The sequence below is a fragment of the Cornus florida genome, unplaced genomic scaffold (genome assembly GCF_030987335.1).
Source record: "Cornus florida cultivar Cherokee Brave unplaced genomic scaffold, ASM3098733v1 CherokeeBrave_3.0.0_Hap2_Chr07, whole genome shotgun sequence".
In the NCBI taxonomy this organism is placed as follows: domain Eukaryota; kingdom Viridiplantae; phylum Streptophyta; class Magnoliopsida; order Cornales; family Cornaceae; genus Cornus; species Cornus florida.
Genome location: NW_026775577.1, coordinates 67,415,244 through 67,559,422, shown reverse-complemented (window position 1 = coordinate 67,559,422; position 144,179 = coordinate 67,415,244).

Here is a 144,179-nt window from a genome sequence, read left to right as displayed (position 1 = left end):
TTAATAACTAAAAGGTGAATCTTTGAATGAAATTACCTCAGTCAAGGTACGTATATGTCACTAGACCATTTTAATGTTTAAAGATTTAAATACTGAATCTTTGAAAGAGAGTTAGAGTTTTGAGTTTAACATATTCGAGGTCCATTTGAAGTCGCGAAGAGTGGTTTTACCGCTAAAGATAGAATCTTTGTAAGAAAGTGAGAGTTTTGAGTTTAAAATATTCAGGTTCCCTGCGAAGTCGCAAAGAGTGTTTCAATGACTATAGATTGAATCTTCGAATTAAAATGTCTCAATCAAGGAACCTATTATGTCACTTGACCTTTTTAATGAGAGTTTTGAATTAAGCTTATTAGAGTTCTTTTGACGTCCCGAAGAGTCTTGTAATAATGAAAGATTATATCTTTGAATGAAAATACCTCAATTGAGATACCTATTATGTCAGTAGACCATTTTAATGTATAAAGATTAAGTCTTTGAAAGAAAATGTGAGTTTTGAGTTAAACTTATTCGAGTTCCCTTTGACATCACGAAGAGTGTCTTAATGAGTAAATACTGAATCTTTGAATGAAATTACATCATTCAATGGACCTATTATGTCAGTAGACATTTTTAATGCCTAAAGATTGAATCTTCGAAAGAAAATGAGAGCTTTGAGTTTAACTTATTCAAGTTCCCGATAAGGTCGAGAAGAGTGCTTTTTAGTGAGTAAAGATTGTATCTTTGAATGAAACTACCTCAATAAGGGCACCTATTTTGTTACTAGACCATTTTAATGTCCAAAGATTTCTTTGAAAGAAAATAAGAGTTTTTGAGTTAAACGTATTCGAGTTCCCTTTAACGTCACAGAAGAGTGTTTTAATGAGTAAAGATGGAATCTTCGAATGAAATTACCTTAATCAAGGTTCCTATTATGTCATTAGAACTTTTTAACGTGTAAAAATTGAATCTTTGAAAGAAAATAATAGTTTTGAGATCAACTTATTCGAGTTCCCTATGAAGTCACGGGTCAAGGCACCTATTATGTCACTAGATCTATTTATTGTATATTGATTGAATCTTTGAAAGAAAATGAGAGTTTTGAGTTCAACTTATTCGAGTTCCCTTTGACATCACGAAAAGTGTTTTAATGAGTAAAGATTGAATCTTTGAATGAAATGACCTCAATCAAGGCACCTATTGTGTCACTAGACCTTTCTAATGTACAAAGATTCAATCTCTGAAAAAAACTGAGAGTTTTAAGTTTAACTTATTCGAGATCCCTATGAAGTCGCGGAGAGTGTTTTCATGAGTAAATAATGAATCTTTGAATGAAAATACCTCAATCAAGGTACCTATTATGTCACTAGCCCATTTCAATGTATAAAGAATAAATCTTTGAAAGAAAATGAGAGTTTTCAGTTAAAATTATTTGAGTTCCCTTTGACGACACGAAGAGTGTTTTAATGAGTAAAGATAGAATCTTTGAATGAAATTACCCTGATCATGGTACCTATTATGTCACTAGACCGTTTTAATGTATTAAGATTGAATCTTTGAAAGAAAATGAGAGTTTAGAAATTAGCTTATTCGAGTTTCCTTTGAAGTCGCGAAGAGTGTTTTTATGACTAAAGATTGAATCTCTGAATGAAAATACCTCAATCAAGGTACCTATTATGTCACTGGACCATTTTTAATTTGCAAAGTTTAAATCTTCGATTGAAAATGCGAGTTTTGAGTTAAACTTATTCGAGTTCCCTTTGTCGTCACGAAGAGTGTTTTAATGAGTAAGGATTGATTCCTTGAATGAAATTACCTCAATCACGGTACCTATTATGTCACTAGACCTTTTTAATGTATCAAGATTGGATCTTCGAAAGAAAAGGGGAGTTGTGAGTTAAACTTATTCGAGTTCCCTTTGACGTCCTAAAGAGTGTTTTAATGAGTAAAGATTGAATCTTTGAATGAAAATACCTCAATCAAGGTACCTATTATGTCACCAGACCATTTTGATGTTTAAAGATTAAATCTTTGAAAAAAATGCGAGTCATGAGTTAAACTTATTCGAGTTCCCTTTGTCGTCACGAAGAGTGTTTTAATGAGCAACGATTGAATCTTTGAATGAAATTTCCTCAATCAAAGTATCTATATGTCAGTAGACCATTTTATTGTATAAAGGTGGAAATATTGAATTACCTCAATCAAGGTACCTATTATGTCACTAGATCTTTTTCATGTATAAAGATTGAATCTTTGAAAGAATGAGAGTTGTGAGTTAAACTTATTCGAGTTGCCCTTAACGACCTGAAGAGTGTTTTAGTGAGTAAAGATTGAATCTTTGAATGAGAATACCTCAATCAAGGTACCTACTATGTCACTAACATTCTTAAGGTATAAAGATAAAAACTTTGAAGGAAAATGAGAGTTTTGAGTTAAATCTATTCAAGTTCCTTTTGACGTTCCGATTAGTGTTTTAATGAGTAAGGCTGAATCTTTGAATGAAAATACCTCAATCAAGGTTCCTATTATGTCACCAGACGATTTTAATGTACAAAGATTAAATCGTTGAAAGAAAATGAGAGTTTTCAGTTAAACTTATTCGAGTTCCCTTTGTCGTCACAATGAGTGTTTTAATAACTAATAGGTGAATCTTTGAATGAAATTACCTCAGTCAAGGTACGTATATGTCACTAGACCATTTTAATGTTAAAGATTGAAATACTGAATCTTTGAAAGAGAGTTAGAGTTTTGAGTTTAACATATTCGAGGTCCCTTTGAAGTCACGAAGAGTGGTTTTACCGCTAAAGATAGAATCTTTGTAAGAAAGTGAGAGTTTTGAGTTTAATAAATTCAGGTTGCCTGCGAAGTCGCAAAGAGTGTTTCAATGACTATAGATTGAATCTTCGAATTAAAATGTCTCAATCAAGGAACCTATTATGTCACTTGACCTTTTTAATGAGAGTTTTGAATTAAGCTTATTAGAGTTCCTTTGACGTCCCGAAGAGTCTTGTAATGATGAAAGATTATATCTTTGAATGAAAATACCTCAATTAAGGTACCTATTATGTCAGTAGACCATTTTAATGTATAAAGATTAAGTCTTTGAAAGAAAATGTGAGTTTTGAGTTAAACTTATTCGAGTTCCCTTTGACATCACGAAGAGTGTTTTAATGAGTAAATACTGAATCTTTGAATGAAATTACATCATTCAATGGACCTATTATGTCAGTAGACCTTTTTAATGTATAAAGATTGAATCTTCGAAAGAAAATGAGAGCTTTTAGTTTAACTTATTCGAGTTCCCGATAAGGTCGAGAATAGTGCTTTTTAGTGAGTAAAGATTGTATCTTTGAATGAAATTACCTCAATAAGGGCACCTATTTTGTTACTAGACCATTTTAATGTCCAAAGATTTCTTTGAAAGAAAATAAGAGTTTTTTAGTTAAACGTATTCAAGTTCCCTTTAACGTCACAGAAGAGTGTTTTAATGAGTAAAGATGGAATCTTCGAATGAAATTACCTTAATCAAGGTTCCTATTATGTCATTAGAACTTTTTAACGTGTAAAAATTGAATATTTGAAAAAAATAAGAGTTTTGAGATCAACTTATTCGAGTTCCCTATGAAGTCACAGTTCAAGGCACCTATTATGTCACTAGATCTATTTATTGTATAATGATTGAATCTTTGAAAGAAAAAGAGAGTTTTGAGTTCAACTTATTCGAGTTCCCTTTGACATCACGAAAAGTGTTTTAATGAGTAAAGATTGAATCTTTGAATGAAATAACCTCAATCAAGGCACCTATTGTGTCACTAGACCTTTCTAATGTACAAAGATTCAATCTCTGAAAAAAACTGAGAGTTTTAAGTTTAAGTTATTCGAGATCCCTATGAAGTCGCGGAGAGTGTTTTAATGAGTAAATAATGAATCTTTGAATGAAAATACCTCAATCAAGGTACCTATTATGTCACTAGCCCATTTCAATGTATAAAGAATAAATCTTTGAAAGAAAATGAGAGTTTTCAGTTAAAATTATTTGAGTTCCCTTTGACGACACGAAGAGTGTTTTAATGAGTAAAGATAGAATCTTTGAATGAAATTACCCTGATCATGGTACCTATTATGTCACTAGACCGTTTTAATGTATTAAGATTGAATCTTTGAAAGAAAATGAGAGTTTAGAATTTAGCTTATTCGAGTTCCCTTTGAAGTCGCGAAGAGTGTTTTTATGACTAAAGATTGAATCTCTGAATGAAAATACCTCAATCAAGGTACCTATTACGTCACTGGACCATTTTAATTTGCAAAGTTTAAATCTTCGATTGAAAATGCGAGTTTTGAGTTAAACTTATTCGAGTTCCCTTTGTCGTCACGAAGAGTGTTTCAATGAGTAAGGATTGATTCCTTGAATGAAATTACCTCAATCACGGTACCTATTATGTCACTAGACCTTTTTAATGTATCAAGATTGGATCTTCGAAAGAAAAGGAGAGTTGTGAGTTAAACTTATTCGAGTTCCCTTTGACGTCCTGAAGAGTGTTTTAATGAGTAAAGATTGAATCTTTGAATGAAAATACCTCAATCAAGGTACCTATTATGTCACCAGACCATTTTGATGTTTAAAGATTAAATCTTTGAAAAAAATGCAAGTCATGAGTTAAACTTATTCGAGTTCCCTTTGTCGTCACGAAGAGTGTTTTAATGAGCAATGATTGAATCTTTGAGTGAAATTTCCTCAATCAAAGTATCTATATGTCAGTAGACCATTTTATTGTATAAAGGTGGAAATATTGAATTACCTCAATCAAGGTACCTATTATGTCACTAGATCTTTTTCATGTATAAAGATAAACTTATTCGAGTTCCCCTTAACGACCTGAATAGTGTTTTAGTGAGTAAAGATTGAATCTTTGAATGAGAATACCTCAATCAAGGTACCTACTATGTCACTAACATTCTTAAGGTATAAAGATAAAAACTTTGAAGGAAAATGAGAGTTTTGAGTTAAATCTATTCAAGTTCCCTTTGACGTTCCGATTAGTGTTTTAATGAGTAAGGCTGAATCTTTGAATGAAAATACCTCAATCAAGGTTCCTATTATGTCACCAGACGATTTTAATGTATAAAGATTAAATCTTTGAAAGAAAATGAGAGTTTTCAGTTAAACTTATTCGAGTTCCCTTTGTCGTCACAATGAGTGTTTTAATAACTAAAAGGTGAATCTTTGAATGAAATTACCTCAGTCAAGGTACGTATATGTCACTAGACCATTTTAATGTTTAAAGATTGAAATACTGAATCTTTGAAAGAGAGTTAGAGTTTTGAGTTTAACATATTCGAGGTCCCTTTAAAGTCGCGAAGAGTGGTTTTACCGCTAAAGATAGAATCTTTGTAAGAAAGTGAGAGTTTTGAGTTTAAAATATTCAGGTTTCCTGCGAAGTCGCAAAGAGTGTTTCAATGACTATAAATTGAATCTTCGAATTAAAATGTCTCAATCAAGGAACCTATTATGTCACTTGACCTTTTTAATGAGAGTTTTGAATTAAGCTTATTAGAGTTCCTTTGACGTCCCGAAGAGTCTTGTAATGATGAAAGATTATATCTTTGAATGAAAATACCTCAATTAAGGTACCTATTATGTCAGTAGACCATTTTAATGTATAAAGATTAAGTCTTTGAAAGAAAATGTGAGTTTTGAGTTAAACTTTTCGAGTTCCCTTTGACATCACGAAGAGTGTTTTAATGAGTAAATACTGAATCTTTGAATGAAATTACATCATTCAATGGACCTATTATGTCAGTAGACCTTTTTAATGTATAAAGATTGAATCTTCGAAAGAAAATGAGAGCTTTGAGTTTAACTTATTCGAGTTCCCGATAACGTCGAGAAGAGTGCTTTTTAGTGAGTAAAGATTGTATCTTTGAATAAAACTACCTCAATAAGGGCACCTATTTTGTTACTAGACCATTTTAATGTCCAAAGATTTCTTTGAAAGAAAATAAGGGTTTTTGAGTTAAACGTATTCGAGTTCCCTTTGACGTCATAGAAGAGTGTTTTAATGAGTAAAGATGGAATCTTCGAATGAAATTACCTTAATCAAGGTTCCTATTATGTCATTAGAACTTTTTAACGTGTAAAAATTGAATCTTTGAAAGAAAATAAGAGTTTTGAGATCAACTTATTCGAGTTCCCTATGAAGTCACGGGTTAAGGCACCTATTATGTCACTAGATCTATTTATTGTATAATGATTGAATCTTTGAAAGAAAATGAGAGTTTTGAGTTCAACTTATTCGAGTTCCCTTTGACATCACGAAAAGTGTTTTAATGAGTAAAGATTGAATCTTTGAATGAAATGACCTCAATCAAGGCACCTATTGTGTCACTAGACCTTTCTAATGTACAAAGATTCAATCTCTGAAAAAAACTGAGAGTTTTAAGTTTAACTTATTCGAGATCCCTATGAAGTCGCGGAGAGTGTTTTAATGAGTAAAGAGTGAATCTTTGAATGAAAATACCTCAATCAAGGTACCTATTATGTCACTAGCCAATTTCAAGGTATAAAGAATAAATCTTTGAAAGAAAATGAGAGTTTTCAGTTAAAATTATTTGAGTTCCCTTTGACGACACGAAGAGTGTTTTAATGAGTAAAGATAGAATCTTTGAATGAAATTACCCTGATCATGGTACCTATTATGTCACTAGACCGTTTTAATGTATTATGATTGAATCTTTGAAACAAAATGAGAGTTTAGAATTTAGCTTATTCGAGTTCCCTTTGAAGTCGCGAAGAGTGTTTTTATGACTAAAGATTGAATCTCTGAATGAAAATACCTCAATCAAGGTACCTATTACGTCACTGGACCATTTTAATTTGCAAAGTTTAAATCTTCGATTGAAAATGCGAGTTTTGAGTTAAACTTATTCGAGTTCCCTTTGTCGTCACGAAGAGTATTTCAATGAGTAAGGATTGATTCCTTGAATGAAATTACCTCAATCACGGTACCTATTATGTCACTAGACCTTTTTAATGTATCAAGATTGGATCTTCGAAAGAAAAGGAGAGTTGTGAGTTAAACTTATTCGAGTTCCCTTTGACGTCCTGAAGAGTGTTTTAATGAGTAAAGATTGAATCTTTGAATGAAAATACCTCAATCAAGGTACCTATTATGTCACCAGACCATTTTGATGTTTAAAGATTAAATCTTTGAAAAAAATGCAAGTCATGAGTTAAACTTATTCGAGTTCCCTTTGTCGTCACGAAGAGTGTTTTAATGAGCAATGATTGAATCTTTGAGTGAAATTTCCTCAATCAAAGTATCTATATGTCAGTAGACCATTTTATTGTATAAAGGTGGAAATATTGAATTACCTCAATCAAGGTACCTATTACGTCACTAGATCTTTTTCATGTATAAAGATAAACTTATTCGAGTTCCCCTTAACGACCTGAATAGTGTTTTAGTGAGTAAAGATTGAATCTTTGAATGAGAATACCTCAATCAAGGTACCTACTATGTCACTAACATTCTTAAGGTATAAAGATAAAAACTTTGAAGGAAAATGAGAGTTTTGAGTTAAATCTATTCAAGTTCCCTTTGACGTTCCGATTAGTGTTTTAATGAGTAAGGCTGAATCTTTGAATGAAAATACCTCAATCAAGGTTCCTATTATGTCACCAGACGATTTTAATGTATAAAGATTAAATCTTTGAAAGAAAATGAGAGTTTTCAGTTAAACTTATTCGAGTTCCCTTTGTCGTCACAATGAGTGTTTTAATAACTAAAAGGTGAGTCTTTGAATGAAATTACCTCAGTCAAGGTACGTATATGTCACTAGACCATTTTAATGTTTAAAGATTGAAATACTGAATCTTTGAAAGAGAGTTAGAGTTTTGAGTTTAACATATTCGAGGTCCCTTTAAAGTCGCGAAGAGTGGTTTTACCGCTAAAGATAGAATCTTTGTAAGAAAGTGAGAGTTTTGAGTTTAAAATATTCAGGTTTCCTGCGAAGTCGCAAAGAGTGTTTCAATGACTATAAATTGAATCTTCGAATTAAAATGTCTCAATCAAGGAACCTATTATGTCACTTGACCTTTTTAATGAGAGTTTTGAATTAAGCTTATTAGAGTTCCTTTGACGTCCCGAAGAGTCTTGTAATGATGAAAGATTATATCTTTGAATGAAAATACCTCAATTAAGGTACCTATTATGTCAGTAGACCATTTTAATGTATAAAGATTAAGTCTTTGAAAGAAAATGTGAGTTTTGAGTTAAACTTATTCGAGTTCCCTTTGACATCACGAAGAGTGTTTTAATGAGTAAATACTGAATCTTTGAATGAAATTACATCATTCAACGGACCAATTATGTCAGTAGACCTTTTTAATGTATAAAGATTGAATCTTCGAAAGAAAATGAGAGCTTTGAGTTTAACTTATTCGAGTTCCCGATAAGGTCGAGAAGAGTGCTTTTTAGTGAGTAAAGATTGTATCTTTGAATAAAACTACCTCAATAAGGGCACCTATTTTGTTACTAGACCATTTTAATGTCCAAAGATTTCTTTGAAAGAAAATAAGAGTTTTTGAGTTAAACGTATTCGAGTTCCCTTTGACGTCATAGAAGAGTGTTTTAATGAGTAAAGATGGAATCTTCGAATGAAATTACCTTAATCAAGGTTCCTATTATGTCATTAGAACTTTTTAACATGTAAAAATTGAATCTTTGAAAGAAAATAAGAGTTTTGAGATCAACTTATTCGAGTTCCCTATGAAGTCACGGGTTAAGGCACCTATTATGTCACTAGATCTATTTATTGTATAATGATTGAATCTTTGAAAGAAAATGAGAGTTTTGAGTTCAACTTATTCGAGTTCCCTTTGACATCATGAAAAGTGTTTTAATGAGTAAAGATTGAATCTTTGAATGAAATGACCTCAATCAAGGCACCTATTGTGTCACTAGACCTTTCTAATGTACAAAGATTCAATCTCTGAAAAAAACTGAGAGTTTTAAGTTTAACTTATTCGAGATCCCTATGAAGTCGCGGAGAGTGTTTTAATGAGTAAAGAGTGAATCTGTGAATGAAAATACCTCAATCAAGGTACCTATTATGTCACTAGCCAATTTCAATGTATAAAGAATAAATCTTTGAAAGAAAATGAGAGTTTTCAGTTAAAATTATTTGAGTTCCCTTTGACGACACGAAGAGTGTTTTAATGAGTAAAGATAGAATCTTTGAATGAAATTACCCTGATCATGGTACCTATTATGTCACTAGACCGTTTTAATGTATTATGATTGAATCTTTGAAACAAAATGAGAGTTTAGAATTTAGCTTATTCGAGTTCCCTTTGAAGTCGCGAAGAGTGTTGTTATGACTAAAGATTGAATCTCTAAATGAAAATACCTCAATCAAGGTACCTATTACGTCACTGGACCATTTTAATTTGCAAAGTTTAAATCTTCGATTGAAAATGCGAGTTTTGAGTTAAACTTATTCGAGTTCCCTTTGTCGTCACGAAGAGTGGAGTAAGGATTGATTCCTTGAATGAAATTACCTCAATCACGGTACCTATTATGTCACTAGACCTTTTTAATGTATCAAGATTGGATCTTCGAAAGAAAAGGAGAGTTGTGAGTTAAACTTATTCGAGTTCCCTTTGACGTCCTGAAGAGTGTTTTAATGAGTAAAGATTGAATCTTTGAATGAAAATACCTCAATCAAGGTACATATTAAGTCACCAGACCATTTTGATGTTTAAAGATTAAATCTTTGAAAAAAATGCGAGTCATGAGTTAAACTTATTCGAGTTCCCTTTGTCGTCATGAAGAGTGTTTTAATGAGCAATGATTGAATCTTTGAATGAAATTTCCTCAATCAAAGTATCTATATGTCAGTAGACAATTTTATTGTATAAAGGTGGAAATATTGAATTACCTCAATCAAGGTATCTATTATGGCACTTGATCTTTTTCATGTACAAAGATAAACTTATTCGAGTTCTCCTTAACGACCTGAAGAGTATTTTAGTGAGTAAAGATTGAATCTTTGAATGAGAATACCTCAATCAAGGTACCTACTATGTCACTAACATTCTTAAGGTATAAAGATAAAAACTTTGAAGGAAAATGAGAGTTTTGAGTTAAATCTATTCAAGTTCCCTTTGACGTTCCGATTAGTGTTTTAATGAGTAAGGCTGAATCTTTGAATGAAAATACCTCAATCAAGGTTCCTATTATGTCACCAGACTATTTTAACGTATAAAGATTAAATCTTTGAAAGAAAATGAGAGTTTTCAATTAAACTTATTGGAGTTCCCTTTGTCGTCACAATGAGTGTTTTAATAACTAAAAGGTGAATCTTTGAATGAAATTACCTCAGTCAAGGTACGTATATGTCACTAGACCAATTTAATGTTTAAAGAATTAAATACTGAATCTTTGAAAGAGAGTTAGAGTTTTGAGTTTAACATATTCGAGGTCCCTTTCAAGTCGCGAAGAGTGGTTTTACCGCTAAAGATAGAATCTTTGTATGAAAGTGAGAGTTTTGAGTTTAAAGTATTCAGGTTCCCTGCGAAGTCGCAAAGAGTGTTTCAATGACTATAGATTGAATCTTTGAATTAAAATGTCTCAATCAAGGAACCTATTATGTCACTTGACCATTTTAATGAGAGTTTTGAATTAAGCTTATTAGAGTTCCTTTGACGTCCCGAAGAGTCTTGTAATGATGAAAGATTATATCTTTGAATGAAAATACCTCAATTAAGGTACCTACTATGTCACTAACATTCTTAAGGTATAAAGATAAAAACTTTGAAGGAAAATGAGAGTTTTGAGTTAAATCTATTCAAGTTCCCTTTGACGTTCCGATTAGTGTTTTAATGAGTAAGGCTGAATCTTTGAATGAAAATACATCAATCAAGGTTCCTATTATGTCACCAGATGATTTTAATGTATAAAGATTAAATCTTTGAAAGAAAATGAGAGTTTTCAGTTAAACTTATTCGAGTTCCCTTTGTCGTCACAATGAGTGTTTTAATAACTAAAAGGTGAATCTTTGAATGAAATTACCTCAGTCAAGGTACGTATATGTCACTAGACCATTTTAATGTTTAAAGATTGAAACACTGAATCTTTGAAAGAGAGTTAGAGTTTTGAGTTTAACATATTGGAGGTTCCTTTGAAGTCGCGAAGAGTGGTTTTACCGCTAAAGATAGAATCTTTGTAAGAAAGTGAGAGTTTTGAGTTTAAAATATTCAGGTTCCCTGCGAAGTCGCAAAGAGTGTTTCAATGACTATAGATTGAATCTTCGAATTAAAATGTCTCAATCAAGGAACCTATTATGTCACTTGACCTTTTTAATGAGAGTTTTGAATTAAGCTTATTAGAGTTCCTTTGACGTCCCGAAGAGTCTTGTAATGATGAAAGATTATATCTTTGAATGAAAATACCTCAATTAAGGTACCTATTATGTCAGTAGACCATTTTAATGTATAAAGATTAAGTCTTTGAAAGAAAATGTGAGTTTTGAGTTAAACTTATTCGAGTTCCCTTTGACATCACGAAGAGTGTTTTAATGAGTAAATACTGAATCTTTGAATGAAATTACATCATTCAATGGACCTATTATGTCAGTAGACCTTTTTAATGTATAAAGATTGAATCTTCGAAAGAAAATGAGAGCTTTGAGTTTAACTTATTCGAGTTCCCGATAAGGTCGAGAAGAGTGCTTTTTAGTGAGTAAAGATTGTATCTTTGAATGAAACTACCTCAATAAGGGCACCTATTTTGTTACTAGACCATTTTAATGTCCAAAGATTTCTTTGAAAGAAAATAAGAGTTTTTGAGTTAAACGTATTCGAGTTCCCTTTGACGTCACAGAAGAGTGTTTTAATGAGTGAAGATGGAATCTTCGAATGAAATTACCTTAATCAAGGTTCCTATTATGTCATTAGAACTTTTTAACGTGTAAAAATTGAATCTTTGAAAGAAAATAAGAGTTTTGAGATCAACTTATTCGAGTTCCCTATGAAGTCACGGGTCAAGGCACCTATTATGTCACTAGATCTATTTATTGTATAATGATTGAATCTTTGAAAGAAAATGAGAGTTTTGAGTTCAACTTATTCGAGTTCCCTTTGACATCACGAAAAGTGTTTTAATGAGTAAAGATTGAATCTTTGAATGAAATGACCTCAATCAAGGCACCTATTGTGTCACTAGACCTTTCTAATGTACAAAGATTCAATCTCTGAAAAAAACTGAGAGTTTTAAGTTTAACTTATTCGAGATCCCTATGAAGTCGCGGAGAGTGTTTTCATGAGTGAAGAATGAATCTTTGAATGAAAATACCTCAATCGAGGTACCTATTATGTCACTAGCCCATTTCAATGTATAAAGAATAAATCTTTGAAAGAAAATGAGAGTTTTCTGTTAAAATTATTTGAGTTCCCTTTGACGACACGAAGAGTGTTTTAATGAGTAAAGATAGAATCTTTGAATGAAATTACCCTGATCATGGTACCTATTATGTCACTAGACCGTTTTAATGTATTAAGATTGAATCTTTGAAAGAAAATGAGAGTTTAGAATTTAGCTTATTCGAGTTCCCTTTGAAGTCGCGAAGAGTGTTTTTATGACTAAAGATTGAATCTCTAAATGAAAATACCTCAATCAAGGTACCTATTATGTCACTGGACCATTTTAATTTGCAAAGTTTAAATCTTCGATTGAAAATGCGAGTTTTGAGTTAAACTTATTCGAGTTCCCTTTGTCGTCACGGAGAGTGTTTTAATGAGTAAGGATTGATTCCTTGAATGAAATTACCTCAATCACGGTACCTATTATGTCACTAGACCTTTTTAATGTATCAAGATTGGATCTTCGAAAGAAAAGGAGAGTTGTGAGTTAAACTTATTCGAGTTCCCTTTGACGTCCTGAAGAGTGTTTTAATGAGTAAAGATTGAATCTTTGAATGAAAATACCTCAATCAAGGTACCTATTATGTCACCAGACCATTTTGATGTTTAAAGATTAAATCTTTGAAAAAAATGCGAGTCATGAGTTAAACTTATTCGAGTTCCCTTTGTCGTCACGAAGATTGTTTTAATGAGCAATGATTGAATCTTTGAATGAAATTTCCTCAATCAAAGTATCTATATGTCAGTAGACCATTTTATTGTATAAAGTTGGAAATATTGAATTACCTCAATCAAGGTACCTATTATGTCACTAGATCTTTTTCATGTATAAAGATTGAATCTTTGAAAGAATGAGAGTTGTGAGTTAAACTTATTCGAGTTACCCTTAACGACCTGAGGAGTGTTTTAGTGAGTAAAGATTGAATCTTTGAATGAGAATACCTCAATCAAGGTACCTACTATGTCATTAACATTCTTAAGGTATAAAGATAAAAACTTTGAAGGAAAATGAGAGTTTTGAGTTAAATCTATTCAAGTTCCCTTTGACGTTCGGATTAGTGTTTTAATGAGTAAGGCTGAATCTTTGAATGAAAATACCTCAATCAAGGTTTCTATTATGTCACCAGACGATTTTAATGTATAAAGATTAAATCTTTGAAAGAAAATGAGAGTTTTCAGTTAAACTTATTCGAGTTCCCTTTGTCGTCACAATGAGTGTTTTAATAACTAAAAGGTGAATCTTTGAATGAAATTACCTTAGTCAAGGTACGTATATGTCACTAGACCATTTTAATGTTTAAAGAATTAAATACTGAATCTTTGAAAGAGAGTTAGAGTTTTGAGTTTAACATATTCGAGGTCCCTTTGAAGTCACGAAGAGTGGTTTTACCGCTAAGGATAGAATCTTTGTAAGAAAGTGAGAGTTTTGAGTTTAAAGTATTCAGGTTCCCTGCGAAGTCGCAAAGAGTGTTTCAATGACTTTAGATTGAATCTTTGAATTAAAATATCTCAATCAAGGAACCTATTATGTCACTTGACCTTTTTAATGAGAGTTTTGAATTAAGCTTATTAGAGTTCGTTTGACGTCCCGAAGAGTCTTGTAATGATGAAAGATTATATCTTTGAATGAAAATACCTCAATTAAGGTACCTATTATGTCAGTAGACCATTTTAATGTATAAAGATTAAGTCTTTGAAAGAAAATGTGAGTTTTGAGTTAAACTTATTCGAGTTCCCTTTGACCTCACGAAGAGTGTTTTAATGAGTAAATACTGAATCTTTGAATGAAATTACATCATTCAATGGACCTATTATGTCAGTAGACCTTTTTAATGTATAAAGATTGAATCTTCGAAAGAAAATGAGAGCTTTGAGTTTAACTTATTAGAGTTCCCGATAAGGTCGAGAAGAGTGCTTTTTAGTGAGTAAAGATTGTATCTTTGAATGAAACTACCTCAATAAGGGCACCTATTTTGTTACTAGACCATTTTAATGTCCAAAGATTTCTATGAAAGAAAATAAGAGTTTTTGAGTTAAACGTATTCGAGTTCCCTTTGACGTCACAGAAGAGTGTTTTAATGAGTAAAGATGGAATCTTCGAATGAAATTACCTTAATCAAGGTTCCTATTATGTCATTAGAACTTTTTAACGTGTAAAAATTGAATCTTTGAAAGAAAATAAGAGTTTTGAGATCAACTTATTTGAGTTCCCTATGAAGTCACGAGTCAAGGCACCTATTATGTCACTAGATCTATTTATTGTATAGTGATTGAATCTTTGAAAGAAAATGAGAGTTTTGAGTTCAACTTATTCGAGTTCCCTTTGACATCACGAAAAGTGTTTTAATGAGTAAAGATTGAATCTTTGAATGAAATCACCTCAATCAAGGCACCTATTGTGCCACTAGACCTTTCTAATGTACAAAGATTCAATCTCTGAAAAACACTGAGAGTTTTAAGTTTAACTTATTCGAGATCCCTATGAAGTCGCGGAGAGTGTTTTAATGAGTAAAGAATGAATCTTTGAATGAAAATACCTCGATCAAGGTACCTATTATTTCACTAGCCCATTTCAATGTATAAAGAATAAATCTTTGAAAGAAAATGAGAGTTTTCAGTTAAAATTATTTGAGTTCCCTTTGACGACACGAAGAGTGTTTTAATGAGTAAAGATAGAATCTTTGAATGAAATTACCCTGATCATGGTACCTATTATGTCACTAGACCGTTTTAATGTATTAAGATTGAATCTTTGAAAGAAAATGAGAGTTTAGAATTTAGCTTATTCGAGTTCCCTTTGAAGTCGCGAAGAGTGTTTTTATGACTAAAGATTGAATCTCTGAATGAAAATACCTTAATCAAGGTACCTATTATGTCACTGGACCATTTTAATTTGCAAAGTTTAAATCTTCGATTGAAAATGCGAGTTTTGAGTTAAACTTATTCGAGTTCCCTTTGTCGTCACGAAGAGTGTTTTAATGAGTAAGGATTGATTCCTTGAATGAAATTACCTCAATCACGGTACCTATTATGTCACTAGACCTTTTTAATGTATCAAGATTGGATCTTCGAAAGAAAAGGAGAGTTGTGAGTTAAACTTATTCGAGTTCCCTTTGACGTCCTGAAGAGTGTTTTATTGAGTAAAGATTGAATCTTTGAATGAAAATACCTCAATCAAGGTACCTATTATGTCACCAGACCATTTTGATGTTTAAAGATTAAATCTTTGAAAAAAATGCGAGTCATGAGTTAAACTTATTCGAGTTCCCTTTGTCGTCACGAAGAGTGTTTTAATGAGCAATGATTGAGTCTTCGAATGAAATTTCCTTAATCAAAGTATCTATATGTCAGTAGACCATTTTATTGTATAAAGGTGGAAATATTGAATTACCTCAATCAAGGTACCTATTATGTCACTAGATCTTTTTCATGTATAAAGATAAACTTATTCGAGTTCCCCTTAACGACCTGAAGAGTGTTTTAGTGAGTAAAGATTGAATCTTTGAATGAGAATACCTCAATCAAGGTACCTACTATGTCACTAACATTCTTAAGGTATAAAGATAAAAACTTTGAAGGAAAATGAGAGTTTTGAGTTAAATCTATTCAAGTTCTCTTTGACGTTCCGATTAGTGTTTTAATGAGTAAGGCTGAATATTTGAATGAAAATACCTCAATCAAGGTTCCTATTATGTCACCAGACGATTTTAATGTATAAAGATTAAATCTTTGAAAGAAAATGAGAGTTTTCAGTTAAACTTATTCGAGTTCCCTTTGTCGTCACAATGAGTGTTTTAATAACTAAAAGGTGAATCTTTGAATGAAATTACCTCAGTCAAGGTACGTATATGTCACTAGACCATTTTAATGTTTAAAGATTGAAATACTGAATCTTTGAAAGAGAGTTAGAGTTTTGAGTTTAACATATTCGAGGTCCCTTTGAAGTCGCGAAGAGTGGTTTTACCGCTAAAGATAGAATCTTTGTAAGAAAGTGAGAGTTTTGAGTTTAAAATATTCTGGTTCCCTGCGAAGTCGCAAAGAGTGTTTCAAAGACTATAGATTGAATCTTCGAATTAAAATGTCTCAATCAAGGAACCTATTATGTCACTTGACCTTTTTAATGAGAGTTTTGAATTAAGCTTATTAGAGTTCCTTTGACGTCCCGAAGAGTCTTGTAATGATGAAAGATTATATCTTTGAATGAAAATACCTCAATTAAGGTACCTATTATGTCAGTAGACCATTTTAATGTATAAAGATTAAGTCTTTGAACGAAAATGTGAGTTTTGAGTTAAACTTATTCGAGTTCCCTTTGACATCACGAAGAGTGTTTTAATGAGTAAATACTGAATCTTTGAATGAAATTACATCATTCAATGGACCTATTATGTCAGTAGACCTTTTTAATGTATAAAGATTGAATCTTCGAAAGAAAATGAGAGCTTTGAGTTTAACTTATTCGAGTTCCCGATAAGGTCGAGAAGAGTGCTTTTTAGTGAGTAAAGATTGTATCTTTGAATGAAACTACCTCAATAAGGGCACCTATTTTGTTACTAGACCATTTTAATGTCCAAAGATTTCTTTGAAAGAAAATAAGAGTTTTTGAGTTAAACGTATTCGAGTTCCCTTTGACGTCACAGAAGAGTGTTTTAATGAGTAAAGATGGAATCTTCGAATGAAATTACCTTAATCAAGGTTCCTATTATGTCATTAGAACTTTTTAACGTGTAAAAATTGAATCTTTGAAAGAAAATAAGAGTTTTGAGATCAACTTATTCGAGTTCCCTATGAAGTCACGGGTCAAGGCACCTATTATGTAACTAGATCTATTTATTGTATAATGATTGAATCTTTGAAAGAAAATGAGAGTTTTGAGTTCAACTTATTCGAGTTCTCTTTGACATCACGAAAAGTGTTTTAATGAGTAAAGATTGAATCTTTGAATGAAATCACCTCAATCAAGGCACCTATTGTGCCACTAGACCTTTGTAATGTACAAAGATTCAATCTCTGAAAAAAACTGAGAGTTTTAAGTTTAACTTATTCGAGATCCCTATGAAGTCGCGGAGAGTGTTTTAATGAGTAAAGAATGAATCTTTGAATGAAAATACCTCGATCAAGGTACCTATTATGTCACTAGCCCATTTCAATGTATAAAGAATAAATCTTTGAAAGAAAATGAGAGTTTTCAGTTAAAATTATTTGAGTTCCCTTTGACGACACGAAGAGTGTTTTAATGAGTAAAGATAGAATCTTTGAATGAAATTACCCTGATCATGGTACCTATTATGTCACTAGACCGTTTTAATGTATTAAGATTGAATCTTTGAAAGAAAATGAGAGTTTAGAATTTAGCTTATTTGAGTTCCCTTTGAAGTCGCAAAGAGTGTTTTTATGACTAAAGATTGAATCTCTGAATTAAAATACCTCAATCAAGGTACCTATTACGTCACTGGACCATTTTAATTTGCAAAGTTTAAATCTTCGATTGAAAATGCGAGTTTTGAGTTAAACTTATTCGAGTTCCCTTTGTAGTCACGAAGAGTGTTTTAATGAGTAAGGATTGATTCCTTGAATGAAATTACCTCAATCACGGTAGCTATTATGTCACTAGATCTTTTTAATGTATCAAGATTGGATCTTCGAAAGAAAAGGAGAGTTGTGAGTTAAACTTATTCGAGTTCCCTTTGACGTCATGAAGAGTGTTTTAATGAGTAAAGATTGAATCTTTGAATGAAAATACCTCAATCAAGGTACCTATTATGTCACCAGACCATTTTGATGTTTAAAGATTAAATCTTTGAAAAAAATGCGAGTCATGAGTTAAACTTATTCGAGTTCCCTTTGTCGTCACGAAGAGTGTTTTAATGAGCAATGATTGAATCTTCGAATGAAATTTCCTTAATCAAAGTATCTATATGTCAGTAGACCATTTTATTGTATAAAGGTGGAAATATTGAATTACCCCAATCAAGGTACCTATTATGTCACTAAATCTTTTTCATGTATAAAGATAAACTTATTCGAGTTCCCCTTAACGACCTGAAGAGTGTTTTAGTGAGTAAAGATTGAATCTTTGAATGAGAATACCTCAATCAAGGTACCTACTATGTCACTAACATTCTTAAGGTATAAAGATAAAAACTTTGAAGGAAAATGAGAGTTTTGAGTTAAATCTATTCAAGTTCCCTTAGACGTTCCGATTAGTGTTTTAATGAGTAAGGCTGAATCTTTGAATGAAAATACCTCAATCAAGGTTCCTATTATGTCACCAGACGATTTTAATGTATAAAGATTAAATCTTTGAAAGAAAATGAGAGTTTTCAGTTAAACTTATTCGAGTTCCCTTTGTCGTCACAATGAGTGTTTTAATAACTAAAAGGTGAATCTTTGAATGAAATTACCTCAGTCAAGGTACGTATATGTCACTAGACCATTTTAATGTGTAAAGATTGAAATATTAAATCTTTGAAAGAGAGTTAGAGTTTTGAGATTAACATACTTTCAATGAAATTACCTCAGTCAAGGTACGTATATGTCACTAGACCATTTTAATGTTTAAAGATTGAAATACTGAATCTTTGAAAAAGAGTTAGAGTTTTGAGTTTAACATACTTTGAATGAAATTACCTCAGTCAAGGTACGTATATGTCACTAGACCATTTTAATGTTTAAAGATTGAAATACTGAATCTTTGAAAGAGAGTTAGAGTTTTGAGTTTAACATACTTTGAATGAAATTACCTCAGTTTCACCGAGCAATTCACTTCATTTCATTCACTGATGAGAATTCATTCTATCTACGTAAATCCGCCCAGAAAGACTACTTCTGCTTCTTCCATTCAAAAAGACCTTCCCCTCTTAAGTCTTGGAAGAGACAAGCTCGTGATAAACCAAACTCTCCCAAAATAGAAGCTCATACCCATGAAGCCAAAAGGAAATAAGACTTGTCTCTCCTTCTTTCTGTACTTCAAATGTTCAAATACTCAGTCAGAATATAAAGCTCTCATCATCGGCCTGGAAATTCTCCTAGACACGATAGCCCCTACTGTTCTGGTCAAAGGAGATTCCTTATTGTTGTTAAACTAACTTTCTGGGGAATACAGGTGTGAGAAAATCTTGATTTCCTCTTTCTTTGCGTAGCTCCTCTAGAGTGTTGTCTTATCCTATCCTCCTTGGTATTCACATGGGTCGGGGCCGACCTCTAACCAGATCTCGTGTTTTCTATGGCGAAACCAGCCTTATCCTAAGAAGGTGAAGCAATCCATTCACACGCCCTACCGAGGTACCTCCAGAACAGAGCGCATCTTTTCCACTCGTTCTCTCCGAACCTCCTTCCCGGCAGACTGCCTCAACGATCGGGCAAGTCAAGCTCCGCTTCCCACTAACATTTAGTCGTACTTTCTCTTCTTTCCGATCTTATTAGAGCTTTAGGCAGGGTTTCCGACAAGATAGTAGCAGGCGAGCCGGATACTAAGAAAATACGCCGAGATCGACTGAGGCAGATGAAAAGATCAATTCACTGAAAAGGGGAATGATGCTTCCTGAGACATATCCGGTGTTGCGAAATAAAGAACAGTGGAAAAAGAGGCTGGCTATTTTGTTAAAGAGGCGAGTTCCTTCATTTTCGTTAGGTACTGACCCGGGAGTTAAAGCGAAGGATCTAGCTGAACATTTGGCGAAGTACCCAAGCTATTTGGCGAGAGAACTAGAACGGAACAACAGAAGAAAGTGAAGGTCGGCTGTGATGCGCTTAAAGGACGACTTCTATATATGATATTATGGTAGACCTAGTTCCTCGCTCGCATGAAGTGCCGTTAAAGGGGCAATTAGACCACAAACAAGGCCACGCCACGGACTGTTACCGACACAGCTCCTACAAGGCGCCGTCAGGTCGCCACCACAGACGAGGTTTTCATTCCCTTTCGTTTAGTGGTACCGCTTGATCTGATGAACTGACTAAAGGGCGAGAAATCTGCTGTTTTGGTTCTCTCTTTTCAAGTCTTTCTTGAACATTCTGATTCCTCAGAGATTAGAACCATCTGTTAAAGCTACAGCAAGTAAGATCTTAGAGCGGTGGATCTTTGAGTCGGTAAGGAAATGGATACAGAAAGAGCGATTTTCATTGAATTCATATTTCCTTTTATAAGATCATTGAAATTCAGCCTTTTCACAATGGATTAGCGCCCGCATCTCCCACTCATGCAGTGGTAGGTTTTGTTGGCAGATTGATTCGCGCTCCGCTCCGAGAAGTTCTGAGTCAACTCCGATAGAGACACATTGATAAGCGCCGAATAATGTATATTCAAGCGCCCTAAATTACATTAACAAAGTCCAGTTATTGATTATTTTATGTAGATTAACTCCAATTCTATGTTTTTATGCATTTTCAGGTTCATTGGCCAAAATGGAACAAGAATAAGGCCTTGTGGAATCTTGAGCAACAAAAGGTGCCAATGCTGAATTCTGGCAGCAGTAGAGCCTGGACTTTGCTTGCCATTTTGACCTTCCAAACTCGAGAACTGGACTTCCCTCATAACATGAAAGATTTAGAGCTCTGAATCAGCTTTCCAAATCTTCAAGTGGTTCATCATTCGGAGTTCGGAGCAGAGAGTTATGATCTTCACAACAGAGGTGCGCATAACTGCCTAGCAGCACTGATGTACTACCTTTCTCCCCATTTTCGACCAACCAGACTTGAGAATTGGGTCTTCATCAAAACATGAAGTTTTTAAAGCACTGAATCAGCTCTCCAAAGCTTCAAACAGATCATCATTCGGAGTTCGGGGCACAAAGTTATAGCAGTTTTCCCAAAATAGGTCAGCACTGAGCAAGAGGAGCATGTTGCACATTGCACTAAGTTAGAGTGCTCGAAGTCACCAAGCGTGTGCTCGAAAATCAGGCAGAATGCCCTTCGGAAATGGCTCATTTCAGCCCACTTGCACATTGGTTTCCTCAATGCCATCTTCCTTCTTTATGAAGTGGTTGGAGGTGTTCCTTGGAGGAGAGAGAGGGTATTGTTGGAGCATAAAAGGCTACCCAAAGGCCACATATATCAAAAAGCTTTATCTTGAGCAAGAGAAAGGAGAGAGAAGAGAGCAAGGAGAAGGGTGTTCTTGAGTGCTACAGTAGGAGCTCGAAAATGGAGATGAGGATGATGCTTCTTCCTTCTTCTAGTTCACCAATGGGTAACTAAACCTCATCTAGGGAGGTGATGAAACCCCTCCCTTGTAAGCATGTGTTAGTATAGTTTATTTTTGGGGATTACAATGTATTTTTGATAGTCTTTCCATGGTCAAGAGCCTCATTTTTGTTGTAATGAATGTTGAATGTTTTAAATGATTATTGTGAGTTATTCATCTTGTCTTGGATGGTTGCTTTTCTTAATCATATTGCTTGCACTTCCATGGTGACAATGGAAGTTAGATCATGGAATGGTTTTAATGGCATGGAGTTGGAGAACCTAGATAGTTCATGGCTTAGGGTTTCCCTTTGATGGGCTATACTTGATTCTTAGCTTTATGTGCATTCACCATTTAAATTAGGGCTTGATAATCCTTGGCTTAGTAAGCATGTTCTAAGCTACATTTTAGTTTAGGTAGTTGATCATGTGAACCTTTGATGGTTTATTCTTGCCTTTCTAATTAAATGAACTTCTTAAGGATATTATAGCAACCTAGTATTGTTATGTATCATGACTATCATATATGTTGTTTTCCCCTTAAATTAATCTTAACCTAGCATGTGTATAGGGATGGAGGTGGATTCATTTCCCTAGCCTTCTTTACTTGTACTCACTCCCTTGAATTCTTGCAATTTATTGTTTTATGCACTTTTAATTTCCTAGCTTAAGTGACATCCAACAAAACCTCTATACACCCTTCATCATTCTAAGAATGATTCTAGACATTTAGGTTGTATTAGACTAGCGTAGTCCCTGTGGTTCGACTTACCCGACCAATAGCCCTATTTTACAATGATTCGTGCTATTGCGAAGGTTGATGTTAATTGACCAACCGATCAATTTTTGGCGCCGTTGCCGGGGACTGCAAACGGTTTAGCAACCGAAGTTTCTAGGGTTAAATTTAGTTTGATTGTGAATATTGTGTCTTGTGAATATTCCTTGTGTGTTTTGACCACCTTTGTGTTTTAAGTGTTGTAAGATTCTAGGGACTCGAAGCTCGCCGTGGGAATGCTAGCAAATTGTAAGTCTAGAGGACCCCAGGTAAGTCTCGTGACTTCTAGTTTCGAGTTGTGAATATTGTGCATGTGTTAAATTTAGTTTTAATTTAGTTGTGAAGCCCTTGTTGAGGCTCTTATCCTGTTTAAATTTTGTGTTAAAGCATCGGTCCTTGTCGTGGCCATTTACATTTTCCGTCTTGATAATTGAGGAGAAAGGGAACATCGTATGTGGAGTTGTGGTTGATGAATTGCTTTGTTGAGTATATGCTTTATTGTTGATGTTCGGTCGTAGGTCACTTTCCTTACCCACAATCGATTCTCCCATTGATATCAATTCTCTTGAAAGAACTCTTAGACGGAACCTTAGGGAACCCACTCTTACAAGGGACCTTGAAACTGAATTCAATATAATGGGGGATAACGTAGGAAATCCGGGGAATGAAAGGGCTGAAATTCCTAATATCGAGCCAATGACTCTTAGAGATCATTTCATCCCTACCACCTATGCTTCTCCATCTTGCATAGTGATGCCAAACATCGATGCAGCTCAATATGAGATCAAGTCTAGTACCATTCAAATGCTTCCATCATTTCATGGCTTTGATAATGAAGATCCATACAAGCATCTTGATGAGTTCCTTGAAATCTGTTCAACCATCCGGTTGAGAGGTTTTCCGGACAATGCACTTCATCCCCATCTCTTCCCATTCTCCCTAAAGAATAGGGCAAAATATTGGTTGAACTCCCTCGCTCCCAACTCTATTACTTCTTGGGCTCAATTGCAACAAGAATTTCTTAAGAAGTATTATCCGATGAGTAAAACCAACCAAATGAGGCGTTCCATTCTAAGCTTTTCTCAAGTTGATGGAGAACAACTCCACGAGACTTGGGAAAGGTTACAAGATCTTCTTCGGAAGTGTCCTCATCATTTGATCCCAAAATGGCAATTAGTGCAAGCTTTCTATGCCGGCTTGACCGAAACCCATAGATTCATGGTTGATTCTTCTTGTAGTGGGATGTTCATGTCCAAGAATGCGGATGAGGCTTGGACCTTACTTGAGAATTTGAGTGAAAATTCACTTCAACACAATTCTCGTAGGGCTCCGACCACAACCACTCCAAACAACACCAACCCCTGTCAACCAAAGTCAATAAGGGAGGAATCATCTCAAGTGGATGCCATCGCTCATAAATTCTATCAATTGATGGCACCACATCTTCCTCCTTCATTGTCTCAAAATTCGGCAAGTTCAGTTTGTGCTTCATGTACTAGTCCATTCCATCTCTCGGAAGATTGCCCCACAACGGAGCAATTTCCTAGTCCCAACCAAGAGCAAGCTAATGCCATGTTCTCGCAGCCCGGGAACAATCCATATTCCAACACCTACAACCCGGGTTGGCGAGATTATCCGAATTTCTCGTGGCGGCAACAAGCCCCACAGAATTCCCAATTCCAAAACCAAGGGCGGCAAAATCAGCCCTCTTCTCAATATCAAGGTAGACCTTTCCAAGCCTCTTCAAGCTACCGTCCTCCTTACAATCCAAATGTCTCCAATCAACCTCCTGTGTGTCCAACTGACGAGATAGTAGCTGCAAACAAGCAAATGATGGAATCATTAAATAAGCAAATAATGGATGCCAACAAGCAACTCTTGACATCCTTGCAGCCTACCCTCCAAATGGTTCACTCTCATACTCAATCCATAGCTAATCTCGAAAACCAAGTGGGCCAAATAGCTAACTCGGTGAATCAATTGCTTCAAAAGGACAAGGGCAAGCTTCCCTCTCAACCTTTTGAAAATCCTAGAGGAATACATGTGATTGACGAAACCCCTCCTCCGAGTGGGCCGACTCATGAACAAGTTCAAGCTATCACCACCCTTCGGAGTGGTAGAGTGGTGGACAACAAGGTCGATGGAGACAAAAGTGAAGAAGTTTCGCCGTTGAAAAATCCAAATTCAAGCTCTTCTAATCCAAATTCTTGTCCCAATACCATTCATGGATATCCCACATATGTCTCCCCAAATGTGGAAACTACTTATGAGCCAAAAGCTCCGTTTCCTCAACGTCTTCAAGAGTCGACACACTTTGGGAACAAGAATTGTAAAATTCAAGACATGTGGGAAGTCTTCAAGCAAGTGAAGATTAACTTGCCCCTGTTGGATGCTATCAAGCAAATCCCTCCCTATGCAAAATTTCTCAAAGATTTGTGCACTCAAAAGCGCACTTCTAAAAATCATTTGCCAAAAAAAGTGAGGTTGACTGAAAATGTTAGTGCTATTATTCAGCACAGCACTCCCCCGAAGTATAAGGATCCGGGTGCCCCCACAATCTCGTGCGTCATTGGTGACAGCAAAATCGAGAGGGCCCTCCTTGACTTAGGAGCTAGTGTGAATTTAATTCCATACTCGGTCTACCTACAACTTGGTTTGGGCGATCTTAAGCCGACTTCCGTGGTTTTGCAACTTGCCGATAGATCGGTCAAGCATCCACGAGGTATTCTTGAGGACGTCATCATCAAAGTGGACAAATTCTACTTCCCGGTAGATTTTGTGGTTCTTGATACAGAACCAGTCCATGACCCAAAAAAGCACATTCCCGTGATCCTTGGTAGACCAGTTTTAGCTACGGCTAATGCATCAATTAATTGCCGAACCGGGGTGATGGACATTGCTTTTGGAAACATGCAAGTCAAACTCCACATCTTTCATGCAACTCAACATCCCTCCAATGAGGATGATTGTTTTCTTGTGGATGTCATTGATGAAGTGGTCGAAGAATCTCTCCCCTTCATCCTAAGCAAAGATCCCCTTGAAACTTGCATGTCTCATTTTGACTTCTCAAACTTTGATGTTGATCAAGCCATTCAAGAAGTCAATTCCTTGCTTGATATTAATGCTATCATGGATGTACCTCCTTGGAAAATTCCAAAAGAACCACTTCCCCAACTTTCCACCACTCCTCCGGTCCCATCATTGTTATCTCCGCCACAACTTGAGCTTAAGCCGCTCCCGGCCCATCTCAAGTATGTGTTCCTTGGTCCAAAGCAAACCCTTCCGGTCATTATTGCCTCGGACCTTCAAAAAGACCAAGAGACCAACCTTTTAGCAGTGCTCCAAGAGCATAAAGAAGCTATTGGTTGGACAGTGGCAGATTTGAAAGGAATTGACCCCTCCATTTGTATGCACCGCATTCATATGGAGGATGACGCAAAGCCTACTAGAGAGGTCCAGCGCCGGTTAAATCCAAACATGAAGGAAGTGGTCATGAAAGAGGTGATCAAATTGCTAGATGCGGGAATCATCTATCCTATCTCTGATAGCAAGTGGGTGAGCCCCACACAAGTTGTCCCCAAGAAATCCGGGTTCACCGTTGTTGAAAATTCAGCGGGCGAGCTCGTGCCACAACGAACCACCACCGGGTGGCGTGTGTGCATTGACTATCGTAAACTCAACTCATCAACTAGGAAGGATCATTTCCCACTCCCATTTATTGATCAAATCCTAGAAAGGTTAGCCGGACAAAGCTTCTACTGTTTTCTTGATGGTTATTCTGGCTATAACCAAGTGGCCATCGCCCCCCAAGATCAAGAGAAAACAACATTCACATGTCCCTTTGGTACTTTTGCCTATCGACGCATGCCTTTTGGTCTATGCAATGCACCGGCAACGTTCCAAAGGTGCATGATGTCCATATTCTCCGATATGGTTGAAAGGTTCTTGGAAGTTTTCATGGATGACTTTTCCGTATTTGGCTCCTCCTTTGACTCGTGTCTCAAAAATTTATCTCTTGTGCTCCAAAGATGCAAAGAGACGAATCTCATTCTAAGTTGGGAGAAAAGCCACTTTATGGTCCAAGAAGGCATTGTTTTAGGACATGTCATTTCTAAGCGGGGAATCGAGGTAGACAAGGCAAAAGTTGAGTTAATCTCTAATCTTCCTCCTCCGAATTCCGTCCGTCAAATCCGTTCTTTTCTTGGCCATGCCGGATTCTATCGTCGCTTCATCAAAGATTTTAGCAAAATCTCACGGCCCTTGTGTAATCTCTTAGCCAAGGATGTTCCGTTCAATTTTGATGACGCTTGCATGGAAGCTTTCATCAAACTTCGCATTCTCCTCTCCTCTGCCCCAATCATGAAACCCCCTAATTGGTCTCTTCCCTTTGAGATCATGTGTGATGCATCCGATTATGCATTAGGGGCGGTTTTGGGCCAACGTGTGGATAAACTTCCGCATGTCATTTATTATGCTAGCAAAACTCTCTGCGATGCCCAATTGAACTACACCACCACTGAAAAAGAATTGCTAGCTGTGGTGTACGCCTTGGATAAATTTCGCTCCTATCTTCTTGGCTCCAAGGTCATCGTCTTTTCAGATCATGCCGCTCTTAGGCATTTGTTAGCGAAAAAAGAGACAAAACCCCGCTTAATTCGATGGATCCTCTTACTTCAAGAGTTTGACATTGACATCCGGGACAAAAAAGGGACCGACAATGTTGTCGCCGATCATCTCTCTCGCTTACTTATTGAGAAATCTTCAGAATTTGCAGCCATCCGTGATTCCTTTCCGGATGAGCAACTTCTTCAAGTTTCACATTCTACTCTTCCGTGGTTTGCGGATATTGTCAATTATCTTGCGGTTGGCAAAATTCCAGCTCATTGGTCCAAACAAGAGAGGGACCGGTTTTTCTCCCAAGTCAAGCATTTCTTTTGGGAAGATCCGGAATTATTCAAGTATTGCCCGGACCAAATCATCCGGCGATGTATTCCTGAAACCGAGGCCACAAGCATTTTAAATTTTTGCCATACTCTTGCTTGTGGAGGCCATTTCAGTGCCAAAAAGACCGCTAACAAAATCCTTCAAAGCGGATTCTTTTGGCCTACCTTGTTCCGGGATGCATACAATTTTTGCAAATCGTGTGAACGATGTCAAAAACATGGATCCATGTCCCGAAGAGACATGATGCCCCTCACCAACATTTTAATTGTTGAAATTTTTGATGTGTGGGGGATTGACTTCATGGGACCATTTCCATCTTCTTATGGCTATGAGTACATCCTTGTAGCGGTGGATTATGTGTCTAAATGGGTTGAAGCCGTGGCTACCAAAACCGATGATCATAAAGTCGTGATCCATTTCATTCAATCTCACATCTTTAGTCGTTTTGGTACACCCCGAGCAATCATTAGTGATGGCGGATCTCATTTCCGAAATCGTTATCTCAAATCCGTCCTTGCTACGTATTCAGTCATTCATAAGGTTGCTACACCTTACCACCCTCAAACGAGTGGTCAAGTAGAGATTTCTAACCGGGAGATTAAGCACATTTTAGAAAAAACGGTTAGATCGGACCGCAAAGATTGGTCATTACGGCTAAACGATGCACTTTGGGCTTACCGGACAGCTTATAAGACACCCATTGGCATGTCACCATATCGACTTGTCTTTGGCAAAGCATGTCATCTCCCGGTAGAATTAGAGCACCGTGCTTATTGGGCCGTAAAAAGGTTCAATTTTGATCTCAAACAAGCCGGCTCTAATCGTGCGTTGCAATTGAATGAACTTGAGGAATTGCGTAATGACGCGTATGAAAATGCAAAAATTTACAAGGCAAAGACTAAAGCTTTCCATGACAAACACATCGTCAAAAAGTCTTTTGCCCCGGGACAAAAGGTCTGGCTTTTCAATTCCCGCTTGAAACTCTTTCCCGGTAAACTCCGGTCAAGATGGGATGGTCCATACATTGTCACTACCGTCTTTCCTCATGGAGCAATCGAACTTCATGATCCTGCAAGTGGATCACTCTTCAAGGTAAATGGCCAAAGGCTTAAGCCTTGCATTGACAGCACAATTCTAACCCGAAAAGTTGAGGAAGTCCCCTTGACGGACCCCATTTATGAGGAGTAGTGCCTGCTCTAGCTTGGTCTAGCTATCGACATTAAATTTAGCAAAGCAAGGGAAGCAATTCTTTCAATTTCCAAGCTTCCTTCTTTTTGAAATTGCTCGTGCCTTGCAAAAATTTTCTGGGAAATGGTTTAGAAAAGCCAAAAATTTGATTTTTCTTAGACCTTCTCAACTCTAATTTTCATTCCCGGAAATTTCCATCGCTTCCTAGCAATTTCATCGGATCTTGGGAATGCTACTCATGTGCATAATGTCTCATTTGTAATACATTCTTGAAAATTTTCGCAAAATCATCCATGCATTGAAATTCTTGCACTGTTTAAAATTTTTTCCATGCATTTGCAATGTTTGAAAATTTTTCAAAATTCCCCATGCATTGTCCCATGCAAAATTTCAATTTCTTTCCATGCATGCAAAGCTTCAAAAATCCATCCATGCATTAGATTGGAATAATGTGCAACGTTTTAAAATTTTCCATGCATGGCTTGAATTGAAGCTGCTGCTTGCAATGATTTTTCGATACATGGGAATGACATGAAAAATTTTCGATGCATGGAATGCCATGCAAAGTTTTCAAATATTTTTCCAACTGCCATGCAAAGCTTCAAAAATCTTTCCATGCATGGGAATGGCATGCCAAATGTAAAAATTTTTACATCCATGCATTGGAATGGAATGAATTTGCAAAGTTCAAAATTCATCCATACATTGGAAATGTGTTACATTTTAAAAAAAAAAAAAAAAAAAAAAAATTTTCCAATTATATTCATGCATTAGCAAGATGTTGCAAAGTTTGACACATTTGTTTCAGCACTTGCATCCATTCAAAATGCTCACTGGGCCAAGATTCTAGTGCTCGAATGATCTAATCAAAATTCCATGAGCTACTACCCATTTTGGAGCACTCTAAATTCCATTTGGATTGCTCCAGATGTCTTCACCATCAATCCCATGCTCACTGCCCATTTTTGGAGCACTCTAGCTTCCAATTTGAGTGCTCCAAATTCTTCCATCCATACTGCCGAACCTACTGCCCTCATTTCGAGCACTCTCAATTCTGGTATGAGTGCTCGAATTCCATGCCCCAGCCAACCCTCACTCTCTGCCACAATATCGAGCACTCGAAAAGGCCATTTCGAGTGCTCCAACTCCCATCCTCGCAGCCAACTCCCCATCCACACACCAAACCCACCTCCCTCACCACCCAGCTCACCACACTGCATGCATGCATGCACGCCCATGCATGCATGCCAAACCCACCACTCAGCAATCACCTTCTATCTGCAACCCTCCCCAAATGCATGAGCCACCATGCAAGAATCAACTCACCCTTCTTACCAACCTACACCAGCTTCTCTCACACCATCTCTCGGCCACTATGCCATCAACATCTCAATACACACCATGCACCATACCAACCCCCACATCCAAACCCACCATCTCTCTCTCTCTCTAAACGACCATCACCACCCTGCATGCATGCATGCACGTCCATGCATGCATGCCACCCCTCACACCCTCACTACTCTCGGCTTCCTCACAAAACACCATTTCCTCCCCAACAACAACCCCATTTCCTGCAACCTACCCAAACCATCCCTCTCAAACCCACATTCTCTCTCTCTCGGCAACACAACAACAACCCACCATCCCACACCAACATCAACACCCCACATCATCCTCACCACCCAGCTAACCACCTTCCATGCAACCCTCTCAAACCACCCCTCTCACCTCCTCACCCCTCCAACACCATCAACCTTCCTGCATCCACCCTCTCGGCCATGCATGCATGCAGGCCCATGCATGCATGCCACCCCTCACACCCCTCACCACCCAGCTCACCTCTCGGCACCCCTCACCCTTCCCTGCAACCCACTGCTCCAATTTCGAGCACTCGAAGACCAAGCTTCGAGTGCTCGAACTCCTCCTTCCCACACCCTATGCCAAACCCAACTCTCTGCCCCCATTTCGAGCACTCGAAGTAGGCCTTCGAGTGCTCGAACCAAGCTCTCTTTTCTCTCTTTTAAAACCCATTCTCTCCCTCGCAACTCCATCTCCCTCTCAACCCACAAAACCACCACCAACCCCTCTTCCACCTCACAACCAACCTTCCTATCTCTCGGCTCCTCCCTTTCCCCACACCAACCAACCAACCTCCCCACTCCACCTCCCTCTCAACCCATCAAACTCCCACACCCTCACCCCCTCACACCACCTTTCTCTCGGCACACCACCCACCAACCCCTCCATGCACCAAATGCATGCCACCACCTCCTCTCTCTACCCACAACACCCAATCCATCTCTCATCCACCACCAGCCCACCCACATTGCCACCACCCCTACATCTCTGCAGTTCCCCTTTCATATTCTGTCCCAAGGTATGTGAGCTTCCTTTTTTTTTCTCCTTTCCTTGTCTTTATTTCATCATAAGGAGGATGGGATTGCATGTCGGTGATTTTGTTGATGCTTGGGTTGCTTGTTGTTGATGTTGCTCTATGCTAGAGCTTGTTATCTTGCAAAAATTTTTTGGGTTTGCTCCTCCATCCCACTCACTTCCATCTTCTCCTTTTTGTGGTGCACGCCAGGTGTTCGCTGAAATTCCTCAACCAAGTCCACCTCTCTAAATGTCTCGTGCCGGTCCTTCTCGCCCTCCTCGACCCTCTTCAGGTGCCCGTGCTGTCACTCATGAGCGACCACGTGATCCTTGGGATCGCAAACAACTCAACTACGAACTCTCATTTCCGCTCACGGATGCCTTTGACATTCTACCCACAACTTCGTGGGCTGTCACCGAATTGACTAACCGGCGTCTGCAACACATTTGCGCACCCCTTGCCAGGGTTGCCTACCCCCGTGTAGTGCGCCTCTTCTACCAGAATCTCCAGTGCCCTGAAGAGCCACCCATTTCTCTCACTACATCCATTGATGGCACCGCCTATACTTTCACTATGACCGACATCATTCAGGTTTCTGGTTGCCCCATTGAGTGCCCCGATGACATTGTCAATCGTGAGAATCTCCCTTTATATGAGGAGCCGGATACATTAACTGTGGCGCAGATTGCCGCTGCCATTTGCCCTATTGACGATCCTACTCGGCCCCGGTCTTTTATCCGCAAGACCAATCTTCCGGAACGCCTATGGTTCATTGACACTGTCTTCAAGCACAATGTTTGCCCTTTGGTGCACAGCACCGAGCGTCGGGGCCTCTTTCTGCAAGCCTTATATGCCATGGACCAAGGCCAATGGTTCTCCATCCCAGAGCTCATTTGGTCCACCTTTATGAAGTTCTGGCATGATGCTCATAATGCACGGGCTCCGCGAGTTGAAAATCGGAAATTGCCTTTGCCGTTTTTCATCACTCGACTCCTTCAGCACAAGGGTTTCGTTGTTCCTCCCCACGAACCAAAAGGCGACAAAATTAAAATTTTTACCCAGCGCCGGTGGATCAATGTTCTGAGCCATTCTAGTACCCCTCCGCCTCCGGCCCCCCTGTTCATCCACGCTCCACCTCCTCCTCCTTCTGAGGCAGTTTCCACCGCCGCAGCCACTGCGCGGGTAGAGCCTTCGGTCGACTCTCACCAGGACCAGGCTTTCATCCGGGCTTCCATTGCCGGTATTCATGTGCGACTCGATCGTTTTGAGCATTCTTTGTCCGCGTGCACTCAGGCTCTGTGTGAGTCTTCTTCCCGTGCTGAAGAAGATCGTCGTCTTGCTGCTGAAGATCGCCGTGTTGCTGCTGAGGACCGTCGTTTGGCTTCCGCTGAACGGCGTAAGACTCAATCTCTCCTCCATTCCATCCTCGCCCGTTTACCTTCTGGCCAGTAGCTTGTTGCGCGTGTGGACCTTCTCTTTTGTTTCCTCTGTAACTATTTCTCTTGTATATTTTGTTTTCCTTTTATACTGTAAGAATTTGCTATGTATAGGTTGCTCTGGTCGACATGATCCCTGCACAGCTCTTTTTGTCATCATGTAAACTCTTTTTGCAATGCAAATTCTTTATGTTCTGTTAACTTTCGATACATTCGTTTTCTGTCTTTATGCTTGTGCTATTAATGCTGTTTGTGGTTGTTTCTTTTGGTTCTTCATGTTGCTTTCCAGGTTGCGCAGTCCAGTTCAAGTTTGGGGGTTTTTGTCTCAAAATGCCGTTCCCTCCCCCTGGGTATTGTTGTTCCTTTTATACTCGTTGTCATTTTTGTCTCTCACTTGCATCCATGTCCACATTGAGGACACTGTGTCATTTAAGTTTGGGGGTGCATCAAGCATTCTTGGCATATTTTTGGTTCCATAATTTTTGCTAAGCAATGATAGTATAACTTGACACTTGTCGGAGGTGAAACATATGTTTAATACCTTGTGTATAGAAGCAATTGAAAAATTTTGAAAATAAAGAAAAATTTGAGTTGAAATGATCATGTAAATACAATGTAGTCTGTATAAATGCCTCAATTAGATTCTTGCTGGATTTACACTCTTTTAAGCTTCACAATGCACAGATGCACATTGGAAACTTAACTGTGAGGCATGCAACTTGATTGACCTTGACCTTGACCTAGTTAATCTGATTTGATGAACCTGATAGATGGATACCTTTGGCATGTATCTTTTATTCAAAAAAAAATAAATAAATAAATAAAAAATAAAAATAAATAAATAAAAATAAAAATAAAAATGACCAGTTGACGTTCGTAGCCTTTCCAACTCGAGCTATTAAGCCCTAGGAGTGTCTCTACACTTAGCACCCTAAAGCCATCTGGTTTGGGAGTTGTTGGCCTAACGCTTGCTACAAGGGTTGGTTAGAAAGCTTAAGGGACTTAAACATTGCACGGTCATTCAAAAAAAAAAATAAACTAGTAATAAACATGGTTCGTTGGAGTTCGTAGCCTTTCCAACTTGAGCTATTAAGCCCTATGGAGTGTCTCTACACTTAGCACCCTAAAGCCATCTGGTTTGGGAGTTGTTGGCCTAACGCTTGCTACAAGGGTTGGTTAGAAAGCTTAAGGGACTTCAGCATTGCACAACCATTCTATGTTTCGCTTATGTGTTGAAATAAATTGTTAACAAGCAACAAAAGTTGTCTTGAAAATAAAATCATGCCTTAGGAACTTCATGTAAAAGGGAATTCATTGACTTGAAAACTTGTGCCTTGGAATTGGAAAAGAAAGTAAAAGCCGCATGTTGAGAATCCAATTCACTTTCACTGAAGCTAGAGTTGATTTCCATTCAAGAGATGATAATTGAGTTATTTATATAGACTTTGATGTTGATGCATGTATGTAGAAAAGTATTTAGCCAATTTTTGTATCAATACTTCATATATGCAAGGTAGTTTTCCCAATGACCCCATCTCCAGTTTTTGTCTGTTTCAAGTTGTATTTGAGCTATGTTTCTATCTCATTTTACCATGGAGGATATTTTTGTAGTAGCATGCCCATGGTTGTCTTTTCTTTATGTTTTTCATTGTAGTTTTGCTAAGGGACTAGCAAAATGTAAGTTTGGGGGTGTGATAAGCGCCGAATAATGTATATTCAAGCGCCCTAAATTACATTAACAAAGTCCAGTTATTGATTATTTTATGTAGATTAACTCCAATTCTATGTTTTTATGCATTTTCAGGTTCATTGGCCAAAATGGAACAAGAATAAGGCCTTGTGGAATCTTGAGCAACAAAAGGTGCCAATGCTGAATTCTGGCAGCAGTAGAGCCTGGACTTTGCTTGCCATTTTGACCTTCCAAACTCGAGAACTGGACTTCCCTCATAACATGAAAGATTTAGAGCTCTGAATCAGCTTTCCAAATCTTCAAGTGGTTCATCATTCGGAGTTCGGAGCAGAGAGTTATGATCTTCACAACAGAGGTGCGCATAACTGCCTAGCAGCACTGATGTACTGCCTTTCTCCCCATTTTCGACCAACTAGACTTGAGAATTGGGTCTTCATCAAAACATGAAGTTTTTAAAGCACTGAATCAGCTCTCCAAAGCTTCAAACAGATCGTCATTCGGAGTTCGGGACACAAAGTTATAGCAGTTTTCCCAAAATAGGTCAGCACTGAGCAAGAGGAGCATGTTGCACATTGCACTAAGTTAGAGTGCTCGAAGTCACCAAGCGTGTGCTCGAAAATCAGGCAGAATGCCCTTCGGAAATGGCTCATTTCAGCCCACTTGCACATTGGTTTCCTCAATGCCATCTTCCTTCTTTATGAAGTGGTTGGAGGTGTTCCTTGGAGGAGAGAGAGGGTATTGTTGGAGCATAAAAGGCTACCCAAAGGCCACATATATCAAAAAGCTTTATCTTGAGCAAGAGAAAGGAGAGAGAAGAGAGCAAGGAGAAGGGTGTTCTTGAGTGCTACAGTAGGAGCTCGAAAATGGAGATGAGGATGATGCTTCTTCCTTCTTCTAGTTCACCAATGGGTAACTAAACCTCATCTAGGGAGGTGATGAAACCCCTCCCTTGTAAGCATGTGTTAGTATAGTTTATTTTTGGGGATTACAATGTATTTTTGATAGTCTTTCCATGGTCAAGAGCCTCATTTTTGTTGTAATGAATGTTGAATGTTTTAAATGATTATTGTGAGTTATTCATCTTGTCTTGGATGGTTGCTTTTCTTAATCATATTGCTTGCACTTCCATGGTGACAATGGAAGTTAGATCATGGAATGGTTTTAATGGCATGGAGTTGGAGAACCTAGATAGTTCATGGCTTAGGGTTTCCCTTTGATGGGCTATACTTGATTCTTAGCTTTATGTGCATTCACCATTTAAATTAGGGCTTGATAATCCTTGGCTTAGTAAGCATGTTCTAAGCTACATTTTAGTTTAGGTAGTTGATCATGTGAACCTTTGATGGTTTATTCTTGCCTTTCTAATTAAATGAACTTCTTAAGGATATTATAGCAACCTAGTATTGTTATGTATCATGACTATCATATATGTTGTTTTCCCCTTAAATTAATCTTAACCTAGCATGTGTATAGGGATGGAGGTGGATTCATTTCCCTAGCCTTCTTTACTTGTACTCACTCCCTTGAATTCTTGCAATTTATTGTTTTATGCACTTTTAATTTCCTAGCTTAAGTGACATCCAACAAAACCTCTATACACCCTTCATCATTCTAAGAATGATTCTAGACATTTAGGTTGTATTAGACTAGCGTAGTCCCTGTGGTTCGACTTACCCGACCAATAGCCCTATTTTACAATGATTCGTGCTATTGCGAAGGTTGATGTTAATTGACCAACCGATCACACATGTACAGCCACGCAAGCAAGTATTCGCACTACTGGAATAGAGTACTAGCTTAGGCTATAAGCTTTGCCTATTGATCTATATTTCCACCCTTCTTTTACCCCGCCCCTTATGTCCTTGGTCTTAAATCAATGTTAGCGGAGCAAACGATCCAAGGGTCAAAACCAAACCCCCGAACACACGCCCTAGCATTGTTTTGCAAGGCAGAGGCAAGACTAAAGGATCAACACCAATTCCAGTAGATCGGATAAGGCAAGGAGTCTATTCCGCTATCAAGTTTCCATCTTCTTAGAGAATCGGGCTAGAACAATCAATATCGATGTCATGCCCATTCTCGTGCGCAGTAACGCACGTTCTATTGCTCTTTAGGCCCTCCCCATATCGGCTTTACTAGGAGGGGTTTCAGGCTTTCTCTGTCCATACAACGCAAGTTCCCAGTTTTCTAAGGGCTACGCTCCAGGTCAAGAACTTGAATCTACATCGTAGGACTCATTGAGGAATCGGCTACCTGTCCCAAGCGTCGTGCAACTCTTTCTCTAAACGCTTATATAAGGATGATCTCATCCGCAAATAGATAGTAGAGGAAATGCCCATATGCTCCTTGATTGCAATGTCAGGTTTTGATTCTTCTCTCATGAATACTCCATTCTTAAGAATTGTAGCAACTTTCCCAGGGTTTTTCTTCTTCTCAGACGCTTCTTTTGAATAAGAAGCCTTAAACCGTGCAGAACTGTCACAAAGGAACCTGGAGCTAACTCACATCGGGCCAACCTTTTCAATTGGGAGTCTCTACCCTATCTTGAATACAAGTTAGTCATTTTCCGTATATATGAGATCAAACTTTCTCAATTCGCCTACTGATCCTCTAGGGCAGAGGTCAAAGTAACTTTCACCTAAGTTTTCCTTTTCAAGGAGCTGATCCCAACTTGGTAAACCCGGTTGACCTCTCCGAGGATGGTGATGAAGTTCTTCAAGAACTCTTTACCAAACATAGATCCAATCACGTCAGAAACTAAGCCCGCGGGCACCACACCAGAAGTCAGGGAATGGCGCCCTGTAATACTTGAAAAAGCAGGTCAAAAGCGTACAAAAGTGATCCGCAAGTGGCGGACTGGTCGACCTTGTGTTGGCAGATGCAAGCGATTTGAATTTGAATTTCCCAACCTTCTAACAAGCCTTCGTAATTCATATGAAAATCAGATTGCTCAACCAGCTTTCTAGCTAAGGGTTCCAAGTAGAGCAGCTAATTCTAATCACTTCCATCCCGCGCTTCAGCGGTTGAGTCATCAAAAGCTATGTGAATCCATTTCCTGTCCCGTCGTCCTTTTTCCCGCCCTGAGGCCGATCAGCCGCAGTGGCCAGGCTCTACCGGAGGCTTTGTTCATGCACAAAGGAAGTTTCAAAGCAACGAGCTGATGTGGAAACAAAACAACAAGCGTAGGCTGCTGAGAAAGAGAAGATCCAGTAACTGGGAGGTTTGGTCCATGTCATCCCACCAAGGTCACATCTGTCTATAAGACACCCATGCTCACACCAGACGGTTGAGAAAGAAGAAGGAAAAAACGGAATTGTCTTGCATGGATTCTCAATAAATAAGGAGAATGAAGGACCACGTTGAGCTAAGTTTCGACTATTGCTCAAAGGAAGAGTGATTGAACCATTTAGAGAGTGGCATAAAGACCACGGAACAACAAAAGAAATCTAGAAAATGAAGTCGGAAAGATGCGACAGGAAATCGAAAACTGCTTCTCCACTTTAGCCCGAAAAAGGAGCTTTGGGCGAAGGAAATTTAGAGCCATTGAGTAATGAAAGAGAATGCGTCTATATAAGGAAATAAAGGAGTGAAGAACCGATCCATTGATCGACGCAATACTCACTCACCAAAGAAGAAGGCAGCCTTGCTTTGAGATTGAGAAGAGACGCCTTTTCCGTTATAGACTTTGTCTGTTTTCCGCCCCCACGCTCCCCATTAAGCATGTTCGACATGCAGGTGTTAAGCATCTAGCTAGCGTTCCGATCAAACTCTCATTTTCGCTAAGAAGAGAACTTGTACAACTGACTAGAGACATCTCTTCGGAACGGGTCGCTATAGGTCCCTTAATTTAGCTCTCTCTGACCAGAATCTATACAGGGCAAATGGCACCCTCTGTTCCCAAGTAAAAGGGCAGAAAGAACTTCTCGTCGCCTCTTCTCTGTCTCATGAGCCTCGCCTTCTTAGTACGGAATTCAATAGCGGATACGGCTGGCTAAGTGCAAGAACGTTTACCCCACCGAACAATCCCACGGGGGATCAGTCAAACCTTTCTGACTACTTTGAATAAGGAATTCTAGTTGGTTGAGCTATTCCGGGTAAGCAGGAGCTGACCAATCCAGCAAACGACGGCATTTAAAGAGCAAACAAGCGGAGTCAGAGTTTTTTCTTTGAAAGTCTCAGTCGCTCTTCCTTCTGCCCTTTTGGGTCTGACGAAGGGTTCCTGATCCGCATGGATGGGGCCAAAGACGATGGAACGAGCTTCACTTCTTTAGTGACAAGTAGAGTTTAGAGCAATGAATAGTAGCGGAAAGGCGCACAATCTCCAAGAGATTGGTGTAATAGACATGGATCATCCACTTTGTTTTCCATTTCTTATCTTTCGAATTTAGATTCCCAATCACTAAGAAAAAGTGGAAAATTACTTTTTCATTTTGTTTATGGAATATGCCACCCATTTTCCTTCTGAGCCAGGATCGATCCAGCTTTGTGACGGCTCTGTTATAGCAATACATAACAGGGTTAATGGACTTACTAGCAGCCCCCTATTACAAACAATTACAGATGTTCGAAGCGAAGGGCTTCTTTTAAATTCCTCAAATAGTCCCGGGATAGAGTCTTTTGAAAAACCCCTTCTACCAGCAAAGTCAGTAATCTCCTCTACTGAGGACCAGATGCGTGTGCCGCGCTTTGCGATTGAGAAGCTGTTAGCCCAGCTACCTTTGCGGGAGACTCCACTCTACTTGGAGGTACTCTGTCTTGGATTCAAAGGCTTCCAAATCCTCTTTCCGGATTGGCTGTTAGCAAGGAGACAAGTTCTATTTTCTTAAACACACAAGGATTGTGAAGCAACAACAACCCCCTTACCATTACAGAAAGCGCAGCATTTAGATTTAGATAAGGGATTAGCCACCACTGTTGTCTCCATTCCTTAAACTTCTCTCCTGGAGATAGATATGCTGAACACAGATGAAGGGCCAAAAGCGGACACCAGAAGTCCAAGTCCATCCATCTCAACCGGCCAAGATCTAGATCCAGTGGCTGTGAGCCTGCCTTTACTTTGTGAAAGCATAGAGGCTTTGTTAAGTCAATGACGAGGAAATTGCCCCGCGAAAATAGCATCCACTTTCAAATGCCATAACGGCATCAGGTGCCAAATCCGCAACACCCGACACGTATCCTTTTTCTATAATATAAAAAGTCCCCCGGCTGGGGTACTATCCAAGTACAAGTAAAGGCGCCACTAGAGAAGAGTATGAAATCAACAGTAGGGGGGGTAGTTCGTCCACTCAACGCACTGCGCTTCTACCAACGTCAGCACGTTGACCCGCTTTTTGAATTCAAATGAGATGGTAGTTTACGAGTTGGTATTTGACAAGCTCTGGAATGGAATTTCTTTCCAATGTTTGGAGAATAACCCTGTAAATTGGCCATGATGGGGCAGCTTACATTTCTTTTCGGGTAGCGGTATTTTCAAGCGGTGAAAGTCATCAAGTGAAGAGCTGAAGAAGTTGAAATAGAATGAATTGATTGCTGTGTTATTAATAACTTGGCCCATATTTTCCTATTTCTTTCTGGCCGTTCTCATCCACTTCAAATTCAATGCAATCTCCTACTTATATTACGCGAATCCTTGTCCCATCTCTGTTCGCTGTCAGTCACTTTGAATGATTCAATCAAGCCACAGGTTTCCCCACGGCTACCCTGTTTCGCCCTCTTCTCTGCCAGACGTCTCAATTCTCTTTGTGCTATTTTTCTTCCCTTCTCACCGGTTCCCTGAAGTACATGATGTGAGCTACGTTAAGGTAAGCTTTCTTCTGAGCATCTTCATTGCCTTCTTTTTCTGTAATGGGTTGGCTTTTAAAAAACGAACCTCATTGTCTGCTAGGAAGCGAAGGGAGTCAGAATCTTGAAAAGAAAGGACACTCTCAGTTGCCTGTCTGGGGTGAACTTTCTCAACATCACCTGTAAGTGTCAGTGTATTAGGCTAACCTGGCTCGGCTTGCTCCTTAAGAACAAAAGCAGCAGATGTTGTGACCTTCGGGCATTGTATAAGATATGCGTCTGTCAGGTATGGTTATGGGTTTTGTTCTTTTGCTAATTGGGAACTAGCAGCCTTGTGGCTTTGGATTTTGAGAAGCTTTTTTCCTTTTGTTCGAGAAGAGGTTGTTTCGTTGCATCGGGAGCGGAGCGCTCGTCGACTAGATATGAGGAGGGAGATGCCAATTTGATGTTGTTCGTTGAGGCATTACTTAGCGAAGTCGCTGTGAAGTGAAAAAGAAGGATCCAATTTCAATGAGATTTGCACTAATATAGAAGGGAGATATATAGAAATATCTATATACAATGCAAAAAGTAAAATTATGGTTAATTTCTCTCCTGCGTGTAAAGGCTAAGTTCTAAGAAGAGCGTTTCAACTGCGTCTGCGGGATGTCATGATTTGACCAATCAGACAGACATCCCGGTTAATGGGAAGCCCAAAAAGCCGCCCGTACCACTATAACCAAAGAAGAAGGCCGAAAAGAGCCTACAGCTCTAGTTCCTACTTCGGGGATAAGTGGTTTCACCAATCAAGAATCAAAAGAGGAAGAAATTCCAGATTTACCCAGTTCTCTTGGATTGAGTATGTCGAGGAAATCAAACGCAAAAGGTTGAGCCAACGGGATAGCCAAATACAAGAAGGGCATTCCGATCCATTCCTGACCACAGGGATGGAGACAGGTTAGTTAGCCTTGTGGAGCAACTCTAAGAATGAGACAGTTGAAGGAAGGAAAATGGTCAGAACCGCTTCCCCAAACATGGAAGAAAGAGGTCTATCGAGAGCCTGCTGTGCCCTCTATAGTAAAGGACTAGGGCAATTGACTTGGCTGACAGGAGCTCTTTGACTATATCTGCTGTTTGAAGTATTCTGAGAGTTCCATGACCATATGTATGTCTTCCGCTTTACGATGTGATGAATCTGTCTGTTATGCTTGGCTGGACCAAGTCCGGTTTGGTTTTTGATACGGCGCATCAATAGTTAGAGGAAATAGTTCCAATCACTGGCTCAAATCGAAAAGGGTTAGAAACACTCAAGGATTGTTGTATAATAGGAGTTGGCTACAGTCACTGCCACTTCCTGCGGTGGAAGATCTTCCTTTTTCTCCTAACAAACAGTCGAAGGCACAGAATCACTCACTTTTTTTAGCTTGACTTCATTCTGGAAACCTGTAGAAGAATCTGAAAAAGAAGAAAGTCTTCCAGCCGAAGCTATTCTAGAATTAGGCTAGCGCCTTTGACCGCTTTCCTCGCTATACCCGCTGAAGCATTGCAGTAGTAAGCAGGCCGCCCGGGGATCACCCTTTGGTGTAATATCTGACTTGTGACGGCCCATAAGCTTGCTTGTACCTATTGACATGGAATGTGGGCCCAGATTCCCCCTTTCTTTTTGATGTTGTCACTAGAGTCGTAAAGAGATTCAAGATTATGGGCGGAGCAATTCCTTAGAGGCTTAGCTCCATCAGCGCCAATAGAAGCGGGGGGTAGAACAGTTTGGTAGCTTGCAGGGCTCATAACCTTTGAGACAGACAGACGGTTTTCAGTTGAAAATCCTTCGACTTGATACGGAATTGGTGTGTACTTCCACTGGTTCTGGGGCTTTTTCTTCAAGGTCACATTGCGAAATACCACGAGTAAGTAATCTAAGTCCGGGGGCTATTCCTGGAAAGAGGGAGCGAAGTCCGTCCTAAGCATTAAATGCTAGTTTTGAAGCCGAAAAACACGCTGTATATTGGGCCTGGATACAACTGTTTTAATGCTGTTCGTTGACCTCACCTTCTCTTCCTTCCCCAATGAGCCTGAACATGCTGTGTGGATAGAATCTAGGAACTGCACACCAAAGCAGTGATGGAAAGGCAAGTGTCTCTTCAAAGACCCCAGTTCCGTTGGAATAGAACATCTTATGTAATTTAGAATCATATTTTCTTTCCAAAGAAAGAAGGTAAGACGACAAGCCAAATAAGCTAATCGCTTAGCAAGTTTCCTGCTTAATGAGAACCCAGCCAAGTCACACGCTACTGTTTAGGAGGCCTAAACTCGAGACCTCCATATTCTTACATGGAGTTGATACGCCTGCCCATAATCTTGAAGTATAAGTGAAATGATAATGGGAGAAAGCCACTTCAACAACGCCATCTTCATAGGAGATTGCTCGTGACTGTATTCGTATTGAAGAGATGCATGTAAATGTAAGGTATGATGGCGTAATATGCTAATCTGAGTTAGCGCTTTACTAATAAGATAGAAAGGGTGACCTTTCACTTCAGATTTCTGATCCAGTCTGGAAACGGTGCCCAGAGAGTCAAAAGAAAGAGTGGAGGCAACAGATTTACATAGTTGATTTACCTTACGATACCGATATACCCTGTTCTTGTGATCAATGCTAAGGGAAGCTGGGCTTTTCTCTCTCATTGAACGTTGGTTGATTTCCTAAGAAAATGCATTTCCAGTTCCAGAATGAATCAATGTTGGGAAGGGCAACTAAGGAATCTCGCTGACTAACAAACAACAGCGCTGACTGAAAGGAAGTCAAATGTGCAAGGGGAGAGTTGGGAAAACAAAGCTTCCCAGCTATCTAGGAAATTCTGACTCGGCGAGTGGATATTGACTCTATCAGTAGCACTCTAATCAAAATGGAAATGAAAAATCTCATAGGAGATGGCACTGACGCCAATGCGAACCAAACATTCCCCTCGCAAGGCCCTTTTCGAGAGCTTTAAGCCACTTTCTCTGCCGTTCACGTGTTCTTCCCTCTCGCTGCCCCAATCATCGGTTTTGCTCTATTGCAACCTGGTCAGTAAGAAGCCCCGGCAAATGAAACCAAAGGAGTCAGCCCCCCTTCCTCCAACTCACTCCGCCTAAGGAAGTTGCCAAGAGTCTTCCCCTATGGGTCATCCTCTCCTTTTCTGAACTTCCGCTTTTCGAATGAATCAAAAGAGGGGAATTCCCCGATCCATTGAGATACTGTACTAAGGTGCACTGGAACAATAACAGAATCTTGTCTGTTGAACGGAGATTCTTGCAAGAAATTCACCGTAAATAAGGGAGGCTAACTGAGTGCTCATTCACTTATTCAGAATTAGATCTATATAAAGAAATACGGAAAGAGAGGAAGAGAAGTTTGAGCCTTCTCTGCAGACATAGCCATTCCTATATTGGTAAGGTACTATGGGTCAGTTGTGGATTGGTCCGAACAGGCCGGATCAGTATTCAATCGCGTATCCATTTCAGATGTGAGATATGATGTTCCCTTGGCTTATCAACAACTCGAAAGGGTTATAATAAGGAACCCCCCATCCAGCTACTTTCTCCCAGACCCAAACTCTTTCTACGGCCCGTTCTCTGGGGCTGCCTCATCTCTCCTTTTTGGTTTTCACTCTATCAAGACAGTATGGGTTCCTTAAACCTGAGATACCGGGGCCTTTTGACCAAATGTAGTTTGAGGTCTATGAGCGGCGCAGACAGAAAAGCTCTATCAATAAGAAGAAACGCACTAGCTGACTACGAGTCTCGCCTCGATTTCTCTCCTTAAAGGGCCGCTTCCACCTCAAGCAATAAAGATTAACAGACATATTAACAGACATAAAGGCGCTATACCTAGCTGATTCACGTGAAAAAGATGAAACAAAAGAAAGAAGGGGGCTTCAAGGAAGATCCTTATAGATAGAAAAGGCAAAGATGATATCGAACATATAACCCAATAGCGATGTAAACACATATCTTATGAAATAGGTATAAGCTATTTACTGGTGGGTATATGGAACAGAGACGAAGAGCTCAAGCAGCAGGTGGAGCTAGACTTTGAAGCTCCAGAGAAAGAAGGGATTTTTTGCCATCATTCTTCTTCTGGCGCTGTACTTCTCTTTCCTCCTTATCCTTTGTGAAACCCTCATCGTTGCCATCATTAAGATCGAGGAGCAATCACTTTACTACTCGACTATGCACCATCTTGCCCCTCTTCATACTAGAACGATTCTGTTGTTTATTAGAACGCTTTTCCCCTACTAAATAAGTTAGCGCGGGTCGAGCTGCCTACCCTATTTTGAGGGTATTCCAAACACCCCTCTCTCCACCTGAACTTGTCTCAGAGCTTACAGGGCCTTCGTCGCTTTCTGCCACTCGCTCCACCCACTACTTATACAATTGACGAATGGAGACACAGGACCAACCATTGAGGTCCAATTTCCGAAGCAAAGCACTATCAAGCACTAGCACATGCGGAATCACCAACAGCAGCAACTGGAACAAAAGCTTCTGGCAAAGTGAGAGTTTTGAGTTTAAAATATTCAGGTTCCCTGCGAAGTCGCAAAAAGTGTTTCAATGACTATAGATTGAATCTTCGAATTAAAATGTCTCAATCAAGGAACCTATTATGTCACTTGACCTTTTTAATGAGAGTTTTGAATTAAGCTTATTAGAGTTCCTTTGACGTCCCGAAGAGTCTTGTAATGATGAAAGATTATATCTTTGAATGAAAATACCTCAATTAAGGTACCTATTATGTCAGTAGACCATTTTAATGTATAAAGATTAAGTCTTTGAAAGAAAATGTGAGTTTTGAGTTAAACTTATTCGAGTACCCTTTGACATCACGAAGAGTGTTTTAATGAGTAAATACTGAATCTTTGAATGAAATTACATCATTCAATTGACCTATTATGTCAGTAGACCTTTTTAATGTATAAAGATTGAATCTTCGAAAGAAAATGAGAGCTTTGAGTTTAACTTATTCGATTTCCCGATAAGGTCGAGAAGAGTGCTTTTTAGTGAGTAAAGATTGTATCTTTGAATGAAACTACCTCATTAAGGGCACCTATTTTGTTACTAGACCATTTTAATATCCAAAGATTTCTTTGAAAGAAAATAAGAGTTTTTGAGTTAAACGTATTCGAGTTCCCTTTGACGTCACAGAAGAGTGTTTTAATGAGTAAAGATGGAATCTTCGAATGAAATTACCTTAATCAAGGTTCCTATTATGTCATTAGAACTTTTTAACGTGTAAAAATTGAATCTTTGAAAGAAAATAAGGGTTTTGAGATCAACTTATTCGAGTTCCCTATGAAGTCACGGGTCAAGGCACCTATTATGTCACTAGATCTATTTATTGTATAATGATTGAATCTTTGAAAGAAAATGAGAGTTTTTAGTTCAACTTATTCGAGTTCCCTTTAACATCACGAAAAGTGTTTTAATGAGTAAAGATTGAATCTTTGAATGAAATGACCTCAATCAAGGCACCTATTGTGTCACTAGACCTTTCTAATGTACAAAGATTCAATCTCTGAAAAAAACTGAGAGTTTTAAGTTTAACTTATTCGAGATCCCTATGAAGTCGCGGAGAGTGTTTTAATGAGTAAAGAATGAATCTTTGAATGAAAATACCTCAATCAAAGTACCTATTATGTCACTAGCCCGTTTCAATGTATAAAAAAGAAATCTTTGAAAGAAAATGAGAGTTTTCAGTTAAAATTATTTGAGTTCCCTTTAACGACACGAAGAGTGTTTTAATGAGTAAAGATAGAATCTTTGAATGAAATTACCCTGATCATGGTACCTATTATGTCACTAGACCGTTTTAATGTATTAAGATTGAATCTTTGAAAGAAAATGAGAGTTTAGAATTTAGCTTATTCGAGTTCCCTTTGAAGTCGCGAAGAGTGTTTTTATGACTAAAGATTGAATCTCTGAATGAAAATACCTCAATCAAGGTACCTATTACGTCACTGGACCATTTTAATTTGCAAAGTTTAAATCTTCGATTGAAAATGCGAGTTTTGAGTTAAACTTATTCGAGTTCCCTTTGTCGTCACGAAGAGTGTTTTAATGAGTAAGGATTGATTCCTTGAATTAAATTACCTCAATCACGGTACCTATTATGTCACTAGACCTTTTTAATGTATCAAGATTGGATCTTCGAAAGAAAAGGAGAGTTGTGAATTAAATTTATTCGAGTTCCCTTTGACGTCCTGAAGAGTGTTTTAATGAGTAAAGATTGAATCTTTGAATGAAAATACCTCAATCAAGGTACCTATTATGTCACCAGACCATTTTGATGTTTAAAGATTAAATCTTTGAAAAAAATGCGAGTCATGAGTTAAACTTATTCGAGTTCCCTTTGTCGTCACGAAGAGTGTTTTAATGAGCAATGATTGAATCTTTGAATGAAATTTCCTCAATCAAAGTATCTATATGTCAGTAGACCATTTTATTGTATAAAGGTGGAAATATTGAATTATCTCAATCAAGGTACCTATTATGTCACTAGATCTTTTTCATGTATAAAGATTGAATCTTTGAAAGAATGAGAGTTGTGAGTTAAACTTATTTGAGTTCCCCTTAACGACCTGAAGAGTGTTTTAGTGAGTAAAGATTGAATCTTTGAATGAGAATACCTCAATCAAGGTACCTACTATGTCACTAACATTCTTAAGGTATAAAGATAAAAACTTTGAAGGAAAATGAGAGTTTTGAGTTAAATCTATTCAAGTTCCCTTTGACGTTCCGATTAGTGTTTTAATGAGTAAGGCTGAATCTTTGAATGAAAATACCTCAATCAAGGTTCCTATTATGTCACCAGACGATTTTAATGTATAAAGATTAAATCTTTGAAAGAAAATGAGAGTTTTCAGTTAAATTTATTCGAGTTCCCTTTGTCGTCACAATGAGTGTTTTAATAACTAAAAGGTGAATCTTTGAATAAAATTACCTCAGTCAAGGTATGAATATGTCACTAGACCATTTTAATGTTTAAAGATTGAAATACTGAATCTTTGAAACAGAGTTAGAGTTTTGAGTTTAACATATTCGAGGTCCCTTTGAAGTCGGGAAGAGTGGTTTTACCGCTAAAGATAGAATCTTTGTAAGAAAGTGAGAGTTTTGAGTTTAAAATATTCTGGTTCCCTGCGAAGTCGCAAAGAGTGTTTCAATGACTATAGATTGAATCTTCGAATTAAAATGTCTCAATCAAGGAACCTATTATGTCACTTGACCTTTTTAATGAGAGTTTTGAATTAAGCTTATTAGAGTTCCTTTGACGTCCCGAAGAGTCTTGTAATGATGAAAGATTATATCTTTGAATGAAAATACCTCAATTAAGGTACCTAATATGTCAGTAGACCATTTTAATGTAATAAGATTAAGTCTTTGAAAGAAAATGTGAGTTTTGAGTTAAACTTATTCGAGTTCCCTTTGACATCACGAAGAGTGTTTTAATGAGTAAATACTGAATCTTTGAATGAAATTACATCATTCAATGGACCTATTATGTCAGTAGACCTTTTTAATGTATAAAGATTGAATCTTCGAAAGAAAATGAGAGCTTTGAGTTTAACTTATTCGAGTTCCCGATAAGGTCGAGAAGAGTGCTTTTTAGTGAGTAAAGATTGTATCTTTGAATGAAACGACCTCAATAAGGGCACCTATTTTGTTACTAGACCATTTTAATGTCCAAAGATTTCTTTGAAAGAAAATAAGAGTTTTTGAGTTAAACGTATTCGAGTTCCCTTTGACGTCACAGAAGAGTGTTTTAATGAGTAAAGATGGAATCTTCGAATGAAATTACCTTAATCAAGGTTCCTATTATGTCATTAGAACTTTTTAACGTGTAAAAATTGAATCTTTGAAAGAAAATAAGAGTTTTGAGATCAACTTATTCGAGTTCCCAATGAAGTCACGGGTCAAGGCACCTATTATGTCACTAGATCTCTTTATTGTATAATGATTGAATCTTTGAAAGAAAATGAGAGTTTTGAGTTCAACTTATTCGAGTTCCCTTTGACATCACGAAAAGTGTTTTAATGAGTAAAGATTGAATCTTTGAATGAAATGACCTCAATCAAGGCACCTATTGTGTCACTAGACCTTTCTAATGTACAAAGATTCAATCTCTGAAAAAAACTGAGAGTTTTAAGTTTAACTTATTCGAGATCCCTATGAAGTCGCGGAGAGTGTTTTAATGAGTAAAGAATGAATCTTTGAATGAAAATACCTCAATCAAGGTACCTATTATGTCACTAGCCCATTTCAATGTATAAAGAATAAATCTTTGAAAGAAAATGAGAGTTTTCAGTTAAAATTATTTCAGTTCCCTTTGACGATACGAAGAGTGTTTTAATGAGTAAAGATAGAATCTTTGAATGAAATTACCCTGATCATGGTACCTATTATGTCACTAGACCGCTTTAATGTATTAAGATTGAATCTTTGAAAGAAAATGAGAGTTTAGAATTTAGCTTATTCGAGTTCCCTTTGAAGTCGCGAAGAGTGTTTTTATGACTAAAGATTGAATCTCTGAATGAAAATACCTCAATCAAGGTACCTATTACGTCACTGGACCATTTTAATTTGCAAAGTTTAAATCTTCGATTGAAAATGCGAGTTTTGAGTTAAACTTATTCGAGTTCCCTTTGTCGTCACGAAGAGTGTTTTAATGAGTAAGGATTGATTCCTTGAATGAAATTACCTCAATCACGGTACCTATTATGTCACTAGACCTTTTTAATGTATCAAGATTGGATCTTCGAAAGAAAAGGAGAGTTGTGAGTTAAACTTATTCGAGTTCCCTTTGACGTCCTGAAGAGTGTTTTAATGAGTAAAGATTGAATCTTTGAATGAAAATACCTCAATCAAGGTACCTATTATGTCACCAGACCATTTTGATGTTTAAAATTAAATCTTTGAAAAAAATGCGAGTCATGAGTTAAACTTATTCGAGTTCCCTTTATCGTCACGAAGAGTGTTTTAATGAGCAATGATTGAATCTTTGAATGAAATTTCCTCAATCAAAGTATCTATATGTCAGTAGACCATTTTATTGTATAAAGGCGGAAATATTGAATTACCTCAATCAAGGTACCTATTATGTCACTAGATCTTTTTCATGTATAAAGATTGAATCTTTGAAAGAATGAGAGTTGTGAGTTAAACTTATTTGAGTTCCCCTTAACGACCTGAAGAGTGTTTTAGTGAGTAAAGATTGAATCTTTGAATGAGAATACCTCAATCAAGGTACCTACTATGTCACTAACATTCTTAAGGTATAAAGATAAAAACTTTGAAGGAAAATGAGAATTTTGAGTTAAATCTATTCAAGTTCCCTTTGACATTCCGATTAGTGTTTTTATGAGTAAGCTGAATCTTTGAATGAAAATACCTCAATTAAGGTTCCTATTATGTCACCAGACGATTTTAATGTATAAAGATTAAATCTTTGAAAGAAAATGAGAGTTTTCAGTTAAACTTATTCGAGTTCCCTTTGTCGTCACAATGAGTGTTTTAATAACTAAAAGGTGAATCTTTGAATGAAATTACCTCAGTCAAGGTACGTATATGTCACTAGGCCATTTTAATGTTTAAAGATTGAAATACTGAATCTTTGAAAGAGAGTTAGAGTTTTGAGTTTAACATATTCGAGGTCCCTTTGAAGTCGCGAAGAGTGGTTTTACCGCTAAAGATAGAATCTTTGTAAGAAAGTGAGAGTTTTGAGTTTAAATTATTCAGGTTCCCTGCGAAGTCGCAAAGAGTGTTTCAATGACTATAGATTGAATCTTCGAATTAAAATTTCTCAATCAAGGAACCTATTATGTCACTTGACCTTTTTAATGAGAGTTTTGAATTAAGCTTATTAGAGTTCCTTTGACGTCCCGAAGAGTCTTGTAATGATGAAAGATTATATCTTTGAATGAAAATACCTCAATTAAGGTACCCATTATGTCAGTAGACCATTTTAATGTATAAAGATTAAGTCTTTGAAAGAAAATGTGAGTTTTGAGTTAAACTTATTCGAGTTCCCTTTGACATCACGAAGAGTGTTTTAATGAGTAAATACTGAATCTTTGAATGAAATTACATCATTCAATGGACCTATTATGTCAGTAGACCTTTTTAATGTATAAAGATTGAATCTTCGAAAGAAAATGAGAGCATTGAGTTTAACTTATTCGAGTTCCCGATAAGGTCGAGAAGAGTGCTTTTTAGTGAGTAAAGATTGTATCTTTGAATGAAACTACCTCAATAAGGGCACCTATTTTGTTACTAAACCATTTTAATGTCCAAAGATTTCTTTGAAAGAAAATAAGAGTTTTTGAGTTAAACGTATTCGAGTTCCCTTTGACGTCACAGAAGAGTGTTTTAATGAGTAAAGATGGAATCTTCGAATGAAATTACCTTAATCAAGGTTCCTATTATGTCATTAGAACTTTTTAACGTGTAAAAATTGAATCTTTGAAAGAAAATAAGAGTTTTGAGATCAACTTATTCGAGTTCCCTATGAAGTCACGGGTCAAGGCACCTATTATGCCACTAGATCTATTTATTGTATAATGATTGAATCTTTGAAAGAAAATGAGAGTTTTGAGTTCAACTTATTCGAGTTCCCTTTGACATCACGAAAAGTGTTTTAATGAGTAAAGATTGAATCTTTGAATGAAATGACCTCAATCAAGGCACCTATTGTGTCACTAGACCTTTCTAATGTACAAAGATTCAATCTCTGAAAAAAACTGAGAGTTTTAAGTTTAACTTATTCGAGATCCCTATGAAGTCGCGGAGAGTGTTTTAATGAGTAAAGAATGAATCTTTGAATGAAAATACCTCAATCAAGGTACCTATTATGTCACTAGCCCATTTCAATGTATAAAGAACAAATCTTAGAAAGAAAATGAGAGTTTTCAGTTAAAATTATTTGAGTTCCCTTTGACGACACGAAGAGTGTTTTAATGAGTAAAGATAGAATCTTTGAATGAAATTACCCTGATCATGGTACCTATTATGTCACTAGACCGTTTTAATGTATTAAGATTGAATCTTTGAAAGAAAATGAGAGTTTAGAATTTAGCTTATTCGAGTTTCCTTTGAAGTCGCGAAGAGTGTTTTTATGGCTGAAGATTGAATCTCTGAATGAAAATACCTCAATCAAGGTACCTATTACGTCACTGGACCATTTTAATTTGCAAAGTTTAAATCTTCGATTGAAAATGCGAGTTTTGAGTTAAACTTATTCGAGTTCCCTTTGTCGTCATGAAGAGTGTTTTAATGAGTAAGGATTGATTCCTTGAATGAAATTACCTCAATCACGGTACCTATTATGTCACTAGACCTTTTTAATGTATCAAGATTGGATCTTCGACAGAAACGGAGAGTTGTGAGTTAAACTTATTCGAGTTCCCTTTGACGTCCTGAAGAGTGTTTTAATGAGTAAAGATTGAATCTTTGAATGAAAATACCTCAATCAAGGTACCTATTATGTCACTAGACCATTTTGATGTTTAAAGATTAAATCTTTGAAAAAAATGCGAGTCATGAGTTAAACTTATTCGAGTTCCCTTTGTCGTCACGAAGAGTGTTTTAATGAGCAATGATTGAATCTTTGAATGAAATTTCCTCAATCAAAGTATCTATATGTCAGTAGACCATTTTATTGTATAAAGGTGGAAATATTGAATTACCTCAATCAAGGTACCTATTATGTCACTAGATCTTTTTCATGTATAAAGATTGAATCTTTGAAAGAATGAGAGTTGTGAGTTAAACTTATTTGAGTTCCCCTTAACGACCTGAAGAGTGTTTTAGTGAGTAAAGATTGAATCTTTGAATGAGAATACCTCAATCAAGGTACCTACTATGTCACTAACATTCTTAAGGTATAAAGATAAAAACTTTGAAGGAAAATGAGAGTTTTGAGTTAAATCTATTCAAGTTCCCTTTGACGTTACGATTAGTGTTTTAATGAGTAAGGCTAAATCTTTGAATGAAAATACCTCAATCAAGGTTCCTATTATGTCACCAGACGATTTTAATGTATAAAGATTAAATCTTTGAAAGAAAATGAGAGTTTTCAGTTAAACTTATTCGAGTTCCCTTTGTCGTCACAATGAGTGTTTTAATAACTAAAAGGTGAATCTTTGAATGAAATTACCTCAGTCAAGGTACGTATATGTCACTAGGTCATTTTAATGTTTAAATATTGAAATACTGAATCTTTGAAAGATAGTTAGTGTTTTGAGTTTAACATATTCGAGGTCCCTTTGAAGTCGCAAAGAGTGGTTTTACCGCTAAAGATAGAATCTTTGTAAGAAAGTGAGAGTTTTGAGTTTAAAATATTCAGGTTACCTGCGAAGTCGCAAAGAGTGTTTCAATGACTATAGATTGAATCTTCGAAATAAAATGTCTCAATCAAGGAACCTATTATGTCACTTGACCTTTTTAATGAGAGTTTTGAATTAAGCTTATTAGAGTTCCTTTGACGTCCCGAAGTGTCTTGTAATGATGAAAGATTATATCTTTGAATGAAAATACCTCAATTAAGGTACCTATTATGTCAGTAGACCATTTTAATGTATAAAGATTAAGTCTTTGAAAGAAAATGTGAGTTTTGAGTTAAACTTATTCGAGTACCCTTTGACATCACGAAGAGTGTTTTAATGAGTAAATACTGAATCTTTGAATGAAATTACATCATTCAATGGACCTATTATATCAGTAGACCTTTTTAATGTATAAAGATTGAATCTTCGAAAGAAAATGAGAGCTTTGAGTTTAACTTATTCGAGTTCCCGATAAGGTCGAGAAGAGTGCTTTTTAGTGAGTAAAGATTGTATCTTTGAATGAAACTACCTCAATAAGGGCACCTATTTTGTTACTAGACCATTTTAATGTCCAAAGATTTCTTTGAAAGAAAATAAGAGTTTTTGAGTTAAACGTATTCGAGTTCCCTTTGACGTCACAGAAGAGTGTTTTAATGAGTAAGATGGAATCTTCGAATGAAATTACCTTAATCAAGGTTCCTATTATGTCATTAGAACTTTTTAACGTGTAAAAATTGAATCTTTGAAAGAAAATAAGAGTTTTGAGATCAACTTATTCCAGTTCCCTATGAAGTCACGGGTCAAGGCACCTCTTATGTCACTAGATCTATTTATTGTATAATGATTGAATCTTTGAAAGAAAATGAGAGTTTTGAGTTCAACTTATTCGAGTTCCCTTTGACATCACGAAAAGTGTTTTAATGAGTAAAGATTGAATCTTTGAATGAAATGACCTCAATCAAGGCACCTATTGTGTCACTAGACCTTTCTAATGTACAAAGATTCAATCTCTGAAAAAAACTGAGAGTTTTAAGTTTAACTTATTCGAGATCCCTATGAAGTCGCGGAGAGTGTTTTAATGAGTAAAGAATGAATCTTTGAATGAAAATACCTCAATCAAGGTACCTATTATGTCACCAGACCATTTTGATGTTTAAAGATTAAATCTTTGAAAAAAATGCGAGGCATGAGTTAAACTTATTCGAGTTCCCTTTATCGTCACGAAGAGTGTTTTAATGAGCAATGATTGAATCTTTGAATGAAATTACCTCAATCAAAGTATCTATATGTCAGTAGACCATTTTATTGTATACAGGTGGAAATATTGAATTACCTCAATCAAGGTACCTATTATGTCACTAGATCTTTTTCATGTATAAAGATTGAATCTTTGAAAGAATGAGAGTTGTGAGTTAAACTTATTTGAGTTCCCCTTAACGACCTGAAGAGTGTTTTAGTGAGTAAAGATTGAATCTTTGAATGAGAATACCTCAATCAAGGTACCTACTATGTCACTAACATTCTTAAGGTATAAAGATAAAAACTTTGAAGGAAAATGAGAGTTTTGAGTTAAATCTATTCAAGTTCCCTTTGACGTTACGATTAGTGTTTTAATGAGTAAGGCTAAATCTTTGAATGAAAATACCTCAATCAAGGTTCCTATTATGTCACCAGACGATTTTAATGTATAAAGATTAAATCTTTGAAAGAAAATGAGAGTTTTCAGTTAAACTTATTCGAGTTCCCTTTGTCGTCACAATGAGTGTTTTAATAACTAAAAGGTGAATCTTTGAATGAAATTACCTCAGTCAAGGTACGTATATGTCACTAGACCATTTTAATGTTTAGAGATTGAAATACTGAATCTTTGAAAGAGAGCTAGAGTTTTGAGTTTAACATATTCGAGGTCCCTTTGAAGTCGCGAAGAGTGGTTTTACCGCTAAAGATAGAATCTTTGTAAGAAAGTGAGAGTTTTGAGTTTAAAATGTTCAGGTTCCCTGCGAAGTCGCAAAGAGTGTTTTAATGACTATAGATTGAATCTTCGAATTAAAATGTCTCAATCAAGGAACCTATTATGTCACTTGACCTTCTTAATGAGAGTTTTGAATTAAGCTTATTAGAGTTCCTTTGACGTCCCGAAGGGTCTTGTAATGATGAAAGATTATATCTTTGAATGAAAATACCTCAATTAAGGTACCTATTATGTCAGTAGACCATTTTAATGTATAAAGATTAAGTCTTTGAAAGAAAATGTGAATTTTGAGTTAAACTTATTCGAGTTCCCTTTGACATCACGAAGAGTGTTTTAATGAGTAAATACTGAATCTTTGAATGAAATTACATCATTCAATGGACCTATTATGTCAGTAGACCTTTTTAATGTATAAAGATTGAATCTTCGAAAGAAAATGAGAGCTTTGAGTTTAACTTATTCGAGTTCCCGATAAGGTCGAGAAGAGTGCTTTTTAGTGAGTAAAGATTGTATCTTTGAATGAAATTACCTCAATAAGGGCACCTATTTTATTACTAGACCATTTTAATGTCCAAAGATTTCTTTGAAAGAAAATAAGAGTTTTTGAGTTAAACGTATTCGAGTTCCCTTTGACGTCACAGAAGAGTGTTTTAATGAGTAAAGATGGAATCTTCGAATGAAATTACCTTAATCAAGGTTCCTATTATGTCATTAGAACTTTTTAACGTGTAAAAATTGAATCTTTAAAAGAAAATAAGAGTTTTGAGATCAACTTATTCGAGTTCCCTATGAAGTCACGGGTCAAGGCACCTCTTATGTCACTAGATCTATTTATTGTATAATGATTGAATCTTTGAAAGAAAATGAGAGTTTTGAGTTCAACTTATTCGAGTTCCCTTTGACATCACGAAATGTGTTTTAATGAGTAAAGATTGAATCTTTGAATGAAATGACCTCAATCAAGGCACCTATTGTGTCACTAGACCTTTCTAATGTACAAAGATTCAATCTCTGAAAAAAACTGAGAGTTTAAGTTTAACTTATTCGAGATCCCTATGAAGTCGCGGAGAGTGTTTTAATGAGTAAAGAATGAATCTTTGAATGAAAATACCTCAATCAAGGTACCTATTATGTCTCTAGCCCATTTCAATGTATAAAGAATAAATCTTTGAAAGAAAATGAGAGTTTTCAGTTAAAATTATTTGAGTTCCCTTTAACGACACGAAGAGTGTTTTAATAAGTAAAGATAGAATCTTTGAATGAAATTACCCTGATCATGGTACCTATTATGTCACTAGGCCGTTTTAATGTATTAAGATTTAATTTTTGAAAGAAAATGAGAGTTTAGAATTTAGCTTATTCGAGTTCCCTTTGAAGTCGCGAAGAGTGTTTTTATGACTAAAGATTGAATCTCTGAATGAAAATACCTCAATCAAGGTACCTATTATGTCACTGGACCATTTTAATTTGCAAAGTTTAAATCTTCGATTGAAAATGCGAGTTTTGAGTTAAACTTATTCGAGTTCCCTTTGTCATCACGAAGAGTGTTTTAATGAGTAAGGATTGATTCCTTGAATGAAATTACCTCAATCACGGTACCTATTATGTCACTAGACCTTTTTAATGTATCAAGATTGGATCTTCGAAAGAAAATGAGAGTTGTGACTTAAACTTATTCGAGTTCCCTTTGACGTCCAGAAGAGTGTTTTAATGAGTAAACATTGAATCTTTGAATGAAAATACCTCTATCAAGGTACCTATTATGTCACCAGACCATTTTGATGTTTAAAGATTAAATCTTTGAAAAAAATGCGAGTCATGAGTTAAACTTATTCGAGTTCCCTTTTGTCGTCACGAAGAGTGTTTTAATGAGCAATGATTGAATCTTTGAATGAAATTTCCTCAATCAAAGTATCTATATGTCAGTAGACCATTTTATTGTATAAAGGTGGAAATATTGAATTACCTCAATCAAGGTACCTATTATGTCACTAGATCTTTTTCATGTATAAAGATTGAATCTTTGAAAGAATGAGAGTTGTGAGTTAAACTTATTTGAGTTCCCCTTAACGACCTGAAGAGTGTTTTAGTGAGTAAAGATTGAATCTTTGAATGAGAATACCTCAATCAAGGTACCTACTATGTCACTAACATTCTTAAGGGAATAAAGATAAAAACTCTGAAGGAAAATGAGAGTTTTGAGTTAAATCTATTCAAGTTCCCTTTGACGTTCCGATTAGTGTTTTAATGAGTAAGGCTGAATCTTTGAATGAAAATACCTCAATCAAGGTTCCTATTATGTCACCAGACGATTTTAATGTATAAAGATTAAATCTTTGAAAGAAAATGAGAGTTTTCAGTTAAACTTATACGAGTTCCCTTTGTCGTCACAATGAGTGTTTTAATAACTAAAAGGTGAATCTTTGAATGAAATTACCTCAGTCAAGGTACGTATATGTCACTAGGTCATTTTAATGTTTAAATATTGAAATACTGAATCTTTGAAAGATAGTTAGTGTTTTGAGTTTAACATATTCGAGGTCCCTTTGAAGTCGCAAAGAGTGGTTTTACCGCTAAAGATAGAATCTTTGTAAGAAAGTGAGAGTTTTGAGTTTAAAATGTTCAGGTTCCCTGCGAAGTCGCAAAGAGTGTTTTAATGACTATAGATTGAATCTTCGAATTAAAATGTCTCAATCAAGGAACCTATTATGTCACTTGACCTTCTTAATGAGAGTTTTGAATTAAGCTTATTAGAGTTCCTTTGACGTCCCGAAGAGTCTTGTAATGATGAAAGATTATATCTTTGAATGAAAATACCTCAATTAAGGTACCTACTATGTCAGTAGACCATTTTAATGTATAAAGATTAAGTCTTTGAAAGAAAATGTGAATTTTGAGTTAAACTTATTCGAGTTCCCTTTGACATCACGAAGAGTGTTTTAATGAGTAAATACTGAATCTTTGAATGAAATTACATCATTCAATGGACCTATTATGTCAGTAGACCTTTTTAATGTATAAAGATTGAATCTTCGAAAGAAAATGAGAGCTTTGAGTTTAACTTATTCGAGTTCCCGATAAGGTCGAGAAGAGTGCTTTTTAGTGAGTAAAGATTGTATCTTTGAATGAAATTACCTCAATAAGGGTACCTATTTTATTACTAGACCATTTTAATGTCCAAAGATTTCTTTGAAAGAAAATAAGAGTTTTTGAGTTAAACGTATTCGAGTTCCCTTTGACGTCACAGAAGAGTGTTTTAATGAGTAAAGATGGAATCTTCGAATGAAATTACCTTAATCAAGGTTCCTATTATGTCATTAGAACTTTTTAACGTGTAAAAATTGAATCTTTGAAAGAAAATAAGAGTTTTGAGATCAACTTATTCGAGTTCCCTATGAAGTCACGGGTCAAGGCACCTCTTATGTCACTAGATCTATTTATTGTATAATGATTGAATCTTTGAAAGAAAATGAGAGTTTCGAGTTCAACTTATTCGAGTTCCCTTTGACATCACGAAATGTGTTTTAATGAGTAAAGATTGAATCTTTGAATGAAATGACCTCAATCAAGGCACCTATTGTGTCACTAGACCTTTCTAATGTACAAAGATTCAATCTCTGAAAAAAACTGAGAGTTTAAGTTTAACTTATTCGAGATCCCTATGAAGTCGCGAAGAGTGTTTTAATGAGTAAAGAATGAATCTTTGAATGAAAATACCTCAATCAAGGTACCTATTATGTCTCTAGCCCATTTCAATGTATAAAGAATAAATCTTTGAAAGAAAATGAGAGTTTTCAGTTAAAATTATTTGAGTTCCCTTTAACGACACGAAGAGTGTTTTAATAAGTAAAGATAGAATCTTTGAATGAAATTACCCTGATCATGGTACCTATTATGTCACTAGACCGTTTTAATGTATTAAGATTTAATTTTTGAAAGAAAATGAGAGTTTAGAATTTAGCTTATTCGAGTTCCCTTTGAAGTCGCGAAGAGTGTTTTTATGACTAAAGATTGAATCTCTGAATGAAAATACCTCAATCAAGGTACCTATTACGTCACTGGACCATTTTAATTTGCAAAGTTTAAATCTTCGATTGAAAATGCGAGTTTTGAGTTAAACTTATTCGAGTTCCCTTTGTCGTCACGAAGAGTGTTTTAATGAGTAAGGATTGATTCCTTGATTGAAATTACCTCAATCACGGTACCAATTATGTCACTAGACCTTTTTGATGTATCAAGATTGGATCTTCGAAAGAAAAGGAGAGTTGTGAGTTAAACTTATTCGAGTTCCCTTTGACGTCCTGAAGAGTGTTTTAATGAGTAAAGATTGAATCTTTGAATGAAAATACCTCAATCAAGGTACCTATTATGTCACCAGACCATTTTGATGTTTAAAATTAAATCTTTGAAAAAAATGCGAGTCATGAGTTAAACTTATTCGAGTTCCCTTTGTCGTCACGAAGAGTGTTTTAATGAGCAATGATTGAATCTTTGAATGAAATTTCCTCAATCAAAGTATCTATATGTCAGTAGACCATTTTATTGTATAAAGGTGGAAATATTGAATTACCTCAATCAAGGTACCTATTATGTCACTAGATCTTTTTCATGTATAAAGATTGAATCTTTGAAAGAATGAGAGTTGTGAGTTAAACTTATTTGAGTTCCCCTTAACGACCTGAAGAGTGTTTTAGTGAGTAAAGATTGAATCTTTGAATGAGAATACCTCAATCAAGGTACCTACTATGTCACTAACATTCTTAAGGGAATAAAGATAAAAACTTTGAAGGAAAATGAGAGTTTTGAGTTAAATCTATTCAAGTTCCCTTTGACGTTCCGATTAGTGTTTTAATGAGTAAGGCTGAATCTTTGAATGAAAATACCTCAATCAATGTTCCTTTTATGTCACCAGACGATTTTAATGTATAAAGATTAAATCTTTGAAAGAAAATGAGAGTTTTCAGTTAAACTTATTCGAGTTCCCTTTGTCGTCACAATGAGTGTTTTAATAACTAAAAGGTGAATCTTTGAATGAAATTACCTAAGTCAAGGTACGTATATGTCACTAGGCCATTTTAATGTTTAAAGATTGAAATACTGAATCTTTGAAAGAGAGTTAGAGTTTTGAGTTTAACAAATTTGAGGTCCCTTTGAAGTCGCGAAGAGTGGTTTTACCGCTAAAGATAGAATCTTTGTAAGAAAGTGAGAGTTTTGAGTTTAAAATATTCAGGTTCCCTGCGAAGTCGCAAAGAGTGTTTCAATGACCTTAGATTGAATCTTCGAATTAAAATGTCTCAATCAAGGAACCTATTATGTCACTTGACCTTTTTAATGAGAGTTTTGAATTAAGCTTATTAGAGTTCCTTTGACGTCCCGAAGAGTCTTGTAATGATGAAAGATTATATCTTTGAATGAAAATACCTCAATTAAGGTACCTATTATGTCAGTAGACCATTTTAATGTATAAAGATTAAGTCTTTGAAAGAAAATGTGAGTTTTAAGTTAAACTTATTCGAGTTCCCTTTGACATCGCGAAGAGTGTTTTAATGAGTAAATACTGAATCTTTGAATGAAATTACATCATTCAATGGACCTATTATGTCAGTAGACCTTTTTAATGTATAAAGATTGAATCTTCGAAAGAAAATGAGAGCTTTGAGTTTAACTTATTCGAGTTCCGATAAGGTCGAGAAGAGTGCTTTTTAGTGAGTAAAGATTGTATCTTTGAATGAAACTACCTCAATAAGGGCACCTAATTTGTTAATAGACCATTTTAATGTCCAAAGATTTCTTTGAAAAAAAATAAGAGTTTTGAGTTAAACGTATTCGAGTTCCCTTTGACGTCACAGAAGAGTGTTTTAATGAGTAAAGATGGAATCTTCGAATGAAATTACCTTAATCAAGGTTCCTATTATGTCATTAGAACTTTTTAACGTGTAAAAATTGAATCTTTGAAAGAAAATAAGAGTTTTGAGATCAACTTATTCGAGTTCCCTATGAAGTCACGGGTCAACGCACCTCTTATGTCACTAGATCTATTTATTATATAATGATTGAATCTTTGAAAGAAAATGAGAGTTTTGAGTTCAACTTATTCGAGTTCCCTTTGACATCACGAAAAGTGTTTTAATGAGTAAAGATTGAATCTTTGAATGAAATGACCTCAATCATGGCACCTATTGTGTCACTAGACCTTTCTAATGTACAAAGATTCAATCTCTGAAAAAAACTGATAGTTTTAAGTTTAACTTATTCGAGATCCCTATGAAGTCGCGGAGAGTGTTTTAATGAGTAAAAATGAATCTTTGAATGAAAATACCTCAATCAAGGTACCTATTATGTCACTAGCCCATTTCAATGTATAAAGAATAAATCTTTGAAAGAAAATGAGAGTTTTCAGTTAAAATTATTTGAGTTCCCTTAGACGACACGAAGAGTGTTTTAATGAGTAAAGATAGAATCTTTGAATGAAATTACCCTGATCATGGTACCTATTATGTCACTAGACCGTTTTAATGTATTAAGATTGAATCTTTGAAAGAAAATGAGAGTTTAGAATTTAGCTTATTCGAGTTCCCTTTGAAGTCGCGAAGAGTGTTTTTATGACTAAAGATTGAATCTCTGAATGAAAATACCTCAATCAAGGTACCTATTACGTCACTGGACCATTTTAATTTGCAAAGTTTAAATCTTCGATTGAAAATGCGAGTTTTGAGTTAAACTTATTCGAGTTCCCTTTGTCGTCACGAAGAGTGTTTTAATGAGTAAGGATTGATTCCTTGATTGAAATTACCTCAATCACGGTACCTATTATGTCACTAGACCTTTTTAATGTATCAAGATTGGATCTTCGAAAGAAAAGGAGAGTTGTGAGTTAAACTTATTCGAGTTCCCTTTGACGTCCTGAAGAGTGTTTTAATGAGTAAAGATTGAATCTTTGAATGAAAATACCTCAATCAAGGTACCTATTATGTCACCAGACCATTTTGATGTTTAAAATTAAATCTTTGAAAAAAATGCGAGTCATGAGTTACACTTATTCGAGTTCCCTTTGTCGTCACGAAGAGTGTTTTAATGAGCAATGATTGAATCTTTGAATGAAATTTCCTCAATCAAAGTATCTATATGTCAGTAGACCATTTTATTGTATAAAGGTGGAAATATTGAATTACCTCAATCAAGGTACCTATTATGTCACTAGATCTTTTTCATGTATAAAGATTGAATCTTTGAAAGAATGAGAGTTGTGAGTTAAACTTATTTGAGTTCCCCTTAACGACCTGAAGAGTGTTTTAGTGAGTAAAGATTGAATCTTTGAATGAGAATACCTCAATCAAGGTACCTACTATGTCACTAACATTCTTAAGGGAATAAAGATAAAAACTTTGAAGGAAAATGAGAGTTTTGAGTTAAATCTATTCAAGTTCCCTTTGATGTTCCGATTAGTGTTTTAATGAGTAAGGCTGAATCTTTGAATGAAAATACCTCAATCAATGTTCCTTTTATGTCACCAGACGATTTTAATGTATAAAGATTAAATCTTTGAAAGAAAATGAGAGTTTTCAGTTAAACTTATTCGAGTTCCCTTTGTCGTCACAATGAGTGTTTTAATAACTAAAAGGTGAATCTTTGAATGAAATTACCTAAGTCAAGGTACGTATATGTCACTAGGCCATTTTAATGTTTAAAGATTGAAATACTGAATCTTTGAAAGAGAGTTAGAGTTTTGAGTTTAACAAATTTCAGGTCCCTTTGAAGTCGCGAAGAGTGGTTTTACCGCTAAAGATAGAATCTTTGTAAGAAAGTGAGAGTTTTGAGTTTAAAATATTCAGGTTCCCTGCGAAGTCGCAAAGAGTGTTTCAATGACCTTAGATTGAATCTTCGAATTAAAATGTCTCAATCAAGGAACCTATTATGTCACTTGACCTTTTTAATGAGAGTTTTGAATTAAGCTTATTAGAGTTCCTTTGACGTCCCGAAGAGTCTTGTAATGATGAAAGATTATATCTTTGAATGAAAATATCTCAATTAAGGTACCTATTAGGTCAGTAGACCATTTTAATGTATAAAGATTAAGTCTTTGAAAGAAAATGTGAGTTTTAAGTTAAACTTATTCGAGTTCCCTTTGACATCGCGAAGAGTGTTTTAATGAGTAAATACTGAATCTTTGAATGAAATTACATCATTCAATGGACCTATTATGTCAGTAGACCTTTTTAATGTATAAAGATTGAATCTTCGAAAGAAAATGAGAGCTTTGAGTTTAACTTATTCGAGTTCCGATAAGGTCGAGAAGAGTGCTTTTTAGTGAGTAAAGATTGTATCTTTGAATGAAACTACCTCAATAAGGGCACCTAATTTGTTAATAGACCATTTTAATGTCCAAAGATTTCTTTGAAAAAAAATAAGAGTTTTGAGTTAAACGTATTCGAGTTCCCTTTGACGTCACAGAAGAGTGTTTTAATGAGTAAAGATGGAATCTTCGAATGAAATTACCTTAATCAAGGTTCCTATTATGTCATTAGAACTTTTTAACGTGTAAAAATTGAATCTTTGAAAGAAAATAAGAGTTTTGAGATCAACTTATTCGAGTTCCTTATGAAGTCACGGGTCAAGGCACCTCTTATGTCACTAGATCTATTTATTATATAATGATTGAATCTTTGAAAGAAAATGAGAGTTTTGAGTTCAACTTATTCGAGTTCCCTTTGACATCACGAAAAGTGTTTTAATGAGTAAAGATTGAATCTTTGAATGAAATGACCTCAATCATGGCACCTATTGTGTCACTAGACCTTTCTAATGTACAAAGATTCAATCTCTGAAAAAAACTGATAGTTTTAAGTTTAACTTATTCGAGATCCCTATGAAGTCGCGGAGAGTGTTTTAATGAGTAAAAATGAATCTTTGAATGAAAATACCTCAATCAAGGTACCTATTATGTCACTAGCCCATTTCAATGTATAAAGAATAAATCTTTGAAAGAAAATGAGAGTTTTCAGTTAAAATTATTTGAGTTCCCTTAGACGACATGAAGAGTGTTTTAATGAGTAAAGATAGAATCTTTGAATGAAATTACCCTGATCATGGTACCTATTATGTCACTAGACCGTTTTAATGTATTAAGATTGAATCTTTGAAAGAAAATGAGAGTTTAGAATTTAGCTTATTCGAGTTCCCTTTGAAGTCGCGAAGAGTGTTTTTATGACTAAAGATTGAATCTCTGAATGAAAATACCTCAATCAAGGTACCTATTACGTCACTGGACCATTTTAATTTGCAAAGTTTAAATCTTCGATTGAAAATGCGAGTTTTGAGTTAAACTTATTCGAGTTACCTTTGTCGTCACGAAGAGTGTTTTAATGAGTAAGGATTGATTCCTTGATTGAAATTACCTCAATCACGGTACCTATTATGTCACTAGACCTTTTTAATGTATCAAGATTGGATCTTCGAAAGAAAAGGAGAGTTGTGAGTTAAACTTATTCGAGTTCCCTTTGACGTCCTGAAGAGTGTTTTAATGAGTAAAGATTGAATCTTTGAATGAAAATACCTCAATCAAGGTACCTATTATGTCAACAGACCATTTTGATGTTTAAAGATTAAATCTTTGAAAAAAATGCGAGTCATGAGTTAAACTTATTCAAGTTCCCTTTGTCGTCACGAAGAGTGTTTTAATGAGCAATGATTGAATCTTTGAATGAAATTTCCTCAATCAAAGTATCTATATGTCTGTAGACCATTTTATTGTATAAAGGTGGAAATATTGAATTACCTCAATCAAGGTACCTATTATGTCACTAGATCTTTTTCATGTATAAAGATTGAATCTTTGAAAGAATGAGAGTTGTGAGTTAAACTTATTTGAGTTCCCCTTAACGACCTGAAGAGTGTTTTAGTGAGTAAAGATTGAATCTTTGAATGAGAATACCTCAATCAAGGTACCTACTATGTCACTAACATTCTTAAGGTATAAAGATAAAAACTTTGAAGGAAAATGAGAGTTTTGAGTTAAATCTATTATGTCAGTAGACCATTTTAATGTATAAAGATTAAGTCTTTGAAAGAAAATGTGAGGTTTGAGTTAAACTTATTTGAGTTCCCTTTGACATCACGAAGAGTGTTTTAATGAGTAAATACTGAATCTTTGAATGAAATTACATTATTCAATGGACCTATTATGTCAGTAGACCTTTTTAATGTATAAAGATTGAATCTTCGATAGAAAATGAGAGCTTTGAGTTTAACTTATTTGAGTTCCGATAAGGTCGAGAAGAGTACTTTTTAGTGAGTAAAGATTGTATCTTTGAATGAAACTCCCTCAATAAGGGCACCTATTTTGTTACTAGACCATTTTAATGTCCAAAGATTTCTTTGAAAGAAAATAAGAGTTTTTGAGTTAAACGTATTCGAGTTCCCTTTGACGTCACAGAAGAGTGTTTTAATGAGTAAAGATGGAATCTTCGAATGAAATTACCTTAATCAAGGTTCCTATTATGTCATTAGAACTTTTTAACGTGTAAAAATTGAATCTTTGAAAGAAAATAAGAGTTCTGAGATCAACTTATTCGAGTTCCCTATGAAGTCACGGGTCAAGGCACCTATTATGTCACTAGATCTATTTATTGTATAATGATTGAATCTTTGAAAGAAAATGAGAGTTTTGAGTTCAACTTATTCGAGTTCCCTTTGACATCTCAAAAAGTGTTTTAATGAGTAAAGATGGAATCTTTGAATGAAATGACCTCAATCAAGGCACCTATTATGTCACTAGACCTTTCTAATGTACAAAGATTTAATCTCTGACAAAAACTGAGAGTTTTAAGTTTAACTTATTCGAGGTCCCTATGAAGTCGCGGAGAGTGTTTTAATGAGTAAAGAATGAATCTTTGAATGAAAATACCTCAATCAAGGTACCTATTATGTCACTAGCCCATTTCAATGTATAAAGAATAAATCTTTGAAAGAAAATGAGGGTTTTCAGTTAAAATTATTTGAGTTCCCTTTGACGACACGAAGAGTGTTTTAATGAGTAAAGATAGAATCTTTGAATGAAATTACCCTGATCATGGTACCTATTATGTCACTAGACTGTTTTAATGTATTAAGATTGAATCTTTGAAAGAAAATGAGAGTTTAGAATTTAGCTTATTCGAGTTCCCTTTGAAGTCGCGAAGAGTGTTTTTATGACCAAAGATTGAATCTCTGAATGAAAATACCTCAATCAAGGTACCTATTATGTCACTGGACCCTTTTAATTTGCAAAGTTTAAATCTTCGATTGAAAATGCGAGTTTTGAGTTAAACTTATTCGAGTTCCCTTTGTCGTCACGAAGAGTGTTTAAATGAGTAAAGATTGATTCCTTGAATGAAATTACCTCAATTACGGTACCTATTATGTCACTAGACCTTTTTAATGTATAAAGATTGGATCTTCGAAAGAAAAGGAGAGTTGTGAGTTAAACTTATTCGAGTTCCCTTTGACGTCCTAAAGAGTGTTTTAATGAGTAAAGATTGAATCTTTGAATGAAAATACCTCAATCAAGGTATCTATTATGTCACTAGACCATTTTGATGTTTAAAGATTAAATCTTTGAAAAAAATGCGAGTTTTGAGTTAAACTTATTCGAGTTCCCTTTGTCGTCACGAAGAGTGTTTTAATGAGCAAAGATTGAATCTTTGAATGAAATTTCCTCAATCAAAGTATCTATATGTCAGTAGACCGTTTTATTGTATAAAGGAGGAAATATTGAATTACCTCAATCAAGGTACCTGTTATGTCACTAGATCTTTTTCATGTATAAAGCTTGAATCTTTGAAAGAATGAGAGTTGTGACTTAAACTTATTCGAGTTCCCCTTAACGACCTGAAGAGTGTTTTAGTGAGTAAAGATTGAATCTTTGAATGAGAATACCTCAATCAAGGTACCTACTATGTCACTAACATTCTTAAGGTATAAAGATAAAAACTTTGAAGGAAAATGAGAGTTTTGAGTTAAATCTATTCAAGTTCCCTTTGACGTTCCGATTAGTGTTTTAATGAGTAAGGCTGAATCTTTGAATGAAAATACCTCAATCAAGGTTCCTATTATGTCACCAGACGATTTTAATGTATAAAGATTAAATCTTTGAAAGAAAATGAGAGTTTTCAGTTAAACTTATTCGAGTTCCCTTTGTCGTCACAATGAGTGTTTTAATAACTAAAAGGTGAATCTTTGAATGAAATTACCTCAGTCATGGTACGTATATGTCACTAGACCATTTTAATGTTTAAAGATTGACATACTGAATCTTTGAAAGAGAGTTAGAGTTTTGAGTTTAACATATTCGAGGTCCCTTTGAAGTCGCGAAGAGTGGTTTTACCGCTAAAGATAGAATCTTTGTAAGAAAGTGAGAGTTTTGAGTTTAAAATATTCAGGTTCCCTGCGAAGTCGCAAAGAGTGTTTCAATGGCTATAGATTGAATCTTCGAATTAAAATGTCTCAATCAAGGAACCTATTATGTCACTTGACCTTTTTAATGAGAGTTTTGAATTAAGCTTATTAGAGTTCCTTTGACGTCCCGAAGAGTCTTGTAATGATGAAAGATTATATCTTTGAATGAAAATACCTCAATTAAGGTACCTATTATGTCAGTAGACCATTTTAATGTATAAAGATTAAGTCTTTGAAAGAAAATGTGAGGTTTGAGTTAAACTTATTCGAGTTCCCTTTGACATCACGAAGAGTGTTTTAATGAGTAAATACTGAATCTTTGAATGAAATTACATTATTCAATGGACCTATTATGTCAGTAGACCTTTTTAATGTATAAAGATTGAATCTTCGATAGAAAATGAGAGCTTTGAGTTTAACTTATTTGAGTTCCCGATAAGGTCGAGAAGAGTGCTTTTTAGTGAGTAAAGATTGTATCTTTGAATGAAACTCCCTCAATAAGGGCACCTATTTTGTTACTAGACCATTTTAATGTCCAAAGATTTCTTTGAAAGAAAATAAGAGTTTTTGAGTTAAACGTATTCGAGTTCCCTTTGATGTCACAGAAAAGTGTTTTAATGAGTAAAGATGGAATCTTCGAATGAAATTACCTTAATCAGGGTTCCTATTATGTCGTTAGAACTTTTTAACGTGTAAAAATTGAATCTTTGAAAGAAAATAAGAGTTTTGAGATCAACTTATTCGAGTTCCCTATGAAGTCACGGGTCAAGGCACCTATTATGTCACTAGATCTATTTATTGTATAATGATTGAATCTTTGAAAGAAAATGAGAGTTTTGAATTCAACTTATTCGAGTTCCCTTTGACATCACGAAAAGTGTTTTAATGAGTAAAGATTGAATCTTTGAAGGAAATGACCTCAATCAAGGCACCTATTGTGTCACTAGACCTTTCTAATGTACAAAGATTCAATCTCTGAAAAAAACTGAGAGTTTTAAGTTTAACTTATTCGAGATACCTATGAAGTCGCGGAGAGTATTTTAATGAGTAAAGAATGAATCTTTGAATGAAAATACCTCAATCAAGGTACCTATTATGTCACTAGTCCATTTCAATGTATAAAGAATAAATCTTTAAAAGAAAATGAGAGTTTTCAGTTAAAATTATTTGAGTTCCCTTTGACGACACGAAGAGTGTTTTAATGAGTAAAGATAGAATCTTTGAATGAAATTACCCTGATCATGGTACCTATTATGTCACTAGACCGTTTTAATGTATTAAGATTGAATCTTTGAAAGAAAATTAGAGTTTAGAATTTAGCTTATTCGAGTTCCCTTTGAAGTCGCGAAGGGTATTTTTATGACTAAAGATTGAATCTCTGAATGAAAATACCTCAATCAAGGTACCTATTATGTCACTGGACCATTTTAATTTGCAAAGTTTAAATCTTCGATTGAAAATGCGAGTTTTGAGTTAAACTTATTCGAGTTCCCTTTGTCGTCACGAAGAGTGTTTTAATGAGTAAGGATTGATTCCTTGAATGAAATTACCTCAATCACGGTACCTATTATGTCACTAGACCTTTTTAATGTATCAAGATTGGATCTTCGAAAGAAAAGGAGAGTTGTGAGTTAAACTTATTCGAGTTCCCTTTGACGTCCTGAAGAGTGTTTTAATGAGTAAAGATTGAATCTTTGAAAGAAAATACCTCAATCAAGGTACCTATTATGTCACCAGACCATTTTGATGTTTAAAGATTAAATCTTTGAAAAAAATGAGAGCTTTGAGTTTAAGTTATTCGAGTTCCCGATAAGGTCGAGAAGAGTGCTTTTTAGTGAGTAAAGATTGTATCTTTGAATGAAACTACCTCAATAAGGGCACTTATTTTGTTACTAGACCATTTTAATGTCCAAAGATTTCTTTGAAAGAAAATAAGAGTTTTTGAGTTAAACGTATTCGAGTTCCCTTTGACGTCACAGAAGAGTGTTTTAATGAGTAAAGATGGAATCTTCGAATGAAATTACCTTAATCAAGGTTCCTATTATGTCATTAGAACTTTTTAACGTGTAAAAATTGAATCTTTGAAAGAAAATAAGAGTTTTGAGATCAACTTATTCGAGTTCCCTATGAAGTCACGGGTCAAGGCACCTATTATGTCACTAGATCTATTTATTGTATAATGATTGAATCTTTGAAAGAAAATGAGAGTTTTGAGTTCAACTTATTCGAGTTCCCTTTGACATCACGAAAAGTGTTTTAATGAGTAAAGATTGAATCTTTGAATGAAATGACCTCAATCAAGGCACCTATTGTGTCACTAGACCTTTCTAATATACAAAGATTCAATCTCTGAAAAAAACTGAGAGTTTTAAGTTTAACTTATTCGAGGTCCCTATGAAGTCGCGGAGAGTGTTTTAATGAGTAAAGAATGAATCTTTGAATGAAAATACCTCAATCAAGGTACCTATTATGTCACTAGCCCATTTCAATGTATAAAGAATAAATCTTTGGAAGAAAATGAGAGTTTTCAGTTAAAATTATTTGAGTTCCCTTTGACGACACGAAGAGTGTTTTAATGAGTAAAGATAGAATATTTGAATGAAATTACCCTGATCATGGTACCTATTATGTTACTAGACCGTTTTAATGTATTAAGATTGAATCTTTGAAAGAAAATGAGAGTTTAGAATTTAGCTTATTCGAGTTCCCTTTGAAGTCGCGAAGAGTGTTTTTATGGCTAAAGATTGAATCTCTGAATGAAAATACCTCAATTAAGGTACCTATTATGTCACTGGACCATTTCAATTTGCAAAGTTTAAATCTTCGATTGAAAATGCGAGTTTTGAGTTAAACTTATTCGAGTTCCCTTTGTCGTCACGAAGAGTGTTTTAATGAGTAAGGATTGATTCCTTGAATGAAATTACCTCAATCACGGTACCTATTATGTCACTATACCTTTTTAATGTATCAAGATTGGATCTTCGAAAGAAAAGGAGAGTTGTGAGTTAAACTTATTCGAGTTCCCTTTGACGTCCTGAAGAGTGTTTTAATGAGTAAAGATTGAATCTTTGAATGAAAATACCTCAATCAAGGTACCTATTATGTCACCAGACCATTTTGATGTTTAAAGATTAAATCTTTGAAAAAAATGCGAGTCGTGAGTTAAACTTATTCGAGTTCCCTTTGTCGTCACGAAGAGTGTTTTAATGAGCAATGATTGAATCTTTGAATGAAATTTCCTCAATCAAAGTATCTATATGTCAGTAGACCATTTTATTGTATAAAGGTGGAAATATTGAATTACCTCAATCAAGGTACCTATTATGTCACTAGATCTTTTTCATGTATAAAGATTGAATCTTTGAAAGAATGAGAGTTGTGAGTTAAACTTATTTGAGTTCCCCTTAACGACCTGAAGAGTGTTTTAGTGAGTAAAGATTGAATCTTTGAATGAGAATACCTCAATCAAGGTACCTACTATGTCACTAACATTCTTAAGGGAATAAAGATAAAAACTTTGAAGGAAAATGAGAGTTTTGAGTTAAATCTATTCAAGTTCCCTTTGACGTTCCGATGAGTGTTTTAATGAGTAAGGCTGAATCTTTGAATGAAAATACCTCAATCAAGGTTCCTATTATGTCACCAGACGATTTTAATGTATAAAGATTAAATCTTTGAAAGAAAATGAGAGTTTTCAGTTAAACTTATTCGAGTTCCCTTTGTTGTCACAATGAGTGTTTTAATAACTAAAAGGTGAATCTTTGAATGAAATTACCTCAGTCAAGGTACGTATATGTCACTAGACCATTTTAATGTTTAAAGATTGAAATACTGAATCTTTGAAAGAGAGTTAGAGTTTTGAGTTTAACATATTCGAGGTCCCTTTGAAGTCGCGAAGAGTGGTTTTACCGCTAAAGATAGAATCTTTGTAAGAAAGTGAGAGTTTTGAGTTTAAAATATTCTGGTTCCCTGCGAAGTCGCAAAGAGTGTTTCAATGACTATAGATTGAATCTTCGAATTAAAATGTCTCAATCAAGGAACCTATTATGTCACTTGACCTTTTTAATGAGAGTTTTGAATTAAGCTTATTAGAGTTCCTTTGACGTCCCGAAGAGTCTTGTAATGATGAAAGATTATATCTTTGAATGAAAATACCTCAATTAAGGTACCTATTATGTCAGTAGACCATTTTAATGTATAAAGATTAAGTCTTTGAAAGAAAATGTGAGTTTTGAGTTAAACTTATTCGAGTTCCCTTTGACATCACGAAGAGTGTTTTAATGAGTAAATACTGAATCTTTGAATGAAATTACATCATTCAATGGACCTATTATGTCAGTAGACCTATTTAATGTATAAAGATTGAATCTTCGAAAGAAAATGAGAGCTTTGAGTTTAACTTATTCGAGTTCCCGATAAGGTCGAGAAGAGTGCTTTTTAGTGAGTGAAGATTGTATCTTTGAATGAAACTACCTCAATAAGGGCACCGATTTTGTTACTAGACCATTTTAATGTCCAAAGATTTCTTTGAAAGAAAATAAGAGTTTTTGAGTTAAACGTATTCGAGTTCCCTTTGACGTCACAGAAGAGTGTTTTAATGAGTAAAGATGGAATCTTTGAATGAAATTACCTTAATCAAGGTTCCTATTATGTCATTAGAACTTTTTAACGTGTAAAAATTGAATCTTTGAAAGAAAATAAGAGTTTTGAGATCAACTTATTCGAGTTCCCTATGAAGTCACGGGTCAAGGCACCTATTATGTTACTAGATCTATTTATTGTATAATGATTGAATCTTTGAAAGAAAATGAGAGTTTTGAGTTCAACTTATTCGAGTTCCCTTTGACATCACGAAAAGTGTTTTAATGAGTAAAGATTGAATCTTTGAATGAAATGACCTCAATCAAGGCACCTATTGTGTCACTAGACCTTTCTAATATACAAAGATTCAATCTCTGAAAAAAACTGAGAGTTTTAAGTTTAACTTATTCGAGGTCCCTATGAAGTCGCGGAGAGTGTTTTAATGAGTAAAGAATGAATCTTTGAATGAAAATACCACAATCAAGGTACCTATTATGTCACTAGCCCATTTCAATGTATAAAGAATAAATCTTTGAAAGAAAATGAGAGTTTCAGTTAAAATTATTTGAGTTCCCTTTGACGACACGAAGAGTGTTTTAATGAGTAAAGATAGAATCTTTGAATGAAATTACCCTGATCATGGTACCTATTATGTCACTAGACCGTTTTAATGTATTAAGATTGAATCTTTGAAAGAAAATGAGAGTTTAGAATTTAGCTTATTCGAGTTCCCTTTGAAGTCGCGAAGAGTGTTTTTATGACTAAAGATTGAATCTCTGAATGAAAATACCTCAATCAAGGTACCTATTATGTCACTGGACCATTTTAATTTGCAAAGTTTAAATCTTCGATTGAAAATGCGAGTTTTGAGTTAAACTTATTCGAGTTCCCTTTGTCGTCACGAAGAGTGTTTTAATGAGTAAGGATTGATTCCTTGAATGAAATTACCTCAATCACGGTACCTATTATGTCACTATACCTTTTTAATGTATCAAGATTGGATCTTCGAAAGAAAAGGAGAGTTGTGAGTTAAACTTATTCGAGTTCCCTTTGACGTCGTGAAGAGTGTTTTAATGAGTAAAGATTGAATCTTTGAATGAAAATACCTCAATCAAGGTACCTATTATGTCACCAGACCATTTTGATGTTTAAAGATTAAATCTTTGAAAAAAATGCGAGTCATGAGTTAAACTTATTCGAGTTCCCTTTGTCGTCACGAAGAGTGTTTTAATGAGCAATGATTGAATCTTTGAATGAAATTTCCTCAATCAAAGTATCTATATGTCAGTAGACCATTTTATTGTATAAAGGTGGAAATATTGAATTACCTCAATCAAGGTACCTATTATGTCACTAGATCTTTTTCATGTATAAAGATTGAATCTTTGAAAGAATGAGAGTTGTGAGTTAAACTTATTTGAGTTCCCCTTAACGACCTGAAGAGTGTTTTAGTGAGTAAAGATTGAATCTTTGAATGAGAATACCTCAATCAAGGTACATACTATGTCACTAATATTCTTAAGGGATTAAAGATAAAAACTTTGAAGGAAAATGAGAGTTTTGAGTTAAATCTATTCAAGTTCCCTTTGACGTTCCGATTAGTGTTTTAATGAGTAAGGCTGAATCTTTGAATGAAAATACCTCAATCAAGGTTCCTATTATGTCACCAGACGATTTTAATGTATAAAGATTAAATCTTTGAAAGAAAATGAGAGTTTTCAGTTAAACTTATTCGAGTTCCCTTTGTTGTCACAATGAGTGTTTTAATAACTAAAAGGTGAATCTTTGAATGAAATTACCTCAGTCAAGGTACGTATATGTCACTAGACCATTTTAATGTTTAAAGATTGAAATACTGAATCTTTGAAAGAGAGTTAGAGTTTTGAGTTTAACATATTCGAGGTCCCTTTGAAGTCGCGAAGAGTGGTTTTACCGCTAAAGATAGAATCTTTCTAAGAAAGTGAGAGTTTTGAGTTTAAAATATTCTGGTTCCCTGCGAAGTCGCAAAGAGTGTTTCAATGACTATAGATTGAATCTTCGAATTAAAATGTCTCAATCAAGGAACCTATTATGTCACTTGACCTTTTTAATGAGAGTTTTGAATTAAGCTTATTAGAGTTCCTTTGACGTCCCGAAGAGTCTTGTAATGATAAAAGATTATATCTTTGAATGAAAATACCTCAATTAAGGTACCTATTATGTCAGTAGACCATTTTAATGTATAAAGATTAAGTCTTTGAAAGAAAATGTGAGTTTTGAGTTAAACTTATTCGAGTTCCCTTTGACATCACGAAGAGTGTTTTAATGAGTAAATACTGAATCTTTGAATGAAATTACATCATTCAATGGACCTATTATGTCAGTAGACCTATTTAATGTATAAAGATTGAATCTTCGAAAGAAAATGAGAGTTTTAAGTTTAACTTATTCGAGGTCCCTATGAAGTCGCGGAGAGTGTTTTAATGAGTAAAGAATGAATCTTTGAATGAAAATACCTCAATCAAGGTACCTATTATGTCACTAGCCCATTTCAATGTATAAAGAATAAATCTTGGAAAGAAAATGAGAGTTTCAGTTAAAATTATTTGAGTTCCCTTTGACGACACGAAGAGTGTTTTAATGAGTAAAGATAGAATATTTGAATGAAATTACCCTGATCATGGTACCTACTATGTCACTAGACCGTTTTAATGTATTAAGATTGAATCTTTGAAAGAAAATGAGAGTTTAGAATTTAGCTTATTCGAGTTCCCTTTGAAGTCGCGAAGAGTGTTTTTATGACTAAAGATTGAATCTCTGAATGAAAATACCTCAATCAAGGTACCTATTATGTCACTGGACCATTTTAATTTGCAAAGTTTAAATCTTCGATTGAAAATGCGAGTTTTGAGTTAAACTTATTCGAGTTCCCTTTGTCGTCACGAAGAGTGTTTTAATGAGTAAGGATTGATTCCTTGAATGAAATTACCTCAATCACGGTACCTATTATGTCACTATACCTTTTTAATGTATCAAGATTGGATCTTCGAAAGAAAAGGAGAGTTGTGAGTTAAACTTATTCGAGTTCCCTTTGACGTCCTGAAGAGTGTTTTAATGAGTAAAGATTGAATCTTTGAATGAAAATACCTCAATCAAGGTACCTATTATGTCACCAGACCATTTTGACGTTTAAAGATTAAATCTTTGAAAAAAATGCGAGTCATGAGTTAAACTTATTCGAGTTCCCTTTGTCGTCACGAAGAGTGTTTTAATGAGCAATGATTGAATCTTTGAATGAAATTTCCTCAATCAAAGTATCTATATGTCAGTAGACCATTTTATTGTATAAAGGTGCAAATATTGAATTACCTCAATCAAGGTACCTATTATGTCACTACATCTTTTTCATGTATAAAGATTGAATCTTTGAAAGAATGAGAGTTGTGAGTTAAACTTATTTGAGTTCCCCTTAACGACCTGAAGAGTGTTTTAGTGAGTAAAGATTGAATCTTTGAATGAGAATACCTCAATCAAGGTACCTACTATGTCACTAACATTCTTAAGGTATAAAGATAAAAACTTTGAAGGAAAATGAGAGTTTTGAGTTAAATCTATTCAAGTTCCCTTTGACGTTCCGAATAGTGTTTTAATGAGTAAGGCTGAATCTTTGAATGAAAATACCTCAATCAAGGTTACTATTATGTCACCAGACGATTTTAATGTATAAAGATTAAATCTTTGAAAGAAAATGAGAGTTTTCAGTTAAACTTATTCGAGTTCCCTTTGCCGTCACAATGAGTGTTTTAATAACTAAAAGGTGAATCTTTGAATGAAATTACCTCAGTCAAGGTACGTATATGTCACTAGACCATTTTAATGTTTAAAGATTGAAATACTGAATCTTTGAAAGAGAGTTAGAGTTTTGAGTTTAACATATTCGAGGTCCCTTTGAAGTCGCGAAGAGTGGTTTTACCGCTAAAGATAGAATCTTTGTAAGAAAGTGAGAGTTTTGAGTTTAAAATATTCAGGTTCCCTGCGAAGTCGCAAAGAGTGTTTCAATGACTATAGATCGAATCTTCGAATTAAAATGTCTCAATCAAGGAACCTATTATGTCACTTGACCTTTTTAATGAGAGTTTTGAATTAAGCTTATTAGAGTTCCTTTGACGTCCCGAAGAGTCTTGTAATGATGAAAGATTATATCTTTGAATGAAAATACCTCAATTAAGGTACCTATTATGTCAGTAGACCATTTTAATGTATAAAGATTAAGTCTTTGAAAGAAAATGTGAGTTTTGAGTTAAACTTATTCGAGTTCCCTTTGACATCACGAAGAGTGTTTTAATGAGTAAATACTGAATCTTTGAATGAAATTACATCATTCAATGGACCTATTATGTCAGTAGACATTTTTAATGTATAAAGATTGAATCTTCGAAAGAAAATGAGAGCTTTGAGTTTAACTTATTCGAGTTCCCGATAAGGTCGAGAAGAGTGCTTTTTAGTGAGTAAAGATTGTATCTTTGAATGAAACTACCTCAATAAGGGCACCTATTTTGTTACTAGACCATTTTAATGTCCAAAGATTTCTTTGAAAGAAAATAAGAGTTTTTGAGTTAAACGTATTCGAGTTCCCTTTGACGTCACAAAAGAGTGTTTTAATGAGTAAAGATGGAATCTTCGAATGAAATTACCTTAATCAAGGTTCCTATTATGTCATTAGAACTTTTTAACGTGTAAAAATTGAATCTTTGAAAGAAAATAAGAGTTTTGAGATCAACTTATTCGAGTTCCCTATGAAGTCACGGGTCAAGGCACCTATTATGTCACTAGATCTATTTATTGTATAATGATTGAATCTTTGAAAGAAAATGAGAGTTTTGAGTTCAACTTATTCGAGTTCCCTTTGACATCACGAAAAGTGTTTTAATGAGTAAAGATTGAATCTTTGAATGAAATGACCTCAATCAAGGCACCTATTGTGTCACTAGACCTTTCTAATATACAAAGATTCAATCTCTGAAAAAAACTGAGAGTTTTAAGTTTAACTTATTCGAGGTCCCTATGAAGTCGCGGAGAGTGTTTTAATGAGTAAAGAATTAATCTTTGAATGAAAATACCTCAATCAAGGTACCTATTATGTCACTAGCCCATTTCAATGTATAAAGAATAAATCTTTGGAAGAAAATGAGAGTTTTCAGTTAAAATTATTTGAGTTCCCTTTGACGACACGAAGAGTGTTTTAATGAGTAAAGATAGAATATTTGAATGAAATTACCCTGATCATGGTACCTATTATGTCACTAGACCGTTTTAATGTATTAAGATTGAATCTTTGAAAGAAAATGAGAGTTTATAATTTAGCTTATTCGAGTTCCCTTTGAAGTCGCGAAGAGTGTTTTTATGACTAAAGATTGAATCTCTGAATGAAAATACCTCAATCAAGGTACCTATTATGTCACTGGACCATTTCAATTTGTAAAGTTTAAATCTTCGATTGAAAATGCGAGTTTTGAGTTAAACTTATTCGAGTTCCCTTTATCGTCACGAAGTGTGTTTTAATGACTAAAGATTGATTCCTTGAATGAAATTACCTCAATCATGGTACCTATTATGTCACAAGACCTTTTTAATGTATCAAGATTGGATCTTCGAAAGAAAAGGAGAGTTGTGAGTTAAACTTATTCGAGTTCCCTTTGACGTCCTGAAGAGTGTTTTAATGAGTAAAGATTGAATCTTTGAATGAAAATACCTCAATCAAGGTACCTATTATGTCACTAGACCATTTTGATGTTTAAAGATTAAATCTTTGAAAAAAATGCGAGTTTTGAGTTAAACTTATTCGAGTTCCCTTTGTCGTCACGAAGAGTGTTTTAATGAGCAATGATTGAATCTTTGAATGAAATTTCCTCAATCAAAGTATCTATATGACAGTAGACCATTTTATTGTATAAAGGTGGAAATATTGAATTACCTCAATCAAGGTACCTGTTATGTCACTAGATCTTTTTCATGTATAAAGATTGAATCTTTGAAAGAATGAGAGTTGTGACTTAAACTTATTCGAGTTCCCCTTAACGACCTGAAGAGTGTTTTAGTGAGTAAAGATTGAATCTTTGAATGAGAATACCTCAATCAAGGTACCTACTATGTCACTAACATTCTTAAGGTATAAAGATAAAAACTTTGAAGGAAAATGAGAGTTTTGAGTTAAATATATTCAAGTTCCCTTTGACGTTCCGATTAGTGTTTTAATGAGTAAGGCTGAATCTTTGAATGAAAATACCTCAATCAAGGTTCCTATTATGTCACCAGACGATTTTAATGTATAAAGATTAAATCTTTGAAAGAAAATGAGAGTTTTCAGTTAAACTTATTCGAGTTCCCTTTGTTGTCACAATTAGTGTTTTAATAACTAAAAGGTGAATCTTTGAATGAAATTACCTCAGTCAAGGTACGTATATGTCACTAGACCATTTTAATGTTTAAATATTGAATTACCGAATCTTTGAAAGAGAGTTAGAGTTTTGAGTTTAACATATTCGAGGTCCCTTTGAAGTCGCGAAGAGTGGTTTTACCGCTAAAGATAGAATCTTTGTAAGAAAGTGAGAGTTTTGAGTTTAAAATATTCAGGTTCCCTGCGAGGTCGCAAGGAGTGTTTCAATGGCTATAGATTGAATCTTCGAATTAAAATGTCTCAATCAAGGAACCTATTATGTCACTTGACCTTGTTAATGAGAGTTTTGAATTAAGCTTATTAGAGTTCCTTTGACGTCCCGAAGAGTCTTGTAATGATGAAAGATTATATCTTTGAATGAAAATACCTCAATTAAGGTACCTATTATGTCAGTAGACCATTTTAATGTATAAAGATTAAGTCTTTGAAAGAAAATGTGAGTTTTGAGTTAAACTTATTCGAGTTCCCTTTGACATCACGAAGAGTGTTTTAATGAGTAAATACTGAATCTTTGAATGAAATTACATCATTCAATGGACCCATTATGTCAGTAGACCTTTTTAATGTATAAAGATTGAATCTTCGATAGAAAATGAGAGCTTTGAGTTTAACTTATTCGAGTTCCCGATAAGGTCGAGAAGAGTGCTTTTTAGTGAGTAAAGATTGTATCTTTGAATGAAACTCCCTCAATAAGGGCACCTATTTTGTTACTAGACCATTTTAATGTCCAAAGATTTCTTTGAAAGAAAATAAGAGTTTTTGAGTTAAACGTATTCGAGTTCCCTTTGACGTCACAGAAGAGTGTTTTAATGAGTAAAGATGGAATCTTCGAATGAAATTACCTTAATCAAGGTTCCTATTATGTCATTAGAACTTTTTAACGTGTAAAAATTGAATCTTTGAAAGAAAATAAGAGTTTTGAGATCAACTTATTCGAGTTACATATGAAGCCACGGGTCAAGGCACCTGTTATGTCACTAGATCTATTTATTGTATAATGATTGAATCTTTGAAAGAAAATGAGAGTTTTGAGTTCAACTTATTTGAGTTCCCTTTGACATCACGAAAAGTGTTTTAATGAGTAAAGATTGAATCTTTGAATGAAATGACCTCAATCAAGGCACCTATTGTGTCACTAGACCTTTCTATTGTACAAAGATTCAATCTCTGAAAAAAACTGAGAGTTTTAAGTTTACTTATTCGAGGTCCCTATGAAGTCGCGGAGAGTGTTTTAATGAGTAAAGAATGAATCTTTGAATGAAAATACCTCAATCAAGGTACCTATTATGTCACTAGCCCATTTCAATGTATAAAGAATAAATCTTTGAAAGAAAATGAGAGTTTTTAGTTAAAATTATTTGAGTTCCCTTTGACGACACGAAGAGTGTTTTAATGAGTAAAGATAGAATCTTTGAATGAAATTACCCTGATCATGGTACCTATTATGTCACTAGACCGTTTTAATGTATTAAGATTGAATCTTTGAAAGAAAATGAGAGTTTAGAATTTAGCTTATTCGAGTTCCCTTTGAAGTCGCGAAGAGTGTTTCTATGACTAAAGATTGAATCTCTGAATGAAAATACCTCAATCAAGGTACCTATTATGTCACTGGACCATTTTAATTTGCAAAGTTTAAATCTTCGATTGAAAATGCGAGTTTTGAGTTAAACTTATTCGAGTTCCCTTTGTCGTCACGAAGAGTGTTTTAATGACTAAGGATTGATTCCTTGAATGAAATTACCTCAATCACGGTACCTATTATGTCACTAGACCTTTTTAATGTATCAAGATTGGATCTTCGAAAGAAAAGGAGAGTTGTGAGTTAAACTTATTCGAGTTCCCTTTGACGTCCTGAAGAGTGTTTTAATGAGTAAAGATTGAATCTTTGAATGAAAATACCTCAATCAAGGTACCTATTATGTCACCAGACCATTTTGATGTTTAAAGATTAAATCTTTGAAAAAAATGCGAGTCATGAGTTAAACTTATTCGAGTTCCCTTTGTCGTCACGAAGAGTGTTTTAATGAGCAATGATTGAATCTTTGAATGAAATTTCCTCAATCAAAGTATCTATATGTCAGTAGACCATTTTATTGTATAAAGGTGGAAATATTGAATTACCTCAATCAAGGTACCTATTATGTCACTAGATCTTTTTCATGTATAAAGATTGAATCTTTGAAAGAATAAGAGTTGTGAGTTAAACTTATTTGAGTTCCCCTTAACGACCTGAAGAGTGTTTTAGTGAGTAAAGATTGAATCTTTGAATGAGAATACCGCAATCAAGGTACCTACTATGTCACTAACATTCTTAAGGTATAAAGATAAAAACTTTGAAGGAAAATGAGAGTTTTGAGTTAAATCTATTTAAGTTCCCTTTGACGTTCCGAATAGTGTTTTAATGAGTAAGGCTGAATCTTTGAATGAAAATACCTCAATCAAGGTTCCTATTATGTCACCAGACGATTTTAATGTATAAAGATTAAATCTTTGAAAGAAAATGAGAGTTTTCAGTTAAACTTATTCGAGTTCCCTTTGCCGTCACAATGAGTGTTTTAATAACTAAAAGGTGAATCTTTGAATGAAATTACCTCAGTCAAGGTACGTATATGTCACTAGAGCATTTTAATGTTTAAAGATTGAACTACTGAATCTTTGAAAGAGAGTTAGAGTTTTGAGTTTAACATATTCGAGGTCCCTTTGAAGTCGCGAAGAGAGGTTTTACCGCTAAAGATAGAATCTTTGTAAGAAAGTGAGAGTTTTGAGTTTAAAATATTCAGGTTCCCTGCGAAGTCGCAAAGAGTGTTTCAATGACTATAGATTGAATCTTCGAATTAAAATGTCTCAATCAAGGAACCTATTATGTCACTTGACCTTTTTAATGAGAGTTTTGAATTAAGCTTATTAGAGTTCCTTTGACGTCCCGAAGAGTCTTGTAATGATGAAAGATTATATCTTTGAATGAAAATACCTCAATTAAGGTACCTATTATGTCAGTAGACCATTTTAATGTATAAACATTAAGTCTTTGAAAGAAAATGTGAGTTTTGAGTTAAACTTATTCGAGTTCCCTTTGACATCACGAAGAGTGTTTTAATGAGTAAATACTGAATCTTTGAATGAAATTACATCATTCAATGGACCTATTATGTCAGTAGACCTTTTTAATGTATAAAGATTGAATCTTCGAAAGAAAATGAGAGCTTTGAGTTTAACTTATTCGAGTTCCCGATAAGGTCGAGAAGAGTGCTTTTTAGTGAGTAAAGATTGTATCTTTGAATGAAACTACCTCAATAAGGGCACCTATTTTGTTACTAGACTATTTTAATGTCCAAAGATTTCTTTGAAAGAAAATAAGAGTTTTTGAGTTAAACGTATTCGAGTTCCCTTTGACGTCACAAAAGAGTGTTTTAATGAGTAAAGATGGAATTTTCGAATGAAATTACCTTATTCAAGGTTCCTATTATGTCATTAGAACTTTTTAACGTGTAAAAATTGAATCTTTGAAAGAAAATAAGAGTTTTGAGATCAACTTATTCGAGTTCCCTATGAAGTCACGGGTCAAGGCACCTATTATGTCACTAGATCTATTTATTGTATAATGATTGAATCTTTGAAAGAAAATGAGAGTTTTGAGTTCAACTTATTCGAGTTCCCTTCGACATCACGAAAAGTGTTTTAATGAGTAAAGATTGAATCTTTGAATGAAATGACCTCAATCAAGGCAACTATTGTGTCACTAGACCTTTCTAATATACAAAGATTCAATCTCTGAAAAAAACTGAGAGTTTTAAGTTTAACTTATTCGAGGTCCCTATGAAGTCGCGGAGAGTGTTTTAATGAGTAAAGAATGAATCTTTGAATGAAAATACCTCAATCAAGGTACCTATTATGTCACAAGCCTATTTCAATGTATAAAGAATAAATCTTTGGAAGAAAATGAGAGTTTTCAGTTAAAATTATTTGAGTTCCCTTTGACGACACGAAGATTGTTTTAATGAGTAAAGATAGAATATTTGAATGAAATTACCCTGATCATGGTACCTATTATGTCACTAGACCGTTTTAATCTATTAAGATTGAATCTTTGAAAGAAAATGAGAGTTTATAATTTAGCTTATTCGAGTTCCCTTTGAAGTCGCGAAGAGTGTTTTTATGACTAAAGATTGAATCTCTGAATGAAAATACCTCAATCAAGGTACCTATTATGTCACTGGACCATTTCAATTTGCAAAGTTTAAATCTTCGATTGAAAATGCGTGTTTTGAGTTAAACTTATTCGAGTTCCCTTTGTCGTCACGAAGAGTGTTTTAATGAGTAAAGATTGATTCCTTGAATGAAATTACCTCAATCACGGTACCTATTATGTCACAAGACCTTTTTAATGTATCAAGATTGGATCTTCGAAAGAAAAGGAGAGTTGTGAGTTAAACTTATTCGAGTTCCCTTTGACGTCCTAAAGAGTGTTTTAATGAGTAAAGATTGAATCTTTGAATGAAAATACCTCAATCAAGGTACCTATTATGTCACTAGACCATTTTGATGTTTAAAGATTAAATCTTTGAAAAAAATGCGAGTTTTGAGTTAAACTTATTCGAGTTCCCTTTGTCGTCACGAAGAGTGTTTTAATGAGCAATGATTGAATCTTTGAATGAAATTTCCTCAATGAAAGTATCTATATGACAGTAGACCATTTTATTGTATAAAGGTGGAAATATTGAATTACCTCAATCAAGGTACCTGTTATGTCACTAGATCTTTTTCATGTATAAAGATTGAATCTTTGAAAGAATGAGAGTTGTGACTTAAACTTATTCGAGTTCCCCTTAACGACCTGAAGAGTGTTTTAGTGAGTAAAGATTGAATCTTTGAATGAGAATACCTCAATCAAGGTATCTACTATGTCACTAACATTCTTAAGGTATAAAGATAAAAACTTTGAAGGAAAATGAGAGTTTTGAGTTAAATCTATTCAAGTTCCCTTTGACGTTCCGATTAGTGTTTTAATAAGTAAGGCTGAATCTTTGAATGAAAATACCTCAATCAAGGTTCCTATTATGTCACCAGACGATTTTAATGTATAAAGATTAAATCTTTGAAAGAAAATGAGAGTTTTCAGTTAAACTTCTTCGAGTTCGCTTTGTTGTCACAATGAGTGTTTTAATAACTAAAAGGTGAATCTTTGAATGAAATTACCTCAGTCAAGGTACGTATATGTCACTAGACCATTTTAATGTTTAAAGATTGAAATACTGAATCTTTGAAACAGGGTTAGAGTTTTGAGTTTAACATATTCGAGGTCCCTTTGAAGTCGCGAAGAGTGGTTTTACCGCTAAAGATAGAATCTTTGTAAGAAAGTGAGAGTTTTGAGTTTAAAATATTCAGGTTCCCTGCGAGGTCGCAAGGAGTGTTTCAATGGCTATAGATTGAATCTTCGAATTGAAATGTCTTAATCAAGGAACCTATTATGTCACTTGACCTTTTTAATGAGAGTTTTGAATTAAGCTTATTAGAGTTCCTTTGACGTCCCGAAGAGTCTTGTAATGATGAAAGATTATGTCTTTGAATGAAAATACCTCAATTAAGGTACCTATTATGTCAGTAGACCATTTTAATGTATAAACATTAAGTCTTTGAAAGAAAATGTGAGTTTTGAGTTAAACTTATTCGAGTTCCCTTTGACATCACGAAGAGTGTTTTAATGAGTAAATACTGAATCTTTGAATGAAATTACATCATTCAATGGACCCATTATGTCAGTAGACCTTTTTAATGTATAAAGATTGAATCTTTGATAGAAAATGAGAGCTTTGAGTTTAACTTATTCGAGTTCCCGATAAGGTCGAGAAGAGTGCTTTTTAGTGAGTAAAGATTGTATCTTTGAATGAAACTCCCTCAATAAGGGCACCTATTTTGTTACTAGACCATTTTAATGTCCAAAGATTTCTTTGAAAGAAAATAAGAGTTTTTGAGTTAAACGTATTCGAGTTCCCTATGACGTCACAGAAGAGTGTTTTAATGAGTAAAGATGGAATCTTCGAATGAAATTACCTTAATCAAGGTTCCTATTATGTCATTAGAACTTTTTAACGTGTAAAAATTGAATCTTTGAAAGAAAATAAGAGTTTTGAGATCAACTTATTCGAGTTCCATATGAAGTCACGGGTCAAGGCACCTATTATGTCACTAGATCTATTTATTGTATAATGATTGAATCTTTGAAAGAAAATGAGAGTTTTGAGTTCAACTTATTCGAGTTCCCTTTGACATCACGAAAAGTGTTTTAATGAGTAAAGATTGAATCTTTGAATGAAATGACCTCAATCAAGGCACCTATTGTGTCACTAGACCTTTCTATTGTACAAAGATTCAATCTCTGAAAAAAACTGAGAGTTTTAAGTTTAACTTATTCGAGGTCCCTATGAAGTCGCGGAGAGTGTTTTAATGAGTAAAGAATGAATCTTTGAATGAAAATACCTCAATCAAGGTACCTATTATGTCACTAGCCCATTTCAATGTATAAAGAATAAATCTTTGAAAGAAAATGATAGTTTTCAGTTAAAATTATTTGAGTTCCCTTTGACGACACGAAGAGTGTTTTAATGAGTAAAGATAGAATCTTTGAATGAAATTACCCTGATCATGGTACCTATTATGTCACTAGACCGTTTTAATGTATTAAGATTGAATCTTTGAAAGAAAATGAGAGTTTAGAATTTAGCTTATTCGAGTTCCCTTTGAAGTCGCGAAGAGTGTTTTTATGACTAAAGATTGAATCTCTGAATGAAAATACCTCAATCAAGGTACCTATTATGTCACTGGACCATTTCAATTTGCAAAGTTTAAATCTTCGATTGAAAATGCGTGTTTTGAGTTAAACTTATTCGAGTTCCCTTTGTCGTCACGAAGAGTGTTTTAATGAGTAAAGATTGATTCCTTGAATGAAATTACCTCAATCACGGTACCTATTATGTCACAAGACCTTTTTAATGTATCAAGATTGGATCTTCGAAAGAAAAGGAGAGTTGTGAGTTAAACTTATTCGAGTTCCCTTTGACGTCCTGAAGAGTGTTTTAATGAGTAAAGATTGAATCTTTGAATGAAAATACCTCAATCAAGGTACCTATTATGTCACTAGACCATTTTGATGTTTAAAGATTAAATCTTTGAAAAAAATGCGAGTTTTGAGTTAAACTTATTCGAGTTCCCTTTGTCGTCACGAAGAGTGTTTTAATGAGCAATGATTGAATCTTTGAATGAAATTTCCTCAATCAAAGTATCTATATGACAGTAGACCATTTTATTGTATAAAGGTGGAAATATTGAATTACCTCAATCAAGGTACCTGTTATGTCACTAGATCTTTTTCATGTATAAAGATTGAATCTTTGAAAGAATGAGAGTTGTGACTTAAACTTATTCGAGTTCCCCTTAACGACCTGAAGAGTGTTTTAGTGAGTAAAGATTGAATCTTTGAATGAGAATACCTCAATCAAGGTACCTACTATGTCACTAACATTCTTAAGGTATAAAGATAAAAACTTTGAAGGAAAATGAGAGTTTTGAGTTAAATCTATTCAAGTTCCCTTTGACGTTCCGATTAGTGTTTTAATGAGTAAGGCTGAATCTTTGAATGAAAATACCTCAATCAAGGTTCCTATTATGTCACCAGACGATTTTAATGTATAAAGATTAAATCTTTGAAAGAAAAAGAGAGTTTTCAGTTAAACTTATTCGAGTTCCCTTTGTCGTCACGAAGAGTGTTTTAATGAGCAATGATTGAATCTTTGAATGAAATTTCCTCAATCAAAGTATCTATATGTCAGTAGACCATTTTATTGTATAAAGGTGGAAATATTGAATTACCTCAATCAAGGTACCTATTATGTCACTAGATCATTTTGATGTTTAAAGATTAAATCTTTGAAAAAAATGCGAGTTTTCAGTTAAACTTATTCGAGTTCCCTTTGTCGTCACGAAGAGTGTTTTAATGAGCAATGATTGAATCTTTGAATGAAATTTCCTCAATCAAAGTATCTATATGTCAGTAGACCATTTTATTGTATAAAGGTGGAAATATTGAATTACCTCAATCAAGGTACCTATTATGTCACTAGATCATTTTGATGTTTAAAGATTAAATCTTTGAAAAAAATGCGAGTTTTCAGTTAAACTTATTCGAGTTCCCTTTGTCGTCACGAAGAGTGTTTTAATGAGCAATGATTGAATCTTTGAATGAAATTTCCTCAATCAAAGTATCTATATGACAGTAGACCATTTTATTGTATAAAGGTGGAAATATTGAATTACCTCAATCAAGGTACCTGTTATGTCACTAGATCTTTTTCATGTATAAAGATTGAATCTTTGAAAGAATGAGGGTTGTGACTTAAACTTATTCGAGTTCCCCTTAACGACCTGAAGAGTGTTTTAGTGAGTAAAGATTGAATCTTTGAATGAGAATACCTCAATCAAGGTACCTACTATGTCACTAACATTCTTAAGGTATAAAGATAAAAACTTTGAAGGAAAATGAGAGTTTTGAGTTAAATCTATTCAAGTTCCCTTTGACGTTCCGATTAGTGTTTTAATGAGTAAGGCTGAATCTTTAAATGAAAATACCTCAATCTAGGTTCCTATTATGTCACCAGATGATTTTAATGTATAAAGATTAAATCTTTGAAAGAAAATGAGAGTTTTCAGTTAAACTTATTCGAGTTCCCTTTGTCGTCACAATGAGTGTTTTAATAACTAAAAGGTGAATCTTTGAATGAAATTACCTCAGTCAAGGTACGTATATGTCACTAGACCATTTTAATGTTTAAAGATTGAAATACTGAATCTTTGAAAGAGAGTTAGAGTTTTGAGTTTAACATATTCGAGGTCCCTTTGAAGTCGCGAAGAGTGGTTTTACCGCTAAAGATAGAATCTTTGTAAGAAAGTGAGAGTTTTGAGTTTAAAATATTCAGGTTCCCTGCGAAGTCGCAAAGAGTGTTTCAGTGACTATAGATTGAATCTTCGAATTAAAATGTCTCAATCAAGGAACCTATTATGTCACTTGACCTTTTTAATGAGAGTTTTGAATTAAGCTTATTAGAGTTCCTTTGACGTCCCGAAGAGTCTTGTAATGATGAAAGATTATATCTTTGAATGAAAATTCCTCAATTAAGGTACCTATTATGTCAGTAGACCATTTTAATGTATAAAGATTAAGTCTTTGAAAGAAAATGTGAGTTTTGAGTTAAACTTATTCGAGTTCCCTTTGACATCCCGAAGAGTGTTTTAATGAGTAAATACTGAATCTTTGAATGAAATTACATCATTCAATGGACCTATTATGTCAGTAGACCTTTTTACTGTATAAAGATTGAATCTTCGAAAGAAAATGAGAGCTTTGAGTTTAACTTATTCGAGTTCCCGATAAGGTCGAGAAGAGTGCTTTTTAGTGAGTAAAGATTGTATCTTTGAATGAAACTACCTCAATAAGGGCACCTATTTTGTTACTAGACCATTTTAATGTCCAAAGATTTCTTTGAAAGAAAATAAGAGTTTTTGAGTTAAACGTATTCGAGTTCCCTTTGACGTCACAGAAGAGTGTTTTAATGAGTAAAGATGGAATCTTCGAATGAAATTACCTTAATCAAGGTTCCTATTATGTCATTAGAACTTTTTAACGTGTAAAAATTGAATCTTTGAAAGAAAATAAGAGTTTTGAGATCAACTTATTCGAGTTCCCTATGAAGTCACAGGTCAAGGCACCTATTATGTCACTAGATCTATTTATTGTATAATGATTGAATCTTTGAAATAAATGAGAGTTTTGAGTTCAACTTATTCGAGTTCCCTTTGACATCACGAAAAGTGTTTTAATGAGTAAAGATTGAATCTTTGAATGAAATGACCTCAATCAAGGCACCTATTGTGTCACTAGACCTTTCTAATGTACAAAGATTCAATCTCTGAAAAAAACTGAGAGTTTTAAGTTTAACTTAATCGATCTCCCTATGAAGTCGCGGAGAGTGTTTTAATGAGTAAAGAATGAATCTTTGAAGGAAAATACCTCAATCAAGGTACCTATTATGTCACTAGCCCATTTCAATGTATAAAGAATAAATCTTTGAAAGAAAATGGGAGTTTTCAGCTAAAATTATTTGAGTTCCCTTTGACGACACGAAGAGTGTTTTTATGAGTAAAGATAGAATCTTTGAATGAAATTACCCTGATCATGGTACCTATTATGTCACTAGACCGTTTTAATGTATTAAGATTGAATCTTCGAAAGAAAATGAGAGTTTAGAATTTAGCTTATTCGAGTTCCCTTTGAAGTCGCGAAGAGTGTTTCTATGACTAAAGATTGAATCTCTGAATGAAAATACCTCAATCAAGGTACCTATTATGTCACTGGACCATTTTAATTTGCAAAGCTTAAATCTTCGATTGAAAATGCGAGGTTTGAGTTAAACTTATTCGAGTTCCCTTTGTCGTCACGAAGAGTGTTTTAATGAGTAAAGATTGATTCCTTGAATGAAATTACCTTAAGCACGGTACCTATTATGTCAGTAGACCTTTTTAATGTATCAAGATTGGATCTTCGAAAGAAAAGGAGAGTTGTGAGTTAAACTTATTCGAGTTCCCTTTGACGCACTGAAGAGTGTTTTAATGAGTAAAGATTGAATCTTTGAATGAAAATACCTCAATCAAGGTACCTATTATGTCACTAGACCATTTTGATGTTTAAAGATTAAATCTTTGAAAAAAATGCGAGTTTTCAGTTAAACTTATTCGAGTTCCCTTTGTCGTCACGAAGAGTGTTTTAATGAGCAATGATTGAATCTTTGAATGAAATTTCCTCAATCAAAGTATCTATATGTCAGTAGACCATTTTATTGTATAAAGGTGGAAATATTGAATTACCTCAATCAAGGTACCTATTATGTCACTAGATCTTTTTCATGTATAAAGATTGAATCTTTGAAAGATTGAGAGTTGTGACTTAAACTTATTCGAGTTCCCCTTAACGACCTGAAGAGTGTTTTAGTGAGTAAAGATTGAATCTTTGAATGAGAATACCTCAATCAAGGTACCTACTATGTCACTAACATTCTTAAGGTATAAAGATAAAAACTTTGAAGGAAAATGAGAGTTTTGAGTTAAATCTATTCAAGTTCCCTTTGACGTTCCGATTAGTGTTTTAATGAGTAAGGCTGAATCTTTAAATAAAAACACCTCAATCAAGGTTCCTATTATGTCACCAGACGATTTTAATGTATAAAGATTAAATCTTTGAAAGAAAATGAGAGTTTTCAGTTAAACTTATTCGAGTTCCCTTTGTCGTCACAATGAGTGTTTTAATAACTAAAAGGTGAATCTTTGAATGAAATTACCTCAGTCATGGTACGTATATGTCACTAGACCATTTTAATGTTTAAAGATTGAAATACTGAATCTTTGAAAGAGAATTAGAGTTTTGAGTTTAACATATTCGAGGTCCCTTTGAAGTCGCAAAGAGCGGTTTTACCGCTAAAGATAGAATCTTTGTAAGAAAGTGAGAGTTTTGAGTTTAAAATATTCAGGTTCCCTGCGAAGTCGCAAAGAGTGTTTCAATGACTATAGATTGAATCTTCGAATTAAAATGTCTCAATCAAGGAACCTATTATGTCACTTGACCTTTTTAATGAGAGTTTTGAATTACGCTTATTAGAGTTCCTTTGACGTCCTGAAGAGTCTTGTAATGATGAAAGATTATATCTTTGAATGGAAATACCTCAATTAAGGTACCTATTATGTCAGTAGACCATTTTAATGTATAAACATTAAGTCTTTGAAAGAAAATGTGAGTTTTGAGTTAAACTTATTCGAGTTCCCTTTGACATCACGAAGAGTGTTTTAATGAGTAAATACTGAATCTTTGAATGAAATTACATCATTCAATGGACCTATTATGTCAGTAGACCTTTTTAATGTATAAAGTTTGAATCTTCGATAGAAAATGAGAGCTTTGAGTTTAACTTATTCGAGTTCCCGATAAGGTCGAGAAGAGTGCTTTTTAGTGAGTAAAGATTGTATCTTTGAATGAAACTACCTCAATAAGGGCACCTATTTTGTTACTAGACCATTTTAATGTCCAATGATTTCTTTGAAAGAAAATAAGAGTTTTTGAGTTTAACGTATTCGAGTTCCCTTTGACGTCACAGAAGAGTGTTTTAATGAGTAAAGATGGAATCTTCGAATGAAATTACCTTAATCAAGGTTCCTATTATGTCATCAGAACTTTTTAACGTGTAAAAATTGAATCTTTGAAAGAAAATAAGAGTTTTGAGATCAACATATTCGAGTTCCTTATGAAGTCACGGGTCAAGGCACCTATTATGTCACTAGATCTATTTATTGTATAATGATTGAATCTTTGAAAGTAATTGAGAGTTTTGAGTTCAACTTATTCGACTTCCCTTCGACATCACGAAAAGTGTTTTAATGAGTAAAGATTGAATCTTTGAATGAAATGACCTCAATCAAGGCACCTATTGTGTCTCTAGACCTTTCTAATGTACAAAGATTCAATCTCTGAAAAAAACTGAGAGTTTTAAGTTTAACTTATTCGAGATCCCAATGAAGTCGCGGAGAGTGTTTTAATGAGTAAAGAATGAATCTTTGAATGAAAATACCACAATCAAGGTACCTATTATGTCACTAGCCCATTTCAATGTATAAAGAATAAATCTTTGAAAGAAAACTTGAGTTTTCAGTTAAAATTATTTGAGTTCCCTTTGACGACACGAAGAGTGTTTTAATGAGTAAAGATAGAATCTTTGAATGAAATTACCCTGATCATGGTACCTATTATGTCACTAGACCGTTTTAATGTATTAAGATTGAATCTTTGAAAGAAAATGAGAGTTTAGAATTTAGCTTATTCGAGTTCCCTTTGAAGTCGCGAAGAGTGTTTTTATGACTAAAGATTGAATCTCTGAATGAAAATACCTCAATCAAGGTACCTATTATGTCACTGGACCATTTTAATTTGCAAAGTTTAAATCTTCGATTGAAAATGCGAGTTTTGAGTTAAACTTATTCGAGTTCCCTTTGTCGTCACGAAGAGTGTTTTAATGAGTAAAGATTGATTCCTTGAATGAAATTACCTCAAGCACGGTACCTATTATGTCAGTAGACCTTTTTAATGTATCAAGATTGGATCTTCGAAAGAAAAGGAGAGTTGTGAGTTAAACTTATTCGAGTTCCCTTTGACGTACTGAAGAGTGTTTTAATGAGTAAAGATTGAATCTTTGAATGAAAATACCTCAATCAAGGTGCCTATTATGTCACAACACCATTTTGATGTTTAAAGATTAAATCTTTGAAAAAAATGCGAGTTTTGAGTTAAACTTATTCGAGTTCCCTTTGTCGTCACGAAGAGTGTTTTAATGAGCAATGATTGAATCTTTGAATGAAATTTCCTCAATCAAAGTATCTATATATCAGTAGACCATTTTATTGGATAAAGGTGGAAATATTGAATTACCTCAATCAAGGTACCTATTATGTCACTAGATCTTTTTCATGTATAAAGATTGAATCTTTGAAAGAATGAGAGTTGTGAGTTAAACTTATTCGATTTCCCCTTAACAACCTGAAGAGTGTTTTAGTGAGTAAAGATTGAATCTTTGAATGAGAATACCTCAATCAAGGTACCTACTATGTCACTAACATTCTTAAGGTATAAAGATAAAAACTTTGAAGGAAAATGAGAGTTTTGAGTTAAATCTATTCAAGTTCCCTTTGACGTTCCGGTTAGTGTTTTAATGAGTAAGGCTGGTTCTGTGAATGAAAATACCTCAATCAAGGTTCGCATTATGTCACCAGACGATTTTAATGTATAAAGATTAAATCTTTGAAAGAAAATGAGAGTTTTCAGTTAAACTTATTCGAGTTCCCTTTGTCGTCACAATGAGTGTTTTAATAACTAAAAGGTGAATCTTTGAATGAAATTACCTCAGTCATGGTACGTATATGTCACTAGACCATTTTAATGTTTAAAGATTGAAATACTGAATCTTTGAAAGAGAATTAGAGTTTTGAGTTTAACATATTCGAGGTCCCTTTGAAGTCGCGAAGAGCGGTTTTACCGCTAAAGATAGAATCTTTGTAAGAAAGTGAGAGTTTTGAGTTTAAAATATTCAGGTTCCCTGCGAAGTCGCAAAGAGTGTTTCAATGACTATAGATTGAATCTTCGAATTAAAATGTCTCAATCAAGGAACCTATTATGTCACTTGACCTTTTTAATGAGAGTTTTGAATTAAGCTTATTAGAGTTCCTTTGACGTCCCGAAGAGTCTTGTAATGATGAAAGATTATATCTTTGAATGAAAATACCTCAATTAAGGTACCTATTATGTCAGTAGACCATTTTAATGTATAAACGTTAAGTCTTTGAAAGAAAATGTGAGTTTTGAGTTAAACTTATTCGAGTTCCCTTTGATATCACGAAGAGTGTTTTAATGAGTAAATACTGAATCTTTGAATGAAATTACATCATTCAATGGACCTATTCTGTCAGTAGACCTTTTTAATGTATAAAGATTGAATCTTCGATAGAAAATGAGAGCTTTGAGTTTAACTTATTCGAGTTCCCGATAAGGTCGAGAAGAGTGCTTTTTAGTGAGTAAAGATTATATCTTTGAATGAAACTACCTCAATAAGGGCACCTATTTTGTTACTAGACCATTTTAATGTCCAAAGATTTCTTTGAAAGAAACTAAGAGTTTTTGAGTTAAACGTATTCGAGTTCCCTTTGACGTCACAGAAGAGTGTTTTAATGAGTAAAGATGGAATCTTCGAATGAAATTACCTTAATCAAGGTTCCTATTATGTCATTAGAACTTTTTAACGTTTAAAAATTGAATCGTTGAAAGAAAATAAGAGTTTTGAGATCAACATATTCGAGTTCCCTATGAAGTCACGGGTCAAGGCACCTATTATGTCACCAGATCAATTTATTGTATAATGATTGAATCTTTGAAAGAAATTGAGAGTTTTGAGTTCAACTTATTCGAGTTCCCTTTGACTTCACGAAAAGTGTTTTAATGAGTAAAGATTAAATCTTTGAATGAAATGACCTCAATCAAGGCACCTATTGTGTCACTAGACCTTTCTAATGTACAAAGATTCAATCTCTGAAAAAAACTGAGAGTTTTAAGTTTAACTTATTCGAGATCCCAATGAAGTCGCGGAGAGTGTTTTAAAGAGTAAAGAATGAATCTTTGATTGAAAATACCTCAATCAAGGTACCTATTATGTCACTAGCCCATTTCAATGTATAAAGAATAAATCTTTGGAAGAAAATTAGAGTTTTCAGTTAAAATTATTTGAGTTCCCTTTGACGACACGAAGAGTGTTTTAATGAGTAAAGATAGAATCTTTGAATGAAATTACCCTGATCATGGTACCTATTATGTCACTAGACCGTTTTAATGTATTAAGATTGAATCTTTGAAAGAAAATGAGAGTTTAGGATTTAGCTTATTCGAGTTCCCTTTGAAGTCGCGAAGAGTGTTTTTTGTGAGTTAAACTTATTCGAGTTCCCTTTGTCATCACGAAGAGTGTTTTAATGAGCAATGATTGAATCTTTGAATGAAATTTCCTCAATCAAAGTATCTATATGTCAGTAGACCATTTTATTGTATAAAGGTGGAAATATTGAATTACCTCAATCAAGGTACCTATTATGTCACTAAATCTTTTTCATGTATAAAGATTGTATCTTTGAAAGAATGAGAGTTGTGAGTTAAACTTATTCGTGTTCCCCTTAACAACCTGAAGAGTGTTTTACTGAGTAAAGATTGAATCTTTGAATGAGAATACCTCAATCATGGTACCTACTATGTCACTAACATTCTTAAGGTATAAAGATAAAAACTTTGAAGGAAAATGAGAGTTTTGAGTTAAATCTATTCAAGTTTCCTTTGACGTTCCGATTAGTGTTTTAATGAGTAAGGCTGGATCTTTGAATGAAAATACCTCAATCAAGGTTCCTATTATGTCACCAGACGATTTTAATGTATAAAGATTAAATCTTTGAAAGAAAATGAGAGTTTTCAGTTAAACTTATTCGAGTTCCCTTTGTCGTCACAATGAGTGTTTTAATAACTAAAAAGTGAATCTTAGAATGAAATTACCTCAGTCAAGGTACGTATATGTCACTAGATCATTTTAATGTTTAAAGATTGAAATACTGAATCTTTGAAAGAGAGTTAGAGTTTTGAGTTTAACATATTCGAGGTCCCTTTGAAGTCGCGAAGAGTGGTTTTACCGCTAAAGATAGAATCTTTGTAAGAAAGTGAGAGTTTTGAGTTTAAAATATTCAGGTTCCCTGCGAAGTCGCAAAGAGTGTTTCAATGACTAAAGATTGAATCTTTGAATTAAAATGTCTCAATCAAGGAAACTATTATGTCACTTGACCTTTTTAATGAGAGTTTTGAATTAAGCTTATTAGAGTTCCTTTGACGTCCCGAAGAGTCTTGTAACGATGAAAGATTATATCTTTAAATGAAAATACCTCAATTAAGGTACCTATTATGTCAGTAGACCATTTTAATGTATAAAGATTAAGTCTTTGAAAGAAAATGTGAGTTTTGAGTTAAACTTATTCGAGTTCCCTTTGACATCACGAAGAGTGTTTTAATGAGTAAATACTGAATCTTTGAATGAAATTACATCATTCAATGGACCTATTATGTCAGTAGACCTTTTTAATGTATAAAGATTGAATCTTCGAAAGAAAATGAGAGCTTTGAGTTTAACTTATTCGAGTTCCCGATAAGGTCGAGAATAGTGCTTTTTAGTGAGTAAAGATTGTATCTTTGGATGAAACTACCTCAATAAGGGCACCTATTTTGTTACAAGACCATTTTAATATCCAAAGATTTCTTTGAAAGAAAATAAGAGTTTTTGAGTTAAACGTATTTGAGTTCCCTTTGACGTCACAGAAGAGTGTTTTAATGAGTAAAGATGGAATCTTCGAATAAAATTACCTTAATCAAGGTTCCTATTATGTCATTAGAACTTTTTAACAATGTATAAAGATTAAGTCTTTGAAAGAAAATGTAAGTTTTGATTTAAACTTATTCGAGTTCCCTTTGACATCACGAAGAGTGTTTTAATGAGTAAATACTGAATCTTTGAATGAAATTACATCATTCAATGGACCTATTATATCAGTAGACCTTTTTAATGTATAAAGATTGAATCTTCGAAAGAAAATGAGAGCTTTGAGTTTAACTTATTCGAGTTCCCGATAAGGTCGAGAAGAGTGCTTTTTAGTGAGTAAAGATTGTATCTTTGAATGAAACTACCTCAATAAGGGCACCTATTTTGTTACTAGACCATTTTAATGTCCAAAGATTTCTTTGAAAGAAAATAAGAGTTTTTGAGTTAAACGTATTCGAGTTCCCTTTGAGGTCACATAAGAGTGTTTTAATGAGTAAAGATGGAATCTTCGAATGAAATTACCTTAATCAAGGTTCCTATTATGTCATTAGAACTTTTTAACGTGTAAAAATTAAATCTTTGAAAGAAAATAAGAGTTTTGAGATCAACTTATTCGAGTTCCCTATGAAGTCACGGGTCAAGGCACCTATTATGTCACTAGATCTATTTATTGTATAATGATTGAATCTTTGAAAGAAAATGAGAGTTTTGAGTTCAACTTATTCGAGTTCCCTTTGACATCACGAAAAGTGTTTTAATGAGTGAAGATTGAATCTTTGAATGAAATGACCTCAATCAAGGCACCTATTGTGTCACTAGACCTTTCTAATATACAAAGATTCAATCTCTGAAAAAAACTGAGAGTTTTAAGTTTAACTTATTCGAGGTCCCTATGAAGTCGCGGAGAGTGTTTTAATGAGTAAAGAATGAATCTTTGAATGAAAATACCTCAATCAAGGTTCCTATTATGTCACTAGCCCATTTCAATGCATAAAGAATAAATCTTTGAAAGAAAATGAGAGTTTTCAGTTAAAATTATTTGAGTTCCCTTTGACGACACGAAGAGTGTTTTAATGAGTAAAGATAGAATCTTTGAATGAAATTACCCTGATCATGGTACCTATTATGTCACTAGACCGTTTTAATGTATTATGATTGAATCTTTGAAAGAAAATGAGAGTTTAGAATTTAGCTTATTCGAGTTCCCTTTGAAGTCGCGAAGAGTGTTTTTATGACTAAAGATTGAATCTCTGAATGAAAATACCTCAATCAAGGTACCTATTATGTCACTGGACCATTTTAATTTGCAAAGTTTAAATCTTCGATTGAAAATGCGAGTTTTGAGTTAAACTTATTCGAGTTCCCTTTGTCGTCTCGAAGAGTGTTTTAATGAGTAAGGATTGATTCCTTGAATGAAATTACCTCGATCACGGTACCTATTATGTCACTAGACCTTTTTAATGTATCAACATTGGATCTTCGAAAGAAAAGGAGAGTTGTGAGTTAAACTTATTCGAGTTCCCTTTGACGTCCTAAAGAGTGTTTTAATGAGTAAAGCTTGAATCTTTGAATGAAAATACCTCAATCAAGGTACCTATTATGTCACTACACCATTTTGATGTTTAAAGATTAAATCTTTGAAAAAAATGCGAGTTTTGAGTTAAACTTATTCGAGTTCCCTTTGTCGTCATGAAGAGTGTTTTAATGAGCAATGATTGAATCTTTGAATGAAATTTCCTCAATCAAAGTATCTATATGTCAGTAGACCATTTTATTGTATAAAGGTGGAAATATTGAATTACCTCAATCAAGGTACCTATTATGTCACTAGATCTTTTTCATGTATAAAGATTGAATCTTTGAAAGAATGAGAGTTGTGACTTAAACTTATTCGAGTTCCCCTTAAGGACCTGAAGAGTGTTTTAGTGAGTAAAGATTGAATCTTTGAATGAGAATACCTCAATCAAGGTACCTACTATGTCACTAACATTCTTAAGGTATAAAGATAAAAACTTTGAAGGAAAATGAGAGTTTTGAGTTAAATCTATTCAAGTTCCCTTTGACGTTCCGATTAGTGTTTTAATGAGTATGGCTGAATGTTTGAATAAAAACACCTCAATCAAGGTTCCTATTATGTCACCAGACGATTTAAATGTATAAAGATTAAATCTTTGAAAGAAAATGATGAAAGATGAGAGTTTTGAATTAAGCTTACTAGAGTTCCTTTGACGTCCGGAAGAGTCTTGTAACGATGAAAGATTATATCTTTAAATGAAAATACCTCAATTAAGGTACCTATTATGTCAGTAGACCATTTTAATGTATAAAGATTAAGTCTTTGAAAGAAAATGTGAGTTTTGAGTTAAACTTATTCCAGTTCCCTTTGACATCACGAAGAGTGTTTTAATGAGTAAATACTGAATCTTTGAATGAAATTACATCATTCAATGGACCTATTATGTCAGTAGACCTTTTTAATGTATAAAGATTGAATCTTCGAAAGAAAATGAGAGCTTTGAGTTTAACTTATTCGAGTTCCCGATAAGGTCGAGAATAGTGCTTTTTAGTGAGTAAAGATTGTATCTTTGGATGAAACTACCTCAATAAGGGCACCTATTTTGTTACAAGACCATTTTAATATCCAAAGATTTCTTTGAAAGAAAATAAGAGTTTTTGAGTTAAACGTATTCGAGTTCCCTTTGACGTCACAGAAGAGTGTTTTAATGAGTAAAGATGGAATCTTCGAATAAAATTACCTTAATCAAGGTTCCTATTATGTCATTAGAACTTTTTAACAATGTATAAAGATTAAGTCTTTGAAAGAAAATGTAAGTTTTGAGTTAAACTTATTCGAGTTCCCTTTGACATCACGAAGAGTGTTTTAATGAGTAAATACTGAATCTTTGAATGAAATTACATCATTCAATGGACCTATTATGTCAGTAGACCTTTTTAATGTATAAAGATTGAATCTTCGAAAGAAAATGAGAGCTTTGAGTTTAACTTATTCGAGTTCCCGATATGGTCGAGAAGAGTGCTTTTTAGTGAGTAAAGATTGTATCTTTGAATGAAACTACCTCAATAAGGGCACCTATTTTGTTACTAGACCATTTTAATGTCCAAAGATTTCTTTGAAAGAAAATAAGAGTTTTTGAGTTAAACGTATTCGAGTTCCCTTTGACGTCACAGAAGAGTGTTTTAATGAGTAAAGATGGAATCTTCGAATGAAATTACCTTAATCAAGGTTCCTATGATGTCAATAGAACTTTTTAACGTGTAAAAATTGAATCTTTGAAAGAAAATAAGAGTTTTGAGATCAACATATTCGAGTTCCCTATGAAGTCACGGGTCAAGGCACCTATTATGTCCCTAGATCTATTTATTGTATAATGATTGAATCTTTGAAAGAAAATGAGAGTTTTGAGTTCAACTTATTCGAGTTCCATTTGACATCACGAAAAGTGTTTTAATGAGTAATGATTGAATCTTTGAATGAAATGACCTCAATCAAGGCACCTATTGTGTCACTAGACCTTTCTAATGTACAAAGATTCAATCTCTGAAAAAAACTGAGAGTTTTAAGTTTAACTTATTCGAGATCCCAATGAAGTCGCGGAGAGTGTTTTAATGAGTACAGAATGAATCTTTGAATGAAAATACCTCAATCAAGGTACCTATTATGTCACTAGCCCATTTCAATGTATAAAGAATAAATCTTTGAAAGAAAATTTGAGTTTTCAGTTAAAATTATTTGAGTTCGCTTTGACGACACGAAGAGTGTTTTAATGAGTAAAGATAGAATCTTTGAATGAAATTAGCCTGATCATGGTACCTATTATGTCACTAGACCGATTTAATGTTTTAAGATTGAATCTATGAAAGAAAATGAGAGTTTAAAATTTAGCTTATTCGAGTTCACTTTGAAGTCGCGAAGAGTGTTTTTATGACTAAAGATTGAATCTCTGAATGAAAATACCTCAATCAAGGTACCTATTATGTCACTGGACCATTTTAATTTGCAAAGTTTAAATCTTCGATTGAAAATGCGAGTTTTGAGTTAAACTTATTCGAGTTCCCTTTGTCGTCACGAAGATTGTTTTAATGAGTAAAGATTGATTCCTTGAATGAAATTACCTCAATCACGGTACCTATTATGTCAGTAGACCTTTTTAATGTATCAAGATTGGATCTTCGAAAGAAAAGGAGAGTTGTGAGTTAAACTTATTCGAGTTCCCTTTGACGTCCTGAAGAGTGTTTTAATGAGTAAAGATTGAATCTTTGAATGAAAATACCTCAATCAAGGTACCTATTATGTCACTACACCATTTTGATGTTTAAAGATTAAATCTTCGAAAAAAATGCGAGTTTTGAGTTAAACTTATTCGAGTTCCCTTTGTAGTCACGAAGAGCGTTTTAATGAGCAATGATTGAATCTTTGAATGAAATTTCCTCAATCAAAGTATCTATATGTCAGTAGACCATTTTATTGTATAAAGGTGGAAATATTGAATTACCTCAATCAAGGTACCTATTATGTCACTAGATCTTTTTCATGTATAAAGATTGAATCTTTGAAAGAATGAGAGTTGTGAGTTAAACTTATTCGAGTTCCCCTTAACGACCTGAAGAGTGTTTTAGTGAGTAAAGATTGAATCTTTGAATGAGAATACCTCAGTCAAGGTACCTACTATGTCACTAACATTCTTAAGGTATAAAGATAAAAACTTTGAAGGAAAATGAGAGTTTTGAGTTAAATTTATTCAAGTTCCCTTTCACATTCCAATTAGTGTTTTAATGAGTAAGGCTGGATCTTTGAATGAAAATACCTCAATCAAGGTTCCTATTATGTCACCAGATGATTTTAATGTATAAAGATTAAATCTTTGAAAGAAAATGAGAGTTTTCAGTTAAACTTATTCGAGTTCCCTTTGTCGTCACAATGAGTGTTTTAATAACTAAAAAGTGAATCTTAGAATGAAATTACCTCAGTCAAGGTACGTATATGTCACTAGACCATTTTAATGTTTAAAGATTGAAATACTGAATCTTTGAAAGAGAGTTAGAGTTTTGAGTTTAACATATTCGAGGTCCCTTTGAAGTCGCGAAGAGTGGTTTTACCGCTAAAGATAGAATCTTTGTAAGAAAGTGAGAGTTTTGAGTTTAAAATATTCAGGTTCCCTGCGAAGTCGCAAAGAGTGTTTCAATGACTAAAGATTGAATCTTTGAATTAAAATGTTTCAATCAAGGAACCTATTATGTCACTTGACCTTTTTAATGAGAGTTTTGAATTAAGCTTATTAGTGTTGCTTTGACGTCCCGAAGAGTCATGTAACGATGAAAGATTATATCTTTGAATGAAAATACCTCAATTAAGGTACCTATTATGTCAGTAGACCATTTTAATGTACAAAGATTAAGTTTTTGAAAGAAAATGTGAGTTTTGAGTTAAACTTATTCGAGTTCCCTTTGACATCACGAAGAGTGTTTTAATAAGTAAATACTGAATCTTTGAATGAAATTACATCATTCAATGGACCTATTATGTCAGTAGACCTTTTTAATGTATAAAGATTGAATCTTCGAAAGAAAATGAGAGCTTTGAGTTTAACTTATTCGAGTTCCGATAAGGTCGAGAAGAGTGCTTTTTAGTGAGTAAAGATTGTATCTTTGAATGAAACTACCTCAATAAGGGCACCTATTTTGTTTCTAGACCATTTTAATATCCAAAGATTTCTTTGAAAGAAAATAAGAGTTTTTGAGTTAAACGTATTCGAGTTCCCTTTGACGTCACAGAAGAGTGTTTTAATGACTAAAGATGGAATCTTCGAATAAAATTACCTTAATCAAGGTTCCTATTATGTCATTAGAACTTTTTAACAATGTATAAAGATTAAGTCTTTGAAAGAAAATGTGAGTTTTGAGTTAAACTTATTCGAGTTCACTTTCACATCACGAAGAGTGTTTTAATGAGTAAATACTGAATCTTTGAATGAAATTACATCATTCAATGGACCTATTATGTCAGTAGACCTTTTTAATGTATAAAGATTGAATTTTCGAAAGAAAATGAGAGCTTTGAGTTTAACTTATTCGAGTTCCCGATAAGGTCGAGAAGAGTGCTTTTTAGTGAGTAAAGATTGTATCTTTGAATGAAACTACCTCAATAAGGGCACCTATTTTTTACTAGACCATTTTAATGTCCAAAGATTTCTTTGAAAGAAAATAAGAGTTTTTGAGTTAAACGTATTCGAGTTCCCTTTGACGTCACAGAAGAGTGTTTTTATGAGTAAAGATGGAATCTTCGAATGAAATTACCTTAATCAAGGTTCCTATTATGTCATTAGAACTTTTTAACGTGTAAAAATTGAATGTTTGAAAGAAAATAAGAGTTTTGAGATCAACTTATTCGAGTTCCTTATGAAGTCACGGGTCAAGGCACCTATTATGTCACTAGATCTATTTATTGTATAATGATCGAATCTTTGAAAGAAAATGAGAGTTTTGAGTTCAATTTATTCGAGTTCCCTTTGACATCACGAAAAGTGTTTTAATGAGTAAAGATTGAATCTTTGAATGAATTGACCTCAATCAAGGCACCTATTGTGTCACTAGACCTTTCTAATGTACAAAGATTCAATCTCTGAAAAAAACTGAGAGTTTTAAGTTTAACTTATTCGAGATCCCAATGAAGTCGCGGAGAGTGTTTTAATGAGTAAAGAATGAATCTTTGAATGAAAATACCTCAATCAAGGTACCTATTATGTCACTTGCCCATTTCAATGTATAAAGAATAAATCTTTGAAAGAAAATTAGAGTTTTCAGTTAAAATTATTTGAGTTCCCTTTGACGACACGAAGAGTGTTTTAATGAGTAAAGATAGAATCTTTGAATGAAATTACCCTGATCATGGTACCTATTATGTCACTAGACCGTTTTAATGTATTAAGATTGAATCTTTGATTGAAAATGAGAGTTTAGAATTTAGCTTATTCGAGTTCCCTTTGAAGTCGCGAAGAGTGTTTTTATGACTAAAGATTGAATCTCTGAACGAAAATACCTCAATCAAGGTACCTATTATGTCACTGGATCATTTTAATTTGCAAAGTTTAAATCTTCGATTAAAAATGCGAGTTTTGAGTTAAACTTATTCGAGTTCCCTTTGTCGTCACGAAGAGTGTTTTAATGAGTAAAGATTGATTCCTTGAATGAAATTACCTCAATCACGGTACCTATTATGTCACTAGACCTTTTTAATGTATCAAGATTGGATCTTCGAAACAAAAGGAGAGTTGTGAGTTAAACTTATTCGAGTTCCCTTTCACGTCCTGAAGAGTGTTTTAATGAGTAAAGATTGAATCTTTGAATGAAAATACCTCAATCAAGGTGCCTATTATGTCACTACACCATTTTGATGTTTAAAGATTAAATCTTTTAAAAAAATGCGAGTTTTGAGTTAAACTTATTCGAGTTCCCTTTGTCGTCACGAAGAGCGTTTTGATGAGCAATGATTGAATCTTTGAATGAAATTTCCTCAATCAAAGTATCTATATGTCAGTAGACCATTTTATTGTATAAAGGTGGAAATATTGAATTACCTCAATCAAGGTACCTATTATGTCACTAGATCTTTTTCATGTATAAAGATTGAATCTTTGAAAGAATGAGAGTTGTGAGTTAAACTTATTCGAGTTCCCCTTAATGACCTGAAGAGTGTTTTAGTGAGTAAAGATTGAATCTTTGAATGAGAATACCTCAATCAAGGTACCTACTATGTCACTAACATTCTTAAGGTATAAAGATAAAAACTTTGAAGGAAAATGAGAGTTTTGAGTTAAATCTATTCAAGTTCCCTTTGACGTTCTGATTAGTGTTTTAATGAGTAAGGCTGGATCTTTGAATGAAAATACCTCAATCAAGGTTCCTATTATGTCACCAGACGATTTTAATGTATAAAGATTAAATCTTTGAAAGAAAATGAGAGTTTTCAGTTAAACTTATTCGAGTTCCCTTTGTCGTTACAATGAGTGTTTTAATAACTAAAAAGTGAATCTTAGAATGAAATTACCTCAGTCAAGGTACGTATATGTCACTAGACCATTTTAATGTTTAAAGATTGAAATACTGAATCTTTGAAAGAGAGTTAGAGTTTTGAGTTTAACATATTCGAGGTCCCTTTGAAGTCGCGAAGAGTGGTTTTACCGCTAAAGATAGAATCTTTATAAGAAAGTGAGAGTTTTGAGTTTAAAATATTCAGGTTCCCTGCGAAGTCGCAAAGAGTGTTTCAATGACTAAAGATTGAATCTTTGAATTAAAATGTCTCAATCAAGGAACATATTATGTCACTTGACCTTTTTAATGAGAGTTTTGAATTAAGCTTATTAGAGTTCCTTTGACGTCCCGAAGAGTCTTGTAACGATGAAAGATTATATCTTTGAATGAAAATACCTCAATTAAGGTACCTATTATGTCAGTAGACCATTTTAATGTATAAAGATTAAGTCTTTGAAAGAAAATGTGAGTTTTGAGTTAAACTTATTCGAGTTTCCTTTGACATCACGAAGAGTGTTTTAATGAGTAAATACTGAATCTTTGAATGAAATTACATCATTCAATGGACCTATTATGTCAGTAGACCTTTTTAATGTATAAAGATTGAATCTTCGAAAGAAAATGATAGCTTTGAGTTTAACTTATTCGAGTTCCCGATAAGGTCGAGAAGAGTGCTTTTTAGTGAGTAAAGATTGTATCTTTGAATGAAAATACCACAATAAGGGCACCTATTTTGTTTCTAGACCATTTTAATATCCAAAGATTTCTTTGAAAGAAAATAAGAGTTTTTGAGTTAAACGTATTCGAGTTCCCTTTGACGTCACAGAAGAGTGTTTTAATGAGTAAAGATGGAATCTTCGAATAAAATTACCTTAATCAAGGTTCCTATTATGTCATTAGAACTTTTTAACAATGTATAAAGATTAAGTCTTTGAAAGAAAATGTGAGTTTTGAGTTAAACTTACTCAAGTTCCCTTTGACATCACGAAGAGTGTTTTAATGAGTAAATACTGAATCTTTGAATGAAATTACATCATTCAATGGACCTATTATGTCAGTAGACCTTTTTAATGTTTAAAGATTGAATCTTCGAAAGAAAATGAGAGCTTTGAGTTTAACTTATTCGAGTTCCCGATAAGGTCGAGAAGAGTGCTTTTTAGTGAGTAAAGATTGTATCTTTGAATGAAACTACCTCAATAAGGGCACCTATTTTGTTATTAGACCATTTTAATGTCCAAAGATTTCTTTGAAAGAAAATAAGAGTTTTTGAGTTAGACGTATTCGCGTTCCCTTTGATGTCACAGAAGAGTGTTTTAATGAGTAAAGATGGAATCTTCGAATGAAATTACCTTAATCAAGGTTCCTATTATGTCATTAGAACTTTTTAACATGTAAAAATTGAATCTTTGAAAGAAAATAAGAGTTTTGAGATCAACTTATTCGAGTTCCCTATGATGTCATGGGTCAAGGCACCTGTTATGTAACTAGATCTATTTACTGTATAATGATTGAATCTTTGAAAGAAAATGAGAGTTTTGAGTTCAACTTATTCGAGTTCACTTTGACATCACGAAAAGTTTTTTAATGAGTAAAGATTGAATCTTTGAATGAAATGACCTCAATCAAGGCACCTATTGTGTCACTAGACCTTTCTAATGTACAAAGATTCAATCTCTGAAAAAAACTGACAGTTTTAAGTTTAACTTATTCGAGATCCCAATGAAGTCGCGGAGAGTGTTTTAACGAGTAAAGAATGAATCTTTGAATGAAAATACCTCAATCAAGGTACCTATTATGTCACTAGCCCATTTCAATGTATAAAGAATAAATCTTTGAAAGAAAAATTAGAGTTTTTAGTTAAAATTATTTCAGTTCCCTTTGACGACACGAAGAGTGTTTTAATGAGTAAAGATAGAATCTTTGAATGAAATTACCCTGATCATGGTACCTATTATGTCACTAGACCGTTTTAATGTATTAAGATTGAATCTTTGATTGAAAATGAGAGTTTAGAATTTAGCTTATTCGAGTTCCCTTTGAAGTCGCGAAGAGTGTTTTTATGACTAAAGATTGAATCTCTGAATGAAAATACCTCAATCAAGGTACCTATTATGTCACTGGACCATTTTAATTTGCAAAGTTTAAATCTTCGATTGAAAATGCGAGTTTTGAGTTAAACTTATTCGAGTTCCCTTTGTCGTCACGAAGAGTGTTTTAATGAGTAAAGATTGATTCCTTGAATGAAATTACCTCAATCACGGTACCTATTATGTCACTAGACCTTTTTAATGTATCAAGATTGGATCTTCGAAAGAAAAGGAGAGTTGTGAGTTAAACTTATTCGAGTTCCCTTTGACGTCCTGAAGAGTGTTTTAATGAGTAAAGATTGAATCTTTGAATGAAAATACCTCAATCAAGGTACCTATTATGTCACTACACCATTTTGATGTTTAAAGATTAAATCTTTGAAAAAAATGCGAGTTTTGAGTTAAACTTATTCGAGTTCCCTTTGTCGTCACGATGAGCGTTTTAATGAGCAATGATTGAATCTTTGAATGAAATTTCCTCAATCAAAGTATCTATATGTCAGTAGACCATTTTATTGTATAAAGGTGGAAATATTGAATTACCTCAATCAAGGTACCTATTATGTCACTAGATCTTTTTCATGTATAAAGATTGAATCTTTGAAAGAATGAGAGTTGTGAGTTAAACTTATTCGAGTTCCCCTTAACGACCTGAAGAGTGTTTTAGTGAGTAAAGATTGAATCTTTGAATGAGAATACCTCAATCAAGGTACCTACTATGTCACCAACATTCTTAAGGTATAAAGATAAAAACTTTGAAGGAAAATGAGAGTTTTGAGTTAAATCTATTCAAGTTTCCTTTGACGTTCCGATTAGTGTTTTAATGAGTAAGGCTGGATCTTTGAATGAAAATACCTCAATCAAGGTTCCTATTATGTCACCAGACGATTTTAATGTATAAAGATTAAATCTTTGAAAGTAATGAGAGTTTTCAGTTAAACTTATTCGAGTTCCCTTTGTCGTCACAATGAGTGTTTTAATAACTAAAAAGTGAATCTTAGAATGAAATTACCTCAGTCAAGGTACGTATATGTCACTAGACCATTTTAATGTTTAAAGATTGAAATACTGAATCTTTGAAAGAGAGTTAGAGTTTTGAGTTTAACATATTCGAGGTCCCTTTGAAGTCGCGAAGAGTGGTTTTACCGCTAAAGATAGAATCTTTGTAAGAAAGTGAGAGTTTTGAGTTTAAAATATTCAGGTTCCCTGCGAAATTGCAAAGAGTGTTTCAATGACTAAAGATTGAATCTTTGAATTAAAATGTCTCAATCAAGGAACCTATTATGTCACTTGACCTTTTTAATGAGAGTTTTGAATTAAGCTTATTAGAGTTCCTTTGACGTCCCGAAGAGTCTTGTAACGATGAAAGATTATATCTTCGAATGAAAATACCTCAATTAAGGTTCCTATTATGTCAGTAGACCATTTTAATGTATAAAGATTAAGTCTTTGAAAGAAAATGTGAGTTTTGAGTTAAACTTATTCGAGTTCCCTTTGACATCACGAAGAGTGTTTTAATGAGTAAATACTGAATCTTTGAATGAAATTACATCATTCAATGGACCTATTATGTCAGTAGACCTTTTTAATGTATAAAGATTGAATCTTCGAAAGAAAATGAGAGCTTTGAGTTTAACTTATTCGAGTTCCCGATAAGGTCGAGAAGAGTGTTTTTTAGTGAGTAAAGATTGTATCTTTGAATGAAACTACCTCAATAAGGGCACCTATTTTGGTTCTAGACCATTTTAATATCCAAAGATTTCTTTGAAAGAAAATAAGAGTTTTTGGGTTAGACGTATTCGAGTTCCCTTTGACGTCACAGAAGAGTGTTTTAATGAGTAAAGATGGAATCTTCGAATAAAATTACCTTAATCAAGGTTCCTATTATGTCATTAGAACTTTTTAACAATGTATAAAGATTAAGTCTTTGAAAGAAAATGTGAGTTTTGAGTTAAACTTATTCGAGTTCCCTTTGACATCACGAAGAGTGTTTTAATGAGTAAATACTGAATCTTTGAATGAAATTACATCATTCAATGGACCTATTATATCAGTAGACCTTTTTAATGTATAAAGATTGAATCTTCGAAAGAAAATGAGAGCTTTGAGTTTAACTTATTCGAGTTCCCGATAAGGTCGAGAAGAGTGCTTTTTAGTGAGTAAAGATTGTATCTTTGAATGAAACTACCTCAATAAGGGCACCTATTTTGTTACTAGGCCATTTTAATGTCCAAAGATTTCTTTAAAAGAAAATAAGAGTTTTTGAGTTAGACGTATTCGAGTTCCGTTTGACGTCACAGAAGAGTGTTTTAATGAGTAAAGATAGAATCTTCGAATGAAATTACCTTAATCAAGGTTCCTATTATGTCATTAGAACTTTTTAACGTGTAAAAATTGAATCTTTGAAAGAAAATAAGAGTTTTGAGATCAACTTATTCGAGTTCCCTATGAAGTCACGGGTCAAGGCACCTATTATGTCACTAGATCTATTTATTGTATAATGATTGAATCTTTCAAAGAAAATGAGAGTTTTGAGTTCAACTTATTCGAGTTCCCTTTGACATCACGAAAAGTGTTTTAATGAGTAATGATTGAATCTTTGAATGAAAATAACTCAATCAAGGTACCTATTATGTCACTAGCCCATTTCAATGTATAAAGAATAAATCTTTGAAAGAAAATTAGAGTTTTTAGTTAAAATTATTTGAGTTCCCTTTGACGACACGAAGAGTGTTTTAATGAGTAAAGATAGAATCTTTGAATGAAATTACCCTGATCATGGTACCTATTATGTCACTAGACCGTTTTAATGTATTAAGATTGAATCTTTGATTGAAAATGAGAGTTTAGAATTTAGCTTATTCGAGTTCCCTTTGAAGTCGCGAAGAGTGTTTTTATGACTAAAGATTGAATCTCTGAATGAAAATACCTCAATCAAGGTACCTATTATGTCACTGGACCATTTTAATTTGCAAAGTTTAAATCTTCGATTGAAAATGCGAGTTTTGAGTTAAACTTATTCGAGTTCCCTTTGTCGTCACGAAGAGTGTTTTAATGAGTAAAGATTGATTCCTTGAATGAAATTACCTCAATCACGGTACCTATTATGTCACTAGACCTTTTTAATGTATCAAGATTGGATCTTCGAAAGAAAAGGAGAGTTGTGAGTTAAACTTATTCGAGTTCCCTTTGACGTCCTGAAGAGTGTTTTAATGAGTAAAGATTGAATCTTTGAATGAAAATACCTCAATCAAGGTACCTATTATGTCACTACACCATTTTGATGTTTAAAGATTAAATCTTTGAAAAAAATGCGAGTTTTGAGTTAAACTTATTCGAGTTCCCTTTGTCGTCACGATGAGCGTTTTAATGAGCAAGGATTGAATCTTTGAATGAAATTTCCTCAATCAAAGTATCTATATGTCAGTAGACCATTTTCTTGTATAAAGGTGGAAATATTGAATTACCTCAATCAAGGTACCTATTATGTCACTAGATCTTTTTCATGTATAAAGATTGAATCTTTGAAAGAATGAGAGTTGTGAGTTAAACTTATTCGAGTTCCCCTTAACGACTTGAAGAGTGTTTTAGTGAGTAAAGATTGAATCTTTGAATGAGAATACCTCAATCAAGGTACCTACTATGTCACTAACATTCTTAAGGTATAAAGATAAAAACTTTGAAGGAAAATGAGAGTTTTGAGTTAAATCTATTCAAGTTCCCTTTGACGTTCCGATTAGTGTTTTAATGAGTAAGGCTGGATCTTTGAATGAAAATACCTCAATCAAGGTTCCTATTATGTCACCAGACGATTTTAATGTATAAAGATTAAATCTTTGAAAGAAAATGAGAGTTTTCAGTTAAACTTATTCGAGTTCCCTTTGTCGTCACAATGAGTGTTTTAATAACTAAAAAGTGAATCTTAGAATGAAATTACCTCAGTCAAGGTACGTATATGTCACTAGACCATTTTAATGTTTAAAGATTGAAATATTGAATCTTTGAAAGAGAGTTAGAGTTTTGAGTTTAACATATTCGAGGTCCCTTTGAAGTCGCGAAGAGTGGTTTTACCGCTAAAGATAGAATCTGTGTAAGAAAGTGAGAGTTTTGAGTTTAAAATATTCAGGTTCCCTGCGAAGTCGCAAAGAGTGTTTCAATGACTAAAGATTGAATATTTGAATTAAAATGTCTCAATCAAGGAACCTATTATGTCACTTGACCTTTTTAATGAGAGTTTTGAATTAAGCTTATTAGAGTTCCTTTGACGTCCCGAAGAGTCTTGTAACGGTGAAAGATTATATCTTTGAATGAAAATACCTCAATTAAGGTACCTATTATGTCAGTAGACCATTTTAATGTATAAAGATTAAGTCTTTGAAAGAAAATGTGAGTTTTGAGTTAAACTTATTCGAGTTCCCTTTGACATCACAAAGAGTGTTTTAATGAGTAAATACTGAATCTTTGAATGAGATTACATCATTCAACGGACCTATTATGTCAGTAGACCTTTTTAATGTATAAAGATTGAATCTTCGAAAGAAAATGAGAGCTTTGAGTTTAACTTATTCGAGTTCCCGATAAGGTCGAGAATAGTGCTTTTTAGTGAGTAAAGATTGTATCTTTGAATGAAAATACCTCAACAAGGGCACCTATTTTGTTTCTAGACCATTTTAATATCCAAAGATTTCTTTGAAAGAAAATAAGAGTTTTTGAGTTAAACGTATTCGAGTTCCCTTTGACGTCACAGAAGAGTGTTTTAATGAGTAAAGATGGAATCTTCGAATAAAATTACCTTAATCAAGGTTCCTATTATGTCATTAGAACTTTTTAACAATGTATAAAGATTAAGTCTTTGAAAGAAAATGTGAGTTTTGAGTTAAACTTATTCGAGTTCCCTTTGACATCACGAAGAGTGTTTTAATGAGTAAATACTGAATCTTTGAATGAAATTACATCATTCAATGGACCTATTATGTCAGTAGACCTTTTTAATGTATAAAGATTGAATCTTCGAAAGAAAATGAGAGCTTTGAGTTTAACTTATTCGAGTTCCCGATAAGGTCGAGAAGAGTGCTTTTTAGTGAGTAAAGATTGTATCTTTGAATGAAACTACCTCAATAAGGGCACCTATTTTGTTACGAGACCATTTTAATGTCCAAAGATTTCTTTGAAAGAAAATAAGAGTTTTTGAGTTAAACGTATTCGAGTTCCCTTTGACGTCACAGAAGAGTGTTTTAATGAGTAAAGATGGAATCTTCGAATGAAATTACCTTAATCAAGGTTCCTATTATGTCATTAGAACTTTTTAACGTGTAAAAATTGAATCTTTGAAAGAAAATAAGAGTTTTGAGATCAACTTATTCGAGTTCCCTATGAAGTCACGGGTCAAGGCACCTATTATGTCACTAGATCTATTTATTGTATAATGATTGAATCTTTGAAAGAAAATGAGAGTTTTGAGTTCAACTTATTCGAGTTCCCTTTGACATCACGAAAAGTGTTTTAATGAGTAAAGATTGAATCTTTGAATGAAATGACCTCAATAAAGGCACCTATTGTGTCACTAGACCTTTCTAATGTACAAAGATTCAATCTCTGAAAAAAAACTGAGAGTTTTAAGTTTAACTTATTCGAGATCCCAATGAAGTCGCGGAGAGTGTTTTAATGAGTAAAGAATGAATCTTTGAATGAAAATACCTCAATCAAGGTACCTATTATGTCACTAGCCCATTTCAATGTATAAAGAATAAATCTTTGAAAGAAAATTAGAGTTTTCAGTTAAAATTATTTGAGTTCCCTTTGACGACACGAAGAGTGTTTTAATGAGTAAAGATAGAATCTTTGAATGAAATTACCCTGATCATGGTACCTATTATGTCACTAGACCGTTTTAATGTATTAAGATTGAATTTTTGATTGAAAATGAGAGTTTAGAATTTAGCTTATTCGAGTTCCCTTTGAAGTCGCGAAGAGTGTTTTTATGACTAAAGATTGAATCTCTGAACGAAAATACCTCAATCAAGGTACCTATTATGTCACTGGACCATTTTAATTTGCAAAGTTTAAATCTTCGATTGAAAATGCGAGTTTTGAGTTAAACTTATTCGAGTTCTCTTTGTCGTCACGAAGATTGTTTTAATGAGTAAAGATTGATTCCTTGAATGAAATTACCTCAATCACGGTACCTATTATGTCACTAGACCTTTTTAATGTATCAAGATTGGATCTTCGAAACAAAAGGAGAGTTGTGAGTTAAACTTATTCGAGTTCCCTTTCACGTCCTGAAGAGTGTTTTAATGAGTAAAGATTGAATGTTTGAATGAAAATACCTCAATCAAAGTACCTATTATGTCACTACACCATTTTGATGTTTAAAGATTAAATCTTTGAAAAAAATGCGAGTTTTGAGTTAAACTTATTCGAGTTCCCTTTGTCGTTACGAAGACCGTTTTAATAAGCAATGATTGAATCTTTGAATGAAATTTCCTCAATCAAAGTATCTATATGTCAGTAGACCAATTTTTTGTATAAAGGTGAAAATATTGAATTACCTCAATCAAGGTACCTATTATGTCACTAGATCTTTTTCATGTATAAAGATTGAATCTTTGAAAGAATGAGAGTTGTGAGTTAAACTTATTCGAGTTCCCCTTAACGACCTGAAGAGTGTTTTAGTGAGTAAAGATTGAATCTTTGAATGAGAATACCTCAATCAAGGTACCTACTATGTCACTAACATTCTTAAGGTATAAAGATAAAAACTTTGAAGGAAAATGAGAGTTTTGAGTTAAATCTATTCGAGTTCCCTTTGACGTTCCGATTAGTGTTTTAATGAGTAAGGCTGGATCTTTGAATGAAAATACCTCAATCAAGGTTCCTATTATGTCACCAGACGATTTTAATGTATAAAGATTAAATCTTTGAAAGAAAATGAGAGTTTTCAGTTAAACTTATTCGAGTTCCCTTTGTCGTCACAATGAGTGTTTTAATAACTAAAAAGTGAATCTTAGAATGAAATTACCTCAGTCAAGGTACGTATATGTCACTAGACCATTTTAATGTTTAAAGATTGAAATACTGAATCTTTGAAAGAGAGTTAGAGTTTTGAGTTTAACATATTCGAGGTCCCTTTGAAGTCGCGAAGAGTGGTTTTACCGCTAAAGATAGAATCTTTGTAAGAAAGTGAGAGTTTTGAGTTTAAAATATTAAGGTTCCCTGCGAAGTCGCAAAGAGTGTTTCAATGACTAAAGATTGAATCTTTGAATGAAAATGTCTCAATCAAGGAACCTATTATGTCACTTGACCTTTTTAATGAGAGTTTTGAATTAAGCTTATTAGAGTTCCTTTGACGTCCCGAAGAGTCTTGTAACGATGAAAGATTATATCTTTGAATGAAAATACCTCAATTAAGGTACCTATTATGTCAGTAGACCATTTTAATGTATAAAGATTAAGTCTTTGAAAGAAAATGTGAGTTTTGAGTTAAACTTATTCGAGTTCCCTTTGACATCACGAAGAGTGTTTTAATGAGTAAATACTGAATCTTTGAATGAAATTACATCATTCAATGGACCTATTATGTCAGTAGACCTTTTTAATGTATAAAGATTGAATCTTCGAAAGAAAATGAGAGCTTTGAGTTTAACTTATTCGAGTTCCCGATAAGGTCGAGAAGAGTGCTTTTTAGTGAGTAAAGATTGTATCTTTGAATGAAAATACCTCAATAAGGGCACCTATTTTGTTTCTAGACCATTTTAATATCCAAAGATTTCTTTGAAAGAAAATAAGAGTTTTTGAGTTAAACGTATTCGAGTTCCCTTTGACGTCACAGAAGAGTGTTTTAATGAGTAAAGATGGAATCTTCGAATAAAATTACCTTAATCAAGGTTCCTATTATGTCATTAGAACTTTTTAACAATGTATAAAGATTAAGTCTTTGAAAGAAAATGTGAGTTTTGAGTTAAACTTATTCGAGTTCCCTTTGACATCACGAAGAGTGTTTTAATGAGTAAATACTGAATCTTTGAATGAAATTACATCATTCAATGGACCTATTATGTCAGTAGACCTTTTTAATGTATAAAGATTGAATCTTCGAAAGAAAATGAGAGCTTTGAGTTTAACTTATTCGAGTTCCCGATAAGGTCGAGAAGAGTGCTTTTTAGTGAGTAAAGATTGTATCTTTGAATGAAACTACCTCAATAAGGGCACCTATTTTGTTACTAGACCATTTTAATGTCCAAAGATTTCTTTAAAAGAAAATAAGAGTTTTTGAATTAAACGTATTCGAGTTCCCTTTGACGTCACAGAAGAGTGTTTTAATGAGTAAAGATGGAATCTTCGAATGAAATTACCTTAATCAAAGTTCCTATTATGTCATTAGAACTTTTTAACGTGTAAAAATTGAATGTCTGAAAGAAAATAAGAGTTTTGAGATCAACTTATTCGAGTTCCCTTTGAAGTCACGGGTCAAGGCACCTATTATGTCGCTAGATCTATTTATTGTATAATGATTGAATCTTTGAAAGAAAATGAGAGTTTTGAGTTCAACTTATTCGAGTTCCCTTTGACATCACGAAAAGTGTTTTAATGAGTAAAGATTGAATATTTGAATGAAATGACCTCAATCAAGGCACCTATTGTGTCACTAGACCTTTCTAATGTACAAAGATTCAATCTCTGAAAAAAACTGAGAGTTTTAAGTTTAACTTATTCGAGATCCCAATGAAGTCGCGGAGAGTGTTTTAAGGAGTAAAGAATGAATCTTTGAATGAAAATACCTCAATCAAGGTACCTATTATGTCACTAGCCCATTTCAATGTATAAAGAATAAATCTTTGAAAGCAAATTAGAGTTTTCAGTTAAAATTATTTGTGTTCCCTTTGACGACACGAAGAGTGTTTTAATGAGTAAAGATAGAATCTTTAAATGAAATTACCCTGATCATGGTACCTATTATGTCACTAGACCATTTTAATGTATTAAGATTGAATCTTTGATTGAAAATGAGAGTTTAGAATTTAGCTTATTCGAGTTCCCTTTGAAGTCGCGAAGAGTGTTTTTATGACTAAAGATTGAATATCTGAATGAAAATACCTCAATCAAGGTACCTATTATGTCACTGGACCATTTTAATTTGCAAAGTTTAAATCTTCGATTGAAAATGCGAGTTTTGAGTTAAACTTATTCGAGTTCCCTTTGTCGTCACGAAGAGTGTTTTAATGAGTAAAGATTGATTCCTTGAATGAAATTACCTCAATCACGGTACCTATTATGTCACTAGACCTTTTTAATGTATCAAGATTGGATCTTCGAAAGAAAAGGAGAGTTGTGAGTTAAACTTATTCGAGTTCCCTTTGACGTCCTGAAGAGTGTTTTAATGAGTAAAGATTGAATCTTTGAATGAAAATACCTCAATCAAGGTACCTATTATGTCACTACACCATTTTGATGTTTAAAGATTAAATCTTTGAAAAAAATGCGAGTTTTGAGTTAAACTTATTCGAGTTCCCTTTGTCGTCACGATGAGCGTTTTAATGAGCAATGATTGAATCTTTGAATGAAATTTCCTCAATCAAAGTATCTATATGTCAGTAGACCATTTTATTGTATAAAGGTGGAAATATTGAATTACCTCAATCAAGGTACCTATTATGTCACTAGATCTTTTTCATGTATAAAGATTGAATCTTTGAAAGAATGAGAGTTGTGAGTTAAACTTATTCGAGTTCCCCTTAACGACCTGAAGAGTGTTTTAGTGAGTAAAGATTGAATCTTTGAATGAGAATACCTCAATCAAGGTACCTACTATGTCACTAACATTCTTAAGGTATAAAGATAAAAACTTTGAAGGAAAATGAGAGTTTTGAGTTAAATCTATTCAAGTTCCCTTTGACGTTCCGATTAGTGTTTTAATGAGTAAGGCTGGATCTTTGAATGAAAATACCTCAATCAAGGTTCCTATTATGTCACCAGACGATTTTAATGTATAAAGATTAAATCTTTGAAAGAAAATGAGAGTTTTCAGTTAAACTTATTCGAGTTCCCTTTGTCGTCACAATGAGTGTTTTAATAACTAAAAAGTGAATCTTAGAATGAAATTACCTCAGTCAAGGTACGTATATGTCACTAGATCATTTTAATTTTTAAAGATTGAAATACTGAATCATTGAAAGAGAGTTAGAGTTTTGAGTTTAACATATTCGAGGTCCCTTTGAAGTCGCAAAGAGTGGTTTTACCGCTAAAGATAGAATCTTTGTAAGAAAGTGAGAGTTTTGAGTTTAAAATATTCAGGTTCCCTGCGAAGTCGCAAAGAGTGTTTCAATGACTAAAGATTGAATCTTTGAATGAAAATGTTTCAATCAAGGAACCTATTATGTCACTTGACCTTTTTAATGAGAGTTTTGAATTAATCTTATTAGAGTTCCTTTGACGTCCCGAAGAGTCTTGTAACGATGAAAGATTATATCTTCGAATGAAAATACCTCAATTAAGGTACCTATTATGTCAGTAGACCATTTTAATGTATAAAGATTAAGTCTTTGAAAGAAAATGTGAGTTTTGAGTTAAACATATTCGAGTTCCCTTTGACATCACGAAGAGTGTTTTAATGAGTAAATACTGAATCTTTGAATGAAATTACATCATTCAATGGACCTATTATGTCAGTAGACCTTTTTAATGTATAAAGATTGAATCTTCGAAAGAAAATGAGAGCTTTGAGTTTAACTTATTCGAGTTCCCGATAAGGTCGAGAAGAGTGCTTTTTAGAGAGTAAAGATTGTATCTTTGAATGAAACTACCTCAATAAGGGCACCTATTTTGTTTCTAGACCATTTTAATATCCAAAGATTTCTTTGAAAGAAAATAAGAGTTTTTGAGTTAAACGTATTCGAGTTCCCTTTGACGTCACAGAAGAGTGTTTTAATGAGTAAAGATGGAATCTTCGAATAAAATTACCTTAATCAAGGTTCCTATTATGTCATTAGAACTTTTTAGCAATGTATAAAGATTAAATCTTTGAAAGAAAATGTGAGTTTTGAGTTAAACTTATTCGAGTTCCCTTTGACATCACGAAGAGTGTTTTAATGAGTAAATACTGAATCTTTGAATGAAATTACATCATTCAATGGACCTATTATGTCAGTAGACCTTTTTAATGTATAAAGATTGAATCTTCGAAAGAAAATGAGAGCTTTGAGTTTAACTTATTCGAGTTCCCGATAAGGTCGAGAAGAGTGCTTTTTAGTGAGTAAAGATTGTATCTTTGAATGAAACTACCTCAATAAGGGCACCTATTTTGTTACTAGACCATTTTAATGTCCAAAGATTTCTATGAAAGAAAATAAGAGTTTTTGAGTTAAACGTATTCGAGTTCCCTTTGACGTCACAGAAGAGTGTTTTAATGAGTAAAGATGGAATCTTCGAATGAAATTACCTTAATCAAGGTTCCTATTATGTCATTAGAACTTTTTAACGTGTAAAAATTGAATCTTTGAAAGAAAATAAGAGTTTTGAGATCAACTTATTCGAGTTCCCTATGAAGTCACGGGTCAAGGCACCTATTATGTCACTAGATCTATTTATTGTATAATGATTGAATCTTTGAAAGAAAATGAGAGTTTTGAGTTCAACTTATTCGAGTTCCCTTTGAAATCACGAAAAGTGTTTTAATGAGTAAAGATTGAATCTTTGAATGAAATGACCTCAATCAAGGCACCTATTGTGTCACTAGACCTTTCTAATGTACAAAGATTCAATCTCTGAAAAAAACTGAGAGTTTTAAGTTTAACTTATTCGAGATCCCAATGAAGTCGCGAAGAGTGTTTTAATGAGTAAAGAATGAATCTTTGAATGAAAATACCTCAATCAAGGTACCTATTATGTCACTAGCCCATTTCAATGTATAAAGAACAAATCTTTGAAAGAAAATTAGAGTTTTCAGTTAAAATTGTTTGAGTTACCTTTGACGACACGAAGAGTGTTTTAATGAGTAAAGATAGAATCTTTGAATGAAATTACCCTGATCATGGTACCTATTATGTCACTAGACTGTTTTAATGTATTAAGATTGAATCTTTGATTGAAAATGAGAGTTTAGAATTTAGCTTATTCGAGTTCCCTTTGAAGTCGCGAAGAGTGTTTTTATGACTAAAGATTGAATCTCTGAATGAAAATACCTCAATCAAGGTGCCTATTATGTCACTGGACCATTTTAATTTGCAAAGTTTAAATCTTCGATTGAAAATGCGAGTTTTGAGTTAAACTTATTCGAGTTCCCTTTGTCGTTACGAAGAGTGTTTTAATGAGTAAAGATTGATTCCTTGAATGAAATTACCTCAATCACGGTACCTATTATGTCACTAGACCTTTTTAATGTATCAAGATTGGATCTTCGAAAGAAAAGGAGAGTTGTGAGTTAAACTTATTCGAGTTCCCTTTGACGTCCTGAAGAGTGTTTTAATGAGTAAAGATTGAATCTTTGAATGAAAATACCTCAATCAAGGTACCTATTATGTCACTACACCATTTTGATGTTTAAAGATTAAATCTTTGAAAAAAATGCGAGTTTTGAGTTAAACTTATTGGAGTTCCCTTTGTCGTCACGAAGAGCGTTTTAATGGGCAATGATTGAATCTTTGAATGAAATTTCCTCAATCAAAGTATCTATATGTCAGTAGACCATTTTATTGTATAAAGGTGGAAATATTGAATTACCTCAATCAAGGTACCTATTATGTCACTAGATCTTTTTCATGTATAAAGATTGAATCTTTGAAAGAATGAGAGTTGTGAGTTAAACTTATTCGAGTTCCCCTTAACGACCTGAAGAGTGTTTTAGTGAGTAAAGATTGAATCTTTGAATGAGAATACCTCAATCAAGGTACCTACTATGTCACTAACATTCTTAAGGTATAAAGATAAAAACTTTGAAGGAAAATGAGAGTTTTGAGTTAAATCTATTCAAGTTCCCTTTGACGTTCCGATTAGTGTTTTAATGAGTAAGGCTGGATCTTTGAATGAAAATACCTCAATCAAGGTTCCTATTATGTCACCAGACGATTTTAATGTATAAAGATTAAATCTTTGAAAGAAAATGAGAGTTTTCAGTTAAACTTATTCGAGTTCCCTTTGTCGTCACAATGAGTGTTTTAATAACTAAAAAGTGAATCTTAGAATGAAATTACCTCAGTCAAGGTACGTATATGTCACTAGACCATTTTAATGTTTATAGATTGAAATACTGAATCTTTGAAAGAGAGTTAGAGTTTTGAGTTTAACATATTCGAGGTCCCTTTGAAGTCGCGAAGAGTGGTTTTACCGCTAAAGATAGAATCTTTGTAAGAAAGTGAGTGTTTTGAGTTTAAAATATTCAGGTTCCCTGCGAAGTCGCAAAGAGTGTTTCAATGACTAAAGATTGAATCTTTGAATTAAAATGTCTCAATCAAGGAATCTATTATGTCACTTGACCTTTTTAATGAGAGTTTTGAATTAAGCTTATTAGAGTTCCTTCGACGTCCCGAAGAGTCTTGTAACGATGAAAGATTATATATTTGAATGAAAATACCTCAATTAAGGTACCTATTATGTCAGTAGACCATTTTAATGTATAAAGATTAAGTCTTTGAAAGAAAATGTGAGTTTTGAGTTAAACTTATTCGAGTTCCCTTTGACATCACGAAGAGTGTTTTAATGAGTAAATACTGAATCTTTGAATGAAATTACATCATTCAATGGACCTATTTTGTCAGTAGACCTTTTTAATGTATAAAGATTGAATCTTCGAAAGAAAATGAAAGCTTTGAGTTTAACTTATTCGAGTTCCCGATAAGGTCGAGAAGAGTGCTTTTTAGTGAGTAAAGATTGTATCTTTGAATGAAACTACCTCAATAAGGGCACCTATTTTGTTTCTAGACCATTTTAATATCCAAAGATTTCTTTGAAAGAAAATAAGAGTTTTTGAGTTAAACGTATTCGAGTTCCCTTTGACGTCAAAGAAGAGTGTTTTAATGAGTAAAGATGGAATTTTCGAATAAAATTACCTTAATCAAGGTTCCAATTATGTCATTAGAACTTTTTAACAATGTATAAAGATTAAGTCTTTGAAAGAAAATGTGAGTTTTGAGTTAAACTTATTCGAGTTCCCTTTGACATCACGAAGAGTGTTTTAATGAGTAAATACTGAATCTTTGAATGAAATTACATCATTCAATGGACCTATTATGTCAGTAGACCTTTTTAATGTATAAAGATTGAATCTTCGAAAGAAAATGAGAGCTTTGAGTTTAACTTATTCGAGTTCCCGATAAGGTCGAGAAGAGTGCTTTTTAGTGAGTAAAGATTGTATCTTTGAATGAAACTACCTCAATAAGGGCACCTATTTTGTTACTAGACCATTTTAATGTCCAAAGATTTCTTTGAAAGAAAATAAGAGTTTTTGAGTTAAACGTATTCGAGTTCCCTTTGACGTCACAGAAGAGTGTTTTAATGAGTAAAGATGGAATCTTCGAATGAAATTACCTTAATCAAGGTTCCTATTATGTCATTAGAACTTTTTAACGTGTAAAAATTGAATCTTTGAAAGAAAATAAGAGTTTTGAGATCAACTTATTCGAGTTCCCTATGAAGTCACGGGTCAAGCCACCTATTATGTCACTAGATCTATTTATTGTATAATGATCGAATCTTTGAAAGAAAATGAGAGTTTTGAGTTCAACTTATTCGAGTTCCCTTTGACATCACGAAAAGTGTTTTAGTGAGTAAAGATTGAATCTTTCAATGAAATGACCTCATTCAAGGCACCTATTGTGTCACTAGACCTTTCTAATGTACAAAGATTCAATCTCTGAAAAAAACTGAGAGTTTTAAGTTTAACTTATTCGAGATCCCAATGAAGTCGCGGAGAGTGTTTTAATGAGTAAAGAATGAATCTTTGAATGAAAATACCTCAATCAAGGTACCTATTATGTCACTAGCCCATTTCAATGTATAAAGAATCAATCTTTGAAAGAAAATTAGAGTTTTCAGTTAAAATTATTTGAGTTCCCTTTGACGACACGAAGAGTGTTTTAATGAGTAAAGGTAGAATCTTTGAATGAAATTACCCTGATCATGGTACCTATTATTTCACTAGACCGTTTTAATGTATTAAGATTGAATCTTTGATTGAAAATGAGAGTTTAGAATTTAGCTTATTCGAGTTCCCTTTGAAGTAGCGAAGAGTGTTTTTATGACTAAAGATTGAATCTCTGAATGAAAATACCTCAATCAAGGTACCTATTATGTCACTGGACCATTTTAATTTGCAAAGTTTAAATCTTCGATTGAAAATGCGAGTTTTGAGTTAAACTTATTCGAGTTCCCTTTGTCGTCACGAAGAGTGTTTTAATGAGTAAAGATTGATTCCTTGAATGAAATTACTTCAATCACGGTACCTATTATGTCACTAGACCTTTTTAATGTATCAAGATTGGATCTTCGAAAGAAAAGGAGAGTTGTGAGTTAAACTTATTCGAGTTCCCTTTGACGTCCTAAAGAGTGTTTTAATGAGTAAAGATTGAATCTTTGAATGAAAATACCTCAATCAAGGTACCTATTATGTCACTACACCATTTTGATGTTTAAAGATTAAATCTTTGAAAAAAAATGCGAGTTTTGAGTTAAACTTATTCGAGTTCCCTTTGTCGTCACGAAGAGCGTTTTAATGAGCAATGATTGAATCTTTGAATGAAATTTCCTCAATCAAAGTATCTATATGTCAGTAGACCATTTTATTGTATAAAGGTGGAAATATTGAATTACCTCAATCAAGGTACCTATTATGTCACTAGATCTTTTTCATGTATAAAGATTGAATCTTTGAAAGAATGAGAGTTGTGAGTTAAACTTATTCGAGTTCCCCTTAACGACCTGAAGAGTGTTTTAGTGAGTAAAGATTGAATCTTTGAATAAGAATACCTTAATCAAGGTACCTACTATGTCACTAACATTCTTAAGGTATAAAGATAAAAACTTTGAAGGAAAATGAGAGTTTTGAGTTAAATCTATTCAAGTTCCCTTTGACGTTCCGATTAGTGTTTTAATGAGTAAGGCTGGATCTTTGAATGAAAATACCTCAATTAAGGTTCCTATTATGTCTCCAGATGATTTTAATGTATAAAGATTAAATCTTTGAAAGAAAATGAGAGTTTTCAGTTAAACTTATTCGAGTTCCCTTTGTCGTCACAATGAGTGTTTTAATAACTAAAAAGTGAATCTTAGAATTAAATTACCTCAGTCAAGGTACGTATATGTCACTAGACCATTTTAATGTTTAAAGATTGAAATACTGAATCTTTGAAAGAGAGTTAGAGTTTTGAGTTTAACATATTCGAGGTCCCTTTGAAGTCGCGAAGAGTGGTTTTACCGCTAAAGATAGAATCTTTGTAAGAAAGTGAGAGTTTTGAGTTTAAAATATTCAGGTTCCCTGCGAAGTCGCAAAGAGTGTTTCAATGACTAAAGATTGAATCTTTGAATTAAAATGTCTCAATCAAGGAACCTATTATGTCACTTGACCTTTTTAATGAGAGTTTTGAATTAAGCTTATTAGAGTTCCTTCGACGTCCCGAAGAGTCTTATAACGATGAAAGATTATATCTTTGAATGAAAATACCTCAATTAAAGTACCTATTATGTCAGTAGACCATTTTAATGTATAAAGATTAAGTCTTTGAAAGAAAATGTGAGTTTTGAGTTAAACTTATTCGAGTTCACTTTGACATCACGAAGAGTGTTTTAATGAGTAAATACTGAATCTTTGAATGAAATTACATCATTCAATGGACCTATTTTGTCAGTAGACCTTTTTAATGTATAAAGATTAAATCTTCGAAGGAAAATGAGAGCTTTGAGTTTAACGTATTCGAGTTCCCCGATAAGGTCGAGAAGAGTGCTTTTTAGTGAGTAAAGATTGTATCTTTGAATGAAACTACCTCAATAAGGGCACCTATTTTGTTTCTAGACCATTTTAATATCCAAAGATTTCTTTGAAAGAAAATAAGAGTTTTTGAGTTAAACGTATTCGAGTTCCCTTTGACGTCACAGAAGAGTGTTTTAATGAGTAAAGATGGAATCTTCGAATAAAATTACCTTAATCAAGGTTCCTATTATGTCATTAGAACTTTTTAACAATGTATAAAGATTAAGTCTTTGAAAGAAAATGTGAGTTTTGAGTTAAACTTATTCGAGTTCCCTTTGACATCACGAAGAGTGTTTTAATGAGTAAATACTGAATCTTTGAATGAAATTACATCATTCAATGGACCTATTATGTCAGTAGTCCTTTTTAATGTATAAAGATTGAATCTTCGAAAGAAAATGAGAGCTTTGAGTTTAACTTATTCGAGTTCCCGATAAGGTCGAGAAGAGTGCTTTTTAGTGAGTAAAGATTGTATATTTGAATGAAACTACCTCAATAAGGGCACCTATTTTGTTACTAGACCATTTTAATGTCCAAAGATTTCTTTGAAAGAAAATAAGAGTTTCTGAGTTAAACGTATTCGAGTTCCCTTTGACGTCACAGAAGAGTGTTTTAATGAGTAAAGATGGAATCTTCGAATGAAATTACCTTAATCAAGGTTCCTATTATGTCATTAGAACTTTTAACGTGTAAAAATTGAATCTTTGAAAGAAAATAAGAGTTTTCAGATCAACTTATTCGAGTTCCCTATGAAGTCACGGGTCAAGGCACCTATTATGTCACTAGATCTATTGATTGTATAATGATTGAATCTTTGAAAGAAAATGAGAGTTTTGAGTTCAACTTATTCGAGTTCCCTTTGACATCACGAAAAGTGTTTTAATGAGTAAAAATTGAATCTTTGAATGAAATGACCTCAATCAAGGCACCAATTGTGTCACTAGACCTTTCTAATGTACAAAGATTCAATCTCTGAAAAAAACTGAGAGTTTTAAGTTTAACTTATTCGAGATCCCAATGAAGTCGTGGAGAGTGTTTTAATGAGTAAAGAATGAATCTTTGAATGAAAATACCTCAATCAAGGTACCTATTATGTCACTAGCCCATTTCAATGTATAAAGAATAAATCTTTGAAAGAAAATGGGAGTTTTCAGTTAAAATTATTTGAGTTCCCTTTGACGACACGAAGAGTGTTTTAATGAGTAAAGATAGAATCTTTGAATGAAATTACCTTGATCATGGTACCTATTATGTCACTAGACCGTTTTAATGTATTAAGATTGAATCTTTGAAAGAAAATGAGAGTTTAGAATTTAGCTTATTCGAGTTCCCTTTGAAGTCGCGAAGAGTGTTTTTATGACTAAAGATTGAATCTCTGAATGAAAATACCTCAATCAAGGTACCTATTATGTCACTGGACCATTTTAATTTGCAAAGTTTAAATCTTCGATTGAAAATGCGAGTTTTGAGTTAAACTTATTCGAGTTCCCTTTGTCGTCACGAAGAGTGTTTTAATGAGTAAAGATTGATTCCTTGAATGAAATTATCTCAATCACGGTACCTATTATGTCACTAGACCTTTTTAATGTATCAAGAATGGATCTTCGAAAGAAAAGGAGAGTTGTGAGTTAAACTTATTCGAGTTCCCTTTGACGTCCTGAAGAGTGTTTTAATGAGTAAAGATTGAATCTTTGAATGAAAATACCTCAATCAAGGTACCTATTATGTCACTACACCATTTTGATGTTTAAGGATTAAATCTTTGAAAAAAATGCGAGTTTTGAGTTAAACTTATTCGAGTTCCCTTTGTCGTCACGAAGAGCGTTTTAATGAGCAATGATTGAATCTTTGAATGAAATTTCCTCAATCAAAGTATCTATATGTCAGTAGACCATTTTATTGTATAAAGGTGGAAATATTGAATTACCTCAATTAAGGTACCTATTATGTCACTAGATCTTTTTCATGTATAAAGATTGAATCTTTGAAAGAATGAGAGTTGTGAGTTAAACTTATTCGAGTTCCCCTTAACGACCTGAAGAGTGTTTTAGTGAGTAAAGATTGAATCTTTGAATGAGAATACCTCAATCAAGGTACCTACTATGTCACTAACATTCTTAAGGTATAAAGATAAAAACTTTGAAGGAAAATGAGAGTTTTGAGGTAAATCTATTCAAGTTCCCATTGACGTTCCGATTAGTGTTTTAATGAGTAAGGCTGGATCTTTGAATGAAAATACCTCAATCAAGGTTCCTATTATGTCACCAGACGATTTTAATGTATAAAGATTAAATCTTTGAAAGAAAATGAGAGTTTTCAGTTAAACTTATTCGAGTTCCCTTTGTCGTCACAATGAGTGTTTTAATAACTAAAAAGGGAATCTTAGAATGAAATTACCTCAGTCAAGGTACGTATATGTCACTAGACCATTTTAATGTTTAAAGATTGAAATACTGAATCTTTGAAAGAGAGTTAGAGTTTTGAGTTTAACATATTTGAGGTCCCTTTGAAGTCGCGAAGAGTGGTTTTACCACTAAAGATAGAATCTTTGTAAGAAAGTGAGAGTTTTGAGTTTAAAATATTCAGGTTCCCTGCGAAGTCGCAAAGAGTGTTTCAATGACTAAAGATTGAATCTTTGAATTAAAATGTCTCAATCAAGGAACCTATTATGTCACTTGACCTTTTTAATGAGAGTTTTGAATTAAGCTTATTAGAGTTCCTTTGACGTCCCGAAGAGTCTTGTAACGATGAAAGATTATATCTTTGAATGAAAATACCTCAATTAAGGTACCTATTATGTCAGTAGACCATTTTAATGTATAAAGATTAAGTCTTTGAAAGAAAATGTGAGTTTTGAGTTAAACTTATTCGAGTTCCCTTTGACATCACGAAGAGTGTTTTAATGAGTAAATACTGAATCTTTGAATGAAATTACATCATTCAATGGACCTATTATGTCAGTAGACCTTTTTAATGTATAAAGATTGAATCTTCAAAAGAAAATGAGAGCTTTGAGTTTAACTTATTCGAGTTCCCGATAAGGTCGAGAAGAGTGCTTTTTAGTGAGTAAAGATTGATTCCTTGAATGAAATTACCTCAATCACGGTACCTATTATGTCACTAGACCTTTTTAATGTATCAAGATTGGATCTTCGAAAGAAAAGGAGAGTTGTGAGTTAAACTTATTTGTGTTCCCTTTGACGTCCTGAAGAGTGTTTTAATGAGTAAAGATTGAATCTTTGAATGAAAATACCTCAATCAAGGTACCTATTATGTCACTACACCATTTTGATGTTTAAAGATTAAATCTTTGAAAAAAATGCGAGTTTTGAGTTAAACTTATTCGAGTTCCCTTTGTCGTCACGAAGAGCGTTTTAATGAGCAATGATTGAATCTTTGAATGAAATTTCCTCAATCAAAGTATCTATATGTGAGTAGACCATTTTATTGTATAAAGGTGGAAATATTGAATTACCTCAATCAAGGTACCTATTATGTCACTAGATCTTTTTCATGTATAAAGATTGAATCTTTGAAAGAATGAGAGTTGTGAGTTAAACTTATTCGAGTTCCCCTTAATGACCTGAAGAGTGTTTTAGTGAGTAAAGATTGAATCTTTGAATGAGAATACCTCAATCAAGGTACCTACTATGTCACTAACATTCTTAAGGTATAAAGATAAAAACTTTGAAGGAAAATGAGAGTTTTGAGCTAAATCTATTCAAGTTCCCTTTGACGTTCCGATTAGTGTTTTAATGAGTAAGGCTGGTTCTATGAATGAAAATACCTCAATCAAGGTTCCTATTATGTCACCAGACGATTTTAATGTATAAAGATTAAATCTTTGAAAGAAAATGAGAGTTTTCAGTTAAACTTATTCGAGTTCCCTTTGTCGTCACAATGAGTGTTTTAATAACTAAAAAGTTAATCTTTGAATGAAATTACCTCAATCAAGGTACGTATATGTCACTAAACCATTTTAATGTTTAAAGATTGAAATACTGAATCTTTGAAAGAGAGTTAGAGTTTTGAGTTTAACATATTCGAGGTCCCTTTGAAGTCGCGAAGAGTGGTTTTACCGCTAAAGATCGAATCTTTGTAAGAAAGTGAGAGTTTTGAGTTTAAAATATTCAGGTTCCCTGCGAAGTCACAAAGAGTGTTTCAATGACTAAAGATTGAATCTTTGAATTAAAATGTCTCAATCAAGGAACCTATTATGTCACTTGACCTTTTTAATGAGAGTTTTGAATTAAGCTTATTAGAGTTCCTTTGACGTGCCGAAGAGTCTTGTAACGATGAAAGATTATATCTTTGAATGAAAATACCTCAATTAAGGTACCTATTATGTCAGTAGACCCTTTTACTGTATAAAGATTAAGTCTTTGAAAGAAAATGTGAGTTTTGAGTTAAACTTATTCGAGTTCCCTTTGACATCACGAAGAGTGTTTTAATGAGTAAATACTGAATCTTTGAATGAAATTACATTATTCAATGGACCTATTATGTCAGTAGACCTTTTTAATGTATAAAGATTGAATCTTCGAAAGAAAATGAGAGCTTTGAGTTTAACTTATTCGAGTTCCCGTTAAGGTCGAGAAGAGTGCTTTTTAGTGAGTAAAGATTGTATCTTTGAATGAAACTACCTCAATAAGGGCACCTATTTTGTTTCTAGACCATTTTAATATCCAAAGATTTCTTTGAAAGAAAATAAGAGTTTTTGAGTTAAACGTATTCGAGTTCCCTTTGACGTCACAGAAGAGTGTTTTAATGAGTAAAGATGGAATCTTCGAATAAAATTACCTTAATCAAGGTTCCTATTATGTCATTAGAACTTTTCAACAATGTATAAAGATTAAGTCTTTGAAAGAAAATGTGAGTTTTGAGTTAAACTTATTCGAGTTCCCTTTGACATCACGAAGAGTGTTTTAATGAGTAAATACTGAATCTTTGAATGAAATTACATCATTCAATGGACCTATTATGTCAGTAGACCTTTTTAGTGTATAAAGATTGAATCTTTGAAAGAAAATGAGAGCTTTGAGTTTAACTTATTCGAGTTCCCGATAAGGTCGAGAAGAGTGCTTTTTAGAGACTAAAGATTGTATCTTTGAATGAAACTACCTCAATAAGGGCACCTATTTTGTCACTAGACCTTTTTAATGTATCAAGATTGGATCTTCGAAAGAAAAGGAGAGTTGTGAGTTAAACTTATTTGTGTTCCCTTTGACGTCCTGAAGAGTGTTTTAATGAGTAAAGATTGAATCTTTGAATGAAAATACCTCAATCAAGGTACCTACTATGTCACTAACAGTCTTAAGGCATAAAGATAAAAACTTTGAAGGAAAATGAGAGTTCTGAGTTAAATCTATTCAAGTTCCCTTTGACGTTCCGATTAGTGTTTTAGTGAGTAAGGCTGAATCTTTGAACGAAAATACTTCAATCAAGGTTCCTATTATGTCACCAGACGATTTTAATGTATAAAGATTAAATCTTTGAAAGAAAATGAGAGTTTTCAGTTAAACTTATTCGAGTTCCCTTTGTCGTCACAATGAGTGTTTTAAAAACTAAAAAGTGAATCTTTGAATGAAATTACCTCAGTCAAGGTACGTATATGTCACTAGACCATTTTAATGTTAAAAGATTGAAATACTGAATCTTTGAAAGAGAGTTAGAGTTTTGAGTTTAATATATTCGAGGTCCCTTTGAAGTCGCGAAGAGTGGTTTTACCGCTAAATATAGAATCTTTGTAAGAAAGTAAGGGTTTTGAGTTTAAAATATTCAGGTTCCCTGCGAAGTCGCAAAGAGTGTTTCAATGACTAAAGATTGAATCTTTGAATTAAAATGTCTCAATCAAGGAACCTATTATGTCACTTGACCTTTTTAATAAGAGTTTTGAATTAAGCTTATTAGAGTTCCTTTAACGTCCCGAAGAGTCTTGTAATGATGAAAGATTATATCTTTGAATGAAAATACCTCAATTAAGGTACCTATTATGTCAGTAGACCATTCTAATGTATAAAGATTAAGTCTTTGAAAGAAAATGTGAGTTTTGAGTTAAACTTATTCGAGTTCCCTTTGACATCACGAAAAGTGTTTTAATGAGTAAATACTGAATCTTTGAATGAAATTACAACATTCAATGGACCTATTATGTCAGTAGACTTTTTTAATGTGTAAAGATTGAATCTTCAAAAGAAAATGAGAGCTTTGAGTTTAACTTATTCGAGTTCCCGATAAGGTCGAGAAGAGTGCTTTTTAGTGAGTAAAGATTGTATCTTTGAATGAAACTACCTCAATAAGGGCTCCTATTTTGTTACTAGACCATTTTAATATCCAAAGATTTCTTTGAAAGAAAATAAGAGTTTTTGAGTTAAACGTATTCGAGTTCCCTTTGACGTCACAGAAGAGTGTTTTAATGAGTAAAGATGGAATCTTCGAATGAAATTACCTTAATCAAGGTTCCTATTATGTCATTAGAACTTTTTAACGTGTAAAAATTGAATCTTTGAAAGAAAATAAGAGTTTTGAGATCAACATATTCGAGTTCCCTATGAAGTCACGGGTCGAGGCACCTATTATGTCACTAGATCTGTTTATTGTATAATGATTGAATCTTTGAAAGAAAATGAGAGTTTTGAGTTGAACTTATTCGAGTTCCCTTTGACATCACGAAAAGTGTTTTAATGAGTAAAGATTGAATCTTTAAATGAAATGACCTCAATCAAGGCACCTATTGTGTCACTAGACCTTTCTAATGTACAAAGATTCAATCTCTGAAAAAAACTGAGAGTTTTAAGTTAAACTTATTCGAGATCCCAATGAAGTCGCGGAGAGTGTTTTAATGAGTAAACAATGAATCTTTGAATGAAAATACCTCAATCAAGGTACCTATTATGTCACTAGCCCATTTCAATATATAAAGAATAAATCTTTGAAAGAAAATTAGAGTTTTCAGTTAAAATTATTTGAGTTCCCTTTGACGACACGAAGAGTGTTTTAATGAGTAAAGATAGAATCTTTGAATGAAATTACCCTGATCATGGTACCTATTATGTCACTAGATCGTTTTAATGTATTAAGATTGAATCTTTGAAAGAAAATGAGAGTTTAGAATTTAGCTTATTCGAGTTCCCTTTGAAGTCGCGAAGAGTGTTTTTATGACTAAAGATTGAATCTCTGAATGAAAATACCTCAATCAAGGTACCTATTATGTCACTGGACCATTTTAATTTGCAAAGTTTAAATCTTCGATTGAAAATGCGAGTTTTGAGTTAAACTTATTCGAGTTCCCTTTGTCGTCACGAAGAGTGTTTTAATGAGTAAAGATTGATTCCTTGAATGAAATTACCTCAATCACGGTACCTATTATGTCACTAGACCTTTTTAATGTATCAAGATTGTATCTTCGAAAGAAAAGGAGAGTTGTGAGTTAAACTTATTCGAGTTCCCTTTGACATCCTGAAGAGTGTTTTAATGAGTAAAGATTGAATCTTTGAATGAAAATACCTCAATCAAGGTACCTATTATGTCACTAGACCATTTTGATGTATAAAGATTAAATCTTTGAAAAAAATGCGAGTTTTAAGTTAAACTTATTCGAGTTCCCTTTGTCGTCACGAAGAGTGTTTTAATGAGCAATGATTGAATCTTTGAATGAAATTTCCTCAATCAAAGTATCTATATGTCAGTAGACCATTTTATTGTATAAAGGTGGAAATATTGAATTACCTCAATCAAGGTACCTATTATGTCACTAGATCTTTTTCATGTATAAAGATTGAATCTTTGAAAGAATGAGAGTTGTGAGTTAAACTTATTCGAGTTCCCCTTAACGACCTGAAGAGTGTTTTAGTGAGTAAAGATTGAATCTTTGAATGAGAATACCTCAATCAAGGTACCTACTATGTCACTAACATTCTTAAGGTATAAAGATAAAAACTTTGAAGGAAAATGAGAGTTTTGAGCTAAATCTATTCAAGTTCCCTTTGACGTTCCGATTAGTGTTTTAATGAGTAAGGCTGGTTCTTTGAATGAAAATACCTCAATCAAGGTTCCTATTATGTCACCAGACGATTTTAATGTATAAAGATTAAATCTTTGAAAGAAAATGAGAGTTTTCAGTTAAACTTATTCGAGTTCCCTTTGTCGTCACAATGAGTGTTTTAATAACTAAAAAGTTAATCTTTGAATGAAATTACCTCAATCAAGGTACGTATATGTCACTAAACCATTTTAATGTTTAAAGATTGAAATACTGAATCTTTGAAAGAGAGTTAGAGTTTTGAGTTTAACATATTCGAGGTCCCTTTGAAGTCGCGAAGAGTGGTTTTACCGCTAAAGATCGAATCTTTGTAAGAAAGTGAGAGTTTTGAGTTTAAAATATTCAGGTTCCCTGCGAAGTCACAAAGAGTGTTTCAATGACTAAAGCTTGAATCTTTGAATTAAAATGTCTCAATCAAGGAACCTATTATGTCACTTGACCTTTTTAATGAGAGTTTTGAATTAAGCTTATTAGAGTTCCTTTGACGTGCCGAAGAGTCTTGTAACGATGAAAGATTATATCTTTGAATGAAAATACCTCAATTAAGGTACCTATTATGTCAGTAGACCCTTTTACTGTATAAAGATTAAGTCTTTGAAAGAAAATGTGAGTTTTGAGTTAAACTTATTCGAGTTCCCTTTGACATCACGAAGAGTGTTTTAATGAGTAAATACTGAATCTTTGAATGAAATTACATTATTCAATGGACCTATTATGTCAGTAGACCTTTTTAATGTATAAAGATTGAATCTTCGAAAGAAAATGAGAGCTTTGAGTTTAACTTATTCGAGTTCCCGTTAAGGTCGAGAAGAGTGCTTTTTAGTGAGTAAAGATTGTATCTTTGAATGAAACTACCTCAATAAGGGCACCTATTTTGTTTCTAGACCATTTTAATATCCAAAGATTTCTTTGAAAGAAAATAAGAGTTTTTGAGTTAAACGTATTCGAGTTCCCTTTGACGTCACAGAAGAGTGTTTTAATGAGTAAAGATGGAATCTTCGAATAAAATTACCTTAATCAAGGTTCCTATTATGTCATTAGAACTTTTCAACAATGTATAAAGATTAAGTCTTTGAAAGAAAATGTGAGTTTTGAGTTAAACTTATTCGAGTTCCCTTTGACATCACGAAGAGTGTTTTAATGAGTAAATACTGAATCTTTGAATGAAATTACATCATTCAATGGACCTATTATGTCAGTAGACCTTTTTAGTGTATAAAGATTGAATCTTTGAAAGAAAATGAGAGCTTTGAGTTTAACTTATTCGAGTTCCCGATAAGGTCGAGAAGAGTGCTTTTTAGAGACTAAAGATTGTATCTTTGAATGAAACTACCTCAATAAGGGCACCTATTTTGTCACTAGACCTTTTTAATGTATCAAGATTGGATCTTCGAAAGAAAAGGAGAGTTGTGAGTTAAACTTATTTGTGTTCCCTTTGACGTCCTGAAGAGTGTTTTAATGAGTAAAGATTGAATCTTTGAATGAAAATACCTCAATCAAGGTACCTACTATGTCACTAACAGTCTTAAGGCATAAAGATAAAAACTTTGAAGGAAAATGAGAGTTCTGAGTTAAATCTATTCAAGTTCCCTTTGACGTTCCGATTAGTGTTTTAGTGAGTAAGGCTGAATCTTTGAACGAAAATACTTCAATCAAGGTTCCTATTATGTCACCAGACGATTTTAATGTATAAAGATTAAATCTTTGAAAGAAAATGAGAGTTTTCAGTTAAACTTATTCGAGTTCCCTTTGTCGTCACAATGAGTGTTTTAAAAACTAAAAAGTGAATCTTTGAATGAAATTACCTCAGTCAAGGTACGTATATGTCACTAGACCATTTTAATGTTAAAAGATTGAAATACTGAATCTTTGAAAGAGAGTTAGAGTTTTGAGTTTAATATATTCGAGGTCCCTTTGAAGTCGCGAAGAGTGGTTTTACCGCTAAAGATAGAATCTTTGTAAGAAAGTAAGGGTTTTGAGTTTAAAATATTCAGGTTCCCTGCGAAGTCGCAAAGAGTGTTTCAATGACTAAAGATTGAATCTTTGAATTAAAATGTCTCAATCAAGGAACCTATTATGTCACTTGACCTTTTTAATAAGAGTTTTGAATTAAGCTTATTAGAGTTCCTTTAACGTCCCGAAGAGTCTTGTAATGATGAAAGATTATATCTTTGAATGAAAATACCTCAATTAAGGTACCTATTATGTCAGTAGACCATTCTAATGTATAAAGATTAAGTCTTTGAAAGAAAATGTGAGTTTTGAGTTAAACTTATTCGAGTTCCCTTTGACATCACGAAAAGTGTTTTAATGAGTAAATACTGAATCTTTGAATGAAATTACAACATTCAATGGACCTATTATGTCAGTAGACTTTTTTAATGTGTAAAGATTGAATCTTCAAAAGAAAATGAGAGCTTTGAGTTTAACTTATTCGAGTTCCCGATAAGGTCGAGAAGAGTGCTTTTTAGTGAGTAAAGATTGTATCTTTGAATGAAACTACCTCAATAAGGGCACCTATTTTGTTACTAGACCATTTTAATATCCAAAGATTTCTTTGAAAGAAAATAAGAGTTTTTGAGTTAAACGTATTCGAGTTCCCTTTGACGTCACAGAAGAGTGTTTTAATGAGTAAAGATGGAATCTTCGAATGAAATTACCTTAATCAAGGTTCCTATTATGTCATTAGAACTTTTTAACGTGTAAAAATTGAATCTTTGAAAGAAAATAAGAGTTTTGAGATCAACATATTCGAGTTCCCTATGAAGTCACGGGTCAAGGCACCTATTATGTCACTAGATCTGTTTATTGTATAATGATTGAATCTTTGAAAGAAAATGAGAGTTTTGAGTTCAACTTATTCGAGTTCCCTTTGACATCACGAAAAGTGTTTTAATAAGTAAAGATTGAATCTTTAAATGAAATGACCTCAATCAAGGCACCTATTGTGTCACTAGACCTTTCTAATGTACAAAGATTCAATCTCTGAAAAAAACTGAGAGTTTTAAGTTAAACTTATTCGAGATCCCAATGAAGTCGCGGAGAGTGTTTTAATGAGTAAACAATGAATCTTTGAATAAAAATACCTCAATCAAGGTACCTATTATGTCACTAGCCCATTTCAATATATAAAGAATAAATCTTTGAAAGAAAATTAGAGTTTTCAGTTAAAATTATTTGAGTTCCCTTTGACGACACGAAGAGTGTTTTAATGAGTAAAGATAGAATCTTTGAATGAAATTACCCTGATCATGGTACCTATTATGTCACTAGATCGTTTTAATGTATTAAGATTGAATCTTTGAAAGAAAATTAGAGTTTAGAATTTAGCTTATTCGAGTTCCCTTTGAAGTCGCGAAGAGTGTTTTTATGACTAAAGATTGAATCTCTGAATGAAAATACCTCAATCAAGGTACCTATTATGTCACTGGACCATTTTAATTTGCAAAGTTTAAATCTTCGATTGAAAATGCGAGTTTTGAGTTAAACTTATTCGAGTTCCCTTTGTCGTCACGAAGAGTGTTTTAATGAGTAAAGATTGATTCCTTGAATGAAATTACCTCAATCACGGTACCTATTATGTCACTAGACCTTTTTAATGTATCAAGATTGGATCTTCGAAAGAAAAGGAGAGTTGTGAGTTAAACTTATTCGAGTTCCCTTTGACATCCTGAAGAGTGTTTTAATGAGTAAAGATTGAATCTTTGAATGAAAATACCTCAATCAAGGTACCTATTATGTCACTAGACCATTTTGATGTATAAAGATTAAATCTTTGAAAAAAATGCGAGTTTTAAGTTAAACTTATTCGAGTTCCCTTTGTCGTCACGAAGAGTGTTTTAATGAGCAATGATTGAATCTTTGAATGAAATTTCCTCAATCAAAGTATCTATATGTCAGTAGACCATTTTATTGTATAAAGGTGGAAATATTGAATTACCTCAATCAAGGTACCTATTATGTCACTAGATCTTTTTCATGTATAAAGATTGAATCTTTGAAAGAATGAGAGTTGTGACTTAAACTTATTCGAGTTCCCCTTAACGACCTGAAGAGTGTTTTAGTGAGTAAAGATTGAATCTTTGAATGAGAATACCTCAATCAAGATACCTACTATGTCACTAACATTCTTAAGGTATAAAGATAAAAACTTTGAAGGAAAATTAGAGTTTTGAGTTAAATCTATTTAAGTTCCCTTTGACATTCCGATTAGTGTTTTAATGAGTAAGGCTGAATCTTTGAACGAAAATACCTCAATCAAGGTTCCTATTATGTCACCAGACGATTTTAATGTATAAAGATTAAATCTTTAAAAGAAAATGAGAGTTTTCAGTTAAACTTATTCGAGTTCCCTTTGTCGTCACAATGAGTGTTTTAATAACTAAAAAGTGAATCTTTGAATGAAATTACCTCAGTCAAGGTACGTATATGTCACTAGACCATTTTAAAGTTTATAGATTGAAATACTGAATCATTGAAAGAGAGTTAGAGTTTTGAGTTTAACATATTCGAGGTCCCTTTGAAGTCGCGAAGAGTGGTTTTACCACTAAAAATAGAATCTTTGTAAGAAAGTAAGAGTTTTGAGTTTAAAATATTCAGGTTCCCTGCGAAGTCGCAAAGAGTGTTTCAATGACTAAAGATTGAATCTTTGAATTAAAATGTCTCAATCAAGGAACCTATTATGTCACTTGACCTTTTTAATGAGAGTTTTGAATTAAGCTTATTAGAGTTCCTTTGACGTCCCGAAGAGTCTTGTAATGATGAAAGATTATATCTTTGAATGAAAATACCTCAATTAAGGTACCTATTATGTCAGTAGACCATTTTAATGTATAAAGATTATGTCTTTGAAAGAAAATGTGAGTTTTGAGTTAAACTTATTCGAGTTCCCTTTGACATCACGAAGAGTGTTTTAATGAGTAAGTACTGAATCTTTGAATGAAATTACATCATTCAATGGACCTCTTATGTCAGTAGACCTTTCTAATGTATAAACATTGAATCTTCGAAAGAAAATAAGAGCTTTGAGTTTAACTTATTCGAGTTCCCGATAAGGTCGAGAAGAGTGCTTTTTAGTGAGTAAAGATTGTATCTTTGAATGAAACTACCTCAATTAGGGCGCCTATTTTGTTACTAGACCATTTTAATGTCCAAAGATTTTTTTGAAAGAAAATAAGAGTTTTTGAGTTAAACGTATTCGAGTTCCCTTTGACGTCACAGAAGAGTGTTTTAATGAGTAAAGATGGAATCTTCGAATGAAATTACCTTAATCAAGGTTCCTATGATGTCATTAGAACTTTTTAACGTGTAAAAATTGAATCTTTGAAAGAAAATAAATGTTTTGAGATCAACATATTCGGGTTCCCTATGAAGTCACAGGTCAAGGCACCTATTATGTCACTAGATCTATTTATTGTATAATGATTGAATCTTTGAAAGAAAATGAGAGTTTTGAGTTCAACTTAATTTAGTTCCCTTTGACATCACGAAAAGTGTTTTAATGAGTTTAGAATTTAGCTTATTCGTGTTCCCTTTGAAGTCGCAAAGAGTGTTTTTACGACTAAAGATTGAATCTCTGAATGAAAATACCTCAATCAAGGTACCTATTATGTCACTGGACCATTTTAATTTGCAAAGTTTAAATCTTCGATTGAAAATGCGAGTTTTGAGTTAAACTTATTCGAGTTCCCTTTGTCGTCACGAAGAGTGTTTTAATGAGTAAAGATTGATTCCTTGAATGAAATTACCTCAATCACGGTACCTATTATGTCACTAGACCTTTTTAATGTATCAAGATTGGATCTTCGAAAGAAAAGGAGAGTTGTGAGTTAAACTTATTCGAGTTCCCTTTGACGTCCTGAAGAGTGTTTTAATGAGTAAAGATTGAATCTTTAAATGAAAATACCTCAATCAAGGTACCTATTATGTCACTAGACCATTTTGATGTTTAAAGATTAAATCTTTAAAAAAAATGCGAGTTTTGAGTTAAACTTATTCGAGTTCCCTTTGTCGTCACGAAGAGCGTTTTAATGAGCAATGATTGAATCTTTGAATGAAATTTCCTCAACCAAAGTATCTATTTGTCAGTAGACCATTTTATTGTATAAAGGTGGAAATATTGAATTACCTCAATCAAGGTACCTATTATGTCACTAGATCTTTTTCATGTATAAAGATTGAAACTTTGAAAGAATGAGAGTTGTGAGTTAAACTTATTCGAGTTTCCCTTAACGACCTGAAGAGTGTTTTAGTGAGTAAAGATCGAATCTTTGAATGAGAATACCTCAATCAAGGTACCTACTATGTCACTAACATTCTTAAGGTATAAAGATAAAAACTTTGAAGGAAAATGAGAGTTTTGAGTTAAATCTATTCAAGTTCCCTTTGACGTTCCGATTAGTGTTTTAATGAGTAAGGCTGAATCTTTGAATGAAAATACCTCAATCAAGGTTCCTATTATGTCACCAGACGATTTTAATGTATAAAGATTAAATCTTTGAAAGAAAATGAGAGTTTTCAGTTAAACTTATTCGAGTTCCCTTTGTCGTCACAATGAGTGTTTTAATAACTAAAAAGTGAATCTTTGAATGAAATTACCTCAGTCAAGGTACGTATATGTCACTAGACCATTTTAATGTTTAAAGATTGAAATACTGAATCTTTGAAAGAGAGTTAGAGTTTTGAGTTTAACATATTCGAGGTCCCTTTGAAGTCGCGAAGAGTGGTTTTACCGCTAAAGATAGAATCTTTGTAAGAAAGTGAGAGTTTTGAGTTTAAAATATTCAGGTTCCCTGCGAAGTCGCAAAGAGTGTTTCAATGACTAAAGATTAAATCTTTGAATTAAAATGTCTCAATCAAGGAACCTATTATGTCACTTGACCTTTTTAATGAGAGTTTTGAATTAAGCTTATTAGAGTTCCTTTGACGTCCCGAAGAGTCTTGTAATGATGAAAGATTATATCTTTGAATGAAAATACCTCAATTAAGGTACCTATTATGTCAGTAGACCATTTTAATGTATAAAGATTAAGTCTTTGAAAGAAAATGTGAGTTTTGAGTTAAACTTATTCGAGTTCCCTTTGACATCACGAAGAGTGTTTTCATGAGTAAATACTGAATCTTTGAATGAAATTACATCATTCAATGGACCTATTATGTCAGTAGACCTTTTTAATGTATAAAGATTGAATCTTTGAAAGAAAATGAGAGCTTTGAGTTTAACTTATTCGAGTTCCCGATAAGGTCGAGAAGAGTGCTTTTTAGTGAGTAAAGATTGTATCTTTGAATGAAACTACCTCAATAAGGGCACCTATTTTGTTACCAGACCATTTTAATATCCAAAGATTTCTTTGAAAGAAAATAAGAGTTTTTGAGTTAAACGTATTCGAGTTCCCTTTGACGTCACAGAAGAGTGTTTTAATGAGTAAAGATGGAATCTTCGAATAAAATTACCTTAATCAAGGTTCCTATTATGTCATTAGAACTTTTTAACAATGTATAAAGATTAAGTCTTTGAAAGAAAATGTGAGTTTTGAGTTAAACTTATTTGAGTTCCCTTTGACATCACGAAGAGTGTTTTAATGAGTAAATACTGAATCTTTGAATGAAATTACATCATTCAATGGACCTATTATGTCAGTAGACCTTTTTAATGTATAAAGATTGAATCTTCGAAAGAAAATGAGCGCTTTGAGTTTAACTTATTCGAGTTCCCGATAAGGTCGAGAAGAGTGCTTCTTAGTGAGTAAAGATTGTATCTTTGAATGAAACTACCTCAATAAAGGCACCTATTTTTTTACTAGACCATTTTAATGTCCAAAGATTTCTTTGAAAGAAAATAAGAGTTTTTGAGTTAAACGTATTCGAGTGCCCTTTGACGTCACAGAAGAGTGTTTTAATGAGTAAAGATGGAATCTTCGAAAGAAATTACCTTAATCAAGGTTCCTATTATGTCATTAGAACTTTTTAACGTGTAAAAATTGAATCTTTGAAAGAAAATAAGAGTTTTGAGATCAACTTATTCGAGTTCCCTATGAAGTCACAGGTCAAGGCACCTATTATGTCACTAGATCTATTTATTGTATAATGATTGAATCTTTGAAAGAAAATGAGAGTTTTGAGTTCAACTTATTCGAGTTCCCTTTGACATCACGAAAAGTGTTTTAATAAGTAAAGATTGAATCTTTAAATGAAATGACCTCAATCAAGGCACCTATTGTGTCACTAGACCTTTCTAATGTACAAAGATCCAATCTCTGAAAAAAACTGAGAGTTTTAAGTTTAACTTATTCGAGATCCCAATGAAGTCGCGGAGAGTGTTTTAATGAGTAAAGAATGAATCTTTGAATGAAAATACCTCAATCAAGGTACCTATTATGTCACTAGCCCATTTCAATGTATAAAGAAAAAATCTTTGAAAGAAAATGAGAGTTTTCAGTTAAAATTATTTGAGTTCCCTTTGACGACACGAAGAGTGTTTTAATGAGTAAAGATAGAATTTTTGAATGAAATTACCCTGATCATGGTACCTATTATGTCACTAGACTGTTTTAATGTATTAAGATTGAATCTTTGAAAGAAAATGAGAGTTTAGAATTTAGCTTATTCGAGTTCCCTATGAAGTCGCAAAGAGTGTTTTTACGACTAAAGATTGAATCTCTGAATGAAAATACCTCAATCAAGGTACCTATTATGTCACTGGATCATTTTAATTTGCAAAGTTTAAATCTTCGATTGAAAATGCGAGTTTTGTGTTAAACTTATTCGAGTTCCCTTTGTCGTCACGAAGAGTGTTTTAATGAGTAAAGATTGATTCCTTGAATGAAATTACCTAAATCACGGTACCTATTATGTCACTAGACCTTTTTAATGTATCAAGATTGGATCTTCGAAAGAAAAGGAGAGTTGTGAGTTAAACTTATTCGAGTTCCCTTTGACGTCCTGAAGAGTGTTTTAATGAGTAAAGATTGAATCTTTGAATGAAAATACCTCAATCAAGGTACCTATTATGTCACTAGACCATTTTGAAGTTTAAAGATTAAATCTTTAAAAAAAATGCGAGTTTTGAGTTAAACTTATTCGAGTTCCCTTTGTCGTCACGAAGAGCGTTTTAATGAGCAATGATTGAACCTTTGAATGAAATTTCCTCAACCAAAGTATCTATATGTCAGTAGACCATTTTATTGTATAAAGGTGGAAATATTGAATTACCTCAATCAAGGTACCTATTATGTCACTAGATCTTTTTCATGTATAAAGATTGAAACTTTGAAAGAATGAGAGTTGTGAGTTAAACTTATTCGAGTTTCCCTTAACGACCTGAAGAGTGTTTTAGCAAGTAAAGATCGAATCTTTGAATGAGAATAACTCAATCAAGGTATCTACTATGTCACTAACATTCTTAAGGTATAAAGATAAAAACTTTGAAGGAAAATGAGAGTTTTGAGTTAAATCTATTCAAGTTCCCTTTGACGTTCTGATTAGTGTTTTAATGAGTAATGCTGAATCTTTGAATGAAAATACCTCAATCAAGGTTCCTATTATGTCACCAGACGATTTTAATGTATAAAGATTAAATCTTTGAAAGAAAATGAGAGTTTTCAGTTAAACTTATTCGAGTTCCCTTTGTCGTCACAATGAGTGTTTTAATAACTAAAAAGTGAATCTTTGAATGAAATTACCTCAGTCAAGGTACGTATATGTCACTAGACCATTTTAATGTTTGAAGATTGAAATACTGAATCTTTGAAAGAGAGTTAGAGTTTTGAGTTTAACATATTCGAGGTCCCTTTGAAGTCGCGAAGAGTGGTTTTACCGCTAAAGATAGAATCTTTGTAAGAAAGTGAGAGTTTTGAGTTTAAAATATTCAGGTTCCCTGCGAAGTCGCAAAGAGTGTTTCAATGACTAAAGATTGAATCTTTGAATTAAAATGTCTCAATCAATGAACCTATTATGTCACTTGACCTTTTTAATGAGAGTTTTGAATTAAGCTTATTAGAGTTCCTTTGACGTCCCGAAGAGTCTGGTAATGATGAAAGATTATATCTTTGAATGAAAATACCTCAATTAAGGTACCTATTATGTCAGTAGACCATTTTAATGTATAAAGATTATGTCTTTGAAAGAAAATGTGAGTTTTGAGTTAAACTTATTCGAGTTCCCTTTGACATCACGAAGAGTGTTTTAATGAGTAAATACTGAATCTTTGAATGAAATTACATCATTCAATGGACCTATTATGTCAGTAGACCTTTTTAATGTATAAAGATTGAATCTTCAAAAGAAAATGAGAGCTTTGAGTTTAACTTATTCGAGTTCCCGATAAGGTCGAGAAGAGTGCTTTTTAGTGAGTAAAGATTGTATCTTTGAATGAAACTACCTCAATAAGGGCACCTATTTTGTTACTAGACCATTTTAATGTCCAAAGATTTCTTTGAAAGAAAATAAGAGTTTTTGAGTTAAACGTATTCGAGTTCCCTTTGACGTCACAGAAGAGTGTTTTAATGAGTAAAGATGGAATCTTCGAATGAAATTACCTTAATCAAGGTTCCTATTATGTCATTAGAACTTTTTAACGTGTAAAAATTGAATCTTTGAAAGAAAATAAGAGTTTTGAGATCAACTTATTCGAGTTCCCTATGAAGTCACGGGTCACGGCACCTATTATGTCACTAGATCTATTTATTGTATAATGATTGAATCTTTGAAAGAAAATGAGAGTTTTGAGTTCAATTTATTCGAGTTCCCTTTGACATCACGAAAAGTGTTTTAATGAATAAAGATTGAATCTTTGAATGAAATGACCTCAATCAAGGCACCTATTGTGTCACTAGACCTTTCTAATGTACAAAGATTCAATCTCTGAAAAAAACTGAGAGTTTTAAGTTTAACTTATTCGAGATCCCTATGAAGTCGCGGAGAGTGTTTTAGTGAGTAAAGATTGAATCTTTGAATGAGAATACCTCAATCAAGGTACCTACTATGTCACTAACATTCTTAAGGTATAAAGATAAAAACTTTGAAGGAAAATGAGAGTTTTGAGTTAAATCTATTCAAGTTCCCTTTGACGTTCCGATTAGTGTTTTAATGAGTAAGGCTGAATCTTTGAATGAAAATACCTCAATCAAGGTTCCTATTATGTCACCAGACGATTTTAATGTATAAAGATTAAATCTTTGAAAGAAAATGAGAATTTTCAGTTAAACTTATTCGAGTTCCCTTTGTCGTCACAATGAGTGTTTTAATAACTAAAAAGTGAATCTTTGAATGAAATTACCTCAGTCAAGGTACGTATATGTCACTAGACCATTTTAATGTTTAAAGATTGAAATACTGAATCTTTGAAAGAGAGTTAGAGTTTTGAGTTTAACATATTCGAGGTCCCTTTGAAGTCGCGAAGAGTGGTTTTACCGCTAAAGATAGAATCTTTGTAAGAAAGTGAGAGTTTTGAGTTTAAAATATTCAGGTTCCCTGCGAAGTCGCAAAGAGTGTTTCAATGACTAAAGATTGAATCTTTGAATTAAAATGTCTCAATCAAGGAACCTATTATGTCACTTGACCTTTTTAATGAGAGTTTTGAATTAAGCTTATTAGAGTTCCTTTGACGTCCCGAAGAGTCTTGTAATGATGAAAGATTATATCTTTGAATGAAAATACCTCAATTAAGGTACCTATTATGTCAGTAGACCATTTTAATGTATAAAGATTAAGTCTTTGAAAGAAAATGTGAGTTTTGAGTTAAACTTATTCGAGTTCCCTTTGACATCACGAAGAGTGTTTTCATGAGTAAATACTGAATCTTTGAATGAAATTACATCATTCAATGGACCTATTATGTCAGTAGACCTTTTTAATGTATAAAGATTGAATCTTTGAAAGAAAATGAGAGCTTTGAGTTTAACTTATTCGAGTTCCCGATAAGGTCGAGAAGAGTGCTTTTTAGTGAGTAAAGATTGTATCTTTGAATGAAACTACCTCAATAAGGGCACTTATTTTGTTACCAGACCATTTTAATATCCAAAGATTTCTTTGAAAGAAAATAAGAGTTTTTGAGTTAAACGTATTCGAGTTCCCTTTGACGTCACAGAAGAGTGTTTTAATGAGTAAAGATGGAATCTTCGAATAAAATTACCTTAATCAAGGTTCCTATTATGTCATTAGAACTTTTTAACAATGTATAAAGATTAAGTCTTTGAAAGAAAATGTGAGTTTTGAGTTAAACTTATTTGAGTTCCCTTTGACATCACGAAGAGTGTTTTAATGAGTAAATACTGAATCTTTGAATGAAATTACATCATTCAATGGACCTATTATGTCAGTAGACCTTTTTAATGTATAAAGATTGAATCTTCGAAAGAAAATGTGCGCTTTAAGTTTAACTTATTCGAGTTCCCGATAAGGTCGAGAAGAGTGCTTTTTAGTGAGTAAAGATTGTATCTTTGAAAGAAACTACCTCAATAAAGGCACCTATTTTGTTACTAGACCATTTTAATGTCCAAAGATTTCTTTGAAAGAAAATAAGAGTTTTTGAGTTAAACGTATTCGAGTTCCCTTTGACGTCACAGAAGAGTGTTTTAATGAGTAAAGATGGAATCTTCGAAAGAAATTACCTTAATCAAGGTTCCTATTATGTCATTAGAACTTTTTAACGTGTAAAAATTGAATCTTTGAAAGAAAATAAGAGTTTTGGGATCAACTTATTCGAGTTCCCTATGAAGTCACGGGTCAAGGCACCTATTATGTCACTAGATCTATTTATTGTATAATGATTGAATCTTTGAAAGAAAATGAGAGTTTTGAGTTCAACTTATTCGAGTTCCCTTTGACATCACGAAAAGTGTTTTAATAAGTAAAGATTGAATCTTTAAATGAAATGACCTTAATCAAGGCACCTATTGTGTCACTAGACCTTTCTAATGTACAAAGATCCAATCTCTGAAAAAAACTGAGAGTTTTAAGTTTAACTTATTCGAGATCCCAATGAAGTCGCGGAGAGTGTTTTAATGAGTAAAGAATGAATCTTTGAATGAAAATACCTCAATCAAGGTACCTATTATGTCACTAGCCCATTTCAATGTATAAAGAAAAAATCTTTGAAAGAAAATGAGAGTTTTCAGTTAAAATTATTTGAGTTCCCTTTGACGACACGAAGAGTGTTTTAATGAGTAAAGATAGAATTTTTGAATGAAATTACCCTGATCATGGTACCTATTATGTCACTAGACTGTTTTAATGTATTAAGATTGAATCTTTGAAAGAAAATGAGAGTTTAGAATTTAGCTTATTCGAGTTCCCTTTGAAGTCGCAAAGAGTGTTTTTACGACTAAAGATTGAATCTCTGAATGAAAATACCTCAATCAAGGTACCTATTATATCACTGGACCATTTTAATTTGCAAAGTTTAAATCTTCGATTGAAAATGCGAGTTTTGAGTTAAACTTATTCGAGTTCCCTTTGTCGTCACGAAGAGTGTTTTAATAAGTAAAGATTGATTCCTTGAATGAAATTACCTAAATCACGGTACCTATTATGTCACTAGACCTTTTTAATGTATCAAGATTGGATCTTCGAAAGGAAAGGAGAGTTGTGAGTTAAACTTATTCGAGTTCCCTTTGACGTCCTGAAGAGTGTTTTAATGAGTAAAGATTGAATCTTTGAATGAACATACCTCAATCAAGGTACCTATTATGTCACTAGACCATTTTGATGTTTAAAGATTAAATCTTTAAAAAAAATGCGAGTTTTGAGTTAAACTTATTCGAGTTCCCTTTGTCGTCACGAAGAGCGTTTTAATGAGCAATGATTGAATCTTTGAATGAAATTTCCTCAACCAAAGTATCTATATGTCAGTAGACCATTTTATTGTATAAAGGTGGAAATATTGAATTACCTCAATCAAGGTACCTATTATGTCACTAGATCTTTTTCATGTATAAAGATTGAAACTTTGAAAGAATGAGAGTTGTGAGTTAAACTTATTCGAGTTTCCCTTAACGACCTGAAGAGTGTTTTAGTAAGTAAAGATCGAATCTTTGAATGAGAATACCTCAATCAAGGTACCTACTATGTCACTAACATTCTTAAGGTATAAAGATAAAAACTTTGAAGGAAAATGAGAGTTTTGAGTTAAATCTATTCAAGTTCCCTTTGACGTTCTGATTAGTGTTTTAATGAGTAATGCTGAATCTTTGAATGAAAATACCTCAATCAAGGTTCCTATTATGTCACCAGACGATTTTAATGTATAAAGATTAAATCTTTGAAAGAAAATGAGAGTTTTCAGTTAAACGTATTCGAGTTCCCTTTGTCGTCACAATGAGTGTTTTAATAACTAAAAAGTGAATCTTTGAATGAAATTACCTCAGTCAAGGTACGTATATGTCACTAGACCATTTTAATGTTTAAAGATTGAAATACTGAATCTTTGAAAGAGAGTTAGAGTTTTGAGTTTAACATATTCGAGGTCCCTTTGAAGTCGCGAAGAGTGGTTTTACTGCTAAAGATAGAATCTTTGTAAGAAAGTGAGAGTTTTGAGTTTAAA